At 37.7% G+C, this 121,896-nt stretch overlaps 2 protein-coding genes across 3 annotated transcripts; one reads left to right on the forward strand and one right to left on the reverse strand.

Annotated features, from left to right (window-relative positions):
- NUDCD1 (NudC domain containing 1) lies at positions 13,916 to 104,577 on the reverse strand. The gene is made up of 10 exons (XM_005689154.3): positions 104,234 to 104,577; positions 89,554 to 89,708; positions 72,807 to 72,992; positions 66,378 to 66,558; positions 63,260 to 63,442; positions 59,169 to 59,373; positions 55,467 to 55,611; positions 50,090 to 50,215; positions 17,650 to 17,809; positions 13,916 to 15,200 (listed from the first exon to the last, which is right to left on the reverse strand). The coding sequence occupies exons 1-10, from the start codon at positions 104,349 to 104,351 to the stop codon at positions 14,908 to 14,910; spliced, it is 1,752 nt and encodes a 583-aa protein (XP_005689211.1). The 5' UTR covers positions 104,352 to 104,577; the 3' UTR covers positions 13,916 to 14,907.
- On the forward strand, positions 104,645 to 115,008 carry ENY2 (ENY2, transcription and export complex 2 subunit). Of its 2 annotated transcripts, none has more exons than XM_018058350.1 (5): positions 104,645 to 104,743; positions 106,154 to 106,230; positions 110,013 to 110,083; positions 111,289 to 111,363; positions 113,871 to 115,008. In XM_018058350.1, the coding sequence occupies exons 2-5, from the start codon at positions 106,163 to 106,165 to the stop codon at positions 113,945 to 113,947; spliced, it is 291 nt and encodes a 96-aa protein (XP_017913839.1). In that variant the 5' UTR covers positions 104,645 to 104,743; positions 106,154 to 106,162; the 3' UTR covers positions 113,948 to 115,008. The 2 variants fall into 2 exon arrangements, with proteins under 2 accessions (XP_017913839.1, XP_005689209.1); XM_005689152.3 differs by having other exon boundaries at positions 104,649 to 104,815.

Genomic DNA, 121,896 nt, shown 5'->3' on the forward strand with positions numbered 1-121,896 from the left:
TCTTCTGCTTCTGTTAGGTCCCTACCATTTCTGTCCTTTATTGTGCCCATGTTTGCATGAAATGTTCCCTTGGTATGTCTAATTTTCTTGAAAGGATCTCTTGTCTTTCCCATTCTGTTCTTTTCCTCTATTTCTTTGCATTGATGGCTGAGAAAGGCTTTTTTTATCTCTCCTTGCCCTTCTTTGGAACTCTGCATTCAGATGCTTATATCTTTCCTTTTCTCCTTTGCTTTTTGGTTCCCTTCTTTTCACAGCTATTTGTAAGGCCTCCTCAGACAGCCATTTTGCTTTTTTGCATTTCTTTTTCTTGGGGATGGTCTTAATCCCTGTCTTCTGTACAATGTCATGAACCTCCATCCATAGTTCATCAGGCACTCTATCAGATCTAGTCCCTTAAATCTATGTCTCAGTTCCACTGTATAGTCATAAGGAATTTGATTTAGATCACACCTGAATGGTCTAGTGGTTTTCTCCACTGTCTTCAATTTCAGTCTGAATCTAGCAATAAGGAGTTCATGATCCGAGCCACAGTCAGCTCCCGGTCTTGTTTTTGCTGACAGTATAGAGCTTCTCTATCTTTGGCTTCAAAGAATATAATCAATCTGATTTTGGTGTTGATCATCTGGTGATGTCCATGTGTAGAGTCTTCTCTTGTGTTGTTGGAAGAGGGTGTTTGCTATGACCAGTGTGTTCTCTTGGCAGAACTCTATTAAATTGTGCATATTCCTTCTTCAATTTTCTAGAAGAAATTTGTGTAAAACTGATATTTCTTCTTCAAATGTTTGGCACAATTTACCTTTCATGCCATCGGGTCTGTGAATCTTTGTGGGAAGTTTCTTAACTACAAATTCCATTTTAAAATAGATATAAAGCAATTCAAGTTACCTATGTCTTCTTGACTGAGCTTTGGTCATTGGTGTCTTTTAAAAGAATTTGTGTTTATTTTCTAAGTTGTCTTAATTATTGGTATAAAGTTGCTCATATTTAAATATTTATAGAATTTCTACTGATTTCATTCACCTCTTATTGCTATTATCAGTCATTTTTATCTTCTCTCTTTTATTCCTGATCTGGCTAAATATTTATTCATTTCTTCAGTCTTTTCAATGAACCAACTTTTGGTTTCACTGATTTCCTCAAATGTTTTGTTTCCTGTTTCACTGACTTCTACTCTATATTATTATGTTTTTTACCACTTACTCTAGGTTGAGTTTACTCTTCCTTTTCTAGTTTCTTAAAGTGAAAGGTATGGTTATTGATTTGAAATCTCTCTTTTAATAAAAGCATTTGGTACTATGTTTCCCCTTAAGTACTGCTTTAGCAGCACCACACATTTTGATAAGTCATTTTTATTCATTTTGAATACTTTCTAATTACTGTTTGATTTCTTCTTTGAGCTATTTAGGAGTATGTTATGTAGTTTCTAAATATCTGGAGATTTTCCTAAGTTCTTTCTGTAACTAACTTCCAATTTAATTCTGTTTTGCTCAGAGGACATACTTTGTATGACATTTTTGATTTATTGAGAATTTTGACTCAGAATATGACTGATAAATATCAGTTTGCCCTTAAGAATGTTTATTCTTAAGAATACTAAGAATGTTATTCTGTTATTTGGTAATGCTTTCTGTAAATGTCAATCAGGTCAACTTGGTTGATAGTGTTATTTGAATTTTCTATATCCTTGCTGACTTTCTACTTATCAATAATTGAAAGAAAGGTATTTAGATCTCCAACTATAAATGTTGACTTGTCTGTTTATTCCTGCAGTTTTACCAGTCTTTACTTTTTGCATTTGACACTATGTTATTTTAGGGGTATAAACATTTAGAATTATGTCCTCTTAAATGACTAATCTTTGCATTATCATGAAATGACTTTCTTTATCCCTGGTATTATTTGACCTGAAACTGATTTCATGTGATATTAATATGGCCACTCCAACTAATTTTATAGCAGTGGCTTCATGAATATACATAAATATATATCATCATTACAGATGAATACTTCTAAATCAAAATACATACTTAGCTATATTTAAAATGATTCAACTGTACAAGTTAAATGGGCATAGTTTATTGTGTGCAAATTATACTTAAAATTTATTTTAAAAGCTTATATAGTGCTAAATATATATGTCCATTTGAAATAGTAATAATTATAGGTTTCTGGTCTAAATGGCCCAGTATATTTTTCTAAATTAAATTTTTTATCAATAATTTTGATTTTTTCCCTTGAGATTGAGTATAGCACTGAACCATAATTGGTAGTCTTTCGATGTAAGCACACACCTATTTATAGACTTTACATCATTGTGCTGCCAATAGGTTACCAGTTGCCTAGATATTTAGGCCCTTGGATAGCCAAGGTCACTTCTGGCCAAGAGCAACCTGATTTTTCTGCCCCACTGTGCCATATGATTTTGTGTATGCCAAGAAGCAGGGTGGAAAAATGCTTAGAAGTCTATGATATTGCTGGGAAATAGTATGGATACATGTGGAAGATGTCAGAGATATTTCCAGTTTTTCACCTCTTCCATATTCATGTCTTTGCCACATAACTTTGCAGACTACTCCACTCTGACTTGGAATGAACTATGATTTGCTTTGACCAATATGATGTTAGAAAATGTGACATGAGCAGAAGCTTGAAAAACACTTGTGCAATTGACCTTACCCTCTTGCATTCTGACACACAGACATAACACGTGCTTGGGCTCGTCTGCTGGAGGGAAGGACGGGTGGGATACAGGACGGATGTGGCTGGCAATGGATCCAACACAAGTAACTTCTCTTGAAACGTGACTTGCCTGCTTTTAAACCCCAAATACTTGCTGAAAGCAAAGTGAAAGGGTGGTTCCTTTTCCTTCCCATGACAGAAACTCTGGAACCCAGGTGATATTCATCTCAATTTTCTTGTTCTCTTTCAGATACTAAGGGGTGTTTTCCTCTTATTTTCTAATAGATGCATTAAAGATAAGAAAAACATGTTTTTATGAACCAAGACTTCTCACAGGAGTACTTATTTTCTTGGAAAACAGCACACAAATCTTGTAAATTGATATATTACAATAAATCAATGGTCAATATATTAGAATTGACTTCCATCTTTCGTGAGAAAAGGAAAAAAAAACATTCCTTATATATGCGTGTCAGAAGTTTTCAGACTCATAAAGAGGGATTTAACCAAAGTCTTCTTATAAACACTAGTATATAGGATTCAACTGAGATGAATTCAACAATTTAGTCATTTCCCTAATGAGGATCATTTAGATTCCTCCAAATTTTTAATGTAAATATTGCTGCATGTATACCCTGATACTGATCTCCCTATCTACATGCTGAATGTTTTGATAATCCTGCGGGATTATAGAGAACGCATTTTTAAAAAAAATTTTCATACATACTTTCAAATGTCCTTCACATGTACCTATTTATACCATTCTCCACCCCCGCCGCCCCGCAACAGTATAGGAAAGACCCCATTTTCCTATACCCTGGCTGATATTTTCTATAAAACTTAAACATTTTTTACATATTTCTCTGATTACTTGGAAGACTAGGCATATTTTAAAAATTGTATTGGCCATCTTTCTTTTCCTGTTGACTGTTCTTTCTTCTGCATGTTTTTCTATTGTTTCCTTTTTATTATTAATAGTAATTCACTTTATATTCTAGATTTTACCCTCATATATTATGCACTGGCAAGTATCTTCTCTCGGTTGCTGATCTTTTACCACTGTTAGTAGAACAGTTCATAAAGAAATTTTACATTTTATAATGACTGAATTCATTCATCTTTTCCCCAATTTGATTTTTGTATTCTGGGTCTGTCTTAAGACCTTTTCAACCTTGAGGTTATAAGCATTTCCTTCTAATAAGTAAATAAAAATTAAATGTGAATATGTTTATTCATGTGATTATACCACCTCATTTATTTATTTATTTATTTTTTAGATTTTTCTTTTTTTTTTAAATTTTAAAATCTTTAATTCTTACATGCGTTCCCAAACATGAACCCCCCTCCCACCTCCCTCCCCATAACATCTCTCTGGGTCATCCCCATGCACCAGCTCCAAGCATTCTGTATCCTGCATCAGACTTAGACTGGCGATTCAATTCTTACATGATAGTATACATGTTAGAATGCCATTCTCCCAAATCATCCCACCCTCTCCCTCTCCCTCTGAGTCCAAAAGTCCATTATACACATCTGTGTCTCTTTCCCTGTCTTGCATACAGGGTCGTCATTGCCATCTTCCTAAATTCCATATATATGTGTTAGTATACTGTATTGGTGTTTTTCTTTCTGGCTTACTTCACTCTGTATAATCGGCTCCAGTTTCATCCATCTCATCAGAACTGATTCAAATGAATTCTTTTTAACGGCTGAGTAATACTCCATTGTGTATATGTACCACAGCTTTCTTATCCATTCATCTGCTGATGGACATCTAGGTTGTTTCCATGTCCTAGCTATTATAAACAGTGCTGCGATGAACATTGGGGTACATGTGTATACCACCTCATTTAACTACTACTTTATACACATATCCTGATATCTAGTTGGCTTGGTTGTTTTAATCTATTTTTCTTTCATACTAATTTTATAAGGGCTTACTTCTCACTTATTACTCCAACATCTCATCATTAGGCCTAATTTTACTAGCTCAGCTGCTATCACTTGTTCAGTAAGACACACTTAGTACTAAGAAAACATTCTTCCAGTTATCAGTAATACCAATTTTATTTATTATTTGCCACACATAATACTTTGTTCTCATCTCTATAATCACAAAATATTAGAAACACCTGTGCAATGATGATTTTACCTGTAATTTTCATTCTAGGTAGAAATATGATAGTTGTAACATACTTCAAAGCATTAATACTGTTAACCATTCTTAGTTTCTTTTTTAAAAATCAGTTATCTAACACATATATTAAATACTTATTATACATTAAGACCTGTATCAGGCTGTGGATATAAAATGGTGAGTTTCCTTAATCAACACCTGACATTTTTACTGGTTATCAGGAAGAACAAGGCAGAGCTAGAAGGCAGTCTGTGAGGAGGCAGAGACTGTGAGGAAGGAGAGAATGGGCGAGGTGGGCGAGCAGGAACTCAGAGAAGGCGATGGCGCCCCACTCCAGTACCCTTGCCTGGAAAATCCCATGGACGGAGGAGCCTGGTAGGCTGCAGTCCATGGAGTCGCTAAGAGTTGGGCACGACTGAGTGACTTCACTTTCACTTTCATGCTTTGGAGAAGGAAATGGCAACCCACTGCAGTGTTCTTGCCTGGAGAATCCCAGGGACAGAGGAGCCTAGTGGGCTGCCGTCTATGGGGTCACACAGAGTCAGATACGACTGAAGCGACTTAGCAGCAGTAGCAGCAGCAGCAGAAACTAGACCCTGCCAGTCCACAGGTAGCTCCCGGGCACCTCACCTTCCTTTACTTCACACCACCAAGGACCCCAGTGCAGTTCTTAATTGTGTTACAGTCATTGCTGACCTGTCTTCCCAGTGGGCTGGGAATCTCTGGATCCCAAGTGGAAGAGTCCCCTTGGAGAGCCCTGCCCCAGCAGCCATTAACCCTGCCTGCCCTAGGGTCATCCCTTAGGCCTGTTTTCCTTTATGTGGCAGCTGAATTATAACTCAGTTAAATATTCTGCAGATTGTTTTCAAGCTTATTTTAAAAATTCACATGTATTAGTTTCAGATGTACAACATAATTTGATATTTGTATATATTGCAAAACAATCACAATAAGGATCATTAACATGTTACAACATATAGTTACAATTCTTTTCTTTTAATAAGAACTTTTAAGATCTACTTTCTAAGCAAGTTTCAAGCAAGCAGCGTGTTATTAACTATAGTTGCCATGTTGTATGTTACATTGCCCGGACTTAATATTTTATAAATAGAAGTTCGTACCTTTTGATCCCCTTCATCCATTCAAATACCCCACCTCATCCCACCCCCTCCGCTGGTACCCACCATTCTGTTCTACATATCTGAGTTTGGTTTTGGTTTGTATGTCTGTGTTTTTAAATTCCACGTAGAAGTGAGATAATTTGTCTTTGTCCAATTTATTGCACTTAGCATAATGCCCTCAAGATCCATGCATCTTTTCTCAGGTGGCAAGATTTCCTTTTTTACTGCTGATATATATTTTATATACATATATATATATTTGCTGTTGTTTAGTCGCTCAGTAGTTTCCAACTCTTTTGAGACCCCATGGACTGTGGCCCACCAGGCTCCTCTGTCCATGGGATTTCCCAGGCAGTAATAATGAAATCGATGCTGGTAGAAATATCAATAACCTCAGACAGTCAAGGCTATGGTTTTTCCAGTAGTCATTGTATGGATGTGAGAGTTGGACTGTGAAGAAAGCTGAGCGCCAAAGAATTGATGCTTTTGCACTGTGGTGTTTGAGAAAACTCTTGAGAGTCCTTTGGACTGCAAGGAGATCCAACCAGTCCATTCTAAAGGAGATCAGCCCTGGGTGTTCTTTGGAAGGACTGATGGTAAAGCTGAAACTCCAATACTTTGGCCACCTGATGCGAAGAGTTAACTCATTGGAAAAGACTCTGATGCTGGGAGGGATTGGGAGCAGAGGAGAAGGGGACGACACAGGATGAGATGGCTGAATGGCATCACCGACTCGATGGATTTAAGTCTGAGTGAACTCCGGGAGTTGGTGATGGACAGGGAGGCCTGGCGTGCTGTGATTCAGGGGGTCACACAGAGTCAGACATGACTGAGTGACTTAACTGAACTGAATTGAATACTAGAGTGGGTAGCCATTTCCTTCTCAAGGGGATCTTCCTGACCCTGGTATCAAATCCATGTCTCCTGCAAGCCTTCTGCACTACAGGTGGGTTCCTTACCACTGAATCACCGGGGAAGCATATATACACGTGTGTGTGTGTGTATGTAGTTATGCCATATAGTAAACATATACATGCCATTTTAAAAAGCTATTTATTCATCCATCAGTGAGCATGTAGCTGTTTTTATATCTTGGTTATCATGAACATGGGGGTAGCTGTTGTTCAGTTGTCAAATCAGGTCCATCTCTTTGCAACCCTATGGATTGCACACCAGGCTTCCCTATCCCTCACCATCTCCTGGAGCTTGCTTAAGTTCACATCATTGAATTGGTGATGCCATCCAACCATCTCATCCTCTGTTGCCCTCTTCTCCTTCTGTCTTCAGTTTTCTCCAGCATCAGGGTCTTTTCCAATGAGTCAGCTGTTCACATCAGGTGGCCAAAGTATCAGAGCCTCAGCATCAGTCCTTTCAATCAGTATGCAGGGTTGATTTCCTTTAAGATTGACTGGTTTGATCTCCTTGCTGTCCAAGGGACTCTTCACGAGTGTTCTCCAGCACCACAGTTCGAAAGCATTCTTTATGGTCTAGCTCTCACATCCATACATGACTTCTGGAAAAACCATAGCCTTGACTATACAGACCTTTGTTGGCAAAGTGATGTCTTTACTCTTTAATACCCTGTCTAGGCTTGTCATAGTTTTCCTGCCAAGAAGCAACTGTCTTCTAATTCATGGCTGCAGTCACCATCCACCATGATTTCTAGAGCCCAAGAAGAGGAAATCGTCACTGCTTCTACCTTTTCCCCTTTCATTTGCTATTAAGTGATGAAGTGATAGGGTCAGATGCGATGATCTTAGTTTTTTTTTAATATTGAGTTTTAAGCCAGCTTTTTCACTCTCCTCTTTCACCCTCATTGAGAAATTCTTAGTTCCTTTTCACTTTCTGCCATTAGAGTGGTATTATCCACATATCTGAAGTTGCTGATCACCTGGCAATCTTTATTCCAGCTTGTACCTTACTCAGTTGGCATTTCACATGATATGCTCTGCATGTAAGTTAGACAAACAGGGTGACAATAAATAGCCTTGTTGTACTCCTTTCTCAATTTTGAACCAGTCAGTTGTTCCATATAAGGTTCTAACTGTTGCTTCTTGACCTGTTCAGGAGACAGGTAAAGGGGCCATATTCCCATCTCTTTAAGAATTTTCCACAGTTTATTATGATCCACACAGTCAAAGGCTTTAGTATAGTCAATGAAACAGATGTATATGTTTTTCTGGAATTCCCTTGCTTTCTCTATGATCCAGTAAATGTTGGTAATTTGATCTCTGGTTCCTCTGCCTTTTCTAAACGCAGGTGAGACATCTGGAAGTTCTTGGTTCACAGAAGGCTTAAGCCTAGCATGCAGGATTTTGAGCAAAACCTTACTAGAATGGGAGATGAGTACAATTGTCCAGCAGTTTCAACATTCTTTACTACTGCCCTTCTTGGGAACTGGGATGAATACTGATTTTTTTTAGTTCTATGGCCACCGCTAGGTTTTCCAAATTTGTTGACATCATTGAGCGCAGCACTTTTAACAGCATCATCTTTAAGGATTTTAAACAGCTTTACTGGAATTACATCACCTCCAGTAGCTTTATTGGAAGTAGTGCTGGTCGCTCAGAGGTTAAAGCGTCTGTCGGCAATGCGGGAAACCTGGGTTCGATCCCGGGTCGGGAAGATCCCCTGGAGAAGGAAATGGCAACCCACTTCAGTATTCTTGCCTGGAGAATCCCATGGACAGAGAAGCCTGGTGGGCTACAGTTCACGGGGTCGCAAAGAGTTGGACATGACTGAGCGACTTCACTCACTCAATCAGTGCTCCCTAAGGCCCATTCACACTCTAGAATGTTTGGCTCTGGATGAGTGACCATACCATCATGGTTACGAGGGTCATTAAGATCTCTTTTGTACAGTTCTTTTATGTATTCTTTCCATCTCTTCTTGATCTCCTCTGCTTCTATTAGGTCTTCACCTAATTTCTGTCCTTTATTGTACCCATCTTTGGATGAAATGTTCCTCTGATATTTCTGATTTACTTGAAGACATCTTTAGTCTCTCCCCTTCCATTCTTTCCCTTATTTCTTTGCATTGTTCGTTGAAGAAGGCCTTCTTGTCTCTCCTTGCTGTTCTCTGGAACTCTGCATTTAGTTGGGTGTACCTTTCCCTTCCTCCCTTGCTTTTTGCTTCTATTCTTTCCTCAGCTGCTTGTAAAGCCTCCTCAGCCCACTTAACCTTCTTACATTTATTTTTCTTTGGGATGGCTTTGTTCACTGCCTCCTGACCAAATTACGAATCTCTGCCTACAGTTCTTCAGGCACTGTTTACTAGATCAAATCCCTTGAATCTATTCGTCACCTCCACCGTATATTCATAGGAGATCTAAGTTGTACCTGACTGGCCTAGTGTTTTTCCCTGCTTTCTTTAGTTGAAGCCTGAATTTTTCAATAAAGCGCTCATGATCTGAGCCACAGTCAGCTCCACGTCTTGTTTTTGCTGACTGTATACAGCTTCTCCCATCTTTGGCTACAAAGAATGTAATCAGTCTGATTTTGGTATTGACCATTTGGTGATGTCCATGTGTAAAGTCATCTCTCGTGTTGTTGAAAAATGGTGTTTGCCATGACCAGTGCATTCTCTTGGCACAATTGTTAGCCTTTGTCCTGCTTCATTTTGTATTCCAAGGCCAAACTTGCCTGTTACTCCAGGTATCTCGTGACTTTCTACTTTTCCATTCCAATCCCTTATGATGAACAGGACATCTTTTTGGGGTATTAGTTCTAGGAGGTCTTGTGGGTCTTCATTGAACTGATCAACTTCAGCTTCTTTGACATCAGTGGTTGGGACATAGATTTAGATTACTGCAATGTTGAATGGTTTGCCTTGGAAAGGAACACAGATTATCCTGCTGTTTTTTATTGAACACATGGGTATGTATCATTTTGAGTTAGTTTTTGTTTCCTTCAGATAAATACCCACAAGTAGATTTGCTGGATTATACGGAAGTTCTACTTTTGATTGAGGAGCCATGTTACTTTTCACACATTTCCACCAACAGTGCACTAGAGTTCCCTTTTCTCTACTTCCTGACACATTTCCTGTCTTTTTGATAATAGCCATTCTGATAGGTGTGAGGTGATAGCTCATGATGGTCTTGATTTGCATTTCCCTCATGATTAGTGACGCTGAACTCATTTTCATGTATCTGTTGACCATTTGTATGTCTTCTTTTGAAATATATTCAGATCTTCTGCTCATTTTTTAATTGGATTTTTTACTTTTGAGTTGTGTAAGTTATTTTGGATATTAACTCCTTATCAGATACACGATTTGCAAATATTTTCTCCCATTCAGTAGGTTGCCTTTTCATTGTATTAATAGTATCTTTTATTCTGCAGAAGCTTTTTAGTTTTATGCAATTCCACATGTTTATTTTTGCTTTTGTGGCCTTTGATTTTGGTGTCAAATCCAAAAAAAAAAAAAAAACCATCACTGAGACTGATGTCAAGCTGAATACCTATGTCTTCATCCAGGATTTTTATGGTTTCAGATCGTATATTCAAGACTTTAGTCTGTCTTGAGCTACTGTGTATAAATAAGAGTGAATGTGAATATCCAGTTTTGCCAAAACCATGTACTGAAGAAACTGTCCTTTCCCCTTTGTATATTTTTGGCTCTTTTGTTGTAAATTAGTTGACCATATATGGGTGGGCTTATTTCTGGGCTCTCAGTCTGTTTCATTGATCTTTGTTTCTGTTTTTATGCCAATATGATACTATTATGATTACCACAGCTTTTTAACACAGTTTGAAATCAGGGAGCATGACGCCTCCACCTGACCTGTTTGTCATAATTCATTATTGACCAGGGAATTTTTGCACAAACTAACACCTGTGGCCAGTGATTTTTATTTTAGCTGACCAAAAAGTAATTTTGTTATTTCACCAACACTTTTGGGGTTATTACATTCAACAGTTACACCTGACACCTGTAAAGTTTTCTAATTTTTGTAAAATGTCTTTAATCTACTCTTCTACAAAAGCAGAGAAGCACTCTCCAACACTGTGAGAGTGTTTTCACTTTCTGTATCAAAATCAATCACTAAAGTTTTTTGTGATTTTGTTGGTCTAATGTTCACATTGTCTGAATCAGAATTATATTGTGAAGAAATATCACCTTCTGAAATACTAGTACGTATGCTGCTCGGACAAAGTATCTGCATAAAATTCACTTAAAATTCTTCACTTATTCTTCACACAAAATTTTGCACTGTGTCAATTCTGAAAATTTTACGTTTATACTGTATACAAGACTGGAACAAAAACCTAATGGAGCAAAATGTGACGGTATAATGAACCCTTGATCAATTTTAAGCTCTAACAACTTTGCACAATAATGTTAATCCCATCACTCTCTAAAACCACATTAGTACATCTCCAGTCAATGATGTGTTGAGTGCTTTGGCTATTTGCGGTTCTATATAAATTTCAGGTTGGCTCTATTTTTGTGAAAAATCCCATTAGAACTTTAATAGGGATTGAATAAAGCTATAGATTGCTTTGAGTAGCAACTGCTTATAATCCACAAGCATCTGATACCTTTGTATTTATTTGTGTCTTCATCAATTTTGTTCATTAATGTCTTACAGTTTCCAGTGTACAGGTCTTTGATCTCCTTAGCTAAATTTATTTGTAATATTTTATTCTTTTTTAATGCAATTGTAAGTGAGATTATCTTATTTCTCTGATAGTTTGTTATTAGTGTACGGAAACTCAACAGATTTTTGTATATTGATTTCTCTATCTCCAACTTTACCTAAGTCATTGGATTTAAGTGTTTTTTTGGTGGAGTCTTTATCATAGCATCTGTAGACAGTACAGTTTTACTTCTTCCTTTCCAACTTGGATGCCTTTTCTTTTACCTAACTGCTATGGGTAGGATTTCCAATATCATGTTGAATAAAAGTGTTAAGAGTAGGCATCCTTGTCTTATTCCTGACCTTAGCAGAAAAAAATTTTTTTACCATCAAGTATGATGTTAGCTGTAGGCTTGTCAAATATATGGCCTTTATTATGTTGAGGTATGTTCCCTCTAAACCTACTTTATTGAGAATTTTTATCATAAATGGATGTGGAAATTTGTCAAATGCTTTTTCTGTACCTATTAACTGTATAATTTTTATCCTTCATTAAATTAAAGTGGTGGATCACATTGATAAGCAGATACTGAATCATCCTGACATCTCTGGAATAAATCCCACTTGATGTATTGCTGAATTTGGTTTGCTAGTATTTTATTAAGGATTTTTGTATCTATGTTTACCATGGATACTGGCCTCTAAGTTTCTTTATTTGTGGTATCCTGGTATAGTTCTCATATCAGGGTAGTGCTGGCCATCTCAAATGAATTTAGATGGGTTCCCTCCTCTTCTACTTTTGGAAGAATTTGGGTAGAATTAATTATTTAAATGTTCACCAGAATTCATCAGTGAAGTCATCTGGTCCTGGTCTTTTCTTGGGAGGTTTTGGATAACACTCTACTAGTAAATTAGTCTGTTCAGATTTTCTATTTCCTCATGATTCAGTCTTGGTAGGTTATACGTTTTTAGGAATTTATAGATTTTCTATGTTACCAAGTCATTGGTGTTATAAATTGTTCATAGTAGTCTAATGATCCTTTTCTTTGGTTACTTTCTTGACTTCATTATCCTCTTTCTGACCCTTTCTACTGCCAACTCAAATTTGGTCTGTTCTTGTATGGGTTCCATCCCTGGTTAAATGTCTTTCAAATACAACAAGCTTCACAAATCTCCCACCTACTTTTTAACTCAAAGAGAAACTTCACCTAGAAATCACTAGTCTTTTTGTTTTTAACTTAACACTGTATTATTCTTAGCACTGAGAATATGTTTTCATACACAGCTAGCTGATGCCTACTAAACATGTTGATATAATGAATACTGTTAAATGACTCCATATGAAAAACACAAAATTATTTTATTACTATCATAAATAGTGTATAAAATTCCCATTTATAATTTATAGTAAAATCAGTAAAACACAAGGTACTACATTCATAGCACTTGTATATACTTCATTTAAATACTAAAACATTGTTTAAATTTGTTTGAGTTTAAATGTGGAATTCTTGAAACATTTTGAGAATACATGGCTTGGAATCACTGCTCTAGACCTATTACTCTCAACATAGACCAATATGCACAAATATTTAGGACAAATAATCCTGATAGGTTTCAATTCAACATTAATCATGTTAAAAATAACATATACAAATGGAAGAAAACTGATTACATATTGATTATATATTGATATATATAGTCATATGGTTAATTAAGCACCACATTAATCTGCCTTTTTCTTAAATTTAAGAGTGTTTATGATCTTTGAGGTAAATTTTAAAGAAAAATCTGTCACATAACAAAAGCTTTTAATAGTTCACTATCTAAATAATCTTTTGTTTCACTGAATTTTACAATGATACTAAAAAGTTCTGGAAATATCACCAGTTTACTTTTTGGTCCAGCCATACATTCCACCACCCCCCCCCCCCCACTCTGTTCATGATCTCATGGTGCTTGATAGCAATCTGTCTCTTTCCCTGTATTAAAAGTACTATCAGGACTCCACTGTCACTACCAGTTCTTAGGCCTTTTCCAAACTTTGTATCAAGTATCCCAATACTTCTCTCCAGGAAAATGCATTCTGACAAAGTGTTGAAACATGAATGTAATCCCCATCTTTTTCCTCTCTTTCTGTCTCTCAAACTTATTTTCCCTTCTTTCACTAAAATTTAACCCAGCCAAACACTTGTCTAGATAGGCAAGGAACAAATGTTTCCGATCTTATATCTCTTTTCTTTACTGGCTCATACTAAAATCTCAATTTTCCTATTATAAAAGTTAATTTGACACTTAATGTAAGAAGCATACAAAAATGGTATAAAAGTAAACAATTTCCCAGGTAAATGCACACTGAAAAAAAAAAATCCAAGAAAATAATGTAAGAAACTAAAATTCATGGCAAGACATATTTAATGTACAAATAGGATTACTTTTTAAACTGTAGAACTACAGGGAGAACTACAAGGATAAATTATAATTTGTATGGTAAACTGTTATAGTAATGGCTTCCAGTGAATCATTCCACCTGCTATCTGTACCCTTGTATGCTCACCTCTCACACTGACTCTAGACTTGGCTACTTGCTTTGTTCAACTGAAGATGAGCAAATACGATGCAAGTACAGGCTTGATAAACTCTTGAACATTAGGGAATTGCTCTCTTGTAATGTTTTCTCTGTTATGGGAAAAAACACACTCTAGCTTATTGGAGAAGGAGAGGCCATGCAGAACAGAGATAGTCAAATCACTGAACAATGAAAAATTATAAAATATCCTGTTTTAAACCACTAGAGTTTTTGGGTGGTTTATTATATAGTAATGGGTAAGAGCTACACTTTATAGATAGAACCTATCATCTCTATCTATTCTGTGGAAGACCAAATGGATTTATAAAAGTTAAAGCTATACTTATTTTGAAAAAACACCTCAGGTCTCTTCAGCAAACTTTAACAATATTAGACCTGCTGTATCTGTTATATATCCCCCTCTACTCCAGCTATTCGGTCCATTTAAAATTACAAGAATCAACATGTTAACTATTATCCTATTGGTATAGAAGTAGAAACTATATCGGCAAACAGAGTACATGATAAATATTTTTGTTTAAACAATGAACTGTACATCTTTCATATAAAAGATGAGATTCTAGTCTGTTTTTAAAAATTATCATTTTTTACAGAAGCTGTCTTCTCTAAATTTGCAGCTTCATTCCATAGCTTTTATAGACCCATAAATTGCAAATATATTTCCAATATCCTTAAAAAAATTCATACAAGGTAATTTTATTTAACACAGTAAAACTTAACAGATTATAGCAAAACTGCTCAGCCTTCCAGCTACCACTGAATACTTTGGCAGTACAGAGAAGCCAATGTGTTAGAGTAATTAATTTTCTGTATTTACCTTTATTAAAAAGAGGTTTTTGGTAGTGAGGACAAATAATCTCTCATTTGTTGCTTGAAAGCCTAAAATAGGATCATTGGTTTCTAGGCTTGCTACTTGCTGCTTAGCAACCTGCCCTACTTGCCTGCCTTCCTTCCTATTGTAAAGTACAGTAGACATGGGCGTGGGCTGACGGTAGATGAAAACGCGTCGAAGGCACTCGCAAAGGGCTGCATAGGAGTAATTTGGAGCACAGGCAAAAAATTTTTTGTCTCTCTTCGATGCTTGGACATAGCCTGCCAAGAAATATGAGACAAAAAAAAAAAACTATATATTAAACAGAAGGGAAAAAATGGTAATTTAACATTTACTATTTCATTAATTTTATTACAAATTGAAATGACTAAAAATTTACACCACAGATATTCAACAATAGTTACATTCTGAACCATTAATGACTAGCCACAATTAATCTTTCCCAAATGGTGCAAAAACAAAGCACTAATTCCTAAGAACAAGTGTTTCATTCATCTCTTCAAGAAAAGCACAACATGGTTCCCATATAATTTCCAGAAATAATTAAAAAAATCTAACACATTAAACACATGCCAAAATATCTTTAAATGACAATTTAACAACTGAGGACATCAATCACAGAGATGGCATTATGGTATCTTTTTTTTTTTTCTTACCAAATAAATGGGAAAATGTTTAGAGGATGTTACTACAAAGTTATTTCAGGAGTGTGTGCATAATGCATTCTCAGTTTGTATAGTATCGGTGGTATTTTTATAATCAACACCAACACTGTAACAGGATTTGTTGTACTTCACCTCTCAGAAGTAGAGCTTTCAGATCAAAACAAAATCAAAGAGAAAATTCAAATATCTAATTTTAAAATTCCATTAGGATAACCTTTGAAAACTAATCTTTGAAAAAACAATCTTTTCAGAATTTATCTTTAGAGCTTAAAAGGGCTTTTATATTCTAAAGTATAAATCGGCAATTTTCAGGTTGGTATATGATTACTGATGAATGTTAAAACCTGAGAGAGGGCATATAACATTAATATAAATTGAGACCTCACCAAACAATGAATGACCAGAGGAACCATGAGCACAGGCCGATCAATGCTGGTTTTTTAAAAATTAGGCAGGGCTTGAGAGTCCCTTGGACTGCAAGGAGATCCAACCAGTCCATTCTGAAGGAGATCAGCCCTGGCATTTCTTTGGAAGGAATGATGCTAAAGCTGAAACTCCAGTACTTTGCCACCTCATGCGAAGAGTAGACTCACTGGAAAAGACTCTGATGCTGGGAGGGACTGGGGGCAGGAGGAGAAGGGGACGACAGAGGATGAGATGGCTGGATGGCATCACTGACTCGAAGGATTGAGTCTGAGTGATGGACAGGGAGGCCTGGCGTGCTGCAATTCATGGGGTCGCAAAGAGTCGGACACAACTGAGCACCTGAACTGAGGATGAAAAAGTAGAAGGATACAGACACCTATTTGAGACCCTAGAATTAACTCTCCAGGCTAATCTTGCCAAATTAATGTATATAACATCTCAAGACTACATATCTAATATAATGTTGATTTAACTGAAGCATAATAGAATTCCACTAAACTAGGATTTAGAGACACAAAAGAAGGATCTGAAAATTAAGATAAAGCTTTCCTCTTACTTAAAAAATCAGGAATTTTAGTAGAAAGGCTAGAAATTATGTGGCTATGTTATTCAATCAAACTATTTCAGGTCATAAAAATCCATTTGGAGTCTGAATTAACCACTTTAACAGTCTGTATTACTAACTATAAGGGACAATTGAGACCCAGAGAGATGTGTGGGGAGGGGGGGGGGGTTCATTTGGAACCATAAAATTAAAGATTAAAATTAAAAAAAAAAAAAAAAAAAAAAAAAAAAAAAAAAAAAAAAAGAACAATGAGATAAGATATGTCAAAATGAAATAAAAAGAATTCAGAAACTAAAAAAAAAAAAAAAAAAAAAAGAAAAAATATCTTCTATAATTAGGGTTGTGCATATATAGCAATCAAAATGCATAGTTTTACTTCCTGCTGGCAGTTTAAAATAACCTTTTGATAAAGCAATAGCTGTGGTTAATTCATATAAAAAAATTTCTCCCACACAATACTAATGTATTTTGACATTAAATCAATTATTGCATAAGTCTACAATTATGTAGTTCAAAATGTTTCAAGCCCTACCAGTATTCCCCTTTTATCCTACAGAATAAATTTCATTTCTGCATCACCATTTTCCCTAAGTGTTTGTATTATAATGGCTCTGTTTCACACTTAAGTTCCATGAAAGATGTCTCCTAATGTGCTTTTTAACCTTAGAGCAATTCTATGATTACTGAAGACTACTCTCAAGAAACCTGAATACAAGTTTCATGTAGGGTACTGCCAAGCCCCTTGTTCATATTCTAATACTCTGTAGCTTAGCTGGAATAAGCAAGTAATTTATCAGAATGATTCAAATGGTTAGATAAACACTCTGATTTCTACTCTATGCTGATCTTCTGCACAAACATAAAAACAAATGTTAGTACTTTTGGAATAGGACTAATTTATCAACTATGTACAAGCAACCAAATTATAGCAGAAGTCAATCCAACTGTAATTAGGACAGCTCAAATTTAAACAAACCAAAAAAAGAAACTTAGAAAAAAAAAAAGACTAATTTTTGATATAATGTCAAAGGTTGTCAAAGAGCTTGCTTATACCTAAAGCATTGAAGGTTGCAATATGCTCCCACATATCATCTTGTTTGCTGGAGTGTGGCTGCCAGAGCAAGGCATCAACATCATGGCGCAGACAGAAGCAGGGCATTTCTTTAGGATCCACTATGACAGAGAAAAGGTACTGGTTGCTTCCAAGATTCACCTAAAATTAAAAGTGACCAAAAAAAAAATAATTTACTCAACAACAAATTATTGTAATTAATAATAATGACGACAACTGACACACAGAACTACATGTCAGCAACTGTTCTAAACTTTTTTCCTACCTAATTACCTCTTCATAATGCCCCTGGGAGAAATGTGCTAATGTTAGGTCTGTCTTCAAGTTGAGGACAGTTAACTTGCCCATGATATTGAATTCAGAGTCCATGTTCTTAACCACTGCACTAATATACTATTTCTCAACTATTAATAACTCATTTAAAACATAATATAAGCAGAATATATTTTAAGCCACAATACAAATGTTAAGTTTACAAATGATAAGTTGCAATAATAACTACCAAGAACGATAGTTACTATGATTTATGAGCACATTCTATATGTCCAGGCATATTATAAATATTAACCTCAATAACCCACAAGGCTGTTACTCTCTTTATAGATGCTTGAGTTACCTGTTCTAAGCTACACAGAAAACCCACAATGCTGGGGTTCAAATTTCAGATCTGTTTATAAGTTATTAACTTCATACTGTCTATTTATAGTAAAATGTAAAGAATGTTTATTATGTTAAAAATTTTATGGCAATATTGATGGTTAAAGGAATTTATTTTAATACAAACTCATCAGGTTGAGACTCATAATTGAATTCCATCCATAGGAATACTTTTCTTAATGGAAAGAAGTTACAGCAATTTTTTCATTACAAATACTGTTTACTAGAGTTCAAAATGCCTAAAAAACAGAAATCACACCAAATGTAGGAAACATAAAACATACAGAGTACTTATTAATACTGAATTGTTTCCATGGATTTTAGAGCAGACTGGAGAATAAAATGTTGGGTTAAAATGCATTCAGCAGGGAGCGCCATGCAGTGGCTCTCCACCAGTCTATTGGTCACAGGAGAATCCAGAGACACCAGCCCAATCTGTGTTGCCCCAGCAATGCCAGGGGATAGGGCTTTTGGGAGGGGCCAGTGCTTGTTTTCTACAGAAGGGGGACAGGCACACAGGATTCACAGTTTCAGCAAATAGTTTGAGGATCTGTCCCGCCAAAAGTGACCAAATTATCCTGTATATAAGATCTGGATCCTTTAAATATACTCAAAACCAAGTATCCAGGAGTTTTTAAAACAAATTATAATAAACTAGTCTGATAATTTACTGTGAGACAAAACATTCCTTTTAAATGAAATGATTTAGACTTCTATCTTTATGTAGTAAGAGACTGTGATAGTCTCAATATTCAAGTCTAGCCTTCCTATTCATTTTAAAGTCCAGTAATCCATACAGCTAAATAAAAAAGTTAACACCATTTAAGATGTATGATACTTATTAGATTGTCAGTGGCCACGTTAGGAAAAGAAACTTATAATTCCATTCAAAAGAATGGAATATAAGAGTAGAGAAAGGAACTGCATATAAACACCGCTTTTAAGGTAACACCTAAAAAGTGTTTTCATTTTTCTCATGGTCGTTATTGGAATCTCCTGATAATTATTTGTATCTTTTACTACCTTTTCTTGCCTCACTGCAATAGCTCGAGTTCGAGCGTGACACTGATGAGGAGTAAGGAGGGCAAATATCCTGTCCTATTACCAATCTTAGGGGAAAACAGTCTTTTTTTTTTTTTTTTAAATCACGAAATATGATGTTAAATCTAGGTTTTTCTAGGAGGCAATTACCTTCAACTCCTAGTTTGCTAAAAATTTAATGGATGCTAAGTTTTGTCAATTCTCTTTCTGCATCTACTAGAATGGTCAAATAGTTTTCTTCTTTAGTCTGATGATATGCTTATTTATGTTGATTGATATCTGACTGCTGATGAATCAGCCTTGAATTCCCTAAGTAATACTTGGTCATGCTTTATTACCCTTTTTACTTATGGTTGGATTTCATTTACTAATGTTTTACTGAGGACTTCTGCACCTATATTCATGAGGGATACTGGTTGGTTTTTTCCAGTTTTCTTTTCTTGCCATATCTTTGCTATAAAGGGGTAATACTGGCCTCATAAAACAAGTTGAGAAGGGTTTCTTCCTCTTTTATTTTCTGGAAGTTTGTACAGAATTGGTGTTTTTTCATTTGGTATAACATACCAGTAAAGTAATCTAGGTCTGGAGATTTGTCAGAAGGTTCCTAGTAGTAAATTCAATCTCTTTAACAGATATAACTAATAAGGCTTTCTATTTCTTTTTAAGTGAACTGAGGTAATGCTTGTTTTTCAAGAAATTAGCTTCACTTAAATTGTCAAATATATGAAAATAGTGATCCATAACATCCCATTATTACACATTAGTGTCTTTGGACTTGTACTGACATGTCCATTTTTATATAGTAATCTGTGTTGTCTTTTTCCTGGGCTACTATACCTACTATTTTATCTATTTTGATCTTATCAAAGGATCAGGTTATGATTTCCCTGGTTTTATTATTTTTGGTTTTCAGTTTCACTGATTTCTACTCTTTGTAAGTTTCCTTTCTCTTACTTAATTTAGATTTGGTTTGCTTGTCTCCTAGTTCAAGATGGAAGCTTCAACTAGGAAAAGACTTATTATTCTCATTTAATTCTGTTATGGTCAGAGAACACTCTGTTTGATTCTTACTCTCTTAAATTTCTTGACATTTTATTGCCTAGAATATGGTCCATTTTGGTAAGTGGGATTTCAGCTAGATGTATGTTACACTATTAGGTTATTGACCCACAGTTCTTGGATGCTGCTATTTTGTTTTTTTAATCCCACCCCACCTCTACCCTCTTTCATTTCAGTTCTAATTTTTTCTATCGTTAAGTTTACTAGTTTTTTCCTGCTCATATATATTCGACCTTTTTAGTGGTGCTGCCTCATCTTCAGTGGTAGAAGAATCCTAATAGTCTACTCTTGATTTCCTGCCCCTACCCAGACATAGGGATGGTGTTTTAAAAATTATTTTGATTTTCCCCCAGCTGCAGTGGGTATTCTTCTGAGCCCTTAAGATGCTAAGATTTGATGTTCTTCCCTCATCTGCTTAAGGCTTTTGCTGCTTGCTTTCCTGCTATCTTCCCCTGTCCCCAGTCTTGCTCATCAGGCTCTGGTCAAGGTCCATAAAGAGGATCTGTGAATCTGATGGGTTCTATACTTCTTGCTAGCTCCTCCTAGGCCTTTAGAGGTTTGTTAAATTCTTCTTACCCACTTACACAGTAAACCTTTCTTCTTCCCATATTCAGATGAATCAGCTTTCTTATACAATCTCTTCTTGGTGGTACCTGTTTTTCCTTCATGTCAAACTCGTTGGTTGCCATGTAACCTCAGATCTCTGATAAATTTTTTTTAAGTAATGATTTTACAGATTATTCACGCTTTTGTTGTTGATACATTCAGAATAACATTCTTTCTAGGTTCCTACACCCCAGACTGAATTGGAAGTCTCCTGCTTACTGTTTTAAACTTGCCTAAAAAGCAAACCACTTTCAATGAGCAGACTAGTAATAGTTCAACATCCACAAAAGGTTCCCTATACCCAAGTAGGCAAACCGTAGGATCTCACACCTAGGCTTCTCCGAACATAATCAAGGGTAGATAATTAACTAAAAGGAAACCATCTTTTATCCAATGATTTAAGAAATGGTTGTGTTTGGATAGGTGCATCTCATACTGAATAACAGCTGGCCAAAAACAATATATTCTTTTGTTAATTCTAAAGGCCAAAAATGTAAACAACACATTCATACAGCTAAAAAAGAAGAGAAGCAAAAAACATACCCAGAGAGACTACAGTAAGCAGAAATCATAACATGAAGTATAAAGTAACAGGTATGAGCAGGAGAAGCAAATAAGATGATGATGTGATAATAACAGCATAGTACAATAGAGCAAGGGACACTTGATTCTCAAGACAAACAGATACCTTGTCATCAGAATTGTGTTCTATTTTCCTAAACAAAATTTCACTTCTCTTTTAGGTCTAACTTGCAAAGGCATCTGTTTACAGAATGATCATCTATTTCTCTGAGATCTAAAGAGATTGTTTCCACTATTCCCTGTAGTCTCCACATATGTTCCCAATAAACATCTATGACTTGAGATAATGAGAGGTCTTCTCTGCTCCTTGTAACCTCTAAAAGCCTAGACTAAAGGATTGTGTCCAAAATAAAAGGAAATCAAAATCAGATTACAACCTGGAGCAAACTAATTTTGCAAATAAGTTAATTAAGTGAATGAAAATGAAGTGCAAAAGTGTAAAGGTACAATGAAAATTACATGCACTTTTATATGATGCTACAGAAACAAAAAAGTATAAGTAGAAAATGTCTGAAGAACAACACATTAATTTGAAGCAGCAGGGAAATAACAGATTATTTGGCATGGGCAATAACCTGTAAGAATCAAGAACAAGATGTCCAATTCAAAGGGAAAAATCTGCAACCTACAATACTTAGCAAAGATTATCATTTAAAATAGGAGAGAGAGTGAATTTCTCAGAGAAACAGAAACTAAAAGAGTACAGCAATACTAAAGCTATCCTAAAAGAAATACTGAACGGTCTTCTCTAAATAGAAAAGAAGCAAGAAGATATAAGAAACAGGAAATCACAACTGGAAAGTAAACCACTTAAGCCAGTATAAAGATCAAAAAGGAAAAAGCATGTATTTGTGAAAGTGATTATAAACACGAGGAGGAGCAAAAGCATAAACAAAGATGTAAAAGATATCAAAATGATAAAATGTGGGTAGGCAAAGTAAGGAAATGTGAGTGAGGAGAGTAAGGAAATGTATGGACAAACCTTTTTTTTAAGAACGTGTTTGAACCCACTGTCTAAAGCAATGGGAAATTATAGGAAGCAGTTTACATACTTGAAAAACAGGGTAACCACATATAAACATACAATAGATTCACAAAAACCAAAAACAGAACTACAACCATAAAATGAAAACATCAAATTGTTAGGAAAGCACACTGATCGAAACCGCCCACCCTGGCCAGGCACCATATTAACTATTTGCATGAGTTGTTTTATGACAGGAGATCCTGATAAGGAATATGGAACCAACCGGAAGAGTTCGGGAAAGGTCTAAAGGAGATACCGCATGTCCATCCACTTCCCAGAATCCCTCTCGCTAGCATCCATCTTGGCTGAGCGATGCATGCGCCACCAGGAAAGACCCTGAATTAGAATGATTGGCCAAAGACCAACCGGAAACTAATCCCATCACCATAAAACCTGAGGCTGTGAGCTACACGGCAGAGCAGTTCTCCTGAGTTCCCTTACCCTACTGCTCTCCACCCAGGTGCCCTTTCCCAATACAATCTCTTGCTTTGTCAGCACATGTGTCTCTTCCGACAATTCATTTCCCAGTGTTAGACAAGAGCCCAGTTTCGGGCCCTGGAAGGGGTCCGCCTTTCTACAACAAAATCACTAAAAGGAAAAAGGAAAGAAAAAAGAAACATAGAATCAACTGGAAAACAAAGTTTAAAATGGCAATAAATACACAGCCACTGAATGCTCCAATCAAAAGACACAGAATGGTAGACTGGGTTAGAAAACAAGAGCCTACATCATGCTGCATACAGAAGACCTGCTTTAGGGCAAAAGAAAAGGAATGAAAGTGAGGAGAGAGAAAAAGATATTTCATACAAATAAAAATGACAGAAGAGCAGGGGTTGCAATACTTATATCAAGCAAAACAAATTTTAACGCCTCCACTAGCTTTCTTTGTTCACAGCGATGCTTCTTAAGGCCTACTTGACTTCACATTCCAGGATGTCTAGCTCTAGATAAGTGATCACATCATTGTGGCTATCTTTTTTGTATAGTTCTTCTGTGTGTTCTTGCCACCTCTTCTTAACATCTTCTGCTTCTGTTAGATCCATATCATTTTTGTCCTTTATTGTTCCCATCTTTGCATGAAATGTTCCCTTCGTATCTGTAATTTTCTTGAAGAGATCTGAAGTCTTTCTCATTCTATTGTTTTCCTCTGTTTCTTTGCACTGATCACTGAGGAAGGCTTTCTTATCGCTCCTTGTTATTCTGCATTCAGATGCTTATATCTTTCCTTTTCTCCTTTGTCTTTCACTTCTCTTCTTTTCTCAGCTATCTGTAAGGCCTCCTCAGACAACCATTTTGCTTTTCACATTTCTTTTTCTTGGGGATGGTCCTGATCTCTGCCTGCTGTACAATGTCATGAACCTCTGTCCATAGTCCTTCAGGCACTCTATCAGATCTAATCTCTTGAATCTATTTGTCACTTCCAGTGTATAATTGAAAGGGATCTGATTTAGGTCATACCTGAACGGTCTAGTGGTTTTCCCTACTTTCCTCAATTTAAGTCTGAATTTGGCAATTTTAAAGATATTACATCCAAAATATTTTTAAGACATTACATCCAAAAAATACAGAATACACATTCTTTTCAAGTAGACATGGAACATTCTCCAGAACTGCCCATATACTAGGGTACAAAACTCAACAAATTTATGAGTATAAAAATTATCTCAAGCATCTTTGCTGACCACAATGGCATGAAAGTAGAAATCAACCACAGGAAAACAAATGAGGGAAAAAAAATTACATGGAGACTCAACAATATACTACTAAAAAAGCCATGGGTCAATGAGGAAATAAAAAGGAAATAAATACCTTGAGACAAATGACAGTCAAAACACAACCATACAAAATCTATGGGATACAGCAAAAGCAGTTATTAGAACACTTCTTAGATATAGGCCTTCCTAAAAATACAAGAAAAATCTCAAATAAACCACCTAACTTACCACCTAAAAGAATCAGAAAAAGAACAGACAAAACAAAGTCAGCAGAAGGAAGTAAATAGTAAAGATCAGAGAGGAAATAAAAATCAATAAAACCAAGAGTTGGTTCTTTGAAAAAGAGTAAAGAAAACTGGCCAACTTCTGGCTAGGTTCACCAAGGAGAAATGAGACAGAACCCACATAAAATAAGAAATGAAAGAGGAGAAATATCAACTGATACTGCAGAAAGACAAAAAACAAACATAAAAGAATACTATGAACAATTACATGTCAACAAATTTGACAACCTAGAAGAAATGGACAATTTTCTAGACATGTACAGCCCACCAAAACTCAATCAAAAAGAAATGGGCAATTTGCACAGACCAATCACTAAAGTGAAATACAATCTGTACTAAAGCAACTTTCTACAAACAAAGTCTAGGACCAGACGGCTTCACAGGCAAATTCTACCAAAAGAACTTCTACTAATCCTTCTCAAGCTCTTCCAAGAAACTGAAGAGGAGGGAACACTCTCAAAGACATTCTATGAAGTCATCATCATGCTGACACCAAAACCAGACAAAGATACCACTAAAAAAGAAAATTACAGACCAATATCTCTGATATAGATGCAAAAGTTCTCAACAAAATACTAGCAAACAGAAACCAACAACACATAAAAAAGATCACACACCACAACTAAGTGGGATTCATCCCAAGTTCACAAGGATGGCTCAACATTCGCAAATCAATCAACGTGATATCAACCACATCATCAAAAAATGACACTAAAACCACATGGTCGTCTCATTAGAAAAGAGGAAAAGAAAGGCAGGAAAAGAAAAGCATTTGACAAAATTCAACATCCATTTATGATAAAAACTCTTGCCAAAGTGGGTATAGATGGAATATATCTTAACATAATAAAAGCTATTTATGGCAAACCCATAGGCAATATAATACTTAACAGTGAAAAGCTGAAAGCTTTCAGCTTAAATATGTAACAAGACAAAGATACCCATTCTCACCATTTCTATTCTATTCACTCTTGGAATGCTTAGCCACAGCAGTCAGACAAGAAAGAGAAATAAAAGGTATCTAAATTGGAAGAGGTAAAACTGTTACTATATGCAGATCACATGGTACTATATATAGAAAGCCCTAAAGATTCTACACAAAAAATTACTAGAACTGATAAATGAATTCAGCAAGGTAGCAGGACATAAGATTAACATACAAAAATTGGTTGCATTTCTTTGCACCAACAATGAAATATCAGGAAGAGAAAACTTTTTAAAAATATCTTTTAAAATCACAAACCCAAAATAAAAGACTTAGGAAAAAGCCTCACTAAGGAGGTGAAAGACTTATACCCAAAACATTAATAAAGGAAACTGAAGATGATTCAAAGAAACAGATGCATCTTGCTCTTGGATTAGAAAAATTAATACTGTTAAAGTGGCCATACTTCTCAAAGCAGTCTACAGATTTAGTGCAATCCCCATCAAATTACCCATGACATTTTTCACAGAACTATAACAAATAAACTAAAATTTATATGAAATCATAAAAGCCCCAGCAATTGCCAAAGCAATACTGAGGAAAAAGAACAAAGCAGGAGACATAACCCTTCCAGGCTTCAGACAATACAAGAAAACTATAGTGATCAAAACAGTGTGATACTGGCAGAAACAGAGATCTCCAGATCAATGAAATAGAATAAAGAACCCAGAAATAAACCCATATCCATAAGGTCAATTAATCTGCAACAAAAGTGGTAAGAATATAAAACAGGAGAAAGACAATCTCTTCAGCAAGTGGTGCTGGAAAAGTCAGACAGCTGTGAATCAATGAAGCTACAACACACCCTAACACTATGTACAAAAATAAACTCAAAATGGTTTAAAGACTTAAATATAAGACAAAATACCATAAAACTTCTAGAAGAGATCATAGGCAAAACATTCTCTAACATAAATTGTACCCATATTTTCTCAGGTCAGTCTCCCTAAGCAGAAGAAATAACAGTGGAAATAAACAAATGGAACCCTCCAAGTTTTGCACAGCAAAGGAAACCATAAACAAAAGACAACCCACAGAATGAGAGAAAATATTGTCAAACAATACAACCAACAAGCACTTAACTTACAAAATATATAAGCATCTCGTACAACTCAACAACAACAAAAAACAAAGAACCCAAATGAAAAATGGGAAGAACACCTAAACAGACATTTCTCCAAAAAAGAAATACAGATAGCCAAGAGACACATGAAAAGATGCTCAACATAACTATTCAGTTCAGTTGCTCAGTCATGTCCGACTCTTTGCGACCCCATGATTCGCAGCACGCCAGGCCTCCATCACCAACTCCCAGAGTTCACTCAGACTCGCGTCCACTGAGTCAGTGATGCCATCCAGCCATCTCATCCTCCGTCGTCCCCTTCTTCTCCTGCCCCCAATCCCTCCCAGCATCAAAGTCTTTTCCAATGAGTCAACCCTTCATATGAGGTGGCCAAAGTACTGGAGTTTCAGCTTTAGCATCATTCCTTCCAAAGAAATCCCAGGGTTGATTTCCTTCAGAATGGACTGGTTGGATCTCCTTGCAGTCCAAGGGACTCTCAAGAGTCTTCTCCAGAGAATGCAAATCAAAACTATAATGAGGTACCATCCCATGCCAGTCAGAATGACCAACATTAAAAAGTGTACAAAAACACATGCCAGAGAGGATGTGGAACAAAGCGAGCCCTGCCACACTGCTGGTGGGGATGTAAGTTGGCGCAGCCACTATGGGAAACAGTATAGTGGTTCCTCAGAAAACTAAAAACAGAACTAAGAGGCGCTCTAGCAGGCCTACTCCTGGGCATATATCCAGACAAATTATAATTCAAAAAGATATGTGCACTCCTACCTTCACAGAAGCACTATTCCCAACAGCCAAGACATGGAAACAGCCTATGTGTCCATCCAGGTGGATGGCTAAAGTCATGGAACTCAGTCATAGAAATGAATGAAATAATGGCATTTGAAGGAACGTGAATGCAATTAGAGATTATCATACTAAGTGAAGTAAGTCAGAAAAAGAAAGACAAATACCATATGGTATCACTTATATGTGACAACAAAAACTGCATAAACGATCCTATCTATGAAAAAGAAACCGACTCACAGGCATAGTCAATAGACTTGTGGTTGCCAAGGGGGAAGGTGAATGGGGGAGGGACAGACTGAGAGTTTGAGGTTAGCAGATGCAAACTATCACACATAGAATGAATAAACAACAAGGTCCTACTACACAGCATAGGGAACCATATTCAATATCCTGGAATAAACAGCAATGGAAAAGAATATAAAAAATATATGTGCATAACTGAGTCACTTTGCTATATAGAAGAAAAATCAACATTTCAAAAAAAAAAAGAACAGATGCCACAAATCCCACTGAATTCACAACTCTGTTTACTTTGGTAGCTGAAACTAAAATGGGACAGCAAATAAGAAAGAAGGAAAAGGATGTCTGTTTGAGGAGGACACTGTCAAAGGTAAGAATAGTATCCAACAGCTTATTAGCAGTGGGAAAAAACAAAAACAACTCATGCAGAACCAGAACTTCTTAAAGGAGTAGACTGAGACTACTTAGTGTAGGAGTAAAGAACCCAACTTAACATCAAATGCTCCTAGGGGCTTTACTATATAGACATACACAGCATGGTAATTAATGTTCATTCTAATGACATTCAACAATCAATAAAATGGTACTTTCTCTTCAGAATGCTCTATATAAGATTTTGGGTAAATAATAAATTTTCTAAGATCCCATTTTAAAAACAAGCCCTAAAGATAGTTTTAGCATTTAAATGAGAATTAATTTATACCAGACAATTTATTTGAAAAACTCATTCTTTGTCAATGCCAAATAATCTTATTGCCTTAAAAAAGCCCCTCAAATTCATAAAACCCTTTGACCAATAAAACAGAATTCCTAATTTCTTCTATTCTCATGTTTATTATAGAAAAGGTAGCATTTATCTTTGAAATACCAATGAAGATTACAATTAGAGTAAAATGATGGTAGAGAATCCGCCTGAAATGCAGGAGACCTGGGTTTGGAGAAGAGATGGCAACCCACTCCAGTATCCTTGCCTGGAGAATTTTATGGACAGAGGAGCCTGGCTGGCTACAATCCATGGGGTTGCAAAAGAGTCAGAAATGACTGAGTGACTTCACTTACTCATTCTCTATAGAAAAACTTGGAACATGAATTTCAAGTAGTCAACTGATTGTCTTTTTCCTCTCTTTGCAATTCTCTTCACTTAGCAATTAAAGACTTCTGAAAATCATATGTCAAAGTGAAGACATTTAAACAAGCTTTAATCACTGTTATTACCAAATTAAACTGGAAAGCAGTATTATGGAAAAGGTTTTATCTATTCATAAATAATGTATCTCTTGGGAGGTCAGACCAAAAAGTTAATGACATGAAAACTTAATTCCAATTTCATATTTCGTACACAGAATAAATTACTAAAATTCACCCTGTTCCCAGGTGGCTTCCCAGGTGGCTCAGGGGTAAAGAATCCATCTGCCAAAACAGGAGACTCAGGTTTGATTCCTGAGTCAGGAAGATCCCCTAGAGAAGGAAATGGCAACCCATTCCAGTATTCTTGCCTGGGAAATCTCATGGACAGAGGAGGCTGGTGAGCTACAGTCCATGGGGTAGCAAAAGAGTTCAACAAGACTTAAAAACTAAAACAACACCTCTGTTCTTATTCTTACTACCCATGAAGCATTGCGTTGATTTATATCTAATACTGAATAAGGAAAAACACTCCCTCCCCGTTTCTCCTTTTTTCTCACACTATCACACTCAGACATTTCTGACACAGATGTATAGGTTTTTTCACTTATCCAGCAATTCTCTGACACCAGGTGGGTGTCAATTAATTCAGATCTATATGGAGGTAGCATCAGATTCCACAGGTTAAGTGCTCAGTCCCACAAGACTCCCCTGCTCCCCCTACCACCCCAATTCAGATGCCAATCACAAGTCCCAAGTTGCCACCTATACTTCTGACTGGCTGACCGTAAATCAAGAATTCCAAAGACCCTCTCTTTGGGTTCAATAATTTGCTAAAATGGCTCACAAAATTCAGGGGAACACTTATATTTATTAGTTTACCATAAAATGATAAGATAAAGGATAACTAAGAACATTCAGACAGAAGAGATGCACAGCAGAAGCTACCGAGGAAAGGGAACAGAGCTTCCATCCCTTGTCAGGCATGCCACCCTCCTAGTATCTCCATGTGCTCAATAACTCAGAAGTTTTACAAGCTCTGTCCTTTTGGGAATTTTACAAACATTTCATCACTTAGGGATCAGTCATTAACTCAGTCTCCAATCTCTCTCCCCTTCCTGGAGGTTAGGGGAAGAAGGCTACTGCCGAAAGTTCCAATCTTCAGATCTTGGTGTGGTCTTTCTGGTGACCAGCTCCCATCATGAAGCTATCTAGGAACCCACTAAGTACTGCCTCATTAGAGTAAAAGCCACTCCTATCACCCAGGAAATTCCAAGGGAATTAAGAGCAATGTTAGAAACCAGGATCAAAGACCAAAAACTTAGTGCTCTTATTACTCAGGAAATTACAAAGGTTTTAGGATCTCTGCACAAAGATTTTAAGATTTACTGATCTCTCACTGGGCAGAGATCAATAAATACTTTTTCATAGCTACATTATTTAATCCTATTTAATCTTCGCTACCTGAGAATTCCCACCTTATGGGGGAAAAAACCTCAAACTCAAGTGGTTAAGAGATTTAGGTTAAGAAGCTAATAACGTATATATTCTGCTTGGTCAGTTGTGTTGGAAAGTTGTATATGTGTGATACGTCTAAAATCGATGTCTGAAAACTACCAAAAAGTCTTATAAAATCTTGACTTTAAGGTCAGTATGGCTTAATAAAAGTAAGCTAGGGAAAAAATGGTAAAAAATAAGAGACAGTCAGTATTGGAGAGCAATGACTTTTAACTATGGTCTCAACTGGTAGCAAAATCAATTTAGTTAGACCAAGAAAACAATTTTCTATTTTACTTCACTAAAAATAGTATGGGATAGAGTACTAAAAAATGTCTTATACAATGAATGCAGTATCCCGGGTGGTGCTAGTGGTAAAGAATCCACCTGCCAATGCAGGAGATGAGGGTTCAATCCCTGGATCAGGAAGAGCCCCTGGGTTAGAAAACAGTAACCCACTCCAGTACATTTATTCATAAAATTCCATGGATAGAGGCACTTGGAGTGCTACAGTCCATGGGGTCACAAAGAGTCAGACACGACTGAGTGACTATTACACTGGGCTTTCAAGGTGGCGTAGTGGTAAAGAATTTGCCTGCCAAAGCAGGAGACATCAAGAGATTTGCATGGTGCCATCCCTGGGTTTGAAGACCACCTGGAGTAGGAAATGGCAACCCAGTCCACTATTCTTGCCTGAAAATTCCATGGGCAGAGGAGCCTGATGGGCTACAATCCATGGGGTCACAAAGAGTTGGATATGCCTGAGTGACGGAGCACATACAATAATGGTAGTGCTGTTTCGGGAAATTGTTGCTTCAGATATATTCATGTTATATGTGTATACTGATCTCTCAATTTAAAATATTATTTTATACAGTGAGTCATAAAGCCTGCCTGTAGACCACAGTGAGGATCCTAGACATTATTCTAAATGTGACAAGACTGGAAGCCAGTATAGAGAGGAAAACAACAGGGACATGACAAAATCTAAGTCCTTTCCAAAGACTACTTTAACCTTCACAGAAAGTACTTACTAATTCAAATGGGAAGGTCAGTTTAAATAGGGAAACCTGGTGAACACCATGAAATCACATTTAATGCCACAACAGAAGAAAAACAGTAAATATCAACCAAGGGCCTCCTAATGTGATACACTGGAAACATTATTTATATAAGGTTCCTGGAAAAAATGCAAACCCAGAACCTAACCTCAAGGAAGCACTGGAAATAGTCTACAAAAGGTGGAAAACAAAGTCAGTGTCATAAGGCTGCCTGGTTGGATGTTCCAAACTAAAAGAGACTACAGAGACACCACAACTCGATGCAATATGACACATGTGATTGGATCCTGAATCAGGAAAAAAAAATTGCTGCAAAGAATGTTACTTGAACAATTGGTAAAATCTGAATATGAACTCTATATAAGACAAAAGTATTAATGTATATCAATGTCGAATTTCCTGAATTGTATTGTATTGCAGTTCTGTAAGAAAATGTCTTTTTAGTATATATGTGAGGCACTGGGGTAAAAGGGCATGGTATCGTCAACTTACTCCTGAATGTTTAAAGAAAAAGAAATGGAGAAACAGAAAAAATGTGGCAAACTGTTAATAATTACTGAAACCTAAGTGAGGGATACGGTTACGGGCTGAGTTGTATCCTCTCCCAGATTCATATGTTGAAGTCCCAAGCCTCAGCACCTCAGAATGTGACTATACTTGGAAAGATCTTCAAACAGGCAATTAAAGCACCAGGAGACTAGTTTTGCAACAACTGCTGAAGGACCTTCTCCAAATGGAAAAGAAAAGGCCACAATTACAAAAAATATATTAATAGGATAATACACCACAATCCAGTGCAAGTTATCCCAGGATTGCAAGGATCAATGTGAAACACCGCAATAACAAAATGAAGAATAAGATGCAGAAAAAGCTTTTGACAAAATTCAACACTTTATGATAAAAACCCTCCAAAAAGTGGGCTGAGAGGGAACATGTCTCAACATAATAAAGGCCATAAATGGCAAACCTACAGCTAACATCATGCTCAATGGTAAAAAGTTAAAAGAATTTCCTCTAAGATCAGGAACAAGACAAGGATGTCCACTCTCTCTCCTTTTATTCAACACAGTTTTGGAAGTCCTAGCCATGGCAATCAGAGAAGAAAAAGAAAAGGTTTCCAAAATGGTGAAGTAGTAGTAAACTGCCACTGTTTGCAAATGACATGATACTATACATAGAAGATCCAAAAGAGGCTACCAGAAAAGTGCTGAAGCTCATCCATGAAAGTTACATGATACAAAATTAATAAAGATACATTGCATTTCCATACACTAACAAAGAAGGGCTCAATGCAAAGATGGGCTCAATAAAGGACAGAAATGGTAGGGACCTAACAGAAGCAGAAGATATTAAGAAGAGGTGGCAAGAATACACAGAAAAACTGTACAAAAAAGATCTTCACGACCCAGATAATCACAATGGTGTGATCACTAACCTAGAGCCAGACATCCTGGAATGTGAAGTCAAGTGGGCCTCAGAAAGCATCACTACGAACAAAGCTAGTGGAGGTGATTGAACTCCAGTTGAGCTATTTCAAATCCTGAAAGACAATGCTGTGAAAGTGCTGCATTCAATATGCCAGCAAATTTGGAAAACTCAGCAGTGGCCACAGGACTGGAAAAGGTCAGTTTTCATTCCAATGCCAAAGAAAGGCAACGCCAAAGAATGCTCAAACTACCACACTATTGCACTCATCTCACATAGTAGCAAAGTAATGCTCAAAATTCTCCAAGACAGGCTTCAGCAATATGTGAACTGTGAACTTCCAGATGTTCAAGCTGGTTTTAGAAAAGGCAGAGGAACCAGAGATCAAATTGCCAACATCCGCTGGATCATGGAAAAAGCAAGAGAGTTCCAGAAAAACATCTATTTCTGCTTTCTTGACTATGCCAAACCCTTTGATTGTGTGGATCACAATGAACTGTGGAAAACTCTGAAAGAGATGGGAATACCAGACCACCTAACCTGCCTCTTGAGGAATCTGTATGCAGGTTGAAAAGCAGTGGTTACAACTGGACATGGAACAACAGACTGGTTCCAAATAGGAAAAGGAGTACGTCAAGGCTGTATAGTCTCACCCTGCTTATTTAACTTCTATGCAGAGTACATCATGAGAAACGCTGGACTGGAGGAAGCAAAAGATTGCCGGGAGAAATATCAATGACCTCAGATAAACAGATGACACCACTCTTATGGCAGAAAGTGAAGAAGAACTAAAGAGCCTATAGGAGACAGGAAGAATAAAAGAAAAGCAGGCCCCGGCAAGGGCTGCAAAAGAAATTTATAATTATTGATAAACTGGATGCTATAACACATGAGACTCTTGTAACAAGTCCAGAGGAAACAGTTCGTAATCTTGAAAACAAGATATGATCTTGTTTTCTCAACTGGCGTCTCAGAGTCACATCTTTTACGTATCTGGTGGAAAGTCTACAGATAAGAATATTAGTTTTACTGTTTCCTAATTACTCAATGGTTAATGATCACTTTGTTCTTTTTCCCTGAAGGCCACATGAGTTACATAGTTTAACTCCCTGCATATTCTTTCATTCATGGCTGAAAGTATAATAAAGCTGGCTTGGATTCAGTTTTAGCACCTTCCCCTTAAAGCAGTGTTGGTCCCCTGATCCTCGCTTTTCTGTGAATTCTTGTGTCTCATTTCTCATTCTCTCACCATATTGTGGTTTCAGAAACCCTGCTTGTCAAGCTGGACTCAACAGAGCCTCTTGATGAAAGTAAAAGAGAGTGAAAAAGTTGGCTTAAAGCTCAACATTCAGAAAACAAAGATCATGGCATCTGGCCCCATCACTTCATGGCAAATAGATGGGGAAACAGTGGAAACAGTGGTTGACTTTATTTTGGGGGACTCCAAACTGCAGATGGTGACTGCAGCCATGAAATTAAAAGACACTTACTTCTCGGAAGGGAAGTTATAACCAACCTAGATAGCATACTAAAAAGCAGAGACATTACTTTGCCAATAAAGGTCTGTCTAGTCAAGGCTATGGTTTTTCCAGTGGTCATGTATGGATGTGAGAGTTGGACTATAACAAAAGCTGAGTGCTGACAAATTGATGCTTTTGAACTGTGGTGTTGGAGAAGACTCTTGAGAGTCCCTTGGACTGCAAGGAGATCCAACCAGTCCATCCTAAAGGAGATCAGTCCTGGGTGTTCATTGGAAGGACTGATGTTGAAGCTGAAACTCCAATACTTTGGCCACCTGATACAAAGAGCTATCTCATTGGAAAAGACCCTGATGCTGGGAAAGATTGAGGGCAGGAGGAGAAGGGGACAACAGAGGAAGAGATGGTTGGATGGCATCACTGACTCGATGGACATGGGTCTGGGTGGACTCTGGGAGTTGGTGATGGACAGGGAAGCCTGGTGTGCTGTGTTTCATGGGGTTGCAGAGAGTCGGACACAACTGAGCGACTGTACTGAACTGAACTGAACAAAGAAGGACCAGAAAGAGAAATTAAAGTAACTATCCCATTTACCACTGCATCATGAAGAATAAAAAGCTAGGAATACCTACCTCAGGAGACAGCAGACCTATACTCCAAAAACTGTAAGATGCTAATGAAAGAAATCAAAGATGACACAAGAGATAGAAAGATATATCAATTTTCTTGAATTGGAAGAATCAATATTGCCAAAATGACCATACCACCCAAAGCAATGCACAGATTCAATGCAATCCTACCAAATTACCAATGTCATTTTTCATAGAGCTAGAACAAAAAAAAAATCTTAAAATCTGTATGAAGTTACAAAAGACACTGAGTAGCCACAACTACCTGGAGAAAGATGGAGCTGGAAGAATCAGTCTATACTGCAAAGCTACAGTCATCAAAATAGTATTATACCAGTACAAGAACAGAAATATAGATCAATGGAACAGGAGAGAAAGCCCAGAAACAAACCCAAGCAGCTATGGTCAATTAATCTACAATGGGAGACAAGATCTTTCCAGGTTGCTCAGGGGTAAACAATCTGTCAGCCAATTCAAGAGAGGAGGGTTCAATCCTTGGGTTGAGAAGATTCCCTGGAGAAGGGACAGGCTACCCACTCCAGTATTCATGGACTTCCCTGATGGCTCAGATGGTAAAGAATCTGCCTGCAATGCAGGAGACCTGGGTTCGATCCCTGGGTCAGGAAGATCCCCCAGAGGAGGGCATGGCAACCCATTCCAGTATTCTTGCCTGGAGAATCCCCCATGGACAGAGAAGCCTGGTGGGCTACAGCCCATGGGGTCGCAAAGAGTCAGACATGACTGAGCGACTAAGCACAGCACACATAATGTATTAACACAGAAAACAGCACGATCTTCTTGGGCCTCAAAAAACAGCAGGGAAGAAAGAGGTCTCAGGAACCTTTTGGGCTTTCCTGGTGGACAGACAATAAAGAATTTGCCTGTAATGCAGGAGACCCGGTTCAATCCCTGGGTGAGAAAGATCCTCTGGAGAAGGAAATGGCAATCCACTCCATTATTCTTGCCTGGAGAATCCCATGGACAGAGAATTGGGGTCCATGGGGTCACAAAGAGTCAGACACAACTGAGTGACTTTCACTTCAAAGGAGACAAGAATATACAGTGGAGAAAAGACAGTCTCTTATAAGTGGTGCTGGGAAAACTGGACATCTAAATGCAAAAGAATGAAACTAGAACATTTTTAACACCATATGCAAAAATAAATTCAAAGTGGATTAAAGACCAAAATATAAGACCAGATAATATAAAAACTCAGAGGAAAACACAGGCAGAACACTTGGACATAAATTGCAGCAATATCCTTTTCAATCTGTCTCTTAGAGTAATGGAAAGTAAAAGAATAGTTTATTATTTTAAAATAAATAAGAAATGGAAAACAAAAATAAACAAATGGAACCTAATTAAACTCAAAAACTTTTGCACAGCAAAGGAAACTACACACAAAATGAAAGGACAGCTCACAGGATGGGAGAAAATATTTGCAAACAATGCAACCAACAAGGGATTAATCTCCAAAATTTACAAACAGCTCAGGCAGTTCAATAGCAAAAAAACAATCCAATCAAAAAATGGGCAGAAGATCTAAACAGACATTACTCCAAAGAAGACGTACAGGGAATTTCCTGGCAGTACAGTGGTTAGGACTCAGCAAGCACTTCCACTCCCAGGGGCCCAAGTTCAATCTACGGTCAGGGAACTAAGATCCTGCAAGCTGTGCATTCAAAGGAGAGAGAGAAAAGAAGACATAGAAATGGCCAAGAGGCACATGAAAAGAAGCTCAGCATCACTAATTATTAGAGAAATGCAAATCAAAATAACAATGAGGTATCACCTCAAACCAGTCAGAATGGCCTTCATTAAAAGTCTAGAAATAATAAATGCTGGAGAAAGTATGGAGAAAAGGGAGCTCCCCTGCATTGTGGGTGGGAATGTAAACTAGTACAGCCACTATGAACAGTATGGGGATACCTTAAAAACTAAAAATAGAGCCACTATATGATCCAGCAATCCTACTCCTGGGCAAATATCCAGAGAAACTCATGGTTAGAAAGGATACATGCACTCTGGTGTTCACTGCAGCGTTGTTTACAATAGCCAAGGCATGGAAGGACCTAACTGTTCATGCACAGATGAATGGATAAAGAAAATGTGGTACATATATACAATGGAATATTCCACTAAGAAGAATGAAATAATGACATTTGCAGCAACATGGATGGAGATTATCATACTAAGTGAAGACAGAGAAAAACAAATACATCACTTACATGTGAAATCTTAAAAAATGACACAAATGAACTTACTTAGAAAACAGAAAACACTCACAGGTTTAGCAAACAAACTACGGTTACCAAAAGGGAAAGGTGGGGGAGGGAGAAGAATTTGGGAGCCTGGTATTGACAAATACACACTACTATATTTAAGGCAGATAACCACCAAGGACCTACTGTATTGCACAGGGAACTCTACTCGATATTCTATAATAATCTAAATGGAATGCAAATTTGAAAAAGCATAGGTATATGTATATATGTATATGTGCAACTGAATCACTTTGCTGTATACTTGAAACTAATTTACAACATTATAAATCAACTCTGACAGTAATTACAAAAAAAAAACACCCCTCAACTAGTTAACCTAATACAACCTGACCTAACACAAATTGAGGTCAACCAACTACATCATGTACACATTTTCAAGTATAAATGGAAAAACTGCCTACAGAGACCATGTACTGGGCTATACACAAGTCTGAATAAATTTTAAAAGACTGGTTATCTCTAATAAGCACAATGAAGTTAGTGAGAAATTAGTTTAAGAATACACACACACATCAAAAAAGTCCCTACTAAATGGGAAATTAAAACACCTTATAAATAAGAATGGATCAAAGAAAAGAGTAAAGGATATTAGAAAATATGTTAAGCTGAAACAAAATAGTGTAACTTATCAAATTATATGGAACCGAGTTTAAATGGTGCTTGAGAAAAATTTATTGGTTTAAATACATTTATCAGAGGAGAGGTGCTACAAACCAATTACCTATGTTTTCACCTAAGAAGCTAGAAAAAGAGGAATAAACTAAACCCATAATTAGTAGATAAAATAGTAAGAGAAAAATGAATAAAATACAAAATGGAGAAATAATGTTAAAAAATCAATGAAATCAAAATAGGTAACTTAAAAGATTAATAAAATTGATAAATTGATATAAAGGCTGACAGAAAATAGAGGAGAGTAAACATATAACGAAGTACAAAAGAGGAGCCATTACTACAATTCTATAAACATTAAACAGACAATGAGAGAGTATTTTGAAGTACTTTTGCCTATAAATTCAACAGCTTGGATGGGATGGATTAATATATGCAGGACAACAATGATCATTACAAGCTAAAGAGGAAACAAAATCAGAATGGCTCTGTATCTACTAACAAAGCTAACCTCAATTAAATCCCTTCCCACCAAAAAACTCCAGGTACAGGTATTTTCAGTGACACATTTTACCAAACACTTAAAGAGCAAATAATATCCATCCTATACAAACTCCATCAGAAAATAAAACCTTTCAATTCAAGAGGATGGAATTACTGTTATTTGAAGAAAAAAATTACAAGAAAATCACAGACTAATATCCCTTATGAATATAGAAATAAAAATCCTTAAAATAATGCTTTCAATTTTTTTAAATTAAATGATAAAACTGAACATATTAACAGAATACAAGACAAAATTCACATAATCAAAGCACATGCCCAAAAAAGTACTTAAATTCACCAAAATTCATGATTAAAAAGATAAAAATCTCAGCAAACTAGACAATAGGCGAGTTCCTCAACCTAACATATGAAAACCATAATATCATATTTAATGGTTAACTATTCAATCTTTCTTCCTAGGACCAGGAATAAGACAAAGAATTTTACTCTCATCATTGAAATTCAACATTGCATCTGATGTCCTACTTAGCACATTAAGAAAAAGAATTTTAACTATCTTTATTCAGTCATTATCCTGTACATAAATATACTTATCTACCAAAAAGCACTAGAAAAAGAGAATTTATAAAAGTTACAATACAAAGTCAATGAACTTTACTTCTGTGTAAAAGACAAAACATATTGGAAATATAGAGAAGTATATGCTAATTACAATAGCTTCCATAATATGAAATAATGGTATTAAACTGAACACTAAATACTTCAAAATATCGCCAAGAAACATTAAGACAAACCTAAGTCAATGGAGACATACAATGTCCACAAATGACACAAAATTATTAAGGTATCGATTCTCAAAGTTGGCCTACAAATTAAATGCAATTCCAATAAAAATCCGAGCAAATATTTCTGTACAAATTGAAAAGCTGACTGTAAGTTTTTCAAAAACAAAACCAATTTAGGAAAATAAAAACAAAGATCCAAGACTAGAACTATCTGATAGCAAGACCACTACAAAGCTATAGAAATCAAGCCAATATAGCACTCTCTAAACAAGGGATCAGCAAACGTTTACTTAAAGGGTCAGACAGTAAAAACTTCATGGCTAAGGGCCATATGGTCTCTTTTAAAACCACTCACCTGTTTGTATTATAGTTTTTATTTCAACAAAACTCTTTTACCAATGGGGTGGGGGCAGGTAACCAGTAGGTTCTTATCCTGTTCTAGATATGAACCATTTGCCACAGATGTGTATTACAAGTATCTCTTCCTCACTGCAAGTTTCCTTCTATACTCTCATAATATTATCTTTTGATAAACAGATGTTCTGAATTTAGATCCAACTGAACACTTGTGTTTTTACACTGTTTATATGCCCTGTCCAAATAATCTTTACCTACTTGAAGGCCACAAAAATTTCTGTTTTCCTCTACACACTTGTATAGACATGCAATCCATCTATAATTGATTTTTGCATATGGTGTGATGTAAATGTCAATAGATTACTTTCTTATGGCTATCTAACAGACTAAAGCCATTTATTTTGATCATCTTTCCCCCCACTATATTGCAGTATCATCCTTGTCACATATCAAGGATGTGCTAATTGTATTCATGTGTTAGATTTATTGTCCGTAACAACAAAGAAACTGCATTTTTTAATCAAGTATTTATCAAATCATCCAGCTAGAAACATGAAGACTTTCTGTTATCTGGAGTGTAAGGGGCAATCTCCCTGGGAAAAAGATTGGAGAATAAAGAAAAAAGTCCTCTAAGTGGGACTTGGCACTTAAGATAATTTCTGAAAATATCCTTGTACTTTATAAGATTTCAGATGAAAGTTTATTAAATATTCTATCTAAAACAAAACATCTAAGAATATCTTCCCATAAGATGCTCTGTATATATGAATTCATATTCTAAGAAAAAATGGTCAGTCAAGTAACAATCTCATTGATACCTCAAGTGTTAAGTCACTCAGTCATGTCTGACTCTTTGTGACCCCATGGACAATAGCCCACCAGGCTCTTCTGTCCATGGAATTCTCCAGTAAAGAATACTGGAGTGGGTCGCAATTTCCTTCTCCATTGATACCTCAAGGGAAAGGCTAAATTCTAGTGGACTGAGGGCTTGATACTACGTAGAAATTTTAAGAATCAAAAAGTATGTGATATGCAACTAAAATAATCTTTCTTTGCAGAGAAAAGAAGGTAAAAATGAACTGAAGACAATTTCAAATAGGTCCATCACAGGTAACATCAATAATAACAATTGGCAACAAACAATTGACATTATCTATTGTATTTTCATAACCCTGAAAGAAACTGAAGTGCTTTCATTTGAATCACACTTATGACACCAGCATTCCCATGATACCCGAACATTAACTTGTAAAAAAACCAATTATTCTAAAAATTCTTGCATTTCTGCACATCTTTCTGGCAGAGGCACTAATGTGTTCTAGACTACTATCTCATGGTGGTGATAGAACAACCAACCTTAGAAGATAAATGGTCTCCCTCCAGAGCAAAAATTAGACTTGTTAGTAAACAAGTAGCATACTCTTTCTCTCCTGAGCGAAGTAGACAAGTTTTCTGGCTACCTCCATATTACACTGTGAGAACTGGGGCTCCGGGACTGGTCCAAGTGTTGATACTCTAGCTAATGTTACTACTGTCAGTAATAAAACTGTCCTTTCTGACCCAAGTCTTGAGTTTTTTACCAGCATCTATGAAACGGTGGCAGACTAACTTGTTAGGTTACAGGAAAGTTAAAAATCTCAAACCTACTGCCATTTTGGAGAGAATGGATGCTGACAGAGCCACGGCTCTCTTAGAAAATATGAGGGCCTTATGGTTTAACTTATACAATCCGAGTGAAGTCTGTGGGGACTGGTAACAAACATGCAGATCAAACTGTACAGTAAATCAGGCAATGAATAGTCCCCTCCTTTACTGCCTGGTAATTAGGAAGAATTGGGGACAGGGGTGCAGACTGCTTCCAGGGAAGAAGCTGATTCATAGTCAGCTGCTTGAATGGTGCTCTGGTAGTTGCTAACTCTTCCAAAAGAGAACACCTCTTCATCAGTCTAGTCAGATTCAGTAACAACTAGCAGTAGGATATGTCTCCTTCCATTTTCAGACACCGTAACAGAGATATACATCTACTCTGATCATGAAAGCAGGGGAATTATTACATAGCTTCATTTCTACTATAGTCAAATTTGATGTAATCAATAAATTATAAATTCAGTACCCCAAGGAGCTTGAAAGCTGGAGAACCACTGATTTAGATACTTTCTAAATGTATTTCCTTCCTCTATAAACTGAGCCTACTCTTAATATCTTTTTGAAAGAATTAGGATACAGAATACATGTAATTTCTATTTTTCTTAATGACATTAATCTAAAAGAATTATTTCCTGTTTGTACTTCCTCTGCTTACTGTCTCAATGACTTATAAGTTACAAATATTCTTTTCAGATGTTTCATTCTCATGTTTTAATCAGTGAATGACAAACACCACATGATCTAGAAAATTCACTGTAGTTTAATATTTTAAAAACATCCTATTCACCTTTTGATGGTTCAAGGCTATATTTAATTTGATCAGTGTTGCCTGGCAGTAATAAAATGCAAGGCACTTACAAAATTTTAAGTTTTCTAGTAGTCATATTAAAAAGTAAAGAGAAATGGGATATATTGATTTTAATAAATGTATTTTACTTAACCTAATCAATTATCATTTCAACATGAACATTCATATAAAAGTCATTATTAATAATATATCTCATATTCTTTTTTTCATGCTAAGTTTTCAAAATCTTGTTGTATATTTCACACTTACAGTACCTCTCAACTAGCCACATTTCAACTGCTTGAAAGCTATGTGGCTAGTGGTTAATGTTTTGGAAAAAAGCTTACAGGAAAGTTAAAATAATTCATTTTCAACTATATCTACCTTCTGATTTGAGCTTTACACCCCAGAGATCACATCTCATTACTTTTCTTCTTCAATTCTGAAATTTAATATTTCTCTTTATTATGTTGCTACATATATGCATTTAACATTTTACTTTCCAAATGCCAAATTCTAACCCTGATTTACATTTCATTCAGGGAATTTATATTTTGGAAAACCTGTCACTTACAATATAGAGTTATGACCTTTCTGTTTTAGTACTTCTCCTCCTCCTCTAAAATTAGGACATATACTGACCTTTCCATGTATAGGTAATTTCAAATTGTCCGAAGTCATGACAAATGAAATAAAGAAGAGAAACTTGAAATAAACACTGCAAAAAAGAGTACAAATTACCCAAGTATTTGAAGCCTAAAATGGATGTACTACTGAATAGCCACAATGCTAGAGCCTCCTTCATTCCTTTCCCCAATGACTAGCCAAGTAGTAGCTCTTGGGTATAACAAGAAACTATTTTTGTACAAGCTACATTTAACCACCTAGACCTTGATTTTCACACAATACACTGACCTACCACATCTGTTTTTTTAAAGAAGATGGACTGAGTATTATTTGTTGGAGATGTTCCAGTTATTATCAGTCCACTTATTCCCAAACATCCATGTTTATGCATTTTTATTTCATGGAATCTTGGCCTATATTCATAAAAAGTGACTAATAATAGAAAAGTCAAATGCTTGTCATTATACAGAAAAACTTTGGCCTCAAATTTAACTCAACTGAGATACTGGTTCAAGATAGAAATGAAAAAGGATACTGACTCACCTCCTCCCATGAAAGAGGGGCAGGCTTTTAATTCAACACCCATCTAGGAGCCTCCTGAAATACACTTCAGGGACAGAGGCCAGAAAGCACCATCTCCTGCACGCTCCCTCTGCATCTCTTCAGAGCACCAGTATCTCCCAGAGAGAACCTTGTACATACATCTGGTGCCCCTGCTTTCCCATCTAGTACCCTGGTTTTTGTGGCTGCCGCCCAGGGGATGCTCACTGTTGGCCTGGGTCTGGTAGTCAGTGCGGCTTGTGTTCCTGGTACCGTGGGACTATAGCAATTAGAGACAGTTCCTGGTTGGCTACCACTATCAGGGCTTAATGCAGATGGCAAGATACACTCCAGTCCTTCTGTGAAAAGGACTCTGCCTGTCCTAGAGCTTCAGAGTAGCAATAGGCTTCTCGGGTGACCTATCTAAAAGCTTACTGAGTTGTTTTATGGAGGCTGAGGCCAGTGGTCGCCATCTTTGCACATTCCCTCTGCCTTACTCTAGGTCACTGGTATTTCTAGGAAAGGAGCTTGTATACTCATCTGGTGCCCCAATTTTTGTGACTGTCGCCCAGGGTACACCTCTAGATCATCTGGCTCTGGTGTACGGTGGGACTTACGTCTGCAGTCCATAGGACTGTACATATTTGCATACTTTAAAAGCTGATGTCTGAGGGTCTGGTTTCCAATCAGACTGAATTCAGGTGCTGACTGAGATCCTCCATTTTGGGACGCTAATAGGTCTTGCCACACCCTCAACTACTGAAAGCCAAAATAAGATGCTTGGACAATCACAAAGTTTGAGAGGCAACAAAAAACTAGGGGCAGAGTGCAACAATTAAGTTTCATCTCCTTTATAAGACCACTTCTTTAACTAGGAGAGGTGGCTATTTTATTTAATGGACAGAAACCAACACAGAAAGTCAAGGAAAATGAAGAAACAGAGGAATATGTTTCAAAGGGAAAGCCAAGATAAAACCTCAGAAAGAGACCTTAATGAAACAGCAGTGATTTAACTGATAAAATAATTCAAAATAATGGTCATAAAGATGCTCACCAAGACTGAGAGAGGTAGGAACAAACAAAGTGAGAACTTCAATAAAGCTTTAGAAGATAAAAGAAAGTGTCAAATAAAAGTCACAGAGCTGAAGAATGCAATAACTGAATAAACTAAAGATGAGAAGACACAAAAGGATCATTGAGGTCAAACTTAGGATAGTTCAACTCACTCAATCAGAGCAGCGAAGAGGAAAAACAATGAAAAAGTGAAGACAGCTGAAGGGACGACATCAAGCAGACTAACGTTTACACCATGGAACCCCAGAAGGAGAAGAGAGAGAAAGTGACAGAAAACTTTTTGAAGATAGATTGGTGGAGATGTTCCATTATTTGGGTAAGAAAACAGATAACCAGACCCAGGAAGCCCACAGAGTTCCAAATATGGAGATCCCAAAGTTGGACCCATAAGACACCTTGTAATTAATGTGTCAAAAGCTAAAAGGTGGAGCAAGAGAAAAACTTTTTACATACAAGGGAACCCCATAAGACTATGAGCAGATTTTTTCAGCAGAAACTATGGAGGCCAGAAGGAAGCAGCACAATACTTCAAAGTGCTGAAAGGAAAAATCTTCCAGCCAAGAGTACTCTACCTGGCAAAACTGTCATTCAGAATGGGAGGAGAGAGAAAGAATTTTCCAGACAAGCAAAAACTGAAACAGTACATCACCAATTGACCAATTAATGTCAATGAAACTTCTTTAAGCTGAAACAAAATGGAGCTAATTAGTAAAAAGAAAACCATAAAAGTATAAATCTCACTGGCAAATATACAGAATATAGTAAAATTCTGAATAATCTAAGTGGTAAAGGGTGTGGGTTAATTTATAAAGATAGTATGACAAAAGTAGTAAAAATAAAGAAACAATAATTTGCTGAGGGATAAACAAGATAAATGGGCTTCCCTAGTGGCTCAGACAGTAAAGAGTATGCCTGCAATGCAGGAGGCCCAGGTTCAGGCCCTCGGTTGGGAAGATCCCCAATAGAAGGAAATGGCAATACACTCACAGTATTCTTGCCTGGAAAATCCCAAGGATGGAGGAGCCTGGCAGGCTACAGTCCATGGGGTCACAAACAGTCAGACATGACTATGCAACTAATACACAAACAAGATAAAAAGATGTAAATTGTGAGATGAGAAACAAAACATGGGGTAGGGGTTGTAGAGCTTTAGAACTGTTCAAATTTGTTATAAACTTAAAATAGAGTGTTATAAACATAAGTTGTTTCATGTAAGCTTCATGGTAACCACCAACCAAAAACCTCAAGTAAATATAAAGAAGATAAAGGAATCTAAACATACTACTAGAGAAAATAATTTAATCACAAAAGAAGTAATCAATGGAAGAAGAAAGGAAAAGAGCAACTGCAAAACAGAAGATACACTATTAAAAATTACTTTAAATGTAAATTGATTAAAATAAAACCATCAATCAACAGAGTGGATGAATGAACTAAAAAACTTGAACCATTTATATGTTGCCTATAAGAGACTCACTGCATATAAGGAAACGTGAAGACTAAAAGTAAAGAGATGGAAAAAGATATTCCAGGCAAACCAAAACAAAGCGGAGGTAGCTCACTTATATCAGACAAAATACACTTTAATACAAAGACTACAATAAGGCACAACAAAGGTCACTATATAATAATAAAAGGGTCAGTCCAACAAAAATTTGTACGTATTTATGAACCTAACATAGGAGCACGCTTGTCTATATAAAGCAAACATTAACAGACCTAAAATGAGAAAGGGTCAGCAATACAATAGTAACAGGGGACTTCAATAAGCCACCTTCACCAATGCACATATTATCCAGACAGAAAATTAATAAGGAACTATTGGCCTTAAAAGATACATTAAACCATATGGCCTTAATAGATATAAACAGAACATTCTACCCAAAGGCAACGGAATAAACATTCTTTTCAAGCATGCATGGCATATTCTACAGGATAGATCATGTTAGGCTAAAACACACGAATTAATAAAACTGAATAGTATCAAGATCTTTTGCGACCATAAAAAACTTGATATCAACTATAAGACAAAAACTCAAACATTTGCAAATATGTGGAGATTAAATTCAATGTGAATTCAATACACCAAAACTTATGGAACACAGCAAAAGCAGTTCTGAGAGGGAAATTCATACCAATAACTGCCTACAATAAGAACGATCCCAAATAACCTAACTTGTACATCTCAAGGAACTAAAAATTAACCAAGTTCAAAGTTAGTAGAAGGAAGGAAAACAAAAATCCAAGTAAAAATAAATGAAATAAGAGACTTAAAAGACAATGAAAAGATCAATAAAACTAAGAATGGATTTCTTGAAAAAAAAAAAAAAAAACACGAAATTGACAATGCTTCAGGCAGATGTGCCAAGAAAAAAGATAAATGAAATCAGAAATGAAGGAGACATTACACCTCATACCACAGACATTCAATGAAGTATAAGAAACTGCTATGGACAAATTATATGCTAACAAATTGGACAACCTAGAGGAATTGAACAAACTTACCAAAGCTGAATCATGAAGAAACAGAAAATCTGAACAGGCCAATTACTAGTAAGGAGTAATCAAAACATCTCAACCAAAGTCCAGGACCAGGTAGCTTCACTGGTGAATTCTACCAAACATCTAAAGAATTAATACTAGTTTGTCTCAAACTCTTTTTGGGGAGGGGGAAGAATAGGGGACGTGTTCTAACTAATTTTGCTAGCTCAGCATTACCTTGATACCAAACCCAGACAATAACACCACAAAACAGGAATCTACACACCAATATCCCTGATGAACACAGATGAAAAAAATCAAGAAAAGCCTAGCAAGTCAAATTTGATACATTAAAAGGATGATACAACACAAAGCGTTTAATTATTCCAGGGCTACAACGATGGTTGAGTAGTTGCAGATCAATAAATGCAATCATATACTATGTTAACAAAATGAAGAATAAAAATCATACTATCATCTCAATAGATGCAGAAAGCACTTGACAAAATTCAACGTCCCTTTATTGAAGGGTTTATTGAAATAAATCCCTTGTGTGTTTATTTAAAAACCCTCAAGAAGAAACTTAGCCTAACATAATAAAAGACATACATGACAAGCCCCCATTTAACATCATACTCAATGGTAAAAAGTTGAAAGCTTTGTTCTAAGATCAAGAACAATGATAGCCACTCTTCCCACTTCTATTAAACATACTATTGAAAGTCTTAGAAGAGCAATTAGGCAAGAAAAAGAAAAGACATCCAAATTGAAAAGAAATAGGACTGTCACTTTACAGATAGGATATGATATTGTATCTACAAAACACTACAGATTTCACCAAAAAACTGTCAGAACTAATACACAAATTCAGTAACATTGCATGATACAAAAATAAACAGGCATCTGTTACATTTCTGTATACGAATAATGAACTATCAGAAAGAGAAATTAAGAACATAACCTTATTTACAGTTGTATCCAAAAGAATAAAATACCTAGGAATACATTTAATCAGGAGGTGAAAGTCCAGTACACTGAAAACTGTAAGACATGGTGAAACAAACTGAAAACATAAATAAATATATTCAGGGACTGTAAGAATTAATAATATTAATATGTCCATATTACCCAAAGCAATCTACAGATTCAATGCAATCTCTCACAGAAATAAAACAATCCTAAAATTTGTATGGAACCACAAAAACCCCAAACAGCTAAAGCAATCCTGAGAAAGAGAACAAAGCTGGAAGCATCATGTTCCTTGACTTCAAACTATAATGCAAAACTATAATAATCAAAACAGTAAAGTATTGGCATAAAAACAGATGCATAGATCAATGGAACAAAACAGACAGCCCAGAAATAAACCCATCTATATCTGGTCAATTAATTTATAACAAAGGCGCAGAATACATTATTATACTTAAATAAGATATTAACACTGAACTCTGATTAAATATTTAAAGTATGTAAAAAATGCTGCAATATTTAATTAAACAATGAGGGATTGTTTATTATATATTTCTTAAAGATAGGATCTGCTTATATAATAAGTCTGTCATTCATGCTCTATGGGAACACATTTTATTCAGACTGCAGTGGTTTAGAATCTTGAAATTATAATTTATGATCCTGGTATTTAGGGAAAATTATGGTGAAACATCCTGAAAGTCCACAGATCTAGTTTCTAATACTGGCTCTATCTTTGATCTCATGTAAACCTCACCTACTATAGCCTAACAGATCTGCAAAATAAAAAGATGAAATACAGTTCTACAGATCCAATTTTTTTCAAAGTTAGAAGGATTATCCCTGTTTATTATGTATTATAATTCTTCCCCACTCCTGATGTACATTTCTATGACACTGAGAAGGTCCACAGCTATAACACTTCACCTTCTATAAATCCTTAAGGAGTAAAATGACATTTGGTTGGTAAATTTAAGAAGAAAATTCCGAGTATATTCTTCTCGGCTCTATCAACTTTTTCCTCTAGGGAGCTAGAGACCTCAGAGAATAAGATGCTTCCACTGCCCCACCAGAGTCAGCCAGATCTGGTTTGGCACTGCCTGTGACTAAGGTTAGGTGCTATTTGCTAAATTCTAGGATTTAGTCAGCAGATGGGGCATTTGTACCCTAATTTGTTAGTAATAAAGGTTTTATTTCAGTCCCCTTCTATTAGTCCTTGGTTTTAACTTATAGTATGTTAAACAAAGGAAATAATGAGCAGTATCATTAACTAGATGTCTCTCAGTAACCAAGATTAAACTACTGATCAACACTACTTAGTACTACTATACTACAATGAAGTAAAATTCTCAGAGAAGCTAAGCTAAAACAGTCATGTTTTACGACATCTAAGATCAGGTGCCTTCTCTATAAAAGTTAGGCAGGAAGCAGTATCTGAAAGTTATAGCTCCTAAGACTATAAGTTTAGGAGGAAAGGCCAGATTCTTCAAGAATAAATAGTCTACAGTTAGTCAAGGTTCAAGAGTTTTTCATCAGTCATACTTAGAAAGATTTTCTAAAATCTAACCCAAGGCAGTAAGAGTGTGTAATGGCTCTTTACTCACAATAAGGGAGTTATCTATGGGATTATGTCAGAACTAAAAAACATCTAAGAAGCAAAATGCCAAGAAAACCTAACAACTTTGATCATCTGGGCTTTGGATCAAGTGACCAGAGTGCATAAAACAATATGATCAAGAACTCTGTTCAATTAGAGGAGTGACTGAAAAAGAACAGGAGATATGAAAGTACATGCAAATTGACTGTCACCAACAAATCAGTCTAAAAATGTTTTTAAGCACCTATCAGAATCAGGACCCTTGGCAGGTGTTAGGTACACTGTGGTAAGCAAAATGTTATCTCTGTGCTTTTCAGAAGTTATTCGTGTTATATGTTGATGGGGTGGAGAGCACAGTAGATGTAGAAATTAACCTTAAGAGTAAGTAATTTTGGTATAAGCTTTAATGACACCTTTTTTCTACCCACTGATCTTGTGCAATTCCACATCACTTCTCCACACAGGTACAATCCAGAAATGCTCCTTTTTATAATTCCTTTGAGTATCATAATATCCAGCTATTAGTTTTAAAAAAGTTAAGTATCTAAAAAATATTACAAAAGGACAGTGAATGAAAGGAACAGTTAGATATTAAGTTGTCATATATTGCAGGCACAACTACAAATAAAAAACATGCACAGAAAAAAAACCACTGAAAGATATCACTATGCAGTAGTTCCAAACATACAACATTGTTTAATTACGGGTGATAGTGTGAAAAGATGGCTACTTTAGGAAATGAAGGAATTTGTCACAGACAGTAAATGCCAATCAATCTTTGCAAAATAGTATTTAGTCAGTCACTTATCATTTCATCTGAATAACTTCTCTCTATTCACAAATTTTTATAAATATCATTATCAAGAACTTACCACATGAGTAGTTTTTAATGTATTGCCATCAAATCTGCATAAACTGAAGTTCTCTTCAAAGAAAATATCACATTCTTCTAACTCTTGAGCATTACAAGGAGGTTTATCTTTATCTGGATTTGGATTCTTGGACCAGAAAAGAAACAACAATAAGAGCATTAATGTTTTCATATTTAAAGATGTTGAGATTACAGAAATAATGAAATATTAAATTTCAGACTCAGGACCAATAAAAACTTAAACAAAAATAGTCACAAAAATAACAGACTGACAGAATCAGCAGAAAAAGATATGAAAACAGCTATTAGAAACAAGTTTTATATACTCAGAGATATAAAGAAAAACAAACATTGAGAAATACAGAAGATATAAAAAAAGAACTAAACTGAAATTCTAGATATAAAAATACAATATCTGAAGTGGAAAACAAAATAGATGGTACTGACAGCTGATTAGACATGGCAGAAGAAAAGACAACCAGTAAGTCTGAGTCTACTTAAAATGCAAGTCTCTCTAAAATAGTAATATGTGCTGCGCTGTGCTTAGTTATTAATCAAGTTGTGTCTTTGACTCTACAATCTCATGGACTGCAGCCCAAGAGGATCCTATGTCCATGGGGATTCTCAGGCAAGAATAAGTGGGTGGCCATTCACTTCTTCAGGAGATCTTTCCAACTCAGGGATCAAACCTAGGCCTCCCACACTACAGGTGATTCTTTACTGCCTGAGCCACCAGGGAAACGCTGGTGAAAGTTAAGAGAGTCCATCTAAAAATGAAGCACAGAGAAGACAAAAACTGAAAACAGACACAGAAAATAAGAATCCCAGTGACCTATGGAACCATATCAAATGGTCTAACATATAAGTATTTGGAAGGATGCAAGAAGAATAGAAAAAAATTTGAAGAAATAATGGCAATTTTGTTTCAAACTTGATGAAAATGATAATCTTACAGGTCAAAGGATCTCAAGCATAACAAACATTAAGAAAAAAATCACAGTAAGTCACATTACAATTAAATTGCTGAAAATAAGAAAAATAAAATCACTCTCTTTGTAACAAAGAGAAAATTTTAAAGTGGTCAGAAGAGGAAATCATACTACAAATAGAGGAACAAAGTTACAAATGACAGTTGACTTATTAGAAACTATACAAGCCAGAAAACAGCGGAGAGTATGTTTGAAGTTCTGAAACGTAAAAAACCCTGCAACAGTGTCTTACACACTTAAGAAAAATAGCTTTAAAAGAAGAAAGGCATGAATTTTTGCATATGTATGTCTGCAGAAAAACAAATGAATTATCCAGCAGAAAGAATTTATCCAGCAGAACTACAATGCAAGAAATGATAAAGAAAATTCTTCAGCAGGACAAAAATGACATCAGATGGAAATCTGAATCAACAGTGTGAAAGAGGAAATGACAAATATTTGGATCAATGCAAGACTTTTCCACACTGCATTTTTAATCTCTTTAAAAGACAAGTGACTAAAGTTGTAACATATTAAGTTTATAAGGTAGAAATAAAATGACAAAAGCAATACAAAGGATGAAGGAATGGAATTATACTGTAAAGTTCCCAAGATATGAGTTAAATGAACTCAAGATATGAGTTGAAGACACATGGTGATAAGCTGAAGACGTACACCATAATCTCTACAATCAACACTAAAACACACACACAAATATCCACCAAAACAAAAACACAGAGGTATAGTTAAAAATAAGCTAAACGCAGAGATAAATGGAATCACTGATTTTAGTATTTTTCACTGTCTGCAAAAATCACTGTTTGATGTTTTTCTCTCAAAGAGTGAAAAAGGATTATACAAGTTATAAATTGTATATTCACATGCATGTAACAGAAATACAATTCTATAGCAACTGATAAAATGCCCACATACCTAGTTTGCCAAAATACAGTCATGTTATTCAGAATTTAAGAACCCACAAGGGTCTGAAACAAAATGTCTAAAAGTTACAGACATTATCAGATCTGTCCATTTCTAGCTGAGATATAGAGCCAGCTAGCTATGGTTGTTCATTGGAAGGACTGATGTTGAAGCTGAAACTCCAATACTTTGGCCACCTGATGTGAAGAGCTGACTAATCTGAAAAGACCCTGATGCTGGGAAAGATTGAGGGCAGGAGGAGAAGGGGATGACAGAGGCTGAGATGGTTGGATGGCATCACCAACTCAGTGGACATGAGTTTGGGTCAACTCCAAGAGTTGGTGATGGAGAGGGAGGCCTGACGTGCTGCAGTTCATGGGGTCGCAAAGAGTTGGACACGACCGAGCAACTGAACTGAACTGACTGAGCTATGGTTGTCTGCTCCATCCTAAATATCACAGGAAACAATGATTACAGTGACTGGTTAGAAGGTAATTCCAGCAATGAGCTGAGCCATGGGCTTTCCAGGTGGCTATAGTGGTCAAGTACCCTCCTGCCAATGCAAGACACGTAAGAGACTCGAGATCAATCCCTGGAGAAGGGAATGGCTATGCACTCCAGTATTCTTGCCTGGAGAATCCCATGGACAGAGGAGCCTGGTGAGCTACAGTCCATAAGGTTGCAAAGAGTTGGACATGACTGAAGTTGACTTAGCATGCATGCATGCATTCTGCTACAATGACTCAAGAAGATATGTACATCCAGCAGACAGAAAGTACTCTCCCTCCCTCCCTCCCTCCTCCTTTCAATTACTCATACAGGGCTTCCCGAGAGGCTTAGCTAAGAATCTGCCTGCAGTATGGGATATGCAGGTTTGGTCCTTGGGAAGGGAAGATCCCCTGGAGCAGGAAATGGCAACTCACTCCAGTATTCTTGCCTGGTAAATTCCACAGACAGAGTAGCTCAGTGGGCTACGGTCCATGGGGTCCCAAAGAACTGAAGCAACTAACACTAGAAATAAGAGGGCAAAAATTAAAAGCTAAGGACTATTGAGGCAGCCAGTACTGAAAAAGACAAGATTACAGAGAAAAGAGAATGGAAAGAAAACCCAAGACTCCATGCTGTTTTCCTCAAGCTATCCGCTATTTCAAGCTGAGCTGAAAAAGACAAGGGAAAGCAGTGGATAAAAGGCTAAAAAGCTGAATTTTGATAATTGTCAAGTACTTGGAGACAAAAATTAGAAATCAGGGCCTACACAGGAGGAGAAACCCTGGTAAACATTTCACACTTTTAGCTAAGATATGTGAAAAGTTCTGCCCTAGGTTTAAGAACAAAGAATAAACCAGCCAGGCAAAAAAACTGAAAGCCAGCAACAAATCAAATGAGTCACTAATAGGATTAAGAAAACACGCAGAAAATTTGGAGGATGCAGCTAATGTAGTATTTAGAAGGAAGTGTAGAGCATTAAATGTTTTCATTACAAAAGGAAGGTTAAAAAAAAATCATCTAAGCTTTCACCTTCAAAAAAAAAAATAGCAAAATAAGTCCACAGCAAGCAAAGAGAAAGTAATAAATGACATAACAGAAATGAACGAAACTGAAAAAAAAGAAGAAAAATAAAATCAATTGAAATAAATGCCCCAAATATCTACTAAACAACTTAAATTTTTGGTTTAAAACCTTCAAAAAAAGAAAACTCCAGAGAGTTTCACTGGCAACTTCCATCGAACATTAAAGAAGATATAATGCCATGTCTACAACCTCTTCCAGAAATAGAAGACAGAAACACTTCCCTACTCATTTTATGAACTCAGCATTATCCACATATAAAAAGCAAAAAAAAAAACCAAAAACTACAGACCCCAATATTCCTCACAGAGATGTAAAGTTCTTCAATAATACCAGTAAACCAAACCAGCAGTATGTAAGAGAGTCATTTTATTTTACTGTGGACTAGAGGTTCTAATCAGTGCAGTAAGTCAAGAAAAGGTATAAAGATTTGAAAAACAACAACTGCCTTCAGTTAGAGATGACAAAATTCTATTATTTTAAAACAAATACACTAGTATTCAGGCATAAATAAGTCATTTATCTAACAACATTCATTTGAAATCATCAAGTTTAAAAGGCAGTTAGCAGCAATTATCTACAATCTCACAACAAACCTCCATTACTGTCTCTATAATTGTATCTCCAGAGCCCTATAACAAAAAATACTTGCTGAATGAATGAGCACAGAGAAATGCAGTCTGCATGACTTGTAACAAGGCTATGAAATCAAAGTTCTGTAGTCATACACAGAATTCCAGTGATTCTTGGAATTTTCCATTATGCTGGAAAAGGTGAAACATTGTTTCTCCATTTTGGTCATGCTTTCTTTTATGAGAGACATTTACTTTCAATATTCTAATCTTTCTTTTCTATCTTAGGATGCAACCAACTCTACAGTATAAATACTTCTTTATACAACCCTCTGCATTGCTATAATTCCAGATGGCAATAAGTCAGACATTTTAAATGTGCTGATGTAAGATCTGTTAAATGAAGATAACTGAAGTTCTGGTGTACTGCTGTATTTGTTCAAATTCTTAACATTATCTTAAATGTTATCAGAGGAGGAACATATTCAACAAAAAACCATGGTTATATGTAGTGTATATGTATACACACCCCCTGTGATATTTTAAGATCACCCCAAAAATGTCAATGATTACAACTAGATTATTAGCAAAGTAGGGTATAAAATCAAAATTTTGTCCCTATCAGCATTGGTCAGTCAATTGTTCTAAAGGAGAATACAGATATATAGGCAGATACAGTTGACACCTGAACAACCTGGGTTTGAACTGGAAGGGTCTACTTAAAAGACTAAAGGCAGGAGGAGAAGGGGACGATAGAGGATGAGACGGTTGGATGACATCACTGACTCAATGGACATGAGTTTGAGCAAGCTCCAGGAGCTGGTGATAGACAGGGAAGCCTGGCATGCTGCAGTCCACGGGGTCGCAAACAGCTGGATATGATGGAGCGACTGAACTGAACTTAAAATACACACTATAGAAATACATAATATGCAACTGGTTGAATCTGAGGATGTGGATCAGCAGATATATTAGACCATCTATAAAGTTAAACTCAGATTTTTGAGTGTACAGGGTGGGCCCCCTAATCCCTGCATCGTTCAACGATCAACTACATATTTCCTTTTCTCTCTACATATATTGAGAGACCAAGAGATACATATATACATACACACGCATGCACACCCACCCTGTATGTAAAACATGCCCACACACACACACACGTATTTATATATTCAGTTAGTGATTAGGGGATAAATATTAGAATTTCAAGTGATATTCAAACACTAGTCAGTAATACCTAATGTCTTTTATGTTAGGAAAAGCAAAATAACGTTTGAAAAACATGGTATAATCCCCACATACTTCTGAATCCTTGGGAAGTTCCACTACTACTGGAACTGCTTACCAGTTCATCAGAGGTCAAATGCATCAAACGTTCAGCTATTGCAGCACACTGAGCCGAGTCTCTTATAAATTCCCCTTGTTTATCACCAACCACTAGCTCTGGCCATGTCATGCCTTCATTCTTCTTAATCAAGGAAATCTCCAAGCTAGATGTGTAACATGAGGAAAGTTTTGTTACATTAAGCAGCTACACAAACTATACACCCAATATCAAACAGAAGAATATTCCATAAAATTATCCCTCTGGTATCCCGAGAATGTCTGACCAAAAATCATGTTCACCTTAGTTTCGCATATGATGGAACACCTATCATCCAGGAGTAAACAAGGTAGACTTAACAAATACGAAAGTACCACTGGACTGATGGGACAGAGTCAGAAGCACTTCTGCAGTTCAGGTGTGCTAAGTGTTACCAACCTTAAGCAGTGGAAACATAAGCAGGATGTATCTATGAGTTATTATTTCACTGGGGAATGGAGATGGAGTGATGGGCACATAAAGTTAACTGGAAAGGGCCTATAACTAAAGGTATCTCTCTGTGTGTGGAGCCAACAATTACCTTCACTATCACCAAACTAGTAGTCATAAAATGATTACTAAAGATCAGGCAGCTTAAATAAATAAAAAAGAACCCATAAGGGAACTCTAAGATTAAGGACTAATACAGCGGGAAAGGGAGAGAGAGGTGAGTCAGGGCAGACTGTGGACATGGGACAGGGAATTGGCCATGTGCCCCTTGACTAGGAAAGGGAATCCAGGTAAGCTGGCTGCTGCAGCAATACAGAGAAAAGCAGGGGGTGGCACCTGTTCCACAGCAAAGCAACCTTTTCCATATGCCATCTCTGCTACACGTGGGTCATACTAACCCATGCCCTGGATCTCAATTGCAAGGAAACAATTGCAAGAACACAATAACAACTATTATCATAATTATCAAATGGAACATGGTAACTTATCAGCTATTATCAAGGCTATTATCACCACCTCACGAATTAACTACAGCACTTTAAAATTTTCTAAAACTACTTTTATTTAAAGAGACTATACAAAATATCTTCCTTACATAATGAGTTTCTATAATTAGCATTAAAAATTACCACCACAATTAATAATGCCCAGATACAGTTATATCTTCTAAGGAGAAAGCTAATCTCAAAAGATAAGGATGATTAATGATGATAATAAAACCAATGACAGCAGCTTATACTTACCTAATGCTTACCACATGCTAGGTGCTATCTTAAAGCACTTTACATATTTTAACTCATTTATGGCTTACCACAAAGAAAGTAAGTACTATTAGCATCTCCACTTTACAAATAACAAAAAAAGCACTGAGAAGTTAAGTAACTTGCCAAGGTCACAAGCTAGTAAAGCAGTCTGGCTCCAAGTCCATGTTCTTCACTACTGCACTATTCTGCCTCTCTGAAAAAATATATGTAAATAACTATTAAAGAACTTGTACCTAGTGACCAGAATGTATACTGTTCTTAGTCAGTTGCTACCTAAAGAAGTTAACAAGTTCATACAGTCTTGGTTGATAAAGAATTTATGAACCATCATTAAATTGGCATATTTAGTCAGTTACTCTTTTAGCATAAATGCATTTCTACATTTTAAAGCTAGAATCATATCCTACCATCCAAGGAAAAAGGAATACATAGCTCCATACATAATACAGATTAGTTAACAAATCCTTCAAAGTCAGAACATTAACTATTAAAAATGAGATGAATAATATAAAAATATCATGTGTTTTAAACCAATGATACCACACACACATCATTGTAATTACCTTTTGTAACATTAAATAGTAATTAAGCACCTCAAAGTTCATGGAAAAACAATACTGGTCTATGTTCATGTGTTAAATGTTGAATCTATTTTTGCATATAGTCCAGCTCTTCTCCTAAATCTTGGCTGAGTTACTGCTTGATGACTTATATTTAACAGTATGTTCCAGCTGCTTTGCCAATTTAAAAATGCTATCCTCAAATTGCACACACTAGTAAGATATGTTTAAATAGAATATATGGAAATAGAATATATTTTTAAAAGAATCTTTTGGATATAGAGTTTTTTCAACAATATATATAAAATATAACCAAGTCACCAAATTTCTCCATTAATAAAATGATTTCAGGATATCTGTTCAATTTAAAGCCTAAAAAACTTTGTGAATTAGATATACAGTTCTTAGACTCTAGGCATTTAGATTCATATCAAGACTCACTTGATTTCACTGACTACACTAAAGCCTTTGACTGTGTGGCTCACAATAAACTGTGGAATATTATTAAAGAGATGTGAATACCAGACCACCTTACCTGTCTTCTGAAACCTGTTTGTGGGTCAAGAATCAACAGTTAGAACCAGACATAGAACAACTGACTGGTTCAAAACTGGGAAAGGAGTAAGACAAGGATGTACACTGCCACCTGTTTATTTAACTTAAATGCAGAGTACATGATGCGTAATGTCAGGATGGATGAAGCACAAGCTGGAATCAAGAATGCCAAGAGAAATATCAATAACCTCAGATAGACAGATGACACCACCCTTATTGGCAGAAAGCGAAGAGGAACTAAAGAGCCTCTTGATGAAAGTGAAAGAGGAGAGTGAAAAAGCTGCGTTAAAACTCAACAATCGAAAAACTGAAATCATGGCATCTGATCCCATCACTTCATAGTAAATAGATGGGGAAACAACGGAAACAGTGACAGACTTTATTTTCTTGGGCTCCAAAATCACTGCAGATGGTGACTGCAGCCATGAAATTAAAAGATGCCTGCTCCTTGGAAGAAAAGCTATGACAAACCCAGACAGTGTATTAAAAAGTAGAGACATGACTTTGCCAACAAAGGTCCATCTAGTCAAAGCGATGGTTTTTCAGTAGTAATGTACGGATGTAAGAGTTGGACCATAAAGAAGGCTGAAAATGGAAGAATGGATGCTTTTGAACTGTGGTGTTGGAGAAGACCCTTGAGAGTCCCTTGGACTGCAAGGAGATCAAACCAGGCAATTCTAAAGGAACTCAACCCTGAACATTCATGGAAAGGACTGATGCTGAAGCTGAAGCTCCAATACTTTGGCCACCTGAAGTGAAGAGTTGACTCCTTAGGAAAGACCCTGATGCTGGGAAAGACAGAAGGCAGGAGGATGACAGAGGATAAGATGGTTGGATGGCATCACCGATTCAACAGACATGAGTATGAGCAAACTCTGGCAGATGGCCAAGGACAGGGAAGCCTGGTATGCTGGAGTCCATGGGGTTGCAAAGAGGTGGATAAGACTGAGCGACTGAACAATAAACTAGCACAGGAATACATTATCTAGTTAGCAAATTAAAAGTTCGTAGAAACAAATTATTTCCATTAAAAAGTTTAAATTGTGAAAATTCAAATAAATAGCCATTTTCAACCATTTATTATTACTCTTATATTGTATCCAGAGCTGGTAATGAAAAGCATGACAATATAATGCAAACAATAACTAAGCTAGTATCTTTAACCTTAACTACTGCTGTGCTCTTTGACACAGTAATTCCATTTTTAATCTATCCTAAGAAAAATAATCAGCAGTATCAATGAGCCTATTGTAGTATTCCCCCTTGATGTAACCACTGCAGAAAGGATAAAAAGAAGAAAAAAGTAAAATAATCAAAGGTAAAATTTCAAATATAAATAAAACTAAAAAAAATACCTATTATTTTCTTTAATTATCCATGTACTGCTTTCATGATCAATAGATGAAAAGAGATTGCCTTCCAAAAACCTCTGACCCTTCAGTACAATGTTGATAGAATCAGGCAAAAACTGTACTTGAATGTCTTCCTTAGTACAGTCTTCTGGAAGCTGTATTGTTACTGTCAAATCATCTTCAGTCTGTTGCCAGTAATACAGAGGTTCTTTGGGAAAGAAAAATGTATTATGTAATAAAAAAAAAAAACCAAGACTACAACATAACATACAAAAGCAGAAACCAGAACATACAAAATAACATATATCTAGCATCGTTTCTAGTGATCTCACAAAAAAGTAATTATGAACAAATACACAGAGATCTCCTTGGGGAATTTTCACTCAAAGTATTATAACAATCACACTTGACATTTCCCTGTTCCAGTCTTACTTAATGCCTTAGAAGATATACACTCATAAAATACAAATCATAGCAACTCGTTATTCCCTATCTCCCAGTATCCCTGCTTCTCCCTCTTTTCTTACACACACAGACACAGGATTCCAAGCATGTGTGCATGTACGCACACACACATATACAGGATTCCAAGTTAAAAGAATACCAAATGTGTCACAAACCCTGCCTGAAACTTTCATCACAACCTTGATTTGCCACTGTTGGGGCGATTTAGTAACTCTGTGATATAGGAGACTATGACTATTTGGTGGGACAAACATCCGCACAAAAATAAAAGGTATATTTTCCTTATAAAAGTACTGGCTATTTTACTGCACAACATGAAAGCAATTTCATAGCAAATTCAAGGGCTGTCAGTATATTTAGTCTAAGTTCCCAGTAAAAAAAATCCTCCTTTCAACTCCTTCACTATCCCTCTGCTTGGCTCCTAAAAAGCTATCTACCTAAGAAACACTTTTAGGCCCATAATACTATAACCATGAGGTAAGAAAGCAGGGCTTAAATGTAAAATGGACAAATATTTGCTTAATAGCATCCATAAACATTAATCTGTCCACTCACTCATCAGAAAGAAACATAACATTGGTGTTGTTTAGTCACTAAGTCATGTCTGACTCCTTTGTGACCCACCAAGCTCTTCTGTCCATGGGATTTCCCAGGCAAGAATACTGGAGTAGATTGCCATTTCCTTCCCCAGGGGATCATCCTGAACCAGAGATGGAACCTGTATCTTCTTCACTGACAGATTCTTTACCACTGAGTCACCTGGGAAGCCCAGGTAATATGTAATATCAGTCTAACTGAAGTTTACAGAAAATGAAACCAGATTATTTACTCAGAAGAGAGCTTAAAAGAAAGCATGCTAATTAACAAACTATCCATAATTTTTGTTACAACCATTTTCCTTTCTTATTGTGAAAGTCTGATGATATTAAAATAAATACAGAAGAAACTTCCCAAGAGGAAGTGGGTACAAGAAGTTAAGTAAGGGCCGTTTATTAGAAGAAAAACAGAAAAACTGAAGGGTTTACACTAAATGGAAGTGGTTTACACTAAAAGAGAAGAACAAATTCAGGAGGAATTCAAACATAACGTGAGATGTCAACTAGTGGCTAGTGATTTAAAAACATGATGTGTTCCAGCTAGGCTGCAAATCTGTCTTGGAAGCACATGGGCCTAGCTACTAGGCAGACTGGTCCCAAGGATGAAGGCAGTCCATCATTTTTCCTCAACGACACCAAAGGAGTTCTAAAGGGCATGTAGTCTAGTAATACAAATAGCTCCTCTGGCTAAGCTCCAGGAGAGTTTAACATTATAACTAAGACAGAACAGTAGTTTACTCAGAAAGGGGTCTTGTGAAAAAAATCACTTGTGAGGGAACTAAGCTGTTAAGAGGTGAAGTAAAAGGCCACCATGCACAACTCTTATATTTAGGCATTCATATTTATAAACCTGGAGAAAATATATTTCAAATATTTATTATAAAAGTATTTTCAGATTTTTTCAACAAATTTATTTTTTAAAAGCTATGTGAAAATGAAAGTCACTCAGTCATTTCCGATTCTTTGCAAACCCATGGCCTATACGGTCCACGGAATTCTCTAGGCCAGAATATTGGAGTGGGTAGCCTTTCCCTTCTCCAGGGGTTCTTCACAACCCAGGAATCAAACACAGGTCTCCCGCGTTGCAGGCGGATTCTTTACCAGCTGAGCTATCAGGAAAACCCTGAAGAGCTATGTAAATAAATAAAAATAGTGAAACCCATTTTCATTTTAAATAATTAAGTTGTTAAAGTAATAAAAAGGGTAGCTTCAAAGAGTAATACATATGATTGTTAAATACTGTGCAAATCTGTTAAGTAAAATATACTATTCTCTGACTATAAATATCAGAAATATGAACAGCAATTATTCTAGAGAAATGGTCTCCTGAATATTTTTTAGAAGAATATGAATTCTTTGCATACAAATGTAAACTTCTTCTGAAGAACCTTTTTATTCATTTCATTCTAAAACATTACCTTCATTCATTCATTCAAGACTGAGAAAACATAAGTGATTCTATCCCCTAGGAACTTCCTTTCAGTTCAGTATGAAAGGGAAGAAAACATAATTAGCATACCTATATGAAGAGATGTATACAGAAAAGGAGTACGTCATGGCTGTATATTGTTACCCTGCTTATTTAACTTATATGCAGAGTACATCATGAGAAACACTGGGCTGGAAGAAGCACAAGCTGGAATCCAGATTACCAGGAGAAATATCAATAACCTCAGATATGCAGATGACACCACCCTTATGGCAGAAAGTAAAGAGGAACTAAAAAGCCTCTTGATGAAAGTGAAAGAGGAGAGTGAAAAAGTTGGCTTGAGGCTCAACATTCAGAAAACAAAGATCATGGCATCTGGTCCCATCACTTCATGGGAAATAGATGGGGAAACAGTGACAGACTATTTTTTGGGGCTCCAAAATCACTGCAGATGGTGAGTGCAGCCATGAAATTAAAAGACGCTTACTCCTTGGAAGGAAAGTTATGACCAACCTAGATAGCATATTCAAAAGCAGAGACATTACTTTGCCAACAAAGGTCCGTCTAGTCAAGGCTATGGTTTTTCCAGTGGTCACGTACAGATGTGAGAGTTGGACTGTGAAGAAAGCTGAGTGCCAAAGGATTGATGCTTCTGAACTGTGGTGTTGGAGAAGACTCTTGAGAGTCCCTTGGACTGCAAGGAGATCCAACCGGTCCATCAAAAACGAGATCAGTCCTGCGTGTTCATTGGAAGGACTGATGCCGAAGCTGAAACTCCAATACTTTGGCCACCTAATGCGAAGAGTTGACTCATTGGAAAACACCCTGATGCTGGGAGGGATTGGGGGCAGGAGAAGGGGACGACAGAGGATGAGATGGCTGGATGGCATCATTGACTCGATGGACATGAGCTTGGGTAAACTCCGGGAGTTGGTGATGGACAGGGAGGCCTGGTGTGAGGCAATTGATGGGGTCACAAAGATTCGGACATGACTGAGCGACTGAACTGAACTGAACTGATACCACTAAGACTCTTCCTACCTATCTGAAGAGGCTTCCCTGATAGCTCAGTTGATAAATAATCTGCCTGCAATCCAGGAGACCCCAGTTTGATTCCTGGGTTGGGAAGATCCCCTCAAGAAGGGAAAGGCTACCCACTCCAGTATTGTGGCCTGGAAAATTCTGTGGACTGTATAGTCCACAGGGTCGCAAAGAGTCGAACGTGACTAAGCAACTTTCACTATCATATGAAAAGAGGTTAGCTTATTTTTTAAAATTATCATCTATGATACTAATATGCTGGACTTTCAATATCAACAGCAAATAGACATCAGTATTTGTTTATTCATTAAGTATTTGTTGAATATATAATCAGGTAAAATAATACATATTTTAAAAACATTTTTTATAATTATGAAAAGTATTAAATTTAACCAGTTCATACTACTTAGGTGGTATATTTTATGAAAGGCTCTTCTGGAAAATATAAAGGAAAACAAAGAAAAATTCAGTGCCAATCTTGATCTGGTAAAACTTCTAACCCAGCTAGGAGGACAAGTCAGATCTATTTTACACAGGAGCTCTATGATTCAAAGTAAAATCACCTTTGATTTCCTCGGACATGTTTTCATCCTTACTTTCTTCAAGATCCTGACCAGCTTGAACAAATGTAAAGGACTTGTAGGAGACAATCATCAGACCGTTCCCATCAGGTTCAATAGCAGCATAATGTGGCACGGACTTCCCACGGAGAATATTACACTTAGCCATTTCATATTTTTTATTATCTGTGAGAAAGTAAAGCATTTTAGAACAACAAAATTACAACCAAAAAACTATAATAAAAATATCTGAAAATATTCAAGTATAATTCTAATTTAAATATTTTAAATGTACTATTAAAAAGCAGACTATTAGGTACCTTTTTATAAAAGGATAAAAAAATTTACAACCTAATATTCTGTAAATAAAATCTCTTTAAAAAAAATGGTCTGATGAAATTTGTTCTACATTGTGATGTCTAATGTGGTAGCCACTGGCCACGGTAGCTGTTTAATTAAGTAAAAATGGACATTCATTTCTCCAGCCACACGAGCCACACTTTAAGTGTTCAAAAGCCACGCATACCTAGCTGCTATCACACTGAGCGGCTCACATATAAACACGTCCATTTTGGAAAATTTCTATTTGACAGCAGGGCTCTAAACTGTAAAAGTGATCTACTTACCTGAACATGAACCTCTGAAAAATCTACCCATTCCTTGACTATAGCCTGTCTACTTTCTCAGCCAGTATATGATAGGTGTCTTCTGACAAGGGCCACAAATTGATGGTAATGGAAAAAGTGTGGTGTGGACTATTTTCTGCCCATTAGCAGGTTTACTTAAAATGAAATAACTTTTATGGTAGAAAGAATTTTTATACACATTCACATATAGATCTATTTGCCATAAAATATGTGAATGTGTATAAAAATTGCCATAAAATATGGAGAAGGCAATGGCACCCCACTCCAGTACCCTTGCCTGGAAAAATCCCATGGGTGAAGGAGCCTGGTGGGCTGCAGTCCATGGGGTCGCTAAGAGTCGGACACGACTGAGCGACCTCACTTTCACTTTTCACTTTCATGCATTGGAGAAGGAAATGGCAACCCACTCCAGTGTTCTTGCCTGGAGAATCCCAGGGATGGGGGAGCCTGGTGGGCTGCTGTCTCTGGGGTTGCACAGAGTTGGACATGACTGAGGTGACTTAGCAGCAGCCATAAAATATAAATAACTGTACTTACAATTTTAAAGATAGGAACAATTAACTGTGTTCTAAAATTTTCTGGTAAACAATTTATTCTATGAAAATAAGGGTTTTTTTTTTTTTTTTTTTGCTTTAGAAGTATTCAAACATTTGAGTCCATACCTTTACTTAACATTGTTACTTTTGATAACAAAGTTTTTTTACAGTGGGTAGTACTTATTAGCTTCACACTGAGTAGACAAAAAATCATAACTCAACACAATGAGTTATGCATAATAACACATTTGTTGTTGTTCAGTGGCCCAGTAGTGTCCAACTCTTTGTGACCCCATGAACTGTAGCATGCCAGGCCTCCCTGTCCCTCACCATCTCCAGAAGTTTGCCCAAATTTATCTCTCTTGCATCAGTGATGTCACCCAGCCATCTCATCCTCTGACGACCTCTTCTCCTTCTGCCCTCAATCCTTCCCATAATAATACATATACATACATAGTAATACAACCCATTCTAAAATATGTCATTTTTCTCTCTAAATCCTCACCTACATTCACACACTCACTTCATATATATTTAAGAATAGACTATTTTTCTTCCATAGGTACATGCAAGGCAGAGTCCTACCTGGCTCCAAAGACCCAAGCTTAGACACTCTGTATTTTATAGGATGGTTTTTCCCAACATGTGAGATAGAAAACAGTAGGTCTCAAGTGAATTCCATGGCTAAATGGGTTGGGAAAGGCTGGATCAAAATTACATTTTCTTTTTTTACTCAAGATTTTTAGAAACTTGACTATGCTTAATGTGAAATGTGGCTATTGTGTGCCTACATTTTCAAACTTACTTGACCACAAAATATAATTTATCAAATATTCCACTCAACAGTCTAGAAATACAACACTGCTCTGTTATATTCATTAGAAAATAACAAGTAACACGATCATATTAGTAATTCAGGGAGTAAAGGAACTGAAACATCCAGAAAAGAAAGTTAAAGTCAACCAAAGAAAGAATGTTTCTGTAATTACAATAATTAAAATTGGCTGGAGAGAAAAAAAAGAAAGGTGAGTCTAAATATGCCTGTCCATCTGAGTGAAGGAAACAAAGATGAAGAGCACGGAAGCCATGGAGCTGCAGCAGAGAGCCAGTATGCACTGAGCTAAAGCTGTCACGGAGCCAAGAGCCTCAGAGAAGGAAAAACACCCAAGGCGATTTCTTCTATGCTATGTACCTTAATTTAAAAAAACAAAGCTTTTATTTATCTAAAGTAGGGATCTGCAAACTATGACCTGTGAGCTGAAGAATAAATTTTACATTTTTAAATGGTTCCAAAAAATCAAAAGAATATTTAAATACACGCAAAATTGTATAAAATTCAAACGTCAGTGTTAATAAATAGTTATACTCATTCATTTATGTCTTTGTAAATGGAATACAGCTGGAATACACCTATACTCATTCATTTATGCCTTCATCTACAGCTGCTTTTACAGCACAAGATCCTAGCTGAATAACTGCGATAGGTCATATGGTTACCATCCAGCCCTTAGAAAGTTTCCAATGTCTAATCTAAAGATTTAAGTTACTGTGTTCCTCTAGAGCTAAAACCACAACACCGGGAAAAAGAACAAATTACACTAAATATTTTGAAGAACAAATCTTGTGTTTAATGTTACATATTAACATATATTTTGTATATATTAAAAACATATACTTTAAATTCTTCCAAAATATGTAGTAGTGTCTCCTTTTACAAAAAAGGTGTATTCAACTGTGGAAACACATAATTATTTTTTTTTATAACCCATACCTAAGGAGAAACTACCTATAAATATTCATTCCATTGGATGGCAGGTACTAGAATCACAACACAATGCTTAAGAAAAAGCAAACAGCATTTACAGGAACAGCTTTGCATTTCAAAACCTACTGAATTATGGCAACCACTGCAGAGAGATCAGAATTTTGTTGTTTTACCTTCATATTTCTTACTAATAGTGACCCACTCCAAGGAAACATAGAAACCACTTCCTTTCATAGCCAATTCCTCTTTCTCTATTCGAAGGAGGAGAGTAGCTATTGAATGTTCTTCAGCTTTCAGCAATGAGATACTGTGAATTATGATAAAAGGACTCCCAAGCTCTTCATTAAATACAATCTACAAAAAAGAAAAAAAGATGGCATTCACAAAAACTATTACATGAATGCATAGAGCACAGAGGAAATACACAGAATTCTGACAATCCAACAAGTAATTTGGATACTGTTTACTGCAAGGACACAAGAACAGAAAAGCTCTGAAATAAAGCTTACAAGTTTAAAATACTGCTTAAAGAAATAACTTTTAGAAAACATCTATTTGTTTAATAGAGAAAACTGTTCAGTACACACAGAAAACAAAAGGGCCTCCAAATGGCATCTACAAGAGAAAGGGAATTAAAAGCAATCCTCTAGAAAAGAATTGCCAAGTGAAAAAGAGTGCTCCGTACAGAGGAAATGAGGTCAATATTCCCTTACTGCATCTCTTCCCCTGTCTCATATCTAATTTATTGAGATATATTAATATATTGTATAATATTATATCCATCCATTTATAATAGTCATTTATACTATATATTATATATTAATATATTAATCATATCTCTAATTTATTTCTGCCTTCTTAGTTTCTGAATACTATTTGTATATATGTGTGTGTATCTTTCTTTGCTATTATTTTTTATTTGCTTTGTGTTGTTTGTTTTCCGGAAATTTACAAAGGTACAGTGTCAGACTTTATTTTGGGGGGCTCCAAAATCACTGCAGATGGTGACTGCAGCCATGAAATTAAAAGACGCTTACTCCTTGGAAGAAAAGTTATGACCAACCTAGACAGCATATTCAAAAGCAGAGACATTACTTTGCCAACAAAGGTCCGTCTAGTCAAGGCTATGGTTTTTCCAGTGGTCATGTATGGATGTGAGAGTTGGACTGTGAAGAAAGCTGAGCGCCGAAGAATGGATGCTTTTGAACTGTGGTGTTGGAGAAGACTCTTGAGAGTCCCTTGGACTGTAAGGAGATCCAACTAGTCCATTCTAAAGGAGATCAGCCCTGGCTGTTCTTTGGAGGGAATGATGCTAAAGCTGAAACTCCAGTACTTTGGCCACCTCATGCGAAGAGTTGACTCATTGGAAATGACTCTGATGCTGGGAGGGATTAGGGGCAAGAGGAAAAGGGGACGACAGAGGATGAGATGGCTGGATGGCATCACCAAATCGATGGATGTGAGTTTGAGTCAACTCCGGGAGTGGGTGATAGACAGGGAGGCCTGGTGTGCTGCGATTCATGGGGTCGCAAAGGGTCAGACACGACTGAGCAACTGAACTGAACTGAAGAGTCAAAGGAACTGGAGAACAAATCATGAAAACTTTCTTACTGTTCAAAAACAAAAGATCTCATTTCATCTAAAAAGATAATTCCACTAACTTAAATATTGACATTTCTTCTAAGGAAAAAAAAAAGGCAAATCAAAGCATCATGGAAAGATGTACAAAATCTTATCAAATTCTTCTTACAACACATAATCTAAAAGACTACTATATCTTTGTTAAATATCAATCAGGAAAGGTTTTAAGACTGATTTCTAAACAAGCTTTTCAAATAAATGAAAAAATAAATAGTTTGAATACATATCTAACTGAAACACAAGAATTAGCTCTTGTTTTCTTTTTAAACCTGTATCTGGAACCACCTCATGTGGGCTGCTACCTGAAAGCCTTATTTAAAAAAAGGGTGCTTTACCCTAATGCTCACAGCAGCAGTACTTAAAACAGCCAAGACATGGAAGTAATCTAAACGTCTATCAACAGATGAATGGATAAAGATGTGGTATACATACTATGGAATACTATTCAGCCATAAAAAGAATAAATAATGCCATCTGCAGCAACACGGATAGACCCAGAGATTATCCAACTTAAGTGAAATAAGTCAGACAGAGAAAGACGAATATCACACAATATCACTTATATGTGAAATCTAAAACATGATACAAATTAACTGATTTACAAAACAGGAAAACACTCAGAAAACAAACTTATAGTTACCAAAGGGGAAGAGGGATAAATTAGGAATTTGGGATTATCAGATACAAACTACCATATATAAAATAGATAAACAAAAAGTTCCCACTGTATAACATAGGGACCTATATTCAATACTTTGAAATAAACTACAATGGAAAAGAATATACATACATACATAAATACATACATATATATATACATATATATACATATAACTCAATCACTTTGCTGCACACCAAATCTAACAAAACACTGCAAATTATAACTAGAGTTCAATAAAAAGAAAAATGTGCTTAAATGTCATTAATTTCCCTTTGTGTTTGAGCAACTCTACCAAAATTATTCAAACAGTAGACCTTTGGAATCATTCTAAATTCTTCCATAGGTGAGGGGAGGGCCCTCCCTCAAATACCCAAAATAGAGAAGATAGACACATTTTTGGTTAAGTGGGTTTTGCTTCTGTCTGGGGGACAAGAATAAATAAAAGGGTAGGAAGAAAAAATGGTAAGTTTTGCCAAGTCCAAGTAGCCAGATTCCTGTTTCTTCCCCCTCTTTCTCGCTCACGTGAGGCCAGAGGAGATCATGTCAGGACTTTTAGAAACTCTTAGGTTGACGTTTCCAGTCCCCTGAACAAGCCTGGCAAATCAATTGTGAAGCTGTTGATACACAGCACTCCCGTCATGTTAGAGGCCACACATGCCCTGCCTTCTTTCATTTCTCTTTCTACATTTCAGTCATCACCACCACGCTTGCTGGGCCCCCTTATGCCCTACCATGCCCCCATCACTTCCACCTTTAGCCTTCTCTCTTACACCAATTCCCCCAAAGTCCTATAACTCATATATTTCTCTCAAAGTGACCACTATCCCACAGTATCCCTTCAACTTCAGTTAACGCCCTGGTCCCATAATTTCCCCACTGTCCCCACCTCCCCAGAGAGGACTGACTTCATTATGGCAGTATATATACTGAAGAAGATATGAAGTAAATTCAAATTTTTTATTTATTTTAAAAATCTTATTGAAGGACTTATATGGACTAAGGAGATATACATAGCAGAAACCAAATGAACTATAAACCCATATGCATTTTCTTCTGATGGACTACGTGGTGTTATTTTTAATCCGAAGGTGAAGAGGGTCAGTGCGTTTCTTACACGAACAGAATCCCCATAGCTTGGTAACAGATACATTCTCATTCATATCGCTCCTGTCCATCATTCTCCAAATTCTTTTCAACTGTTTCAGATAGCTGGGTGCTATATACCACATATCCTCAGTAAAAAAAGGAAAGAAAAAATTATTGGAGGCAGAAACAGAATACGTCACAATGTCCAATGAATATTTAAAACTGTGACTGACTGCAAAGGCCTCCTATAAACAGGCTGTTGTTCTGGTATTTCATTGTGTCTTGTGTTTAACTTTTTGAACACACTGCAATTAGGTAGTGCAGGATTTGGTATAACAATAAGAAAGGTAAACCACTAAGGCCTTGTTGTTTCTCTCAAATAATTAAAGCCTAGTGTTTACAGGCACCTGTTGGTCTGATAAAAATGTTTTATAAGATGTAAAATATTAAATTCTATCTCTTTAGCTACCTAGAACTAAAGGCCACCTGCTGAAATTCAGAAGGCAGCAATATCACGTTGTACTTTATTAGCGCAACTCAGTGTCACTGTCTACTTTCAAAGCCTGTGGCTCTGGAGAAACTAATTTCATGTTTATTATTACTAAAATGCAAACCTGCCCCTCAGATTTAAGTCTGTTATATTGTTAAAAAAAATGCAATAAAAATGGCATCTTGGACATTGGTAGATAACTACAGTTATAAATCAAATCCCTTACGATTATACAGTGGAAGTGACAAATAGATTTAAGGGATTAGATCTGACAGACAGAGTACCTGAAGAACTATGGAATGAGGTTTGTGACATTGTACAGGAGACAGAAATCAAGACCATCCCTAAGAAAAAGAAATGCAAAAAACCAAAATGGTTGTCTGGGGAAGCCTTACAAATAGCTGAGAAAAGAGAAACTAAAGGCAAAGCAGAAAAGGAAAGATATAACCATCTGAATGCAGAGTTCCAAAGAATAGCAAGGAGAGATAAGAAAGCCTTCTTCAGTGATCAGTGCAAAGAAATAGAGGAAAACAATAGAATGGGAAAGACTAGAGATTTCTTCAAGAAAATCAGAGATACCAAGGAACATTTCATGCAAAGATGGGCACAATAAAGGACAGAAATGGTATGGACCTAACAGAAGCAGAAGATATTAAGAAGAGGTGGCAAGAATACACAGAAGTATACAAAAACGATCTTCACGACCCAGATAACCACAATGGTGTGATCATTCACCTAGAGCCAGACATCCTGGAATGTGAAGTCAAGTGGGGCTTAGGAAGCATCACTACGAACAAGCTAGTGGAGGTGTTGGAATTACAGTTGAGATATTTCAAATGCTGAAAGATGATGCTGTGAAAGTGCTTCATTCAATATACCAGCAAACTTGGAAAACTCAGCAGTGGCCACAGGACTGGAAAAGGTCAGTTTTCATTCCAATCCCAAAGAAAGGCAATGCCAAAGAATGCTCAAACTACCACACAATTGCACGCATCTCACACGCTAGTTAAGTAATGCTCAAAATTCTCCAGGCCAGGCTTCAGCAATACGTGAACTGTGAACTTCCAGATGTTCAAGCTGGTTTTAGAAAAGGCAGAGGAACCAGAGATCAAATTGCCAACATCTGTTGGATCATCGAAAAAGCAAGAGAATACCAGAAAAACATCTACTTCTGCTTTATTGACTACCCCAAACACTTTTTACCGTGTGGATCACAACAAACTGTGGAAAATTCAAGAGATGGGAATACTAGACCATATGACCTGCCTCCTGAGAAACCTGTATGCAGGTCAAAAAGCAACAGTTAGAGCTGGACATGGAACAACAGACTGGTTCCAAATCAGGAAAGCAGTACGTCAAGGCTGTATACTGTCAGCCTGCTTATTTAACTTTTATGCATTATACATCACGAGAAATGCCAGGCTGGATGAACAAGCTGGAATCAAAATTGCCTGGAGAAATATCAAAAACCACAGATATGCAGATGACACCACCCTTATGGCAGAATGTCAAGAAGAACTAAAGAGCCTCTTGATGAAAGTGAAAGAGGAGAGGGGAAAAGTTGGCTTAAAACTCAACATTGAGAGAACTAAGATCATGGCAACCGGTCCCATCACTTCATGGCAAAAAGACGGGGAAACAATGGAAAGAGTGAGAGACTTTACTTTTAGGGGCTTCAAAATCACTGCAGATGGTGACTGCAGCCATGAAATTAAAAGACGCTTGTTCCTTGGAAGAAAAGCTATGGCTAACCTAGGCATATTAAAAAGCAGAGACATTACTTTGCCAACAAATGTCCATCTAGTCAAAGCTATGGTTTTTCCAGTAGTCATGTATGGATGTGAGAGTTGGACTGTGAAGAAAGCTGAGCACCAAGAATCGATGCTTTTGAACTGTGGTGTTGGAGAAGACTCCTGAGAGTCCCTTGGACTGCAAGGAGATCCAACCAGTACATACTAAAGGAAATCAGTCCCGAATATTCACTGGAAAGACTGATGTTGAAGCTAAAACTCCAATACTTTGGCCACCTGACACAAAGCAGTGACTCCCTGGAAAAGACTCTGATGGTGAGAAAGTGAAGGCAGGAGGAGACGGGCACGACAGAGGATGAGATGGTTGGATGGCATCACCGACTCTTTGGACATGAGTTTGAGTAAGCTCCAGAGTTGGTGATGGACAGGGAAGCCTGGTGTGCTGCAGTCCATGTGGTCGCAAAGAGTCGGACACGACTGAGTGACTGAACTGATGCTATGGTATATTTTTCTAATAGTTACTATTTGACTAGTTTAAACATATCAGACAGCCAAGTGGTACAGTAGAAGCATGCTAGGCTCATAAATATATTTGAGAATAAAACATGAGAAAAGGAGAAAAGACATGACAATGTAATTCTCTGGCCAACTCTTTACAAAAAAGAAGGCAGTAAGGTCAATGCTTAAGGTACTGCTTTACACTTGAAAAGAACTCAATTGGCATTTGCTGAAAAACAAATGCAAGTCTTGACAACTGTACTCACCCCAGATCAAAACAGGAATAGCTAATATATCAGTTTCACAAAAGGTAAACATTTTATTTAAAAGATATCCAAAATACTATATATTATAAAAATCAAGAGGTCACATGTAAACCATCCCTAAAAAGGTGTTATTTCAAAATCATTAAGATCTAATTAGAATATACTTTCCAGACTCAGCATTAAGTCTAAAGAAAAACAAAACAACTCACCTCCCATTTTTCAGAAGCACTATTTCCGCGTTCACCTGTTCCAACAAGATACAGTCTTCCAGTCCCATCTGACAAAGTAACCCAGGTAGAAGATGTGAAATGGATGGATGCGCAAAGGCGATTGTCACATGCTGTCAAATCTGTAGGAAGTCGAAACACCTCTCGTGGTTTTCCTAAGGCAGTATCCTAAACAGAAGCCGAACATTAAGAATGAATCCCTCCCTCTCCTTGACACAAACACACACAGAATAAAAATATCAGCAGTGCACTGGTTATTCTCCTCTTCACAAGTAGGTGCCCAAGTCCCCTGCTTGAGTACGAGCTGTCCCACTGGCTCACTTGTAACAAACAAAAGTGACGGTATGTGACTTCTTAGGTTAGGTCATACAAGACTGTACATCTTGTACCTTGCTCTTTCTCAATTGTACGTGACAGACCCATGTGAGGAGGCACTCAGGGCTCCTGACAACCACCAGCAGCAGCCCCTGAGTGAAGTTTGGAAGTGTACCCTTCAGCTCTAGTCAGGCTTTTGGACCACTGCAGTTGTGGCTGACATCTTGGCTACATTCTCTTGACATCTTGGCTAAGCCATTCTGATTTCTCACTGAAACTGTGAGAAGACAAACGTTTACTGTTTCAAGTTACTAAGTCCTGAAGTAATTTATTACACAGCAATAGATAACTAATGCAATGCAGTAATCTAGTCTTCATTCTTAAGTTTAAAATTAACGAGCAGTATTTTAACTAATTGGAAATAACACATCATGCTCTAAATTCCTACACAGACATCTCTGTGGTATGAAAATACTATGTTATGCTATTAACAACTTGCGTTTTTGTTAACATATTTTTATTGTGTGTATATATATCCTTATATACTTAGTGTCTCATGCTTCATGCTCAGTAGTGTCTGACTCTCTGTGACCCCACTGATTGCGGCCCACCAGGCTCCTCTCTCCATGGGATTTTCTCAGGCAAGAATACCGGAGTAGCTTGCTATTTCCTCCTCCAAGTGACCTTCCCGACCGAGAGATCCAATCCGTGTCTCTTGCACATCTCCTGCACTGGCAGGTGGATTCTTTACTACTGAACCATCTGGGAAGGCCATAAGATAAAGTAGCAAGATGAATTACAGCATTAAAATGTTTCACAAGAAAATACATAAAAAAGGGCTACAACTCAGAAAATAAACTTCCCCTCATACACCAAACTGTATTCAATTCAATTTTTATTCTTGTTTTAGTTATTAGTTAACAGGTTTTCCTGCAGTACAGAAATAACCCTTGACTGATATATTTCAGGGTTTGTCTGGTGGCTCAGTTGGTAAAGAACCTGCCTGCAATGTGGGAGACCTGTATTCAATCCCTGGGTTGGGAAGATCCCCTGGAGAAAGGAAAGGCTACCCAGTCCAGTATTCTGGCCTGGAGAATTCCATGGACTGTATAGTCCACAGGGTCACAAAAAGTTGGATGCAACTGAGCGACTTTCACTTTTCTTGTATTTCATTCCCTGCTTCTAGAACTGTTTAGATTAATATATATATACATACACTAAAAAAGATTTAATTAATTAAACTATGTCCTTATTAGCCTCAAGTTTTTTAGTGACCCATTGTTTCTTCTAAAGCATGCAATTCTGTGTTTTTTTAAAGGGCACCTTTCCTTCTTTTTGTACTCATATTTTACTGATTTATATAATACTGCATTAAATAATGAAAATGCATTGACAAACACAGTTGACAAGTTTTTAGAATGAGAAAATCTGATTATTACTGATGTAAAACTCAGCTAGCAGAAATAGAATTATAACAGGAGAGAACTGAGCAGCCTACTAGCAATACATATCAAACTTACTGTGGTCTTCAGTCAGTAAGTTATTAAAAAAGAATAGAGAATATCAGTTAATCCAGTCAGCTAAGTGAAAGGCAAGCAAGAGAAATTTTACTGCAAGCTAATGCCTGTGTAGGCATTTAGAACATGATGTTGAATTTCCAATTATTGTGAAAGAAATGGACTAGTCAACAAATAGTAGTGGAACATTAGGGAATTTTAGGGGAAAAAAGAACATACAAAAACATTCCTTATTCCAGATAGATCAATAATCTAAATGTTTTAACAGAAAAGTAAAGTAGCTTTGTTAGAAGATTGTTTTAATAATCTCAGGGTGGAGAAAGCCTTCTTATGAGTAAATAAAAGACATACAGGAGGTAAGAAGACAAATACTTGCCACAAATATAACACAGTACTAGTACCATACAAAATACCTTTAAAACTCAGCAAGAATGACAAGGTTATCATTTTTTTCATAGTAAAAGAATATGAACAGGAAAACTATGGTTTGGGGAAAAAAAGGCCAAATGATACCTCCATTAGCCAGGAAAAAAAAAAAAAATCTTAGACTGTTAATGTCTGTTCTTGGCTAAAGTGCCCTGTTGGTAGGAACAGAAGTATAGGCTGTTCGCAATTATTATAAATCAAATTTTATGATGGGTTACATACCCTTTAGTGGGCTTCCCAGGTGGCTCAGTGGTAAAGAATCTGCCTGCCCATGCAGGAGACGTGGGTTCTATCCCTGGGCTGGGAAGACCCTCCAGAGAAGAGACTGGCTACCCACTCCAGTATTCTTGCCTGGAGAATCCCATGGACAGAGGAGCCTGGCGGGCTACAGTCCATGGGGTTGCAAATGAGTTGGGCATGACTTAGTGACTAAACAACAACAAATACAATTCCACTTCTAGAATGCTTGCACAGGTACACTAAGATCCACATAACAAGAATGTTTACTTTAATGATGAAAATGACAAAATGTGCTAATAAAAACTAAGATACAATCTAGTCGTTTATCAATAGTGAGGAAGAGAACAGCAGCACCTGACAGCCCAGTGCTAGCCTGGCAGTATCAGCGAGGACTTGGCTTTGCTATGAGCTAGTGACACTAACAGCTATATTCTCCTGATAAACAATTTCACAGAACATCATCATCAGACAAGGACACTGCGTGACCTCTGTCATTATGACCAAACAAGAGAAAAACAGCATCACGCCATAATGGTAACTGAACACATATAAAATATGAATGTTGTCAGAGCCACAAAGAGGATCCTAATCCATGCCAATATCACTTATCACAGCTTAAGCCTTGGTCCAGTCTTCCCTCCTTCTGGACAAGACTTACTAAGATACCCATCATGGAATTATCCAGTTTCCTAACAGTAGCCAACCCAGAGCAAAGCCCCAGTTTCTAAAATCCTCTCCCCAAACCATCCAATACAAGCCTAATCCTACAATGTCCTTTCTAACATCCTCTTACTGAGACAGCGGGTGGTTCCCCATCGTACACATCCCTCCTCTGCTTCACAAAGTAATAAATCCAGTGTGTTCAAATATAAACGTATACCTGGCATCTCTGTCTGGAGAACACTGGCAGATGAGTGGTTAACTGGCATAACCATCCTTTGGAATACCAAATAACGTAGTTATACTAAAGTAGATTTAATTTTTTAAGATTTTTTTTAGTCTTTGTTTAAAAATGTCGGCCCATTTATAACGTTTTTGTTGAATTTGTTATACTATTGCTTCTGTTTTATGTTTTTTGTCTGTGAGGCATGTGGGATCTTGGCTCCCTGACCAGGGACTGAAAACCTGCACCCCCTTCACTGGAAGGCAAAGTCTTAACTACCAGACCACCAAATCCCCTGAAGTAGATTTATAATACATTAGAAAGATCTCCAAGATAATGACTGAAAAAAAAATGCAGATGCAGAAAACACATAAATCCATATATGTTGGAACAAACACTGTGATATGACAGCACAGAGTAAGCTATAGACAGACCGGGGTATTCCAGTGTTTACCATTAGAAACGAAAACGAGATCTGGTGGTAAAGGAGATTGGTGGTCAAGCGGAAATTGCTATTACTGCTTCAACACATTGCTTTTTTTTTTAAAGCACTGAATAATTTACATGTGATATACATAATTAAAAGATATGAATAAGTTAAAATAAAATGCAACTTCTTCCTCAAAATAGGTGTTACAAAGCAAAGTTTCTAGTGGTCTCCCCCACTACATGCCCTTCACAACATCTAAGCCAGGGAATCATTGTTAGGAAGCAATCATTCTTCATTTCATACTCCATCCTAAAGATGGCTTTAAGCCATCTTCTTTTAAATACAAGGCTTCACATAACTGAGACTGCTAGGCATCTGATTATTGGATGTGAATGTCAGTCACTTAGTCGTGTCCAACTCTTTGCGACCCCATGGAATACGATTACCAATAAATGAGTGCAACATCCAATAGAATGATAAAGATATTCAAGTATATATATGTGAAGCCAAAATAATTAAATTAAAAATGCAAAAGAAAACACAGTTATCTCGAAGCTAAATGATAGTTTATGTGAAAGAACCTAAAATGTTCCTGATCTTTGAAATCTAGTGTTCAGAATATTTTAATTTTAAATGGACTGTAGGCAACAAAATATTTTCTTCTGCATTAATAAATCAAATAAGAGTACTAAATTATTTCTGAATACCCTCCATTAACAGTTTTACAGTGTCTTAATAATAAAGCTTTATGTAATTAGCATCTATAATGTCCTGTTCCCAACCAATCAATTTCTTCTTCCAGTCAAAAAAAAAGTTAACATTACTATGTTCAAAGCCGTTGACAATCATTCTGAGATAACATTACACAGCTGAATTGTGAACGAATTAAAATTTCAATGATAAATGAAGTACTTCTTGAATGATAATAATGTACAGTATTAAATAACTGCTTTGACTTTTGCCATCTCATTAATTATTTCCAAACCTTATGAAGTTGAAATTATTATCCTACTTGAAAAATATAAAAAGCTCTGCTCAAAAAAAATAAATAATTTGCCTATAACTCCACTGCTAGAAATGGGAGGGCCAATATTCAAATATTGGTTGACTGCACTCCAAAAATTGGTCTTTCCTATCTTCCACACTTTCTTAAGAAGAAATAAATTCTCAAGTTTTTCTAAACAAATGATATGTCAGAAGTGAATGCAACTTATAAAGTAACACCTCCCCCCCAAAAAAAACCCTCTAGTATGAACGAAACTACTATATTCAGTTTTTCTTTCAGGCTAATACATTATACAGTATTTTAATTAGATTCCTGAGTCAATAAAACATATCACAAAAATATCACTGTCCACATATTGTGTACAAATGACACTCTAAACAAACAGCAAATTAGTACTAATACATGAACTACATATTTATGAAAACATCTTAAAACAGGAAATCTTAATTACTGCTACAAGAAGACAAGCTCTTAACTAACAAAGCTTTCTTCTAATACATGTACATTTATAGAAAACACTACTGAAGTTTAAAAAAAATATAGTCTAACTAAACAAGGATGCCATTTACTATTAGACACTGATATTTAAAAACTTGCCCTTTTAAAATGGAGTGATGTTTTTCTGCAGAAAGATTTTTATCACTAATAACTATTTGGAAGGAAAAAAAGTCTTCCTATATCCTTCTTCTTTCCCCCACTTTTTTGCTAGAACTTTAATGAAAGGTGTTTTAAATTAATTGTAATTTGATTAAGTAATGTCTTTACGTACCACAAAGCTTTCAATAGTGTATTAAGCACACACAGTTCCAAGAACTTTACACCTTTCATTTTTTTTTAACCAGATAAATCACCGGCTCCCTGCTAGTAAACTCAACTGTAGAACATATGCTGGACTCAGGTCTAGATAAGAATATACTGGTAAATAACTGAGCTAGACTAGCAAGTAGCTGTAACCAGTAACTCTGAGACAGTCTCACAAGTGCACACTTCAGATGGAACCAGTAACTCTCCTCTGGATCTTTACATGCAATTTAAAGAGGCATCACAAGATGATGCTCTTTATTACCAAAAACATGAGTTTTTCAGATATAAGAAATTAGGACAGAATTAATCCCCTAAATATTAAGAAACAGAACACAGTACTTTAAGCCCTAATATGATAAAATGACAATATAATAAAGAATCAAATTTTAAACACTTTTTTTTTTCTGCTTTTCTAAGGAACTGGAATTTTTCTACTTCCTAAGTGAACTTCCTTTCAACTGACATTTTTCTGAAATTAAGGACTGTAAACCACAAGCTGGCTCAGTGGCTTGCGGCTGAGATTCCCAGGTGGCTCAGTGGTAAAGAATCTGCCTGCCAATGCAGGAGACACAGGAGAAGCAGGTTTGATCCCTGGGTTGGGAAGATCCCCTGGAGAAGGAAATGGCAACCCACTCCAGTATTCTTGCCTGGAGAATCCATGGACAGAGGAGCCTGGCGGGCTGCAGTCTGACACAACTGAGCAAACACACCCACAAACTGCTGATTTGGACCTTATCAACACAATGCCTCTATAAACCTGTGTTGCACTGCTGCCACCTGCTGGCTCCTGAAAAAATCTAAAGGTTAAACAACTTGTGGATTTCCTTTCTTAGGCCCTACAGCCTTCATTCACTGTGACCACAATAATGTTTAGCCCAAATTAACAAGGATGGTAATTTTTCTAAATCAGCCACAAATAAAAACCTCCTTGAGATTTGTGCATGTGTGCCTTTGACTAAAAAAAAAAAAAAATCAGACAATAAAAGTTATGTAAGAATTGTTTTCACTTAAAAAAAAAAAAAAGCCAGTGTATAACCACAGCAGCCAATACTCTCCACCTGCTCCCAATATAGTTCAAAGAGCAAGCTGATTTCCTTTGTTGCTGATCAAAAAAATAAGAAGTTAGTGTGGTATTCTTCTGTACCACTGGTGCAGAGTTTCACAAAACTTGGTCACTAGACCAGAAGCAAAGCGATCTGCAATGTTTGATAAAATGAAGATTCCCAGACCACAACCAACCCTAACAAACTGAATCAGAATCTTTGGGAACCACAACCAGAAATTAGCTTTTGGTTTTGATCAATTGCTCCAAATGATTCTGATGTGCAATACAGTTTGAAAACCAAAGACAAAAAGCTGACTTAAGCAGAAAACTAAAACAATCCCAAATATGGTTTTTAAAAATAAAATAATAATGATATCCTTATAAAGTCTGATTAAGGAAAAAGAGGAAAATGAAAGGAAAGAGAGAAAAGATAATTTTTTTCCTAGAAAAAATATACAGTACTATCCACGAAACAGAGTTTGAGTAAACCAATTACAACAGAATAAACTGGATAGGTGGTCAGAGAATTACCATTAAAAAGAAGAAGATACATATCAGGTCTGAAGAGAATCTTTATTTAATATATAAAGAGCAGATTACTCCAATCCTAAACTATTCCAGTTCCAGAAAACTCTACAATTCAAGGAAGCCAGCAAAACTTTAATCAAAATCTGTTATCAACAAAACATAAAAAAACAATATAACTTGTGAAAACAAATACAAATATTACAAATAAAATGTCAGCAAATAGAACCAATAAGGTATCAAAAGAATAATGCATTCTAACCTAAAATTTATTTGAGGAACTTAAGAAATTAAGAAATTTTTAAAACTATATCAATTTAATTTACTATACTGATACATTAACAATAGGTGGGTTCTGAAAAGGCATGCAATAAAATTCATCAGGCATAATAAAAATATTCAATAGAAACTGAAAGAAGCAAGTTTACAACAATAAAATGAAAGTCACTCAGTCATGTCCAACTCTTTGCGAGGATATGGCCTGTATAGTCCATGGAATTCTCCAGGTCAGAATACTGGAGTGGGTAGCTATTCCCTTCTCCAGGGGATCTTCCCAACCCAGGGATCAAACTCAGGTCTCCTCCATTGTGGGCAGACTCTTTACCAGTTGAGCCACAAGGGAAGCCCAAGAATACTGGAGTGGATAGCCTATCTCTTCTCCAGCGGATCTTTCTGAGCCACGAATTGAACTGGGGTCTCCTGCATTGCAGGTGGATTCTTTACCAACTGAGCTATCTAAAACCAACAGTGAGTTGGTCATTTAAAAAGTCATTTAAAAGCCATTACAATTAAAATCAAAAGGTAAACATTATTATTCAACACTGTCTCAGAGGTTCTTCAAGAAGACAAAAAGGAAATGACACAGGAATTTTTTTCTACTTTCACAAACACTAGAAAAGGAGACACAAAACCATTTCCTTTTGCTAATGATGGAACTATCAATTTTGAAAGCCTAAATGGAACAGGTAAAAATTACTGAATTATAAATTAAGGTGACTGCTTACACAATAAATAGTCTATCAATAAACCTCTAGGAAACAAAACAGAAAAAACTATATTCTGTTAACGAGAGGCAAAAACCATAAAATAGTCAAAATTAAACTTGAGCATAAGACCAAAGGAAAATGATAAAAATACTACTTTAAGGATATAAAACAAAATATAAATAAATGAAAGGACACACACCATGTTCTTGGGTAAAAAATAGAAAGTTCGCAAAAATGCCAATTCTCCCCAAATTAATACAAACTAATTCACTCTATCAAAAAATGAGATTTCTCTATTGAAAGTTTTAATTAGACTGACTCTGGCCTTCAGGCCCAGTAACCACAGGAGTAAAGGACACCACAGAAAGAAAAACAGAGGAATCAGCAAATGCCCACCTATCAAAAGATGAGACTACAGACTCTTTTCTTTGGATACCAGAAAGCCACAGTCAGGCCTTATACCTCTCAGACAAGAAACCAAAGGACTCCTCTCTGGGGACATCTGGAAGCCCAGGAGATTTGCAAAAACTAGCATTCGGGTCAGGGGATTCTCACTCAAGCATACGGCTGTCACTAGTTGGGGGGAGAAAAAAACGTATATAGATATATGTAGGTCTTCTCAATAGAACATCTAATAAACTATATTTAGAGTGTATATTATGTCTTTTCAACTAAATAGTTAAAAGGACTTTGTAATCCAATTGCCTTAAAGAGAATACACATGAAGTGCTAAAAAAATTCAGGGATGAGAATGACAACTGAGAACCAGGAAAGAATGCCACTTGTAGAAATTTTCCCAGAAGTCATGCATTCAAAATTATGGCTTCCTTATTGATTTCCAAGGGTGGGGGGTGGGGGTGGGGTGGGGGCTTTCTAATTTACTAGGAAGTTAAATATATTTAAATGTAGACTACATTTAGAAATATGTACATTGCTTTGAACATGTACAAACATACTAAAAAGGTTGTTATTTCAATGTCAAGTTCAAATTGGGAAAGCAAGGAAAGGAAGCAGTTCAGTTCACATTCTACTGGAAATTAATAAACTAGAAGAGACTTTACTTTGTATACTGCAGCATTCTCAGTGTCTACAATAATGCGTAACATATACTACGTATTCAATAAACATTTTGAATGTCATGTGAACAGTATAAATTAGACTGACTGAGGTTCCATAAGTCAATATTCTTAAAGACTCTCCAGATTTTAGATTTGTCTTCTGAAACAAAGCATAACAGACTCTTTAAGCATATGCAGAGTATGGATGTGTATGATCATATATGGGCCAAAGAGTAAACATGTATGTGCACAGGCTATCTGGCCTGCACACACTATCCCAGCACACAGTGTATATAGAGTGTATGTGTATATAGTGTCTTTAATGAGTCAACAGACAGGCAAAGACACACTAAACCAAATAAGGAACTATAATGAATTATTAGAAGCTAGACAATGGGACAGGATAAGGAATCAAAGATGTATTAGTCTTTGCTCTGATTCCATGTCAAGAAAGCTATCAAAAAAAAAAAATTACAGAAAAAAAGCCACCAAATAAAATAATTTTATTTTCTAAGGAAATTTTTCAATAGAAGAAAAGGATACTGATAAGTAGGCCACATTGCTTATCTACAGTATTTCAAATGCAGTCATGAACTTTAATTCTCTAGATTTCCAATCTTGTGATTTGAATTGGAATTAGTATCCAAAATCATGATTATCAATGAGTGAACTGATAAAACCAAGCTTTTGGCCCTGTGACCCTGCTGACATCCCTCTCCTGACCATGCATGCTGCTGCTGCTAAGTCACTTCAGTCGTGTCCGACTCTGTGCGACCCCATAGACGGCAGCCCACCAGACTCCCCTGTCCCTGGGATTCTCCAGGCAAGAACAGTGGAGTGGGTTGCCATTTCCTTCTCCAATGCATGAAAGTGAAGAGTGAAAGTGAAGTCGTTCAGCCTGACCATGCATAGTAATAAACTATTTCCTCCTCCACACTATTTCTACATCTGATCCTAACTTCCATGGTGACAGGTAGCAGTAATTCAATAAATGTTTGTTGAAGAGAAATAAATATTTCTTATTCAGTAATACTATCTCAACAAACGAGACTCACACTTTTACCTGAAGAAGGAATAATAAGATAATATCAAAAGTGTAAAGCCAGCAAGCTTTAAGGAACTGTTATCCATTTTATAAACATACTAAGTAAGCCTTCTGTTGGCTGCTAGGATTATAAAAATATAAGACACACAGCCTAGATCAAGGGTTGGCAAGTTATACTCCGTAAGCCTAAAAATTAGCCTGTTGTCTTTGTAAATAAAGTTTTATTGGAATTCAACCACACTCACTGTTTACATATTGTGAATTGCCATTTTCACACACTACTATAGCAAAACTGAGCAGCTGTGACTTAAGACTGGTCCATAAACCCTGCAACATTTATTATCTAGCCCTATGCAGAAAAACTCACAGTCCATGCAGATCTGAGACTAATGGTTTGCATATCCTGGAGGAGGGAAGGGAGGACCTCAGGGTAAGCTTCCTAGATGAAACAGCTGAAACTTAAGTGAAGACTGTGAAACAGCCCGAGACAGCAATCAGAGAGAAGGTAAAGAAACGGCTGGAAGCAGAGGGATGCAGGGCAGGTTTTAGTCACATGGTATCGTTAGAATGCAGTGTACCAAGTGGTGAAAGACAAAGCTGGAGAAAAGGGCATAATAGGCTACAGTTGCCAAGGTGAAGAGTTTGTATTTCTTAAACAAATATATCACTTTATGCTTATACTTGCCAGAAAAATAAAAACCAAACACACACACACACAAATCCACCTCTGGAAGAATATATCAAGAAATTAGTAAAAAGAAATAATAGAGGGAAAGGAGAGATAAAACCAGGGTTAGAAAGACTTTACTAAATATCTTTTTTAATTTGTTTTTTAAAATCACATGAATGCATTACCTATTTTAAAATTACATGTTAAAAAGTGTGTTCCTTGCCATAAAGCAAACATTTAAGGACTTTAAATGAGAGGTGTTAAGAGTAAACAAATTAGATTCTGTAGATGAAATACAGAGGAAAGCTGGAAAGAGCAAAGAGCAGTCAGGAAACTATTAACAGACCACTGATTACTTAACAATGTATTATGAAGTTTACAACATATGAAGAAGCAAAAAGAATGACAATAGCTCAAAGGATGGAAAAGGAAGTAAAGGAGTTATAGTACTGTAGGGTTTTTACATTGTTTTTTAAGTAGAATAACATTAATTAAAAGAAAACTAGGATAAGTTAAGGATGAGTACTACAATCTCTACACTAACAATTAAAAATACCACAATGAAACCTTTTGTGCACCAGGACCCAGGAGAAAAGAGCAGTGACCCCACAAGAGTCTAAGCCAGACTTGCCTGAGTCTCTGGCAGAGGCGTGGGTCAACAGTGGCCTGCGGGGTCAGGGGCACCGAGTGCGACAGCATAAGTCTTTTTGAAGGAGGTACCCATTACTGCCATTACCCCTCAGGCTAAACTACAGGGAGGGAACACAACCCCACCCATCAGCAGAAAACTGGATTAAAGATTTACTGAGCATGGCCTTTCATGACCCAGATAACAATGATGGTGTGATCACTCACCTAGAGGCAGACATCCTGGAATGTGAAGTCAAGTGGGCCTTAGGAAGCATCACTAAGACCAAAGCTAGTGGAGGTGATGGAATTCCAGTGGAGCTCTTTCAAATCCTGAAAGATGACACTGTGAAAGTGCTACACTCAATATGACAGCAAATTTGGAAAACTCAGCAGTGGCCACAGGACTGGAAAAGCTATGTTTTCATTCCAATCCCAAAGAAAGGCAATGCCAAAGAATGTTCAAACTACCACACTGACTGCACTCACCTCACATCCCAGTAAAGTAATGCTCAAAATTGCCCAAGTCAGGCTTTAGCAATACGTGAATCGTGAACTTCCAGATGTTCAAGCTGGATTTAGAAAAGGCAGAGGAACTAGAGATCAAATTGCCAACATCCATTGGATTATTGAAAAGGCAAGAGAGTTCCAGAAATATACCTACTTCTGCTTTATTGACTACGCCAAAGCCTCTGTCTGTGTGGATCACAAACCACCTGACCTGCCTCCTGAGAAACCTGTATGCAGGCAAGAAGCAACAGTTAGAACTGTACATGGAACAGACTGGCTGCAGATCAGGAAGAAGTTCAAGGCTGTATACTGTAGTGCTCAGTCGCTCAGTCGTGTCCAACTCTGTGAGACCCCGTGGACTGTAGTCTGCCAGACTCCTCTGTACATGGGACTCTCCAGGCAAGAATACTGGAGTGGGTTGCCATTTCCTCCTCCAAGGCTGTATATTGTCACCCTGCTTATTTAACTTAGAGGCTGAGTACATTTGAGAAATGCAGGGCTGGATGAAGAACAAGCTGGAATCAAGATTGCTGGGAGAAATATCAATAACCTCAGATATGCAGATGACATCACCCTTATGGCAGAAAATGAAGAAGAACTAAAGAGCCTCTTGATGAAAGTGAAAGAGGAGAGTGAAAAACTTGGCTTAAAGCTCAACATTCAGAAAACGAAGATTAAGGCATTCGGTCCCATCACTTCATGGCAAATAGGCAGGGAAACAATGGAAACAGTGAGAGGCTTTTTTTTTTTTTTGGCTCCAAAATCACTGCAGATCATGACTGCAGCATGAAATTAAAAAACACTTCCTTCTTGGAAGAAAAGCTATGACCAACCTAGACAGCATATTAAAAAGCAGAGACATTACTAAGCCAACAAAGGTCCATCTAGCCAAGCTATGGTTTTTCCAATACTCGTGTATGGATGTGAGAGTTGCACCATAAAGAAAGTTGAGCCCCAGTGAATTGATGCTTTTGAAGTGTGATGTTGGAGAAGACTCTTTAGAGTCCCTTGGACTGCAAGGAGATCCAACACGTCCATTCTAAAGGTAACCATTCCTGAATATTCATTGGAAGGACTGAAGCTGAAGCTGAAACTCCAATACTTAGGTCACCTGATGGAAAGAACTCATTGCACAACACCCTGATGCTGGGAAAGATTGAAGGCAGGAGGAGAAGGGGATGACAAAGGATGAGATGGTTGGATGGCATCACCAACTCGATGGATGTGAGTTTGAGTAGGTTCCGGGAGCTGGTGATCGACAGGGAAGCCTGGCATGCTGCAGTCCATGGGGTCCCAAAGAGTCAGACATGACTGAGTGACCGAACTGAACTGAATAAAGCATGGCCTTGCCTACCAGAACAAGACCCAGTTTCCTCCACAGCCAGTCCCTCCCATCAGGAAGCTTGCACAAGCCTCTAATCCATCAGATGGCAGACAGAATGAAAACCACAATCACAGAAAACTAAGCAAACTGATCACATGAATCACAACCTTGTCTAACCCAATGAGCTGTGAGTGAGCCATGGAGGTGAGAGAGTCATCTCCTAGGCAGGTTGATAAGAAGTCAAGGAGTCTCCAAGGAGAGAGTGGTCTGGAATTCGCAAGGAGGAACAACGGACAAACCTTTTTCCTCTAAATTCCTTAGGATTATATAACAATAATGTATCCTGCTTGAGGACAGTCTCCAGAAAAAACCTTCTGGTTAATCCTGTTATATTAAAATGTAAATTATGGGAGTTGGTCTAGTGAGTTCTTTACAACCTCCAAACATTCTTTGGATTCACTGTAATAGCAAACACCCTCTTCCAACAACACAAGAGAAGACTCTTACACATGGACATCACCAGATGGTCAACACCAACATCAGACTGATTATATTCTTTGCAGCCAAAGGTGGAGAAGCTCTATACAGTCAGCAAAAAAAGACCGGGAGCTGACTGTCACTCAGATCATGAACTCCTTATTGCCAAATTCAGACTTAAACTGAAGAAAGTGGGGAAAACCACTAGACCATTCAGGTATGATCTAAATCAAATCCCTTATGATTATACAGTGGAAGGGAGAAATAGATTTAAGGGACTAGATGTGATAGACAGAGTGCCTGAGGAACTGCGGATGGAGGTTTGTGACATTGTACAAGAGACAGGGACCATCCCCATGGAAAAGAAAAGCAAAAATGCAAAATGGCTGTCTGGGGAGGCCTTACAAATAGCTGTGAAAAGAAGAGAGGCAAAAAGCAAAGGAGAAAAGGAAAGATATAAGCATCTGAATGCAGAGTTCCAAAGAATAGCAAGGAGAGATAAGAAAGCCTTCCTCAGTGATCAATGCAAAGAAATAGAGGAAAACAATAGAATGGGAAAGACTAGAGATCTCTTCAAGAAAATTGGAGATACCAAGGGAACATTTCATGCAAAGACAGGCTCGATAAAGGACAGAAATGGTATGGACCTAACAGAAGCAGAAGATATTAAGAAGAGGTGGCAAGAATACACGGAAGAATTGGACAAAAAAGAGCTTCATGACCCAGATAATCACGATGGTGTGATCACTCACCTAGAGCCAGACATCCTGGAATGTGAAGTCAAGAGGGCCTTAGAAAGCATCACTACGAACAAAGTTAGTGAAGGTGATGGAATTCCAGTTGAGCTATTTCAAATCCTAAAAGATGATGCTGTGAAAGTGCTGCACTCAATATGCCAGCAAAGTTGGAAAACTCAGCAGTGGCCACAGGACTGGAATAGGTCAGTTTTCATTCCAATCCCAAAGAAAGGCAGTGCCAAAAATGCTCAAACTCCCGCACAATTGCACTCATCTCACACGCTAGTAAAGTAATGCTCAAAATTCTGCAAGCCAGGCTTCAGCAGTACATGAACCGTGAACTTCTAGATGTTCAAGCTGGTTTTAGAAAAGGCAGAGGAACCAGAGATCAAAATGCCAACATCCGCTGGATCATGGAAAAAGCAAGAGAGTTCTAGAAAAACATCTATTTCTGCTTTATTGATTATGCCAAAGCCTTTGACTGTATGGATCACAATAAACTGGAAAATTCTGAAAGAGATGGGAATACCAGACCACATGACCTGCCTCTTGAGAAACCTATATGCAGGTCAGGAAGCAACAGTTAGAACTGGACATGGAACAACAGACTGGTTCCAAATAGGAAAAGGACTACGTCAAGGCTGTATATTGTCACCCTGCTTATTTAACTTATATGCAGACTACATCACGAGAAACGCTGGGCTGGAAGAAGCACAAGCGGGAATCAAAATTGCCGGGAGATATATCAATAACCTCAGATATGCAAATGACACCACCCTTGTGGCAGAAAGTGAAGAGGAACTAAAAAGCCTCTTGATGAAAGTGAAAGAGGAGAGTGAAAAAGTTGGCTTAAAGCTCAACATTAAGAAAACGAAGATCATGGCATCTGGTCCCATCACTTCATGGCAAATAGATAGGGAACAGTGGAAACAGTGTCAGACTTTATTTTGGGGGGGCTCCAAAATCACTGCAGATGGTGACTGTAGCCATGAAATTAAAAGATGCTTACTCCTTGGATGAAAAGTTATGACCAACCTAGATAACATATTCAAAAGCAGAGATATTACTTTGCCAACAAAAGTCTGTCTAGTCAAGGCTATGGCTTTTCCTGTGGTCATGTATGAATGTGAGAGTTGGGCTATGAAGAAGGCTGAGTGTCGAAGAATTGATGCTTTTGAACTGTGGTGTTGGAGAAGACTGTTGAGAGTCCCTTGGACTGCAAGGAGATCCAACCAGTCCATTCTGAAGGAGATCAACCCTGGGATTTCTTTGGAAGGAATGATGCTAAAGCTGAAGCTCCTTTACTTTGGCCACCTCGTGCGAAGAGTTGACTCATTGGAAAAGACTCTGATGCTGGGAGGGAATGGGGGCAGGAGGAGAAGGGGACGACAGAGGGTGAGATGGCTGGAAGGCATCACTGACTTGATGGACGTGAGTCTGAGTGAACTCCGGGAGTTAGTGATGAACAGCGAGGCCTGGCGTGCCGGAATTCATGGGGTCGCAAAGAGTCAGACACGACTGAGCTACTGAACTGAACTGAACACTTACAAACTCAAAGAAAAAGAATAGAAAAAGGCAAATACTAATTAAACAAACAAAAAGCCAGGACAGCTATATTAAATATCAGAAGATTTCAAGACAGTAATTATTCCCAAAGCCCAGAGATAAACGGGGATATTTTATAATGCTAAAAGGACTGATCCACAGCAGACAAAACAATCCTAAGAGATCTATCCCAATTAACAAACTTAAAAATACATTAAGCAAAAGTGAACCGAAAGGGAACCACAGATAAATCCACTGTCACAGTCAGGGCTAACAACTCACATAAAAAAAGCAGACATGAACAGTTACATCAATATTGAGATATAAAATACATTAAGTAACTGCCTACTCGTAGGAGTAGAGAGGAATAAGTTAAAGTAACAGGAATGAAGGGAAAGATTAAAGTTGAATTAAACAAAATGAAACCTTATACAAACTGATGATAGGACTCCATATATTAAAGGTATGTGTACCTCAATTCTGTGGCCATCAGATGAAAAGTGAAAATTAAGGATCAAATTTATTGGAAAAATCCTAATATTGTAGATCTTTTTCTTACCAGCATCACTGTTAAATTCATAATTCTTCCAAGGTTATCAATGTAGTAGACACTGTCTTGATACCATGGATCACAGTGTAGGTAATTATACATTCCAAAAGCATGCATGTGTTCCAGGGTATATTGATCATCTCGAAGTTTTACTTCTGCCACAGCTGAAATATAAGAAAAATAAACATAAATACCAAGAGCTTTCCTCAGATTGTTCTTTTCTGCAGAATGCCAACAAAGTTAAGGAAAAAAAAAAAAAAAAACAAACCAGAACGCTAATTACCAAGGCCTTCAGGACAATTTACTTATATTATTCATTCAAAAACAATTTCTGGGCACCAACTAGGCACTGTGTACAAAGGGTAAACAGTGAATCAAACTGACAAGGCCGTTTGCTTACAGAAGTTATAGTATAGTGCTGCGGGAGATGGAGCTTTTCACACCACACTCTTTTCTTTTAGGTACCTCTTCCTAATAATTATGAATATAAAGAACAGAGAAATTCTAAAATTGAAAGATTCCCTGTCTTCTGGGCAAATATTAAGTACACTACATTATTAAGTGTTTTTGTATTTCTAATAATCCTTTCCTGTCTATGAACTCATTCATTTTTACTACATGTTAAGAAATAAAGAGAATGTTTTTATTATCTCATTATATAATGATGGAAACAAATGAAGCGTAAATGGTGACTACTGTAATGTTATACCACATCTTTCCCAAGAGTACAGAACAAAACAATATCATATCTGGAACAGAAACAGGTTTCCTACTCAAAGAACAGTGCTTCTTTTCCACTAGGGCATTAGAAACATTCATAATTTTACCTTTTCCAGCTTTACTGAGATATAATCGATATACAACATTGTATAAGTTTAAGGTGTACAACATAATGATATATGTATGTATTGTGAAGTGATTACCAAATAAGCTTATTTAAAACATACATCCATCAACTCACATAGTTACAACTGTTCTTATTATAAGAACTTATAAGATCTACTTTCTTAGCTGCTGCTTCTACAATTTTAAATCTGCCTCCTACTCCTCCTTCTCTTCTATGTAGATAGAAACCCTTATAGTTCAGGGCTGCTCATAACCTAGAAGTAATTTCTATTCCAAAAGGAAATACATAAGTAGACTATGCTTGGCCAGTACTTTACTTAATTATGAAACTCACCTTAATATATTCCAATTGCAAGTATTTTCATCTTTTTCCCCAAATGCTCACCTGTCCCTACTTCTAATACCTATCTTGAGTACTGACTGACTTATATTTATTCATTCAGCAAATATTTTAATAGGCATAAGATCACAGAATCTATCTTCTTAACACTTGTGATCCAGTGGGGAAATGGACGTTAGGCAAATAAATAAATACATTATATATAAATGTAAGTGAAGTGAAGTGAAAGTCGCTCAGTCATGTTTGACTCTGCAACCCCATGGACTATACTGTCCATGCCATTCTCAAGGCCAGAATACTGGAGTGGGTAGCCATTACCTTCTCCAAGAGATCTTCCCAACCCAGGGATAGAATCCAGGTCTCCCGCATAGCAGGTGGATTCTTTACCAGCCGAGTCACAGGGAAGACCCATATAAATGTATATATGTATATAATTAATCACATAAATATATAATTAAACTAAAATAAATTGTACAGAGAAGAATTACTGGAGACTGTAAGAACCACTAACACTGGAAGCTGATCTACTTGGGGAGATTAATGGAGGCTTTCAAAAGTTTGAGCCAAAGGGACACAGGTTGGATCCCTGGGTTGGGAAGATCCCTTGGAGCAGGAAATGGCAATCCGCTCCAATATTCTTGCCTGGGAAATCCCATGGATAGAGGAGCCTGGCGGGCTACAGTCCATGGAGTTGCAAAGAGTCTGACTTGACTGAGCGCAAAGCATACACATACACACCCACCCCTACTTATCACTGGCAAAGGACAGCAGACAAAAGTAGAAGGAAAAACGTCATTTCAGAAAAACAAGTCAGAGAGTCCAACACACACACACACTCCCTTACTTATCACTGGCAAAGGATAGCAGGCAAAAGCAGAAGGAAAAACTTCATTTCAAAAAAACAAGTCAGAGAGTCCTACTTGACTTGAGTACACACACAAAGTACGCCAACACACACACACACGCAGGCAAAAACAGAAGGAAAAACTTAATCTTGATTTCAAAAAACAAGTCAGAGAGTCCAACTTGACTGAGCACACACACACAAAGAACACCTACACACACACCCACCCACACACACACACCCACACACCCACCCACCCACCCACCTTATCACAAGGAGAACTGCACAAGGAAAGGCTACAGACGTATGAAGCTAGAGAACTGGGCAGAAGGTGGATCACAAAAGGCCTTGCTATATACATCTTTGCTGATAAACTCAATGTAATAATTAATTTACGAGCTTTTAAGTAGGAGAGTAAGGTCTAGATTCAAATTTGGTTTGCTGCTGCTGCTAAGTTGCTTCAGTCGTGTCCAACTCTGTGCAACCCCATAGACGGCAGCCCACCAGGCTCCCCCATCCCTGGGATTCTCCAGGCAAGAACACTACAGTGGGTTGCCATTTCCTTCTCCAATGCACAAAAGTGAAAAGTGAAAGTGAAGTCGATCAGTTGTGTCTGACCCTCAGCGACCCTATGGACTGCAGACTACTAGGCTCCTCTGTCCATGGGATTTTCCAGGCAAGAACACTGGAGTGGGGTGCCATTGCCTTCTCTGACAGAAGGTTTACTTATAACTAAATATAGAAAACAGAGCAGAGCAAAGAAAACCCTGGAAGACCCACCAGGATGCTACTGCAGTCATTCAGGTAAGAATGGCTGAAGTTTAGAGACCTCCAGAGGTAAAATCATTGCAACTTTATGATGGATTTGATAGAGGCCGAGGAAACTGTTATTACATAACTCGAGGAAGTGTTTATTTCATATGGAAGCTAAAAATACATATACACTGATTAGAAACAATTCCTGGTATTCTAGCACCACTGTGTGGATTACACTCGATACTGCAGGAAGAATACACGCTAACATAGTGGCGCAAAGCAGTAACATGAGGCAATGATACAACAAATACATTTTCTTCATACTTGTGCCAAAGACCTGGGCAATGGTGAACAAGCCAGAAACTTCTTAGCCCTTTGCCTTAGTACAAATGCATACTCGACTGTGAATGCACGGATCTGGAAAACCGTGTTAGGAAACCATGAAACAGTCTCAGTTTTGCTGCATCCTGACAAGATTAATTCATATAATTTATTAGGGCACAAGAAAAGGGAACATTACATACTTAAAGTTACTGCATTTATCATGCCAGTCATCTCAAGTATAAAAAGGCAGGTAGAGGAAATGAAAGGAGAAAAGCAACACCCAGAGTACAACAGAGCTTAACCCCTGGCAGGGCTCTTCTGCGGAGTCTCCAAGCTAGCCTGGCTCTGTGAGTTGACTGAAGGTGAGCGATCTCTTTAGCAAAGAGCTAACAAGTCACTGTAAGTAAACTATTTCATTATTGGAAATACACCACAAGAGCCCTGCTGGAAAAGACTTTTCCCTTATTTTAAAAAGCACGTGGGGCCTGACAAGAGGGGAGTCTCCCTTAATCTTTACCTAACTTTCTTATATAACATGGATGGACCTCAAAAATCATAGATTTTCATTCACAAATTGATTTACTGAATGTCTATTATGTGCCAGACATGGTGTTTGGCATTGAGCAAATACTGGCAAATAAAACAGACATGGTCCCTGGCCAAGGAATGCTAACAATGGCCACAATGACAGCTTCCTGTCCTTTCAGAATATACAATTAGATTGAATTACTTTACAAAAGTCACTTCGTAGACCATTTATCTTCTTTCCACCTAGTTGCTGAGTTTGCTGCTCTTTGCATATAAAGATGTAAAGAAGCCAGAGCACAAGTCTGTAGAGCTAGTTCTGAAGCAAATGTACAGAACAGGGCAAGGCTAGATTCGGCAGCACTGCTCCCACTGAACTCTTTTAAATAATGCTTCTGTACCATCATACTTAGATCTGCTTTCCCCCAAATTTTCCTCCAGAAGAACAGGCATGAATTTTATAGTAAACTTACACAAAACAATGGTTACACGGCTTTTCTCTCCCTTTATTTTAATTATTGCCTAAATTTTTTTAACCAGCTTTTATTCTCCTTGCCTTGAAGAAACAGCCCAGCGACCAGGAAGAGCGTCTGCTTTTGGGTCAGGTTATCCACTGATGAGCAGCTTAAGGGTAAGTTACCTAACTGTCTACCCTGATTTCTCACCTGTCATAGAAGTGAACAATACTTACCCTATAAGTTATTGACAGGCTTATATTAAAAAACATGATTAGTATTTGCTATATGATGCCTGAGAAGAGTGTTAATTTCTCTGTTCCTCTTCTCCCTTCCAAGGCTAATTCTCACATAGCTGTTGATGACTTCCTTCTCTTCTGCCTCTTCTGGGCTCTTCCTCAGGTTATCTATCTCCTTTCACTGGCCCCTTCTCCTTCACCTAATATGTCGAAAATTCCGCCACTCACAAAACACGTGAGAAAGGATTCCTCTGCTCTGCACTCAAAGCAGAGCTTTCTTCCACCCTGTATTTCTCAAACTTCTCCAGTCTATACTCCCATTTTCTCATTATGCTCATGAATCCATTTCAATTTTGTTTCCAGCTCTAATATTCTACAGAAATTACTCTCACTTAAAAACATGTACTGAGCAGCCAAGATGGAATAATAGTGACCAGATTTATCCTTCCCTCAGAAACAATTAGTAAGACAAAATCAGACAAAATTATATAAAACAGTAATTTTCAAGACGTGAGACAACAGGCAACAAAGGACAGTGATCCTTAAGAGATGAGAGACAAATGAGGTGAGCCCTACCGTACCCCAGCTTGGTGCCCTGACTGAGTGTCCAGCCCACAGCACAAAGAGGGGCAAGTGAAGCAGAACGTGGCCGACTCCCTGGGTCGAGGAATCTGAACTGAAAAGTCCGGGGAGACCAAGGCAGCTACAGTTCATCAGGCAGAGTATCAGAGAAGACAGCCGCAGAGCGAGCACTCCACAGAGCTGCAGAGCGCCTCTCTCAAATATCCAGCAGACGACTAATGGCACATGTTTGAGGAAACCACTCCAGGCCAGGGAAAGGACCAACTGAAGGGACTAGAGGGAACAGAGATGGGAACTCACACAAGGCTGGGAGCTGCGACCATTCCCATTAGGTAGACCAGAGCAAACTACTAATTCATAGGCAGAATACACAGAACAGTCCTGTCTCAGAGGTGGTGAATAATCAGCCACAGACTCAGCACGGCTCCAGACTAGGCTAAAAAATAAATTAAAAAAAGCAAGAACCAGGGAAGCTAATGCAATAAATTCAAGTAACTGCATCACAGAACAAAGTTCAAGACGATTTATAAGGATACAATAGAGTAAAATTCACAACTTTTTGCATCCAAGATTACCAGGTTTCCTAAAGAGGAAAGAAAACAAAACCCACAATGAAGAGAATAATCAATCAACAGATGCCAACAGATAATGGTCACAGAAGTTATAATTAGCAGGATAAAACATTAAAGTATTGATTAAAGCACATTCCAAATGTTCATAATAACAACTAGAGATATGAAGGATATTAAAATCATTTAAATCAAACTTCTAGAGAGGAAAACTAAGATGAAAAACATACTGGATGGAATTAATGACAGAACAGACACTAGAAAAGAGTAAAACTAAAGGCATGAAAACAGAAACTGTCCAAAATTAAACAAACTTAAGAGACTTCTCTGACGGTCCAGGCTCTGTGCTTCCACTTTCGGAGAAGGTGATGGCACCCCACTCCGGTACTCTTGCCTGGCAAATCCCACGGACAGAGGAGCCTGGTAGGCTGCAGTCCATGGGGTTGCAAAGAGTCGGACACGACTGAGCAACTTCACTTTCACTTTTCACTTTCATGCATTGGAGAAGGAAATGGCAACCCACTCCAGTGTTCTTGCCTGGAGAATCCCAGGGACGGGGGAGCCTGGTGGGCTGACGTCTATGGGGTCACACAGAGTCGGACATGACTGAAGTGACTTAGCAGCAGTAGCAGCAGCTTCTACTTTAGAGGGCACAGGTTGCCTGGTTGGAAAATAAGATCCTGCATGCCACGCAGCATGCCCAAAAACAAACAAAAAACAAAACAACAAAAACAGAAAAAATAAAAAGAGCATTGATGAGCTGGTGTTTTACTTCTCATAATCTAAAAATGGGTTAACGAGGACTTCCCTGCAGGTCCAGTGGTTAAGAATCCAACTGCCAATGCAGGGGACAATGGTTTAATCCCTTATTCGGGAGGATCCGACATGCTGCAAGGCCGCTAAGTTCATGTGCCTCAACTGCTGAGCCTGAGCTCTAGAGCTGTGAGCTGCAACTCTTGAGCCCATGGGCTGCAACCACTGAAGCCCATGTACGTACAGCCTGTGCTCCGCAACTAGAGAAAGACAGCAGGTAGCAACGAAGACCCAGCACAGCCAAAAATGAATAAATAAATAAATAATGGGTAACTAGATTCCTTAAAGGAGAAAATAGAGCAGGGAAAAAAAAAAGAGTAGAAGAAATAATGGCTGAAAACTTGCCAAAACTGATGTAAACTATAAATTCAGGGATCTAGAAAGTTCGGCAAACCCCAAGCACAAGAATCATGAGGAAAACCACATCAACACACACAATATAATCAAACCACTCTAAGTCAGGATGAAAGAGAAAAATCTTAAACACAGCCAGAGGAAAAAGAGATATCATGCATTAAAGAACAAAGGATAACATATGATCTCTCATGAGAAACAATAAAAGTAATAAGACATAAGGGTAAAATGTTTTGAGACACACAAAAGCTGAACTATTTCATCACCAGAAGACCCACACTATAAGAAATATTAAAAGTCCTTCAGGCAGAGGAAAATTATACAGGTAACACTATGGATCGACATAAAGGAACAAAGGGTACCAGAAATGGCAACCATATGAGTAAATATGTTAAGATTTTTTCCCCTAATTTTACATCTTTAAGAGGTAATTAACTATTTAAACAAAATGTTGAGTGCCTCAGAACTGATCCTTTCAAATTGTGGTGCTAGAGAAGACTCTTGAGAGTCCCTTGGACAGCAAGGAGATCAAAACAGTCAATCCTAAAGGATATCAACCCTGAACATTCACTGGAAGGACTGATGCTGAAGCTCCAATGCTTTGGCCACCTGATGTAAAGAGCCAGCTCAGTGGAAAAGACCCTGATGCTGGGAAAGAGTGAGGGCAGGAGGAGAAGGGGGTGGCAGAGGCTAAGCTGGTTGGATGGCATCACCGACTCAATGCACATGAGTTTGAGCAAACTCCAGGAGATGGTGAAGGACAGGGAAGCCTGGCGTGCTACAGTCCATGAGGTCCCAAAGGTTGGACACAACTTAAGAGACTGATCAACAACATAAGTTTATAGCAATATGTAAAAGTAAAATGCATGACAATAGCATACAGGAGAGAAACGGAAGTATACTTTTGGTTCTCAAACTATACATGAAATAACAAAATATCATTTGAATGTATCATGTAATAATTTAAAGATGTACATTATAAACCTTAGCGGCGTGCCTGGTAGCTCAGTGGTTTTAAAAAAAAATAAAATCTGCCTGCCAGTGCAGAAGACCTGGGTTCGATCCCTGGGTTGCAAAGATTCCCTGGAGAAGGAAATGGAAACCGACTCCAGTACTCTTGCCTGGGAAACCCCATGGACAGAGGAGCCTGGTGGGCTACAAGGGGAGATCACTTCTGCCTTTTTCTTCCTCCCTGTTCCCTAACTAACTCTGGGCCAGATACAGAAAGGAACAAGGGAAATTCTGGGGATGTGGCTAAGTTTAATTTCTTGACTGTGGTAATGACTTCCTAAGTGTATACAGACACACATCTAAACTAACTATACACTTAAATACCTGTAGATTATTGTCATTTATATCTCAGTAAAGCTGTTAAACTGCTGCAATTAATATACCAGCAAATTGGGAAAACTCAATAGTGGCCACAGGACTGGCCACATTCCAATCCCAAAGAAAGGCAATGTCAAAAAATTCAAACTACCACACAACTGAGCTCATTTCACATGTAGCAAGTGAAAGTCACTCAGTCGTGTCCAACTCTTTGTGAGCCCATGAACTATACAGTCCATGGAATTCTCTAGGCCAGAATACTGGAGTGAGTAGACTTTCCCTTCTCCAGGGCATCTTCCCAAGCCAGGGATCGAACCCAGGTCTCCCACATTGCAGGCGGATTCTTTCCCAGCTGAGCCACAAGGGAAGCCCCACCTGTAGCAAGGTAATGTTCAAAATCCTTCAAGTTAGACTTCAACAATACATGTACCAAGAACTTCCACATGTACAAGCTGGATTCAAAAAAGGTACACGATCCAGAGATCAAATTGCCAACATCCGCTGGATCACACAAAAAAGCAAGAGAGTTTCAGAAGAACATCTATTTCTGCTTCATTGTCTATGATAAAGTCTTTCACTGTGTGTATCACTACAAACTCTGGAAAAGTCTTAAAGAGATGGGAATACCAGAGTACCTTACCCGCCTCCTGAGAAACCTGTATGCACATCAAGAAGCAACAGTTAGAACCAGACATGAAACAACAGAGTGGTTTAGAATTGGGAAAGGAGCATGTCAAGGCTGTGAACTGTGACCCTGCTTATTTAACTTACATGCAGAGATTATCATGTGAAATGCCAGGCTGCATGAACTACAAGCTGGAATCAAGACTGCAGGGAGAAATATTAATAAACTCAGATATACAGTTGACACCACCATCATGGCAGAAAACGGACAGGAACTAAAGGGCCTCTTGATGAAGGTGAATGAGTGTGAAAAAGCTGGCTTAAAACTCAACATTCGAAACTAAGATCATGGCATCCGGTCCCATCACTTCATGGCAAATAGATAGGGAAACAATGGAAACAGTGATAGACTATGTTTTCCTGGGCTCCAAAATCACTGTGGACGGTTACTGCAGTCATGAAATTAAGATACTTCCTCCTTGGGAGAAAAGCTATGACAAACCTAGACAGCATATTTAAAAAGCAAAGGCATCACTTTGCCAACAAAGGCCCATTTAGTCAAAGCTATGGTTTTTCCATCAGTCATATACCAACGTGAGAGTTGGATATTAAAGAAGGCTGAGTGCCAAAGAACTAATGCTTTCAAATTATGGTGCTGGAGAAGAATCCTGTGAGTCCGTTGGACAGCAAGGAGATCGAATCAGTCAATCCTAAAGGAAATTAACCCTGAATATTCACTGGAAGGACTGATGCTGAAACTCCAATACTTTGTCCACCAAAGGTGAAGAGCCAACTCACTGGAATAGATCCTGATGCTGGGCAAGACTGAGGGCAGGAGGACAAGTGGACGACAGAGGATGAGATAGTTAGATGGCATCACTGACTCAATGGACAAGAATTTGAGCAAACTCCGGGAGACAGTGAAAGACAGGGAAGCCTGGCGTGTTGTAGTTTCCATGGGGTCGCAAAGAGTCAGACACAACTGAGTGACTGAACAAAAAAAGCTGTTTAATGTTGTGATATAAAATCATCTATTACTAATCAGTCATGCTTCAGCCCCAGAGATGAAACACTGAAAAAGATGGATACAGGACTCTCAACATAGAATATAGTCTTAGCAGAGAAAACAGATACCAAATGCTGAGAAATTTGATATAGTCTATGAAGAATCAGGTCTATGGAAAAGTACATATTCTAATTTGTACAGATTTTATAGTATAGGTTCTAATAGTCAAGAAAGGAATCTGACTTTCTTGTAAACCAAGATCAAAGAATGGAGTATGAATTAGCTAAGTGAAAATATACACATTTACTGAGTGGAGAGTCTAGGGGGGAAAAAATATATAAGAGAAATGCCCAGAAATGGAATTGCTAGGTCAAAGGGCAGTTACATTTTATACAAAAGATTTTTATTGCTTAGTTCTTTGAGACAGAAAAAGACAGAGTGACATTTACTGTTTATGCAGCGTCACCAGGGGTAGCGTAGTGGGTTTTAGAACAATTACACACTAGTAAAGTAATGCTCAAAATTCTCCAAGCCAGGCTTCAGCAGTACGTGAACCGTGAATTTCCAGATGTTCAAGCTGGTTTTAGAAAAGGCAGAGGAACCAGAGATCAAGTTGCCAACATCCACTGGATCATCGAAAAAGCAAGAGAGTTCCAGAAAAACATCCATTTCTCCTTTATTGACTATGCCAGAAGCCTTTGACTGTCTGGATCACAATAAACTGTGGAAAATTCTGAAAGAGATGGGAATACCAGACCACCTAACCTGCCTCTTGAGAAATCTGTATGCAGGTCAGGAAGCAACAGTTAGAACTGGACATGGAACAACGGACTGGTTCCAAATAGGAAAAGGACTACGTCAAGGCTGTATATTGTCACCCTGCTTATTTAACTTATATGCAGAGTATATCATGAGAAACGCTGGGCTGGAAGAAGCACAAGCTGGAATCAAAATTGCCGGGAGAAATATCAATAACCTCAGATATGCAGATGACACCACCCTTATGGCAGAAAGTGAAGAGGAACTAAAAAGCCTCTTGATGAAAGTGAAAGAGGAGAGTGAAAAAGTTGGCTTAAAGCTCAACATTCAGAAAACGAAGATCATGGCATCCGGTCCCATCACCTCATGGGAAATAGATGGGGAATCAGTGTCAGACTTTATTTTGGGGGGCTCCAAAATCACTGCAGATGGTGATTGCAGCCATGAAATTAAAAGATGTTTACTCCTTGGAAGAAAAGCTATGACCAACCTAGATAGCATATTGAAAAGCAGAGACATTACTTTGCCAACAAAGGTCCATCTAGCCAAGGCTATGGTTTTTCCTGTGGTCATGTATGGATGTGAGAGTTGGACTGCGGAGAAGGCTGAGTGCCGAAGAATTGATGCTTTTGAACTGTGATGCTGGAGAAGACTCTTGAGAGTCCCTTGGACTGCAAGGAGATCCAACCAATCCATTCTAAGGGAGATCAGCCCTGGGTGTTCTTTGGAAGGAATGATGCTGAAGCTGAAACTCCAGTACTTTGGCCACCTCATGCAAGAGTTGACTCATTGGAAAAGACCCTGATGCTGGGAGGGATTGGGGGCAGGAGGAGAAGGGGACGACAGAGGATGAGATGGCTGGATGGCATCACCGACTCGATGCACATGAGTTTGAGTGAACTCCACGAGATGACAATGGACAGGGAGGCTTGGCGTGCTGCGATTCATGGGGTTGCAAAGAGTCGGACACGACTGAGCTGAACTGAACAACACATAAGACAAGAGAATAAAACTCAATGCTCTGAGCTCTTCGAGTCCAGACACTGCAACTTCATTCTCACATCCCAACTGCAGAGCTTCACACACCACAGGTGCCTGCCAACAGTTTGTTGCATTAATATGAACCCCCTGGGCTGGTTATAAAAGAAATCAAACCATCAGGAGGAGCAGCTCAATCATCTAACACTCTCTCTAAAAATGGCAGTTTTTAAAAGAATTAACCTCTTCTTCATCGTCCTCAAGTAATTCTTAATGAAAGCTCGTCATGTGAACTACTGCAAAGCCTCCAAACTGGTCTCCCTGTCTCCACTCCCCTCATCGTCCAAACTCAATCTCCCAGAGCCTAGGAGTGAGCTTGTTGTGGTTTAGTTGCTAAGATGTGTTCGATTCTTTTGCAAACCCATGGACTGTAGCCTGCCAGGTGCCTCTGTCCATGTGATTTCCCAGGCAAGAATACTAGAGTCAGTTATCATTTCCTCCTTCAGGGGATCTTCCCGACCCAGGGATTGAACCCATGTCTCCTGCATTGGCAGGCAGATTCTTTGCCTCCAAGCCACGGGGGAAGCCCCAAAGAGTAAACTATTCAATCCCCAAGTTAGCGATTTCCCTTCTCTACTTAAGACACTAATGTAAATGACATCTCATCACCTCCACCTGTGCATCCCAAACAATAATCTAAGACCAATACTGGTGAAATGAGGGAGAAAAAGAATATCTTAGTTTTTTCACAATGTACAATAAAGAGGAATATTTATTGTGACAGTTTGCTTCCTGCTTTTTTCATGTCAAAATATCCTTCTGATTATGAAAAGGTGGGTGAGGACATGACAGTTTTAAAGAAACAGCTCCACTAAGGAAATTAAAAAGCTGGTAAATCTAAGAGAGCTGAGCTTTACTTTGTAATTGCCCATGGAAAAGTCTGGGAAACACTGACTCACAGGATAAAAAAAAGCCAAAGATAAAAAGTGCCTTCACCTATCTAAATCTTCTCACTCTTCCAGCAGATTTTTTTGCTCCTGCAAAACAGCACTGCAGTAGTGCCCTTCATAGAGTCTAATTGTTTCCCCTTTGCTCAGGCTTTCCCAGGAATGGAATGACCTCAATAACTTCTCTTCTTCATTCAATGTACTGAGTATCAACTATGCCAACCACTGTCTCTACAGAGTGAGCACTGAGCAAAAGAGAAATTTCCTCTAGTGGAGGAAACAGATATCAAATAAACAAAGAATTAAAAACTATAACAAGCACTGCCTTAAAGAGAATGGAATGAAGGTGCCCAAAATCGAAAGCAGGAAGACTCGTCAGCAAGGTACTATAGTTCAGGTGACAGATATCAATGATTTGGACCAGGGTAGAGGCATGGAGAAGACAAGATCTTGAGTTGACAGGCTTTGCTGAGAAATTGAATAGGAGATTATCTCACTGTCCCTCACTGTGCACACTGTTGAACCATGGTAGGCAAGGCATGAGCAGGGATGATGGAAGAAAACTCAAGGAGTTGTAGGAATGGCAGACACGTTTACTGTCTCCTGACTGGCACAGCAGCCATAGAAACAGACACACTATTTTCTCCTCTCATGGTTGACCCAGTGGACACAGCTATAACGCAGCCGCAAAGGCTTCTCAGGTGGTGCTTATACGGGGCACTGAACGTGCACAGTACAATAAATGATCTCAGCTGTTACATAACTACGTATTCACAAAACGTGGGGCAAGAGCGAGAGGTCGTGGGGCGAGAGCCTGACCACTGCTGATCTGCTGATCTTGGCTAATTTGCTCTTTCCCTGTAGAGATTAAAAACAAAACAAAACAAGAAATACACCAAAGATGACTAAAGCACAAACGACTATGTCGACCTGCATTAGAAGTCTTCCCATACATACCCACTCTGTGCTTGATTATACTACTTGCTTTGGCCAGTGGAACAACAGCAAACTTACTGAGAGCAGAGCCTGAAAAAACTCTTGTGCACTGCTTGTCTCTTGGAATAAGCCTGTGGCAGCCTGCTGGATGAGAGACCACATGGAGGAAAACCAAGAGGAGAGCATCTGAAACCATCTTACAGCAGCCTATAGCCAGAGAACCGCAAATGTATGAGAAAGCCAAGTCATGACTAGAACCACCTAGCTAACCTGTAGACTTATAAGCACTAATAACTGCTTACTGTTTTGAGCCACTGAGTTTTGAGGTGGTTTTTTAATGCAAGGCTAATTAACATGGAGTTATCATTTATTTATGTAAGGTGGGAGAAAGGGAATGAAAAGAAACAGCAAGCTCATTTTCTCTTACCCAGATCAACTCCTACCTATTCTTTAAAGCCCAACTGAGATATCAACTCCCTCATCTGGAAGCTTTCCTAGATGTCTCTGGCTGGATTGAGAAACATGGAGACACCATCACTGTTCTGTACATATCCTGATCACTGCCTTACCACATCCTCTTGTAATTATCGGCTTATATCTTTCTTCCTAGCTAGACAATAGCAACTTTACATTACTGTATCATATTCATCTTGATTGTATCAGCATGTAACATAAAACAGGCTCTCGAGAGGTTGCTGAGTTGGTATAATTTATACATTAAATGAATAAACACTTACTTGATACTATAAAACCTATTAACTCTATCGCTCAAAGTGTGATCCACTGACAACATGAATCAGAATCAGCAGGGCTGTGTATTAAAAATGCAATTTCTGGGCTCTTTATCGTCAACAAAAATGCCACTCGTTACATTGTAAAAACACGGATGATTATTCCCGCCACCGACAGATAAACAAAAAAGTAGTAGAAGTGTGGGTACTAAACCAACTGGTCTCCAATTTTTTCTCGAGCTGTAATCTACGACAGTCCTCAATCTGACAGCCTATAACTGCAATAGAGTTTCTCTTATAAGAACTGGGTCTCAGCCAGAGTACAAGAGCAGATCTTCCAAAGAGGTGTGGCTTCTCAACGCACACAGAGGATGCTCCAACAGCAAAGCCTGTCCTGAGCACTCTCTGCAGCAGGGATCAGACCAGGACCGACAGGCGGCGTGGCCTAGACAGTACCCCAGGCCGGCTCTCGGAGCCCGGGCAGCAGAGCTGAGGGCGGAACCCACGGTCCTGCTACGCCAGAGCCACTCGAAGGCGGCTCCCTTGGGGGTCTGGGATAGGCGTCGTTCTCCAGAGAAAGCCACGGTAAAACCCAGCCAGGCTGGACCGTGAGGAAAGCCACAGTCGCCTGGCTAACCGAAGTCAAAAAAGAGGAAAATGCAGGATGGGTCGCGCCGAAGGAAACCGAAAGGTGAACGGAACCGAGTGCGAGAGGGTGCCGCCGCTTCTCACCTGCGTCAAGTTCCAGCTGGTAAGAGGGCAGCGGCTCGAGGGAGAGCTTGTAACCCTCGAAGCGGGGATCCAGCAGAGGTCTCTTCACCCGCAGGGAGCAATTAGCAGCCACCTCCATCGCCTTCCAGGGGCGCAGCGTGAGAATTAGTAAAGCTCTCGTTGAAAGGTCCGCGCTTCCCTGGTAGCACTGTGGCTTGGAGGCGGCGTGGTTCTCACCCCAGAAAACACTGCGGTGTAGCCTGCCGTCTGGGAAATGTAGTGCCCACGAGAAAGTTGCCTCTGATGCATGCTGGGATATGTAGTCTTTCGGGAACTCAATGCTCGTACGACAGAAGGATCTGGACTCTCTTACCCAGAAGGCTGAGCGACAAGGAGGCGGCCCGCGCTGGTTAAATTCTCACTTTATAGGCAGGGTGGCGAGACCCCGCCCCGGAAATGCGTGTGCTAGCTTTCTGTGTGCTTAGGTGCCCGAGCTACTGAGGGTCTAGGTCCGGGCAGCCGAAGAGTGTGGTAGGTAACGGTCGTCAGCGCAAGGGTCATTTCGTCGCTGGGAAGGGACGGCCCTCGCCCGCGGTGATGGTGGTGAGCTATGCCCGTGGTCCTCAGGGCCGGGACCCGGGCCCAGCCCAGGCTCCTTTCGATGTGCTGTCTTTCGTTAGCTTCCCCGACCCGCGCTCGCGGGCCTGTAGGGCTCTCCGACAGGGCGTGCTACCGGAGTTGGCCTGAAGCCAGTCTTCGCTTTGTTTTCTGGCTCCTCCCCTCCCGCCTCTCCCGCTGTCTCCGCCCTATTCTATTTTCCCAAAGAACGTCTGAACTGGGAGGGATCCCCTAGCGCCCTTGTTTTACAAGTGAGAAAACTGAGGCCTTTTAAGAACTGACTTGTCCAAGGTCACTATCCGTAGTGTCGGGACGAAGGCAAAATCAAGTTCAGTGTTCTAGGGAAGGTACTGACTGGAGGTCTTAGTGTTATTTTGAAATGTTAGCCTGCAACTGCAAAAGCAAACATATACTAGTTCTTTCTCAACCTCTCCTTTTTCCTGTTGCATTTTTAAAAAAACACAACTCTGAAAACTCACCGCCACTCTCAGTTTTCTTATAGGCGGCGAATTGGGAGACAACAAAAGTTCTCAAGTTAGTGACAGATAAGCCCAGATAAGTAGGGTAACGTTGGCTTATTCCACGTTTTACAACTTAACCTTCCTCTTACTTTTACACCGTTTTGGTTGTTTGTTTTTACTGAAAATTGAGGATTTTCTAAGTTAGGAAATTTATTTGAGATTTCTTTTTTCTTTATCCCAACCTGCAAGTTTTGATAAAGAACATACACACCCACACACAGCTAGTTTGGCGGTTGGAATTCTGTACATCCTAGTGAAAAGTAAAGCGCTTAAGAGCCTTATCTGGAAATTTTGTCACCAACCGTACTTAATCTTTTATTGATATTTAGGTTATATAGCTTCCCCCAAATTTTGAATGCATTTAGTTAAGAGGCAGAAATGATTAACAGGGGTCACAGTATCTGAGTTCATTTTTCTATCTTGGTTCCTCAGTTTCCTCACCTGTAAAATATAAACTGTGTTAATACTACTTACATAAAAGAATAAGATCTGGGAATTAAATGAGATAAGAACCCATTAGTTCAGTGCCAGGCACATATGCATTTAATAAATGTACAGTAATTGTTGTTATCCAAAGACTTATTAATGAAGGGTACATGGGAGGGGAATTGTAAAGTTCATCATTATGACTTCTTGGGAAACAGTAAATAATATTGAGAGTAATGACATTGTCAACACATTGTTGAAATTTATCACCCCTTCAGTTGATAGAATGTTACCTGTGTTGAGGTGCTAGCCTAGAGGATTTAGAAGACAATGCTTTGTAAGTGTTCTATATCTGAAAATACATGTTGATGTTCAGGTTAGCAAGATGAACAAAGATGCGCAGATGAGAGCAGCGATTAACCAAAAGTTGATAGAAACTGGAGAAAGAGAACGGTGAGTAATAGATTGTGTTAATAAACTACATTTAACATCTTTAAACTATAATTTTGTTATATTACAAAGAATCTAGTTACCAAGTAACAATACTGATGTTAGTAGAAATAATTACAGAAAATTGAGATTATCCAAAACGTCAATTCCTAACATCAATTTAAAAAAAAATGTTTAGGTCTGTTAAATATGGCAAGACTTGGAAGGAAGTGAATCATGTATATACAAAGATGAACAGGAAATGACTCTCTCTCAAAAAATGTATAAACTAAAGGAGAAGAAAAATACATACCCAAATAACTGCTGTTGGAGATAAAATGTTGCCCAGTTTTTAAGAGAGTCTACATAATGGAACCAGTTTCAGTTACTAAGCTCTCATATCCTCAGAGTGCATTTGCTATTTTTACTCTCTGAAATATTCTTCTTTCCCCCCACCTTTAGCTAATTCGATGCTCATTGTCAGGTTTTAACTTAAATATCATCTCTTCTAGGAATCTGTTAATTCCCAAATACCTTGTTCTATCATAGCATTTAATCACTTTGTATTATACTGGCCTACTTTGCTAGTTTGTATAAGTAGAATCTGGGTTTCTCCACAGCAGAAACTATACCCAGCATCATAGCTAGCTCATAATTGGCCAAGTAAACATCTGAGGAATGAACAGGTTTGAAAGTGCAGAGGAGAGGCTAAAGAATCAAAAAAGGCTTCCAGGAGCAGGGTGATAAATTGTATGAGAGAAACCTAAGAGGGAACTTTCAGTTTCTACCTGGAGATTAAGATGATCAGTGAAGTCTCCCAGAATGGTGAAGTCTTCCAGAATGGTGGAAGTGTTACGTCACCTGGGAGAGACGAATTAGTGGTTCCCCAGCACAGTAAAAGAGAAAGGACAGTCTGGGCAGATGGAAACAAATATGCAAAGTCAAAGAAATTTGTTCTAATATGATAATATTCTGGGAGAACTGTGCAATTAAAATGTGAAAGACAGTGGACAGGAGAAATGTGGTTTTTGTATAATCAGAAATCTTTCCATTAAAAAGGATGAGAAACTAGCTCAACTAATGGAAATGTATAATATCGTGTAACTGAAAGTCTAGGGTTTGAAGGTGCTTCAGGCACCACTGGGTCGAGTCTCTCAAAAATTGTCACCAAGAATATGTCTTTATCTTCCTGTCTCATATCTGCTTTCCTCTGTTGGCTTTATTTTCCAGAAGGCACTACGCACAAGGTGGCAGGAATTAGGAGCTCAAAATTTACATCTCCAGCTAAAACTATCTTTCTCCTAGTAGTTTCAGCAATGTACTTAACTTGGTTACATCCTTGTTCAGTAATAGGCCATTCATGATCCACCTTGCCTAGCTCACATTTCCATTGCTAGAGCCCCTACCCAGATTTCTTACACCAGAGTTGTAGAGTGTTTTTGCTGTCAAAGAAATGGCAGAAAAATAGGTGGTAGGTTTGCAAAAACATTTGTTGACTTATCCTTTGGTGGTGGGAGGCATTAAAAAATTTTAAGAGGCTGACTAGATCGTGTTACACTTTAGGAATGTTATTTTGGCAGTGTGAAGGAGATTTGAAGGACTAAAGATAGATTGAGAAGATAATATCAGGCGAAAAGTAAAATGGCAAAAAAGGAAAGAACTTACAGTTTGTTTGTTTTTTTTTAAGTAAAATCAACAACCCTTGATATGAGGAATGAGGAAGAAGAAAGCCTCTAGAACAGTGCCTTGGGAAACCAAGAGGATAGTATTGCCAGTAATGGCTGTAGGGGATTATGTATTATTGTTTTTCATTTGTCTTCATTCACGTAGCTTTAAGTTACTGAGTTTCTACCATTTGCCATGTCCTGTTAAGGTCTGAAGATACAATAGCGAACAAAATGAAGCCTGTTCTTTTATACTGCTTACATTCTAATGGAAGGAGACAGAAAATACATGTGCAGTGTGTCAGATGGTGAGGAGTTCTAGAGGAAAAATAAAGCAGAGAATAGTCAGGTGTGTTATAGAAAGGAAAAAGAGTGGACCTCACTGATAAAGAGATCAGAAAGATTTGAGGGAGTGGGGAGACTCATTGCCATGGTCCTGAGACAGCTTGCCTGGCTTTTTTCTTTTTCTTTGGCCACGTTTCACATGCCTTTGGGACCTCAGTCCTTCGTCCGGGATGGAACCCAGGGCCCTGCAGTGAAAGCACTGCGTGCTAATAACTGCACTGCCAGGACATTCCTTGCCTGGCCTTTTGAGGAACCCATGGAAGCCACTGAGACTGAGTCAGTTGGGTAAGGGAGAGAAACAGTAAGGTCAGAGACATCGCCGGGGAGGGGGCAAACCACGCAGGGTCTCCTAGGCTCTAGTAAAGACTGGAAATTGCATTTTGGGTAAACCGGGAGTTCCCTGGAGGGTTTTGAGCAGGGAGAGGAGAAGGAAGTGCACAGGGGAAGTGGCAGGGGAACAAGTCAGCAGGCTGTGGCAGCAGTCAGTCAAGAGAAGATGGTGGCTCAGACTAGCTAGTAATGGCAGAGGTGGTGAAAAGCATTTGAATTTCAGGGGTATATTTAAAAACTGGAACCAGTAGGATGTGCTTATAGATTGGATATTAGTGTTATCAAAATTACTGAGTGAAGGCGGCGGCCAGGGTTTCTAGCCTGAGCACCAAGATGAATGGAGTTGCCTTTCTGGTAAGAACAGCTTGAGGTGGAAGAGAAGCAAGAGTTGGGTTTTGGCCCTATTAAGATTAAGTGACTTAATTAAACATCAAGATGGAATTGTCATGTAGTGGATGTTAGGAATATTGAAAAAGAAGCAGTTTGGCTTGTGACTCGACATGTTTAAGCTGAGAAATGAGATGATTTAGGATGAAGATTGAGGCTTTATAACAGTAGGTTTTGCAGTAGGTTTTTTGCACCCATGATGTCATCAGTTTTAATACATACCATTATTTTTTTAACCATTAAGAAAAGAAAATACTGCCAATTAAATTATGATAGGCCAATGACTGGATTGTTAAAATATGGGAAAGTACAGACTTAGAATTAATGAAATACCATAGTTAATGTAGTAACTAAAGTTCTTCCCTGGTGGCTCAGATGGTAAAGAATCTGCCTGCAACACAGAAGACGCGGATTCGAACCCTGGGTTGCGAAGATCCCCTGGAGAAAGGAATGGCTATCCACTCCAGTATTGTTGCCTGGAGAATTCCATGGACAGAGGAGCCTGGCAGGCTACAGTCCATGGGGTCACAGAGAGCCCGACATGACATGACTGAGCTACTAACATATAACATAGCTAATGTACAATTTAGAAGGGTAATAAGAAAAAGGGAGGGGGGAATCTATATGGTTGAGATATAATGGGGCAGTAAGATAATTAACAGTTAAGAGTTTGTAGTTAAAGAATGGATTCTGGGGTTTAAAGCTTTCAAAAGTACAAGCTGCTTCAAACTCAACTAATATCCTTTTGAAGTTGTACAAAACCCACAATATTCCTGTTGGTGGAGGGAAGTAGAAAGTGTGTTAAGAAGGCCGAAGTAGGGTTTCTTAAGAAGTATTGTGTCCCATCCACTTGACTGAATTTTATTGATGATGAAAATGAAGCTCAGCATTTAAATGACTCACATAAGATCAAAGAACTTTTTAGTGATAGAACCAAGATTAGGCCATGTTTAAATTAAAAGTTTTGTAACCAGAAGGCAGGGGATTTTTCATTGAACAGTGAAGCTTTGCTTCAAACATTCCTGTCTAAGATACTGTACGCTGCTGTAGTTTAATTTGGAAACACTTCTTTTTCAACAGCCTCAAAGAGTTGCTGCGAGCTAAATTAATTGAATGTGGCTGGAAGGATCAGTTGAAGGCACACTGTAAAGGTAATCAGTTTGATTTAGAAGATAAGCTAATTCCATTGCTCTCAACTGTGTGGGTCTGAAATTCACTAGTGAATTATAATCAGTATTTTAAAATGTATTGAGTGCTCAAGCATAGTTTTACACAAATAGAAAATTGAATCATGTGGTATAGACTGCTTGCACTGAGTGATCATATGTATACCTGTTCTTAAATTTTAGAAATGTTTCTTTGTGTTTCTCTTAAAACAATTGAGGCAAGATTTCCTCTGGCATGAAATATCCCACCTTTCTCAGTGTGCCTACTGGAAGTGAAACATTAGTGATTCCTAGTCAGTTTTTCTTAATAACATGTTAAGCATGTTATGGCTGGCAGACTTATAGAAATTTTATCTCCTGTCTTTAACAGTGTTATTTTTGAAAAAAATCATCTATAAAAGCTCTTAGAAAATTACTTATATTTTTTAAATTATAAAATGGAAGCTTGTTAAATTACTGGGTATTGATGATGATGCCATTAGCTAGATTCCACAAGTCACTAAGGTGAGCCTCTGTCCTTTCTGGCTCAGCTTTTGGCATGATGGAATTCTGGAGATTTATAATGAATTCTCATTGTAATGGTTTCTACAAATGATAATAGAGACTTTATATCATTAATCCAAAGAGGGCAATGTGCCAGATTAACAAAAGCGTAGACTTCAAGCTCAAATAGACCTTTGTGTAAGACTGGAGCTGGATTTCAAGTCGTGTTTGAATGAGTTATTTAATTTTTAAGCGTCACTTGCCTCACTTTCAAAGTGGGAAAAATGCCCAGGCCATTAGATAATTGTGAATATTAAATATTGCAAAGCACCCAGCACTTAATAGGGGTCCAGTAAGTGTTAACTCCTTTCCTCCTCCTCCTCCTCCTCTTGGTCCAGCATAGAGAAGAGAAAGGAGCAAAGGAGTTGTTCCATATTTTAATTTTGGGCAATTTGAATTTACAGTTCAAATTCATTCTACTTATTACAACGATTTGTCTTACGTTTTGAATCTGGTGAATACATGCTGTGTTTAAGGTTGAACTAAATCTTCATTAGAACGAAAAAGAGAAGTATCCTCTTTTTTTTTTTTTTTTTTTAAAGACCAGTCTGGACTCTAAAAACATGATCTTAACCCTTCCTCTATGAAAATCTTTCTTACAGATAATGATTTTAAATGATATGATTTGTTTTTTGCTTTTGCATAAGAGGTAATTAAAGAAAAGGGACTAGAACACGTTACTGTTGATGACTTGGTGGCTGAAATCACACCAAAAGGCAGAGGTAAGGAATACAAATTGTGTGAAAGGAAATGTGGGCTAAGACATGATTTGCTTTCTCTTTTGCTGGTTCAGGTTTTCTCTTTTTTTAACAAGGAAAAGCACTCTTTCTAAAATTATGTGGGTATACTTACATCTTCTCTTTGGGAAGAGTTATAGTTGTCTCGCCAACTTTCTTGCACAGTTTTGAGTAACAAACCAGGTATAAAATGTTTTGTACTCTTAAAACAATATACACATGTAAGTTGATATGGTTGTTAAACCAGATAATTTCTAAAACTTGGGATTTTTTTAGAGGCAAATATTACCGGAAGCTAGGATTTGTTAAGTTTAGCCTTATGTGTCATAGTTCAGCATTTTACACCAGCCCCTGAGTCATTGCTCGCTTTCCTTATTAAAAATAAACAAAGTTGTCTTCTTGGATGTCTAATTAAGAATCTGGTAGCTCCATAAGTAACTTCTTGATTGGGTAATTCTTGTTTAAGACTCACACTTCAGCTGCCTTCTTAATTTCTCTAATTCCTTGTTAAGAGAAACCAAAAGAAACAGCGGAAATATGTTAAGTCTCTATGCAGTAATTAGGTGTAACTAGATTATTTTCATTCGAGGAAGGCGGTAGGGGGTGGTTGTAGTTACAAGTGGAAGCAGGTAAACTAGATAACCCATTCATAGTTTCCTCACACAGAAAAAGTAAAAAGAGTTGAAGTGTGAAAAGTAAATCACTTTACAATTATTGCCAGAGAATACTAGGCCCTGAACTGCTACCACCTGGAGAGAGCTGCAGCACCCCACGGTCCTGTCCAGCCATCTTTCAAAACAGAACTTTGTCAGTCAATCATAGTTCGGGGAGGGGGCAGTATTTATTGCCCTCCCCAGGGATTTATATTTTTAAATAAATTTCTATATTTTGTTTCTACTTTTCTTCTGTAATTTATGCTTAATCTGTTAACATTTAAGAAGTAAATCTGTTAACAGGGTAGAAATTATCTCTGCATTTCCTTCAGTGCTTTTGTGTTGGATATTTCAATCCCTTATAGCTCCCCTGCTAGAGAATTAGCAAAAAAGAAAAGTAAAAATAAATCTTTTCTTTTTATTGTTAAGAAAGTATTTTTTTAATTAACATTTTTAATGTCAGTTCTGTGAACTTTATACAGCTGTATAGATTCGTTCTAAAAGACTCCCTCAAGCTATTCCTTTATAGTCACACCTCATCCGTAACCCCAAGGCAGCTGATCTGTTCTCAGTCATCATAATTTTGAGTAAAAGTATATTTAATATACATATTGATCACATTTCCAGTGGACTTAATTATGTAGTCCTTATTTCTCAGCAGGTTTATACTAAATTTATAAAGAGGAGTATCTGTCTTATTTGATTTCTGTCATTTGTGGAATTTTTTGTAGAAATATTGAACTATATATGAAGATTTCATTTCCTCTGGATTCAAGCAAATAACATTAGAGGTTAAAGTTAATTCCTTCTTGTCCTTATTTATTAGTAGCCAGAAAGGGGGGAAATAGTGTAGATTTAATAACTGACATTTAATATTAAGTTTCAAGGATCAGGGCTTCCCCCCTGCCCCCCTGTCCCCCGCCTTTTTTTTTTTTTTGGCTGTGCCTTGCAGCTTCTAGGATCTCAGTTCCCCAAGAAGGAAATGGACCTGGCCCAAATGGTAGTGAAGCCTGTGCTCCTAACCTAGGCCACCAGGGAACTCCCATTTCCCTATTTTTGGTTTAATATTCAGAGTAGATAATATAGTCAGTCACATGATTCAAGATTTGAAACATGAACATATGACAGAAACAACTGTTGCTGAAGCTCTTGCATCTTTGTTGATTCAAGAGGATATATGCATTTATTTCAATACAGTATCACCAAATTATCTCCCCAAATATGCTATATCAATTTATTCTCCCACCAGCCAATGTAACAGGGCCAGTTTTCCCTCGGTCCTGCCAATACATATATTGGTGAGCTTTGGATTTTAGCCAATCTGATTGGTAAAAATATGCTCTCAGAATGATAGTTTTAATTTTCATTTCTGTTGTGAGATTAAATTCTTTTGACATTCAAGAACTGTGTGCTTCTCCTTTCATCATTTTTCTGTAAGCCTGCTGATCTTCTTCCTATCAAGTTGAAGAAATTGTATAGTAGAGAGATTACCCTGTTTTTGTAAGAGTGCTTTCTCCTTTTTTTGTTTGATTTTAACCAGGCTTATTAAGTTGCATTTGAATCAGATTTAGCAATCTTTTACAGCCTCTCTTTCAGAAAGGCCTTTTCTATTCCTTGTGTAAAGAATTTTCACATGTGCAGTATATTTTTAGGTATTGGATAGTTCTTTCAAACAATAAATTTCAAATATATTTTATTTTCTCAGATGTCTTTTTTTTTTTTATTGAAGCATGAGGGTTATGAAATTTTCACTTGGTAATCCTAAATAAAATACAGATCTCAAATTGATAAATATTAATTGGAATCATCTTACTCTTATGTTTTTATTTTATATTTCAGCCCTGGTACCTGACAGTGTAAAGAAGGAACTCCTACAAAGAATAAGAACATTCCTTGCTCAGCATGCCAGCCTTTAAGATTGAATTAGATTGTGTTGTTTTGTGGTTTTATTTCTAAAGTAAAACTTGCCATAAATTAGGAATCGATTTCCCAAAATAAAATCCTTTTTTGTATGATGGTATACAGTTTTCAGTAATGATGTATACATTGTATTGATTTTTTTCCCTAAATGTGTTATTTTAATAAATATCTCATGAATGAGTTTGAAGTTTCCTTGGATTTTGGAATAAATGGGACTTTATTAATAATTCATCAGATTTATTGAGAGAAAAGTCAGCAATTAATACAGTTTAAGTGTTAAGTATGTAAATGTTAAGTAAGCACATCTCTGTACTAACAGTTTAGGAGAAGTCAGCAGCCTCTTCTGATTGTTTGGATGTAGTATATGCCTCTTTTGAATCCCTATATTTTATAATATATGTCCCATCTTGTACTATGGATACCTTATTTCTTATTTGTTATAAACGCTGAGGGTTAGGACTGGGTCTTACTCATCTTTATGTGCCTTCCTTATTCCTCAAAGAATTTACCATCTTACTGGAAGAGAGAACATTTGCAAAGCGGCTCCATACCAAGCTCCTCTCATATACTCTACTCATCTGAACTTTGAAAACAGAAACTAAATTGCATCCCCACATACTAAGGTCAAGAACGAACTAATGGGAAATAATCTCCACCCATAGCTTTACTCTGACATCAAGATTGCCAAATCCATGGACTTTTGTCTGTTCTTATGTGAGCTCTGCTGGAAAATGAGAATGTTGACCATCCTGCCACTTGGACCTCTTCCCACTTCTCACGTTGTTTAGACCTCCCACTGGAACCTCCTGTTTCTTGTGGATACCTTTCGCTATATGGAACTTTAAATAATGATGTTTCTTAGTGCTCCCTCTGGGCCCTCTGCCTAATGATATGATTTCCTGGGCAGATCCCAGGAAACTTGGGTCGGACCATGGCTTCAGATACTAACGTTGATAAATGGTAAACTGCATCTCCAACCCAGCCTCAGGATCCATATACTCAACTGCTATGGATCAGCTTCCTTGAATGTTCCATAAAACACCTCAAACTGACCACACCTAAGAGTGATTTTTTTTCCTCTAGTAACTGCCCATACTGTGTTTCTGTTCTCTCTGAATGATTCTCCCAGACATACAGATTACCTGAAAGTGTTAGTTGCTCAGTTGTGTCCGACTCTTTGCAACCTCATGGACTGCAGCCCACCAGCCTCCTCTGGGATTGTCCAGGCAACAATGCTGGAGTGGGTAGCCACTCCCTTCTCCAGGGGATCTTCCCGATCCAGGGATTGAACCTGGGTGTCCTGCATTGCAGGCATATTCTTTACCATTTGAGCCACCAGATTACTTCAACTTGTTAAAACACTGATTCTGAAGGTAAGGAATATCGCACAAGATTGTGTATTTCATACAGGCTTCTCTAACAGTGTTCATGCTGCTAATCAAGACCATTTTGAGTGTCACAAGATTGTAAACTGTCAACTACCTGCCTTCTTAGGCCCTCTTAAGTTCAAGCCCAGATTACTGCAGTAGGCTCTTAATATTTCTTTGCTTCAGTTGCTCCATGCCTCCTCCAATATATCTTCCACTTTACTGCCTAAGTGACCTTGCTATAAAATTCAAGCCTGGTCATTTTTATTCCCCTACTTGAAATTTCTCAGTGGGTAAAGTTCAAGCTCAGCCATATCACCTAGGCTCCTCTTGAACTGCCATTTACTTATTTCTCTGGTTAAGAGTCCCAAAAAGGGCCAAGTTGCTATCTCTAATACAGTAGAAAATTCACCAAACTGGGTAGCCCTCCTGCTTAACTCATTCCTACTTGCCTTTCCGAATTCAGCTTCTTGTTACCAGAATATTCTGATGTTTCTTGCTCTGTTTCAATTCCCTACCACTTTTTCTATGAGAAGCACCTGTTCTGAGTTCAACACAGTGGTTTTCCAACTTGAGCATGCAACTCCTGGAGGGGAAAAAACATGACTATTTTGTATGATATTTACTTGTGGGTGAATGGACAAAGCAATTAACACATGAATGAACTAGTGAACAAACATGGGAGCAAAAAAGGAAGGTAACAATACGGTTGAGTGCAGTTGAGGAAAGCATTCATGTTAATTTTTGGATCATGCTCTAGAGATAGAAATTTCTGATGAGTTTATATTTTAAGTGTAGTCATTGAACGAACTGGACTTAATTATGAAAGTTTGAGTCCAAGGCACACAAAATCATAAAACTACCTGAAAAGATTTTCTGTTTCACTTCTTATAAAGCAATGATCTAAAGCAATGATAGTTATATTCACCAGTGTGCTACCAATTATCAAAAATGAAACAATTTTAAGTGGTACATAAATGTTGAACAATTCGTTTCTATTTCATAATACTGTGTATGAAAGCAAGTAAAAAATTGCTCATAGAGATACTAGTTTAATAGGTCAAAAGAAAATATAAGAAAATAGAAAATATTTTGAAATGGAACAAAAATAGCTGAATTGAAAATAATTCAAAATACTAAAAAGCCTACCTTTAAAATGATAATACTGAGAAATTCCCCACTATCTCTAGGTTTTTTGGTTTTTATTTTTGACCTCTTAGAAATTATCCTGTAGTTTTCATCTAGAACCATTGATATCTTTCAAATAAACCAACTTTGTATGTATCTTGACTCACATCATTGATTTATGTTAAATTAGGAATACATCTTTTAAAAATTTTGCACCCTTTCATGCTCAGTGTTGAAAATTCATTAGGAGATTACTGTTACATGACTGTACCGAGTGAGTAAAATACTAATTAGGGTTACCATAAGCTTCTCTTGTATAGGATTAAAGAAGACCCAAGTAAATTATTTATGTAATCGCTTTGCTCTGGCACCACAAGCGTATCGTTTGGTTGAGCAGTGCCAAGCCTGGGCCTGGGTGATGCTGGGGATTGTAATTGGATATGGGACTTACATAACTTGAAAAAAGACTCCATCTAACTCCAGAGAATTGTGACAGCTGCTCAGTAGCTGATGTTGGAAATGATCCAACATGTGGTTTAACCCTTCTTGTAAATGGCTATCTCATGTTACTCAGTGGCTTCATAAGACCCTCCTATTTATCATCAGAAACCACACAAAAATCATTGAATGAATCTGCCAAGAAAACTTAACAGGTGCAATTAGACAATTTGAGTTGTGATCTCATCTATTACATTGAATTATCAGGTAAGGCTGACTTCTGCCTCAGTTTCTTCATCTGCTTAATAGATTTGATAATGCTGACCCTGGAGAGAATGAAAATAATTTTTTAAACTGTAAACATTATTAGTAGGATAATTATAAAAAGCAATATGGGTAAATCAGAAAAAAAAAATACAGATTCATGTTACTCCCAGGAAAAACTCTGTTGTTCAGTTACTCAGTCCAACTCTTGTACAACCCCATAGACTGTAGCCTGCCGGGCTCGTCTGTCCATGGGATTTTCCTCGCAACAACACGAGTAGGTTACAATTTACTCCTCTGTGGGATCCTCTCGACCTAGGGATCAACCTCGCATCTCCACCTATCCCGCACTGCAGGCAGGCATATTCTTTACACTGAGTCACCCGGGAAGCCCTAGGAAAAACTGCAAATATGTAATTATTTACTATGTGTCTTCTAGATTTGTGTTGATACAGGAATTACACTTGTGTAGAAAGATGCATTTATTTTTCAGGAATTTCTAAGTAATATTGCCATAAGAATACCTACAAAAATGCCTACATAATACCTTGATCGGAATAGAGGGAAAAAAATCACTATAATGGCACTTAGCAGGGAAAGCTGAAATTATCTTTTCACTCTGATTTTACTGTGACACAAATCTGTATCCCACTTATCTTTTGATCTTCAGTGCATAACAGTGCATAATAGAATTCCTAATGTGTTCTTATAAATGAATAGATAAATGGCAAAGGAGAAAACCTGTTTATTCCAGACTTTGAATTATATTTAGTTATTCTGCTTATCAGTCACCAGGGGGCAGTTGAGGCCTATATTTTGATCCTCTCTGGGGCTCACTGAAATATGTTCTCATGTCAACAGGCCCAAATCCAGGCCAGTCAGCTTTTTCAAGATGATAATGCAATTGAATTAAAACCTAATACAAAGACCTCAGAATGTGTCTCTGATATATATTAAGATGAAGCTACACTGAGATGTTATTTTACTGGGATAATAATAATGTAGATATTTTACTGGGATCATTTTCTGAAGCTAATTTAGTAATTCAGACAGCAAATTGATTTAGATAGCACAACTGAAATAGTTCTATTTCAGCTATTTTATCAAAAAAGCACAGTATGTAAATTCTTAATAAATAGTTTCTAGCATGTTTTCCATTACTATGTTCCTCTCTCAGAAAGCCCTTTTAAAGGAGAATAATGCATATTTTTTTCTCTTACAATGTAACTTTGTTTATATATATGTGTGTGTGTGTGTGTGTGTGTGTGTGTATATATATGCATGTCATGAAGTGCTAAGTCACTTCAGCAATCTCTGACTCTGCGACACTATAGACTGTAGCCTGCCAGGCTCCTCTGTTCATGGGATTCTACAGGCAAGAATACTGGAGTGGGTTGCCATGCCCTCCTCCAGAAATATATATATATATGTATATATATATATATATATATATATACACACACATGTATATGTGTGTATGTATATGTATTCACAAATATATACATAGAGAGAGAGAGAGAGAGAGAGAGCGCCTCATATAGTTCAAATGAATGTTGGCTTGTGATAACAGTGAAGAAAGCCAATGAATGAAGGTAGATAGAATCTGCACTCATGGTGGATTGTTGCTCATAAAACGGTTTTAATACTGGAGCTGGTACTCTTCACATTTATAAATGCTTTGGCTTTCTGCCTGGGATCACAAGAATTAAGTGATAATAAGGGCCTTCCAGTTACTTTATACCTTTGTATTCTAAAATTATTTGTGGAGGGTACAGGTTTAAGAATTTATTCCTCCTAGACAGCTTCTTATATCAAAGTCGGGCTTTGGCAGCATAAGAGTCACTAAATAGAGTAATCGAAATAGAGATGTCCATTAAACTGAGGCTGTGTGATGCGCTTCCCTGGTGGCTCAGGGGGTAAAGCATCTGCCGCAATGCAGGAGACCTGGGTTCGATCCCTGGGTTGGGAAGATCCCCTGGAGAAGGAAATGGAAACCCACTCCAGTACTCTTGCCTGGAAAATCCCATGGATGGAGAAGCCTGGTAGACTAGAGTCCATGGGATCGCAAAGAGTCGGACATGACTGGGTGACTTCACTTTCACTTTGTGTGATGTGTAGGTGACTTAGGCAGCAATACAGCTGCCAGCAAATTTGGAAAACTCAGTAGCGGCCACAGGACTGTAAAGGTCAATTTCCATTCCAATCCCAAAAAAGGCAATGCCAAAGAATCTTCAGACTACTCCACAATTGTACTCATTTCACACTAGCAAAGTAATGCTCAAAATTCTCTAAGCTAGGCTTCAACAGTACAAGAACCGAGAACTTCCAGATGTTCAAGCTGGATTTCAAAAAGGCAGAGGAACCAGAGATCAAATTGCCAACATCCGTTGGATCATAGAAAAAGCAAGAGAATTTCAGAAAAACATGTGCTTCACTATCTATTCTAAAAAGTCTTTGACTGTGTGGATCACAACAAACTGGAAAATTCTTAAAGAGATGGGAATACCAGACCACCTAACCTGCCTCCTGAGAAACCTGTATGCAGATCAAGAAGCAACAATTAGAACTGGATATGGAACAATGGACTGGTTCCAAATAGGAAAAGGAGTACGTCATGGCTGTGTATTGTCACCCTGCTTATTTAACTTATATGCAGAGTAAATCATGTGAAATGCCGGACTAGATGAAACACAAGCTGGAATCAAGATTGCGGGAGAAGTATCAGTAACCTCAGATATGCATATGACAACACCCTTAGTGCAGAAAGCAAAGAGGAACTAAAGAGGTTCTTGATGAAGGTGAAAGAGGACTGGAAGAGCTAGCTTAAAACTCAGTATTCAAAAAGTGAAGATCATGGCATCCAGTCCCATCATTTCATGGCAAACAGGTGGGAAAACACTGGAAAATAGTGACAGACTTCATTTTCTTGGACTCAAAAATCACTGCAGATGGTGACTACAGCCATGAAATTAAAGACGCTTGCTCCTTGGAAGAAAAGCTATGACCAACCTAGACAGCATATTAAAAAGCATAGACATCACTTTGCCAACAAAGGTCTGTCCAGTTAAAGTATGGTTTTTCCACTAGTCATGTGTGGATGTGAGAGCTGGACCATAAAGAAGGCTGAGCGCCAAAGAATTGATGCGTTTGAACTGTGGTGTTGGAGAAGACTCTTGAGAGTCCCTTGGAGTGCAAGGAGATCCAACCAGCCCATCCTAAAGGAAACTGACCCTGAATATTCTATGGAAGGACTGATGCTGAAGCTCAAGCTCAAGCTCCAATATTTTGGCCACCTGTTGTAAAGGGCAGACTCATTAGAAAAGACCCCGATGCTGGAAAAGTTTGAAGGCAGGAGAAGGGGATGACAGAGGATGAGACAGTTGGATGGCATCACCGACTCAATGGACATGAGTTTGAATGATCTCCAGAAGATGGCGAAGGACAGGGAAGCCTGGCGTGCTGCAGTCCACAGGGTTGCAAAGAGTTAGACACGACTGAACAAATAAACAACAGATGGCGCTAGTGGTAAAGAACCCGCCTGCCAATGCAGGGGCTGTAAAGAGATGATAGGATCCCTGAGAGGGAAGATCCCCTGGAGAAGGGAATGGTAACCCACTCCTGTATTCTTGCCCGGAGAATTCTATGGACAGAGGAGCCTGGCAGGCTACAGTCCATAGCGTTGGAAAGAAAGCATGCATGCACACACACATCATGTGATTTGGGGAGTGTTCAGCAAGGCTAATACAGTGTGTGTGTGAGTGCTCTGGTCTTCCTCCCAGTTTTACCATTATTGAGCTATATGACTTCATTAGTTACTTAAATGTTCTACATGACAGACCGTCAGAAACACATCTTTCTGCTAAGGATGCTAGGACCATAATAAAGAATGAGAATTATGGGCATTCCTCTTCTGAGGTGCGACATAAAGTCAGTTACAGTAAAAGACTTTTACAAGTCTTTAAATATATGCTGGTACTTTTCTCCCTAGTAATGGGGCTTATAAAACAATTTTGTGTATGGGATCAATCTCCCATATTTTACCCCATCCATAAGCATTGGGCTTTCAGCAGACCTAGTTCATGAAAAAGCACAGATGTTTTCACTGACCAGCTGCATTTCCTATGTTCCTGATATAATTTTTTCACTTTTTAGAGACTTTGTAGAGAACTCCAGCCAATTGGTGAAGTTTTTATCATTATTATCCAACACTCCCTTCATATTCTCTCTTCCCTCTCTGCCCACTTATTGATTTCTACCCTTTTATTGATCTCTATATTTCTATCTCTACCCATTTATTGATAAACCATGACGGTTTATAAACTCCCTTATAATGACCCTGAACTTCTCTCTTCTTTTTTTCCTAATCACATGCAGTCCTGATTAAACCTACTTACCCTGAGGGCTTCCTGCCTGTGTGCACCTGAACACCTGAATTTTGCTAAGGAAAAGCACACAACCCTTCTCTAAGTTTCACTCTAAACCAGAAATAACAACAATCTCAAAACTAACTGGCATGACCTTATCGAAAACATTAATGTCAAGAAAGAATGAAAGACTGAAAAAAGAAAAAAGGAAAGAAACAAAAGTCAGGAACCGTTCCATGTTAAAAGATAATGAAGAGACATGAGTATTTAAAGCAATGTGTAAACACACAAAACACAACTATTGAGAACATTATTAGGGCAATTAGAAAACTTGGAAAATGAACTGTGGTATCACTGTTAAAATTCAAGCAGAAAGACCTTGTT

This window comes from Capra hircus, chromosome 14, assembly GCF_001704415.2.
Source record: "Capra hircus breed San Clemente chromosome 14, ASM170441v1, whole genome shotgun sequence".
Lineage (NCBI taxonomy): Eukaryota > Metazoa > Chordata > Mammalia > Artiodactyla > Bovidae > Capra > Capra hircus.

Bases quoted from the DNA above. Each gene is read 5' to 3' on its own strand.
- NUDCD1 (XM_005689154.3), bottom strand. From the start codon at position 104,351: ATGGAGGTGGCTGCTAATTGCTCCCTGCGGGTGAAGAGACCTCTGCTG. The intron at 63,443-66,377 runs GTAAAACAACAA...ACTTTCTCACAG, and splicing joins TATTAGTAAGAAATATGAAG to ATAATAAAAAATATGAAATG. The intron at 50,216-55,466 runs GTAAGCAGTTCC...TTCTGGTCCAAG, and splicing joins ATTTGACCTCTGATGAACTG to AATCCAAATCCAGATAAAGA.
- ENY2 (XM_005689152.3), top strand. The intron at 110,084-111,288 runs GTAATCAGTTTG...CTTTTGCATAAG, and splicing joins GTTGAAGGCACACTGTAAAG to AGGTAATTAAAGAAAAGGGA. The intron at 111,364-113,870 runs GTAAGGAATACA...TTTATATTTCAG, and splicing joins AATCACACCAAAAGGCAGAG to CCCTGGTACCTGACAGTGTA.